Source organism: Micromys minutus (genome assembly GCF_963924665.1).
Source record: "Micromys minutus genome assembly, chromosome: 9".
Taxonomy (NCBI): Eukaryota; Metazoa; Chordata; class Mammalia; order Rodentia; family Muridae; genus Micromys; species Micromys minutus.
Window position 1 is genome coordinate 47,804,200 of NC_137978.1, and position 144,179 is coordinate 47,948,378.

General features: G+C 44.5%; 1 protein-coding gene and 2 pseudogenes across 5 annotated transcripts; 2 read left to right on the forward strand and 1 right to left on the reverse strand.

The window, feature by feature from the left end:
- Window positions 1-6,103: 6,103 nt before the first annotated feature.
- ARID1A (AT-rich interaction domain 1A) lies at window positions 6,104-76,970 on the reverse strand. 3 transcript variants are annotated; one of them, XM_080921213.1, is made up of 21 exons: window positions 75,811-76,970; window positions 47,356-47,568; window positions 45,241-45,693; window positions 44,269-44,385; window positions 22,490-22,730; window positions 22,165-22,254; window positions 21,266-21,433; window positions 20,391-20,703; window positions 19,581-19,726; window positions 19,365-19,474; window positions 17,780-17,989; window positions 16,009-16,216; window positions 14,517-14,649; window positions 14,187-14,362; window positions 13,625-13,775; window positions 13,392-13,547; window positions 13,217-13,313; window positions 12,176-12,826; window positions 11,935-12,034; window positions 11,502-11,632; window positions 6,104-9,138 (listed from the first exon to the last, which is right to left on the reverse strand). In XM_080921213.1, the coding sequence occupies exons 1-21, from the start codon at window positions 76,936-76,938 to the stop codon at window positions 7,408-7,410; spliced, it is 6,723 nt and encodes a 2,240-aa protein (XP_080777339.1). In that variant the 5' UTR covers window positions 76,939-76,970; the 3' UTR covers window positions 6,104-7,407. The 3 variants fall into 3 exon arrangements, with proteins under 3 accessions (XP_080777339.1, XP_080777338.1, XP_080777337.1); XM_080921212.1 differs by having other exon boundaries at window positions 11,935-12,826; window positions 14,187-14,359; XM_080921211.1 differs by having other exon boundaries at window positions 11,935-12,826.
- A 14,938-nt stretch (window positions 76,971-91,908) lies between these two features.
- LOC308424845 (large ribosomal subunit protein eL33-like) lies at window positions 91,909-92,240 on the forward strand (annotated as a pseudogene). Its single transcript has one exon. The product of its transcript is annotated as a large ribosomal subunit protein eL33-like (transcript).
- Window positions 92,241-99,028: 6,788 nt separating this feature from the next.
- Window positions 99,029-100,030, forward strand: LOC308424229 (glyceraldehyde-3-phosphate dehydrogenase-like; annotated as a pseudogene). Its single transcript has one exon. The product of its transcript is annotated as a glyceraldehyde-3-phosphate dehydrogenase-like (transcript).
- The last annotated feature ends 44,149 nt before the right edge of the window (window positions 100,031-144,179 follow it).

The window sequence follows — 144,179 nt, forward strand, 5'->3', positions numbered from 1 at the left end:
GTTTCTGTCGCAGGAACTGGCGCCAAAAAAAGAAAAAAAAAGGAAGCTAATTCAACAAAACCGTCTGTTGGGGAGGAGCGGCCAGTTGGTACCCCTGTAACGGAAACTGTTAGAACAACTTTGCACCCTCCTTAAAGGAAACAGATAATAAATCCTTCTCCGTTGGTGGATTTCTTGTTTCTCAGGATTCCAAAGCCGCCTGTGGTTTCAGTTATCTGTCCTCTCAACGTAGCTTGGGTCTAGGTTAACCTCTGGCCACAGCCCTGGCTGAGGGAGGGGTTTATCTTTTGCAACAGCCACAAGTGTGGGTGGGAACAAAGATGGTTGCTATCTCTACAAGCAAAGAGAACTAGCCCTTGTCAGTTCGGTAGGGGCCAGGAGCTGTATCTTTCTATCATTTCAGGCCCTGGGATGTCAACTGCCCCTTAGATGTTTGTGTGTGTGTAAGGTGGATAATGTATAAGGCACATTTTTAACTGGTAAAGAGAAAACAGGAGTTTACAAAGTCATTCTTCTAGGGTTTTTGTTTTTTGTTTTGTTTTGTTTTAACTCAGAAACAACGCATTTGTTGCCGGTCCTGTCAATGCCTCCTCTCTGGGTACAATTGTGACTAGGGCCCAAGGTTGTGACTTCAGTCTCTGAAGCACTCTGCCCTTAAAGACAAAAAACAAAAAACAAAAACCGGAGACATGAACCGTCCTTGCTCTGAGAATTCACCGGGGAAAATGGCATACATGCACAAGGCTCTATCTGTCCATAATTGAAATCCCGAAGATACTGCTCGTAAAAAAGGCAGGGGTCCTTTTGTGAGAAGTGAGTGAGAGTGTTTGCTGAAACACCCTTTCTTAGGAGGTAGAACTTTGTCTAGATCTTCAGTTGCACTTGGCTGTAATTTCTCCTTCCTTCCCTTCTCAGCCACCCAACCCCCTTCTCTTCTGCTCTGTTTCCCGTTTCATTTTCTGGCTTCTGCTCCTACAGAAAAACAAGGAAGCTGAATCTTGTGCTCTCAAAGACCTGACACTCTGGCTTTTTGGACTGGAAGGTGGCAGGATGGGAGGGGGCTGTCGGGCTCCAAGGCTGTGAGTGAGAGGTGAAAGAGAGGGCGCTAAGCAGTTTGCCTTCAGTCTACAGTTAAAAATGGAGCCTGCTGAGCCACTAGAACTAGAGAAGGCAAGGGAGACAGCCAGCCATGTACCGGGACTCCAGAAAGAGTACATCTTCCACCTGGCATTAAGAAGGAAATACCCCACACCATAAGGCAAGTTTCACCACACAGATCCCTAAGCTAATCAAGCAGTGTATGTTCTAGAAACTTAAAATTCAAGAGGATGGCAGCACTTTTGTCCTTGGAACTTGCCTGCCTCTGCACTTGCCGATTTTCTCGCCTGAAACAGTATTACACCAGACTACCCTTTGTTTTTAGGGACAAACTCCATCCATCCACATCTGCCACCCAGTTCTTTCTGTCCCTGGCCTGTTTTAACACCATCTATTCCATCTTGTCCACAACATCTTGGTACTTGTCTTCCTCTTTTGGAATATTAGCTTCAGTATGTACTGGAAGACTAGGACAATCTTTCACCCAAGTGTTAGAGCACTTGAGAGCCAGCTTGGACAGTGAGTGTAAGACAGAATATTTGTCCTAGACAATATCCCAAGCATCCCAGAAATAACAGCAACAAAACCCACCGTACCTTGTCTGTTTTGTGTCTACTGAATAAACCAACTTAACTTGATGCCATAGTTTACAAGACAAGGAAATTTAGGCTCACTAAGGGACTTTCCCAAGGTCACAAATGTCTTGAAATCAGGCCTCAGCCTTCCAAGTTGGCTCAATTAATATATTATTAAGAAGAGTCTTGCTATGTAGCCTAGGCTGGCCTTGAACTCATGATCCTCCCTACCCCAGCCCCTGAAGTCTGGGATTATTTACATGTGTGAGGTATCATGCCCAGCTACTAGATGTTACTTGTTCCCAACCTTATACCTTTTTATCTCTTCCTGGCTAAGAACCTTAGTAATTATATCCTATATAAGGCCAAGAAGTCCTAATAGCACCTACCTTCCTTTTTGTTCAATGGAGCTATACCATGCCACAGGGAATGAGGAAGTCCCCTGAGGAAGACATGTTCAATCCTTGCCCTTATGGGATTTAAGGTTAAGTAGCATAAAGTACTCTTTAAAGACAAGCTGTCCTAATCCCATGTCCAGAGAACAGTTCTCTCACTAAAGAGAAACTAGGCTCACCTCAGGCAAGCAATCTGACAACTTTATTCCTCCTTGTAGCTTCTCAACCTTGTTCCTGCTCCTACATCTGAGGTGACCTGGGCTCCAGACTAAGCAGAAACAGCCCAGGGTATGTTCTGTTCTCTCTAGTTGTGTTTCCAGGCATTAAGCATTTTAAAGCCCCCCCTCCCCCAGCTGTGGAATTGCAGTGGCTGACTGGATTCAAAGCCTTACTGGTGAAAAGGTCCACAGTTCGTGCTTTATTGGCTGTTCATAATGGCTTCTCTATGTAGTCCTGGCTGTCCCAAAAGTTGCTCTGTAGATCAGACTGGCCTCAAACTCACTGAAATCTACCTGCCTCTGCCTCCTGAGTGCCGGGATTGAAGGCATAAACCACCACTACACGGCCACCCTCTGATTTCCTTACCATCTACAGTCAGTGGGTTAGATTAAGGCTCATGATGAACAGAAGCCGTATCTTTCCAGAACTTGAGACTTCTTTTCGCTGAACATAAAAAAAATCAACTAATAGTTTCCAAGGGCACAGGATGGTATTTACAGCCATCCTGACATCGAAGATGACACCAATTAGGTCTCAGAAATTTATCAAAAGTATCCTGTTTGACCTCTGCCATGTCACTTGAAAATGCTCACCCACCTCAGATTACTAAGACTCTTCTTCCCTGTCTCTAGGTCCAGGTACCAAAAGTGGATGCTTCAAAAACCATGGTCATATTACTAAAACACCTCCTTCAGCGTTTGCTTCTCAATAGTAGAAACCTTGACTCCACTGAGAGGCATGGTAAGGCCTTAGCCCCTTGGGGGTAGCAGTGGCTGCCAAGCAAAAGAGCCAATGAGCTTCAGAGTATTGTTTAGGCAGGACTTGGCTGCGGTCCAGCTCTGAAAGAAGGTTAAGGTCATTTGGGAGTGGGGGTGGGGGAGGGAGGAGCCTGGGAAAAGAACTACTAGCCACACCCCGGGTTCTCTACTGGCCAGGTTCTATTTACTTCTCAAAAGCCAATTACTCACAGCCCGCTGGTCAGCAGCCCTCTTTGCCACTGGCTCCAGTCAGAAACTGGAGACTGGGCTAGGCTCCCCTCTGAATTGCAGGAGAGCAGACGAAAGGAGCCCAGGAAACAGAACTCCTAGGTAATGCTCCACACACAGCCCAGAAATGCACTTTCTAGACTGGGAAGTGGGAGCTTAAGAGTTCCATAGCAAAAATAGTTACTGGTATTACTAGGAAAAATAAAGATTTTTTAAAAATACCTTTATTTTAAAATAAATGAAAGGCCCCTCCCCCACCCCTATGAGAAACCATCTTGGTTGCCAAAGGTTTCTAATTCAGTTAGTACTCATCCCTCATTCTCGACCCCAACTCAAATATTAACAGCCACATCAAGTTTGACTAAACTTCATGAGACACTTGCCTCATGCCAAAGACAATAGAAACCAACTTCTCAGTGGTAAGCTGTGGATGGAGTCAATGTGGGGTGCCACTTGCTGGGAAGAGCTTGGGCCTTGGTCCGAGGGCCTTGTTTTGCATATGAAAGGGAGCTCCTATACTTACCTCAGAGACACAAGGGTGTTTGTTGTAGGCCTATTTGCAATATATTTCCTTCAGCTCGATAGGTGTGCAACAGAAAACCTCTCAGGTCTCACTATGTGTGTGCAGTCATCTTTTGTTAGCATCACTGATTGTTTCAGAAAGGAAAACGTCTGAACTTGAATTTTCTCCACTTTCCTCAGGGAAGGAATGACAGAGAGGGATGAAGAGAAAGGGGATCTCACAAGACTAACCTAAAAACAACTTCATCTGTCATTACTTTGCCACTCGTTTGTATGTCAGAAAGGGATGGAGCAGTGAGCCTCACAAACTCAGTGGGGGGTGGCAGGGAATTTTGAAACTGGGTAGAAAGCAAGATAGGAGGAAAGAGAAGGAAGGAGTAAAGAAAAATGTGTGTATGACTGTTTCATCTGCATTGTGTGCCTGGTGCCCACGGAGGCCAGAGAAGGGGACAAGAACCCCTGGGGCTGCAGCTACAAACATTAGTAAGCTGCCGTGTCAGTGCTGGGGACCGACACTGGTCTTCAGCCAGTGCTCTTTGGATTTTTAACCCTTAAACCACCTCAGACTGCAATTTAAAATAAAGTGGCCAATACCAGGTTACATAGCAAGTTTGAGGCCTGGGCTACATGAGCCCTTGTCTCAAAATAAATCTGGCAGTCGGGAATATATATTCTTCTGTGTATTCATGTACAAGTGGAGGTCAGAAGAAAAAAGAAATCAGAAGGTTCTCTCCTATCGTGTGGGTCTTTGGGAAATGGGGTGTGAACTCAGTCATTAGGTCTGGCAGGAAGCAGCTCCAGAAGTTGAGTTGTCTTGCTAGCCCCCTCTTTAACAGGTTGAGCCCTAATATAAAGTCTTGGGAGTTTTAGGAAACATGCATCACCACTACCAGACCTAATTCGAGCTATGTGTGCAATTATCTGATGAGGATATTCTGTGTCTGTGGTAGAGGAATATAAAGTACAACTCTAAAGTGGAAACTCCCTGGACAGTACAGTGCAAGAGGGTAGGAGCCAGGCCAAAGACAGGCCAAAGCCTCTCATGAGGCTTCAGATTTCCCCTTTTTTGAGAGACTATGTAGACCAAGCTGACCTGTTAATTCTAGGCAGGCTGGCCTCGGCCTGAGTTCTGGGACTTAAGGTATATGTCACTATACCCAGGACCTTTCATGCCTTGCAAGAGTTTGCTCTGACTTTTACTGAGTTGTTAGCTGCAGTTGTATGTCTGTACCCAAGAAAGTACGGAAAGGGCTGGCTGTTTTAAGAACTTGAGATGTGAGAGTGATGAACTTTTGGTGGCAGTTGGCTGGACTGAGGATGATTTTCTCCAGAGTGACAACAGAATGTGTAAGAGTCAAGGGAGGCAGAAGCAGGCAGATCTCACAGACCTCTTGTGAGATTCAGGCCAGCCTGTTCTACAAATCGAGTTCTACAGTGAGACCTTGCCCCAAAAATTATGAAAACAATAATAATAAAAAGTTGATTTTTTTTCTGATCAAACATCAAAAGTTGAACTTGCTTGCCATTTACTGCAAAAACTTTGAGAGAAATAGGCTTCCAGACCACCTTCTCCTCTATACACACATTCAAGCTTTTGGCAGTGATGACAGTCCAGTGTCAAGAGAATACCAGATTGTAGATCCAAGAGACAGAAACTGCTTCTAGTTAAAGGTTATTTCTCTTTGTCAACCACAACTTCGGAGAACACATTAGGGGTGTTCAAGAGAACAGGACTCCTCATAGCCTACAGAAGGCCAAGGTTTCATTACTTCTGAGACAGACTTATGTAGCTATCCTAGAACTCACCATGTAGAGTAGGCTAGCCTCAAACTCCCTCAGCTTCTCAAGTGCTAGGATTAAATGAGTATGCTACTAAGCCCAGCTTCTATTACTTTAAAAGATTATTTTATTAAGATGGGGTCTAAGTAGCCCTTGGATAGTCTGGCTAAAGATTTTGTTTAGTTTTATATATGTGCACTGTCTAGTGTACATGGGGCCCATGGAGGTCAGATCATGCCACATCTGGAGTTACACGTAAAAGCAAGTGCTCTTAATTACTGAACCATCTTTCCAGCCCTGGCTAAAGATTTAGTTTTAACTGTTTGAGTGTCTGTGCCCTGTTGTCCCAAGTCCATGTAGACGAAAGCACAGGTACCCAAGTCAGAGGGGTCAGAGCCCATGGAGTCAAACACCAAATATGGGCCCCCCTAAAACTGCTGAGCTATCTTTCTAGCCACAGGTAAAACTTTTAAATGATTTGAAGGGAAAAAAAAAAAAAAGCCTCACAAAGTCTTACCAAGATTTAATGTACATTTATTCTTAACACGTGGAACATATAGTATAAAGATTTCATACTGAATAAATGATATTCATTAAGCCAAAAAAGGAAAAAAAAGAGGAATTTACATCAAGTTTTTTAGCTACATTGTTGAAATACAAATATGCAGATTTTATCACTGAAAAAAATCTCAATTGTGTTTCTTCATCAGGAACTTCAACTGAACCTAGAACTTTTTCACACCTCGATTAGAAAGGAAACAAAACAAAACAAAAACCCAGAAAAAAATAAACTGTAAGTTGATTGGCTGCTGAGACAGCAAGGACTTTTTACAGAGACCTGTAGAGCATCGCACCAAGAGGGGCGATGTCTGGCAAGAGATTAAATAGCTGTGTCTCGCTTTGTGCAGGTCACCAACTTGTTAACTCGCCATACTATAAAGGGGTAGCTGGGAAGGGAACCAAACTGTGGAGATTCAAGGGTATGTGCAATGTACAACGTCATATATATACACATGTGGCAGCGCAGCCGCTGCAGCTAAAGGTTAAAACCAGTTCTAAGAGGTGATCTCAGGGTTATTCATACAATCAAGGAGGAGAGAAAGAGGTCAGGGTGTTGTAGGTTCACACATGATACTTTGGGGGAAAAGCCTTTTTTTTTTCTCCTCAACATTTAACTAAAAACATTTTTAAAAACTACAGCTTGCTGCTGACCCAGCGTCTTCTCTCGTTTCCATGTGAGACATTATTATTACAGTATGTTTACAGTATCAGGTGTACAGTACAGTACATGAAAGGATCTACACTCTACTGCACAGGCCTCTCCAGTGAACAGGGTCTGCTCACAACTGCGAACTTCTCGGCTCCTGCGAGATTGTGAATGGACATCGACAAACCACACAGCTCAGCAGTCACCTTTGTCCTTCAGGGTTTTTTTTGTATTTTTTTTTCCTTTTTTTTTTTTTAACCATTAAAAAGTTATGAAATGTGGCATCCCGTTGATGCAAGGACCGGGAAAGCCATTTTTTTCCCCAAACTCACTGTAAACAACAGTAACTTTGGTTAAAATAAAAAAGTCTTCTATGTAAGCAGAGCTTTGTCTTTTCAAATAGGGTGGGGTCCTGAGGGAAGCAGGTGAGGATGAGGAACAGAAAGGTGTGAGGCAGTGAGGGTGGGGAGGAAAGAGAAACAGGAGAGGCTTTCCCAAGGGAGAAGCTGGACAGCACAGGGTAAACTGGATTCTGAGGTGGTTTTGCATAAATAAAGGGCAACAGTCAGTTTCTAAGTTCTCCACACACTCACACACACACGGGGAGGGGAGGTGTCCCACGGCTGTCATGACTGGCCAATCAAAAACAGTACATCACAAATGACTTGTGAAACCAATGAGTTCATCAATGGTGACACGGAGATGTCCAACAGCCGTGACTCATACAGAGTGAACTCTGAGTGGTTCTCGTCCACCTTGGCCAGGGCAAGCAGTGCTCGGGCAGCCCGCCGCATCATGTCCACACTAGTTGGTTCAAAGGGTGGGTTCTGCATATGGAGGAGGCTTGCCTGGCTCTGCTGGAACTGTGTGGCAGCAAGGCTGTCCTCCAGGAAACCCAGGAGGTTGCCGATGCTACCCTTCTGCACTGCAATGGCCCGGGCTGCCAGGCTGTCCCCCTGTGCCAGATTTGCCAGCAGTACCACGGCCATCTCCCGACACACTGGGTTCTTTCGGTCACTGAGGAAGCGCACCATGGTACTATACAACTTCTCCAGGCGGCTAAAAGGGGGCGTGGCCAGGATCAGGTCCACATTGTTGTCCTGGATGCTGAGTTTGCTGAGGGTTTCCAAGACCAATCTCTGGGGAGAGAGGACGGCATTGGGGCCTAGGGTTGAGAAGGGGTCCTGGGCTTCAGCTGAAGGGCAAACTGCCCAGTGTAGGAGTCCGTCCAGGACAGGCAGGCAGATGCTCTCAGGGTATGGGGATAGGTCCAACTGCCCCGAGATGTTGGCAAGGGTGACCAGCGTGTTTTCCCGGAGCATCTCCAAGCAGTCCCACCACCATTCCACTTTGTCACAGCTCACCCCTTGGTCCTGTTCCTCCTCCTTCTCATAAGTTAGTGGTGCCTGCTTCCGTTCTGGGTGCTTATGGTGCAGTAGAATCAGCTTGCCCAGGATAAGCAGCAGCCCTGGGTGTTTGGACATCTCAAAGTCGTTGCCTGGTACAAATGACAGGCTCCGGATGGCATTGGAGACACAGACACAGCGCTTAGCAAGGGAATCCTGCCAGTCCAGAAGGGTACACAGTGGGGTCTCATCCTTACTATGGGGTTCGTCCTCTAAAATCTTGATGTTCCGGTGGCTCTGTGCCGGGCTAATGCCAAATGGAAACTTGCTGCTTTCCTTGGTGGCCTCTGCACTCTTTGTTCCCTCCTCAGTCAATGTGCTAGACCGGGTGGACAACATGTCATCCATAGTGGCTGTGATCCTTTTTTCTGGAAGGCCATCAGGCGGGGGGCCCTCTTGCTCCGTTGTCCCTGGTGTGCCCTCTGCTGTTGGGATGTGTTTCCGAGAGGGCATCGGGGAGGGCACATAGGGCCTGGAAGGCAGCAGCTCTATCTTGCTCTCAAAGTGGGTCTGGATGTGCTCAGTGGTATCCCCACCACCAATCCGCCAGTGCAGCAGGCCACTGTCAAACTCCTGCACGCGCCCAAGCTTATCCGAGCAGTCCACCACAAACGGGTCATTCTTCTGCACGATCTTTACCGGAAGCTTGTCAAACTTACTGACTAGCTTCTCCTCACTCTTCTCTGAAGATGGCTTGTCCTTGCCCAAAAAAGCCATCTCCTCATCATTTTCAACCCCTTCTTCTTCCTCCTCCTCCTCCAGCTTAGGATCTAAGTGTTCGTCTTCCTCCTCTTCCTCTGTGGGGGCTGGACTAGACACCTTGGTGAACCTCCCAGGGTCTAGTAGTGTTCTCTGTCCCGGGTCCCCCACCTCATACTCCTTTAAAATGCCAAAGATCTCAATCAGGCATCGACGGAAATATTCCACAAGGAGCTCTAGCAACCCTGGGAGCTGAAACAGAAAAAAGGAAATAAAGGAAGGGAAGAATTCCAGCAAGCTAGAAATGTGAACGGTAGTCTATAGGTCACCTATCAGTAACATCTAATTTCTTTAAACACTTGTTTCAGAATGTATGTTGTGTTTTTTACCAGGCATCTGGTCACTGCCATTATCCTTCTAGGATGGTCTCTGTTATCTTGTGGCCATATGGAGTTCCAGTCTAATCCAGCTGGGATGACCCCCTTCCCAACGTGAGCTAGCAAAGGGAATGCACTGTCAACAGATGCTCATCTATTCTCAACTAGTTTCTAGTCACATTAACTTTTGCCTAAATTCCACCCATCTACCTGATTATTACAAGTAAAGATCTTGGTTTTAATACTGCCTTTCACAGAAATTAGCTTTATGAACTGATAATAAATCCCTAAGCATTTAAAAGTTGGTCCCTGCATATGGAAAATAAACAACACTTATCCCTTACTTTAAGGTGGATAAGACAATTATGGGATGGAAACAGTCATGCTTTGACCAGCTATGGTTAATCACAAATGTAATCGGAGGGTTTGGGAGACTGAGGCAGAGTTCAAGGACAGCCCCGGAAACATAATGAGCTCCAGACTAGCCTGAGCTACAATGTGATGTCTTTTATCAAAAAGCACAAACTAAATAAAGGCAGGCTTTATAATCAGAAAAATCCGACAGCTATGTGAACATGGACAAAAATACGACTAAGAGCCTGGACGTGCTAGCACATGTGCTTGACCCAGCACTAGAGGCAGGTAGATTTCTGTTAAGTTTAGGAACCATACAAAGTAAGTTCTAAGCTGACCAGGGTTATAATGAAACTGTTTCAGAAAACCAAAACCATTTATTCAACTACCCCATAAAAATGACAACATGAAACAAAATAGTAAAGTAAGAGCACATTAATCCAAGGAAGTGTCCTCTAGTCAGCTCCTCCAGCAACAAATGGGCACAATCAAAGATTCAAATATACAGCTGCATACACAGTGGTAGGAGCTAGAGATGGCTCAGCAGTTAGAGCACGGGCTGATCTTCCAGCACCCACAGACATATTACATCCATTAAAGAAGACTAAGGTCAGCAATTCCCTCTCTTATTTAAGTGTAGAAATAGAAGGGAGGGGAGGAAGGGAACCATTCTAATCACTGAGAAATACTACATTATTTTTCCTGGTAGAATGGAACTATGTCCCCATTAGTTTATCTTCTTTACTTCTGCCATGATGATGATGATGATGATGATGATGATGATGATAATTTTAACATGTAAGATCTCATGTGTTCCAGGTTGGTCCCAAACTATCTAAATAACCAGAAGAAAACTGAACTTATGATCTCCAACTTATACCTCCCAAGTGCTGGGATTATGTGTACACCACCACACTTGATTTATGTGGTACTAGAAGTCCATCTCTGGGCCATGACAATGTTAGGAAAGCACTTTATCATCTAAATGACAATCAAAATCTCTAGTCTTGAAGTTCTCTTAAATTAAAAAAAGAAAAAGAAAGAGAAGAAATTAAAGATGCACAGTACACCTTTAATCTTAAGACGTGGGAGGCTGAGTGAGGCCAGCCTGGTCTACAGGACTTCCAGTATAGTCAGGGCTACACACAGAAACCCTGCTTTACAAAAATAAAATGAAATAAAATAAATACATGAAGGAAAGGAAACATTATGGTAAGAGGGGAGATGATTTTTGGAGTTCGGTCTTTCTCCGGGAACTGAACCCAGGCTCCAGTGGCAAGGGTCTTTGTACATTGAGCTACCTTGCTGGATCTTTACCAGTAAACAAAAAATTCCTCCCAGCTGTGCATAGTGCCTTTAGTTCCAGCACTTAGGAATCAGAGGCAGGTGAATCTCTGAGTTCCACTACAGCAAGTGCTCCATATATATGGAGAGCGAGAATGTGAGAGACAGAGAGAGACAGAGAGAGACAGAGAGAGACAGACAGAGAGAGAGAGAGACAGACAGACAGAGAGATTGATTTCAATCCCGTTTCATGAAACAAAATCGAAACTCCCAAAACCCTGTCTCAAAACAAGACCCTAAACAACAATGAAATCCTTTTCTACTGAATAAAAATCCCCTTTGACAGGACAGCCAGAGCTATAGAGAGAAACCCTGTCTTAAAAGCAACAACTGAGATCCTTTTGAATTCAGTCTGTACAACTCATGTAAACCATCACTCTTCCAATGTCCTATCCCCATGTGAGAGTCAAGGGACACACACTGCAAGCACAGACATCTCCCAGCAAAGGACAAGGGGGAGGATGGCTTTACTCCTGCTGTGCTGTAGTGTTAACTACATCACCAGTACCTTCCCCACCTTGCCCAGAAACCTGGACTCACCTGGCTGAGGTTGAAGGTCATAATGCTGTTGTCATCATACAGCAGGATGTTAATGGTGTCTAACGCCCACGTGCTCTCTGCCAGGAGCCCGGACTTGAGGGACATCATAACCCGCCATGCCTCCGGGGTTCCTGAAACAAACCTCTGTGTTGTCCATCCACCAAGCCCCAGCTGGCTAGGGCACCCCCAAGGCTGATCCATTTGTCAGGCTAGTCTGACTCCATTGCTTCTAAGCTGTCTAGGACACCAGCATATGGCAGAGCCTTGAAGAAAAACCTGAAATCAGCTTATTTCTTCCATCCTCCAAATTCTTTGGCTTTCTTTTAGTAATACTGTACCAGATTTAACCACATCCAGGATATTGGGATGGAGGGAACCAGGTGAAAGGTGGAAAGGGGTAGACTGAGCCACCCAATCAGGGAGGTCTCCTTACCAATGTCTTTCATTGTGAGCCGCCTTCTCTGCTTCAACACAGGCTGTGTGGCCTCTACTGAGCCAGGTGGGAAGGTGATATCCCGCCGAATCATAGGCGGCTGCACAGGGGTAGGCGCTATATGAGAAGCAGGCACGGGTGGACCCGCCTTTTGCATTTTCATCCCAGAGTGCAGGAATGGAGACTTGCTAGGAGAAGTACGGTTCTCCATGGGCCGGGGGAGGGGAGCGGGGCTGGATACCTGAGGAATGTGATTCTGCATGCTTGGTGGGGGCTGGTAGTTAGATGGAGGGGCTCTTGTCATGGGGGGAACAGGGGCTGAAGGACCATAGGGAGGCTGGCGTGTGCCATGGGAAGGCCATGGGCCTTCATGGTTGGCCCTCTGATCTGTGTGGAGCATTTCATCTGTTCGGTTCACACCATGATACGCAGGACCCTGGGGGGCAGAGCCTGTGTTCTGCCTGTTGGCATAATTGTAGGTCATGTCATTTCGCCCCTGCCACATGGTGCCTTGCTGAGCAACCTCAGCTGATGCCTGGATGGGGCCACCCATCATTTGTGGTGGCATGTTCTGCTGGGCATTGGAACCAGGAGGTGCAGAGACGCGGTCTCGGCCAAACTGGAATGGAAATTGGTTCTGGGGGCCGCCTGCTGGTCGGCGCTCAGTAGCAGCAGTGGCAGTAGCAGGATAGGCATTGCTGTACTGGTTGTACACATCCTGCTGAGGGGAAGGCTGGGCAGCTTGTGGCTGGCTGGCAGACTGGGGCTGAGCTGCAGGCAACTGTTGCTGCTGAGGCTGCCCCTGCCCAGCACTATATGGCACACTGTACATTTCCCCTTCATGCCGCTTGGCAGGAGGGCCATATGTGCCGTCCATTGGCCTCTTGTAATTCTAAGACAGAGAAAGCAGAGGAGAAATTAATATTGTGTACCAAGTCACACTAATGTTACAAGAGCCATGGAAGGCTTCCACTCATACATTTTTGTAAATAATCTTTTGAAGCTGTTTCTGAGAGCAACCACTATTTTTTCTTCTAGAGTTCTCCTTTCAAAAAGGAAAAAAATAAATAAATAAAACATTAAAAATCAAAACAGTGTTTCTAGGTCTTTTAGAAGAGAGACGTGATAAACAAGGAAGACACGTGACTCTCTAAGCAGAACTGCCTACTTAAGTAAGAAGATACCAACAGAGTAGCCAAATGACTACTACTAATCACACTTAATTGCTAACTGCTTTCAAGGGGAATGGGTGTGCCAGGATACCCCCAACTCCATTCCTTACCTGCTGCTGCTGCTGATACATTGTGGTCTGCTGGCTGGGGAAGGGGCTGCTGGAAGGGGTGCCTTGGGTGGAGAATTGATTGCCATAGGAATCATGTCTGCAGAAGAAGAAGTGGGTCAGGGTGGAGACTCACAAAACCTGAGCAACACAGGCAGAGGAACCAGGAGTTACTCACCGTTGCTGCTGCTGCTGTTGCTGCTGTTGCTGCTGCTGCTGCTGCGGAGGGTAGCGGCTAGGAGAATACATCCCCGAGTCTGGGGTGGAAGGCATGAGATTTGGCTGAGGGGCTCCAGTGCCCATATTTCCTTCAGGCCCAATTCCAGGCTCCGTCCTAAACATAATTGGAGAAGGGAATTGAGTACAGTATAGCTTCAGGGTACCAAGGGCGGGACAGGTGCAGAGGCTTACCTCACTCTGTCGTAAGGGCCTCCATAGGGATAGTGCTGTCGTGGTCCCATAGCCACATTTCCCAGCCCAGGGCCAGCAGCGCGGCTGTAAGGGTCACCCATCCCACCGTTTGGGCCCTGCCCTGAGGACATGAAGGGATCACTTCCTGGAGCTGAGTACAGAAAGGAAGGCAATGAATGAGAAAACCAGCAGGTTGGCAGGCTCAACAATCTACACATTCCTACCCTACAGTTCCAGGTTCTCTACAGAGCACGGCTTCTATCTGTCTCTTTCCTGACAGGGTAAGTAAGTGCCAAGAGTGGCTAGGTAAAGCAAATTGAAATACAAAAGTAGGGGGAAAAAAGAGGTCAGTGGCTCAGGATATGGCTCGATGCTTGCCTAGCTAAAGTGACTCCCCAGCTTTAACCTCGAGCATCATAGCATAAAAGAAGAGGGGAAGGCAGGCAGGGAGAAGGGAAGGGCATGGCGAAGGGTGACACAGCATTTCACGGGTTATGCCAGCAATACCACCAAGCCACTCAAACTCTACAAGTATAAGCCAACAACATCAGCAGTCAGTCACCTTTCCTCATGCTGCCATAAGGATCCTTATTTGGCTCGTAGGACATGCGCCCCATCATGTCCGAGGTATTCATACTGGGCTGGTACCCAGGGGTTGGAGTCATGGAATTGCGCTTCTGGAATGTGGGGTCACTTCCATCAGGAAAGGCATCCTGGATTCCGACTGAGTTGCTCCTGCTCCAGAGTGAGGAAAACCAATTAATTCCTTAGTTAAGCCAAGAACCACAGGAGCCACAGATGGGGCAATTGAGTAGGGATGAACTGGCCTTGGGCTACCCAAGTTTTACCCCCAGAGACACTCAGAGTTCTTGATCATGAGCCAGAGCCTTACCTCATGCCTGGTAAGGGGGGAATTTGACTATGTGGTGTGGATGCTGGAGTTGGTGGCTTCAGGTCTCCTCCTTCTGCCATTGAACTGCTGGTTGACTGTGGAGTTTGTGGCCCCTGCATAGACCCTGATCCCGCTGTGGACAGAGATGCAGAGTGAGCAGCTAACTTGTACATGAAGTATTTAACTCTTACAAAATTACCAATGCTGTAGAATCTGGGTGTGTGTGCAGGTGCATTTATATGAGTCTCTTTCTCTCTTTTGAGACAGGGTCTCATACTGTGTAGCCCAGGCTGGTTGAAACTCATGATCCTTTCTTTCAGCCTCCAGAGTACTGGGACTGACACTGTGTTTGCCTTCCCTCTGTAAGAGAATTTCCTAAGAACAGAGCAGACCTAAGCAGATTTTTTAGTTTGTGATGAAAAAGGCTAAGACATAGAGAGGGAAAGGAACTTTGTCACTTCTGTAAGCATGACCTGATATAACACCAGCATGTAAAAGTTCATATACAAAAACTGTACAACTGAGCTACAATAAATAAAAATCAGCCCCACTATGATGTTTAAGGTTTGGCTGCATTCGCTTTGAAGAAACGAGGTGGACATTATTTCACACTAGGTCATTTATTTAAGTCTTCAGTAGCTTCCTGATTGCCTCGATTTATTTCTCCAAAGAACTTGTTAAACATCCTAACAATGGCAGAGCAATTAATGCCTAATTATTCAGAGCCCCTGATATACAGGGTGTAGAGAGGCCAAAGCCTAGATGTTTCTATTAGGCACCCAGCAAAATGTCACCTTTAGGTTCTAATATTCCTCTAAAGAGTACAGAACTCCCAGTAATGAATGTTTCTATTAGGTACCGTTTCATAGCATTAGATAGCACACTACTGAGGCCTTCCCAAACTGATGAGTCATCTCAGGCACACACTACACCCTCAGAGGTCAAAGACAGGACACATATGTTTACACCTACCTTCTAGGGCCCTGGCCTCTTTCCCATGCTAGCCTAGGCCCCAGCCTCCTCTGAGAGAGTAAAGCAGAACTCCTGTCATCACAGAGTTCCATTCAGATTCTCTTCCTACCCCTTCTAACCATTCATTACCATCTTAGCTCTCTGGGGAATTTAAGGCTCTAGTCTGAGCTACATTCTAAGGCGCTGACATCAGCAGGCCAAAGCTCCCAGATGGCCCAGCCACGATGCTATTTGTCAGTTTTCCCTCACTCCTCTTGTGTCCCTCCCACTCACTAGTTTACAAACACTTGGCAAGATGCCAGGTGTACAACAGGAAAATTAGAAAGTTAAAACTTAAGGCTGCTGCACAGAACCTCCCAAGGGAGTCGCCAGTACGGCTCTTTAGTCTGCCAACCTGCCAAACCACGTGGATGGGCAAAAACACACATCCCTGGCATCTGCTCTACTCCCTGGAGCGAGGGAGGCACCACTACCTAAGAAGTGTGCTCTCAGCCTTGGTGGGGTGCTCAGCCATTCTTACCAGGAGACGGAGGCTGGATCTTGGGTTGGGACTTCTTAGAATCAGCAGCTGCAAAGATATCAGGGGGAGGGTCTTCTCCCCGCTCAATCTTGCACTCAAAGGCATAGAGACACTGGATATACTGCTTTTTCAATGAGCTGGCAGCACTGCTTGATGTACCCACATTGAGGTTGGTTGCAAGTTCCCGCCATTTTTTGTTCTTGTTGACCTGAAAGACCACCAGAAGAGTCATAGTGCAGGTGACCCGGCCTTCCAGCTCACCAGTGTTGCAAGAAGCTTATAGAGTGAACTAACTGCAAGCAGCACTGCTTATTTGAAAGAAGACAAACTGCAGGCCAGCACTGGAACAGAAGTCAGTGTACTCTAACCCTCACCCTCGGATGGATTTTTTAAAGCTAATGATTTGTATATGATTCTTCACCATCAGTGTGAGGCTATCAACCTTAAGCACAGCCAGTCCACCATTCTGCCTCCCCTCTTCAGTTCCATTTCCCAAATGTTGTTTCTACTGTGACAGTAAGCACAATTGCAAGCTTATCCCTCTCCTGCTGAGAACACTGGCATTGCGATCCTGATCCATAAGAAAAGATTTTGGGCTATGATACCATTGAGACAGCTGCAAACCCACGGAGCTTAGGGAAGCAAAGATAACCTCCCTTTTACTTTGACAGTAAAACTTCGGTTGTTTTTAAAGTTAGCAACAGTCGTGTAGAACTCTGCACATTCTCTCCCAACCCTGTAAGATCAGGCCCAGTCAACTAGAATGGCCTTTACATTGACCCGTTAGACCAGCTTAGGCCCAACTCTTGCCTTTTTGTGGCCTTCACTTAGAAATGAATTCTTATTGTCTTTAGAATACATCTACCTAACAGTAACTAAAAGATTTCCATTTCAAACTTGGAAGACAGCTTTGTTCTATATCTCACCTGATGCTCAGTAAGTTCAGAGGCCTAACAATCAGAAAAAAGTGAAGTTATAAGTAACCAATCTCTCTTTCCCACAAGTAGGAAAAAAAAGGACCAGATGACAGTGTACTAGGGATGTACACAGGGTCACCTCAGCTGCCCTATGTGGCTTTGCTTCCCACGCCAGTTATATGGCAGCCTGCACGTGCCCTAATTCTGTTTTGTTTTCCTTTGTGGGGGAGGGGAAGAAAGCCTGAAGGGAGAAGGGATTCATAATTGACTGGTAGTTGGCTTCGTTCCAATCACTTTCTTTTCTGCTGGTGACAGCTGTTTTCCCTTTCTGATAGAGAAGGTTTAGAGTAAGTTTCTCCCTGTCAGGCTCTCCCACCCCCACCCAAGAGTTTCTGGTCTGTACAATAAAGAAAAGGCCACAGAGGAAAGCCTACCAGGAGAAGTGAGCCATCGCTAGTCAGCCTCTCTGGCTGAACACAAACAAACCTGTGAAGCATATGGCAATGGCATTTCCAGTCAGTCCTCTGAAGTCACAGTACAAAGTAAGTAAAGTTTCCCATCTTTTTACTGCTTCCTCTCTAATTACCCTTTAAGCAACTTTTGAAATTCTGTCTTCCCTGGAAAGATTCTTGAACTCAAAGGATCAATGATCCTGGTTCCCATACCATCCTAGGGACCAAGTGATGCACAGGGACTCTTGCTGAGATTTACGAGGGTATGTCTGACACCTGACAGGACAAAAGGTTACATATGGTCCCTGTCTTACCATCAAGAAGAATCGAAACTCTTGTTTATAGACCTTGTTTAAGATCACGTTTTAAAGTGTCCCAGAAGCCAAATGTCTGGTTGCTTACCTGAGTCAACCCACCAATCTCCTTCACAGACACATAGAGGCGATAGAGGTCCAGAGGCTTCCTCCCCACAGCAGGCAGATTCGTCATGCCCATGGCCTTTTCCTCTGTGAAGGCCAGGTACCGGTCCACCCACATCTTCCTCTCAGGCTCACCACCCAACTCATATAATTTGGTGATCTTCTCATTGGTGGTGGTGGACGAGCTGGATTTCTAGAGTGTGGGATGAAATCAGAAAGACTTTAAGTCAAGTCTATGGACATGATGAGGGCTGGAATCCTTTCTCCACACGCACCTCTCCCTCCTAGGGAGCAAGTCTTCTACAGCCTGAGTAGTGACATGTTCCAGGTACCTTAGAAGTCACTTGTTCTTCTTCTTCTTCTTTTTAATGTGTATGATAGTAAAGGTATAAAATTCACTGGGAAGCTGCAGTTTCAGGACATTTGTTATAATTGTACAAAAGTTCATTGAGATGTGTAGACTTTGGGTTTGATTAATTTGGCTGTGTTATTATTTTTTTAAGTTTTTTTTTAATGTTAAAATTAAAAAAAGTATTTCATGTGCTCTACATGTTTCTGGTGCTTACAAGACTAGAAGAGGGCACAAGGTCAATGGACCCCCTGGAGCTGGAGTAACAAGACAGTGTGAGCTGCCATGTCTGTGCTGGGACTTGGACTCAGATTCTCTGAAGGAGCAATCAAGTGCTCCTAACCACCGAGTCACCTCAACAAACCCTAACTTTGTTTTGTTTTTTTTGAGCCAGGGTTTCTCTGTGCGGTCCTGGCTGTCCTAGAACTCACTCTGTACACTAGGTTGACCTCCACAGAGCTCCGCCCACTGCTGGCTCACCAGTGCTGGGACTATAGGAGTGTGCTGCCTCCTCCATGCTCACCACAGCTCTGCATTTCATTTTGTTAAATACCAGTTTTTAAAAATGTATATGTGTACTGGGTGTGATGGCACACATCTTTAATCCCAGCAATGGAGGAGGCAGAGGCACATGCATGATAGCTGTTTTTAGAGAACTGGGTCTGGTTTCCAATCAGGTGGTAACTTCGGTACATCTAGATCTAGCCTACAGGGAGGCTTAGAACCCAATCCCCACGTGCATCACTGTCCTGCTTGTAGAATTGTAGCACCAACCAGTTCTGCTGCTCTGAGTAAGTATAAAAAGAAAAAGGCAGCTAGCTGCCTATAGCATACATCATTATCAATGTATAAGCAAGCATAAGGCTACGCCCCACATTGGAGTGTATGCTGCAGAGTCCAGTGGTAGTGATATATGTAGGCCATGGAAGCCTTTGTGAGTACCAGCATCATAACATGTAAAATCTTGTCATTCTCTTCCATTTTCCCCTCCAACACCCTGTATTCACCCAGACAAGGTTTCTCTGTGTAGTTCTGGCTGTCCCTGAACTTGCTCTGTAGACCAGGCTGGCCTCAAACTCAGGAATCCACTGTGTCTGCCTCCCCAGTGCTGGAACTAAAGGTGTGTGCTGTCACTGCCTGGCTCTCATTTGTCCTTCTCATCCTTCAGCAAAGGGCAATGAGATACAAAGTTGAAAGGGCTCAAGACAAAAATCATCACCTTAGACTTGGATTCTGTCTTGGGTGTCCCATCTGCCTTGTTGTTCATTTTTGTGGCAGGAGTTAACTTAACATCCCCAAGGCCCATCATCTCTGGGCTGGCTGCCATCCCTGTTAAAACAAAACAAAACAAAAAAATTCAAGTCCAATAGATTTTGATACAACCTGAAGATCTTTCTTGAAGACACTGCTGTGATAAGCACTCAGTTACACTGACCTGCTGAATTGTTGGCCATGGTTCCACCCATAGGATATGGGGGTCCCTGAGGGTTGATCATGCCAGCCATACTATTAATCCCCTGTCCATAGGGAGGGCCAGTTCCCATCATGCCCCCTTGATTCATATTCGGGTAGCCTGGGGGCCTAAGGAAGAAGATGAAAAGTAAAGAGAAGAAAAGGTTAGAGATACAGTGAAGTTTTATATTTGGGAATTCGGGGAAAAAAAGAGGGGGGGTGTTTAATTGTCTAATTAGAATAGAAAAACTTTTAAGTCTCTCAAATATAACTCAGGCCACATATAGTTATTCTTCTACTTGCCACAACTGGTTCAAGGAAGGTCTGAACTCTGTATAGCAAACACTACCTTGGTTTGATGGGGAACAATCCTTGAAGAATAGTCTTATGATGTTTTATGAACACTGCTTTCCCACAAGCAACCTCTAACGTTGCTGCAATTCTATCTAAAGAACCTCTTTATGGCATAAAGCCTATAAGACATGCTCAATCTAAACATTCATTTGTCATGCTAAACCACCTCCAGGCATCTCTTTTCCATTATTCTTTCCTTTCCAGACTGCAAGTAGCCAACCTACAGACATAAAGCACTACACCTAACTTAAATTCTGCATACATATCAGTTTCTACTCTAACATCCGTAAGAACTAGCAAATCTATGCGTATGAGTTTAAACTGTGTGTTAAAAAGAAAACACAGTGTTTGGAAGATCTTTCAATCACATACATGTTATATGCATGCATGTGTGGGCACAACCAGGACCAGAACATCCTCTTCACTCACCAGGCCTTACCTGTTTTGGATAGAGTTGGCAGCAACGTGCATGGCAACAGCAGATTCTTGAGTTTTTCGGTTCATCCCCCCTGGTGGAGGACACATCCCTGACCCAACCTGAGGTGGCATATTGGCCATATTAGGACCATAAGGCCTGTTGCCCATAGACGCATGAGTCATTCTCCCTGGAGGGAGTGTGCCATAGGGTGGGATTCCAGGCTGCCCATGCATTTGACCTCCAGCACCCATAGGGTTCATACTTCCAGCCATGCCTGCATTGGGGTAGTTGGCGTTGGGCAAGGCATTATAGTTAGGCTGCCTAGGATAGCCTCCTGGGAAGGAAGGGAGAGACAACACAAGCTTTGGTTACTGAGTCCCAGAAGTATTCAACTCTAAAACTCCAAACAATTACAATCCAATATTTGGGTCAGGATATTAAACAAATCCATCATTGAGGGGGGAGGTGGGTAGGTAGGCAGGTAGGCCTTTCTAGCCCTGCCACCAAGTTGGGGGTGGGGTTTGCTAGGGATTGAATCTAGGACTTTGTATATTATTGAGCCACATTCCATTAGGAGTGCCCAGCGCTGTTACTATCCAGGCCCTTCAGCATTCAATACAATTCTTGCCTCCCACCCAAATGTTTTCGTAATTTGTAAGTATGTTAATGTACATGCGCATCAATGCACATCACGGCAGTGCCTTTACTAATAAAGGTTTGTATTGGCTCATCAAAGACTTTTTCAAGGTGTCAGAATGAAGTAAAGATAGGATAAACTACTGACCCCCTCCACCCTAGAGCTTCAGCTGGAGAGACGTAAGCAACAATGTCCTACTTTTTTAACCTAGACGTTAACGTATCACCTCTATCTCCTTCTAACTGGGTAGCACACTCACCTTGTGGGCCATACTGACTCCCCTGGGGGCCATAGCTCCCCATGGAGTTCTGCTGGTAGGAGCCCATGCCCGAGTGCATCTGTCCTCCAGAAGGCTGACGTGGAGATAAGGCCGAGCCGGGCTGAGGGGAAGTGTACTGGGGCATCTGGGGGTTCCTCTGCATATAACCTATTTGTGAAATGTATCCAAATAATTATTTGCTCAGTACAACGGGGATAAATGGCTTCACACTCTGCTGACATTGTTTTTGGCATGGAATCTGCTTATACCCATTTGCCCATTCAGATGTCTTAAAAGTGATATGTCATTTACATAGGGTATACATATCAACTCTTTTTGTTGTTGTTCTGTTTTTAAGAAATGGTTCTGCTTGTCCTGGAAGTTACTCAGTACACCAGGCAGGTCTCGAACTCAAGAGATCTACTTGCACCTGACTTCCCAAGTGCAGGATTAAAGGCATGTACCACCACTGCCCGAAATCAACTTTCATACTAAATATAAAATTGATAAAAAGCACTGACCAAAATATTCAAACAACAAAAAATACACCAAAACAAACAAACAAGAAGAACCCAAGAAAACAAAATGAGCAAACACAACATGATCTAATGCTGAGTCTTTATGTGCAGTCACCGAAATGTTGGTGAGCACTGAACACTGTCGAGTGACTGCGGAAGGTATGCACAGGGACAAGCTCACTGAACCCAATAGTCTGCTTCCGGCATTAGTCTAAGCTTTCTGCCACACAGTTCTTCAAGAGTTACTGAACATGGATGCTTTAGTACCATATTCGTTCAGTTCACAGCCCGTGGGACAGCTATGAATTTGACCCAGCACGTTTGCAGTCGACAACATCGTATCACATCTCAGTAGATACGGGTGCTCTTGCTAGCTCTCACCTCGATCTTGGGCAATGCTTGATTGGTTCATGGAAGGATGCATGATGCTGTCTGACTGGCCACTGGGTGGCCGAGGTGGCATCTGGTTGCCTGCTCCAGACAAAAACAAAAACCAACATGGCTCAGTCTGTAAATTCTAAGAGGTGAATTTGGAGCTGGAAATGGCCAAACACTGCTTCTGCCATATATAGAGAGGTATTCATCCGAGGGTTCCCCACCTCCCTTCTTCAAAGGCTAAGGTTGAAAATCATGCAGACATGAAGTAAAGCTCTTATCGTAAGACAAGCCAGCTTTCCCTCTTCCCACAAGCCAGTACTGAAGGTACCTGGCACTGCAGCAGGCGAGAGTGGTCCTGAGCGAGACGGAGCGACACTGGCAGGAGAGCCAACAGGGGACGGGGATGGGCCTCGGATGCCAGGCAGGTGAGGAGAAGTGTGAGGAGAAAAAGGAGACTGAGCTGGATTGCTCTGCTCTCCTTGGCTGCTGGAAATCCCTGATGTGCTCACGCCAGGACTCAGAGCTCCTTCTGTCCCCATGGGGAGATCATCTATTGAACCAGACAGATCCTGAAACATACATTTAAGGACATCAATTAATAAAAGGAAGCCAAAAAAGTGTCTATACAATTGATCACAGCACTAGCTGCATACAGCAAACTTCATGAAGGACCACACTGAATACACGTGTGAGTTCATGGGCCTTCTGGACTTGAACCAATACTGCTGACTGAGCAAGGTGGCACACATTTGCAAACTAGCACATAAGAGACTAGGCAGTAGGGTTTTGAGTTTAGGGCCAGCCTGGACTACACAATAGGAATCTGACAAATACATACACAAACACACAGTCTGGCTGGGCTGGCACCCAAATATTCGGGAGACAGAATCAGCTCAAGTTTATTTTTTATAGTCAATTCAAGTATATTATTTGTAAGACCTGGGGCCAGTCCAGTCCATGTAAGTGATTTCCAAGACCCTATCTGAAAGACAAAACAAAACAACCCATAAACCAGTCAGCTACCTGCTACCTAGGTAACCAAACAAATTGATACTTTTTCAATTCTGCTTCTGTAGCAAATGTAGACACAAACCTTAAAAATGTGCATGTGTCAATAAAGTCATACAAAGGGTTAGCTGGGCTACATACAATCGGTAGTTTGGCAGGTCTGTTCTATCCAACATCATCTTGTAAAAGCTGCTGTTTTATCGTCTCTCTCCTCTAACAAGGAACAAGCACTGATTTCAGTGCTACTTCAGCTTAAGTGCTACTCCACGGAGAAAACTACAAAGTACTGCCAGGAACTCCTCTTCCTCATACCCCTCACATTAGTATGTGCATTGGTGTTTTGCCTTTAGGTATGTCTGTGTGAGGATGTCAAATCACTGGAACAGGAGTTGCAGACAGTTGTGAGCTGCCATGTGGTTGCTGGATTCTCTGGAAGAGCAGCTTTTAACCTCTGAGAAATCTCTTCAGTCCCTCACATTATTGTAACCCATTTACTAAGGACTCTTTCAAACCAACCCTTTGCATTATATGGCTAGGAGGTAAGAAAGGAATATGAACATGAGAAAGACAATCTTTTAAATGCCAAGAAGGTCTGGCATTAAATTTCTAACTCCTGATCTGTAAGAGGGATGGACAGAGTTTGCCACATGAACAAACTCAATGTTCTGTTCAAGTACCAGTAGATCCCCTTATACAACATAGTCCTTGCTCCCCTGAAAGCTGCCAGCTTCTGAGATGACCTATTTGCTTACTGGAAGAAATTAATATATTTTATAAGACCTTCCTCCTGCCAGTTTACTGAGGCATACCAACTGAGGCTCAATCTGCATCCATCCATGCATCCACCAATCTATGGTTTCACACAGTTCAGGTTGCATTCAAACTGTTATTTCTGACCATCCTGCCTCTATCTTCCAAGAGCTAGGATTACAGACAAGTGCCACCACACCTGGCTCAGTCTGTGTATTTTCTTTTCTTCCTTTTCTTAAAGACAGGGTTTCAGTTGGAGAGACGGCTCAGCAGTTAGGAGCACTGACTGCTCTTCCAGAGGTCCTGAGTTCAATCCCCAGCAAGCACATGATGGCTCACAACCTCAGTAATGGGATCTGATGCCCCCTCTGGTATGTCTAACTGTAGACAGCTACAGTGTATCCATACCAAAAAAAAAAAAAAAAGACAGAGACAGGGTTTCTTTGTGTAGCCTTGACTGCCCTGTAGATTTTCTACATTTCAATTTTTCTACAACTCTTGGTTGTAGGTGAAGACACGGCAAAAGCTCAAGCCCAATCTTGTTTATTCATCTACATTATTCTATAAAACAGTATGAACTAAGAAAAAAGCACGCCATACTATGAGTTAAATAAGCAAAGTTCACCTTTATGTGATTATTAATTGTGATTTGAGCAATCTGGCAAACAAGCTTGCCTTATGTTTCAATGAAAGGTCTGGACAAAGAGTTTGACACTGTGTAGGACACACTGGCATAATACAGTTGGAGCCAAAAGACCAACTGCAATTGTCTAGAATAAGAAATATATGCTGGGTGGTGGTAGTGCGGACCTTTAATCCCAGAACTTGGAGGCAGACAGGTGGATCTGAGTTCAAGGTCAGCCAGGCCACACAGGAAAACCCTGTCTCAAGAAGGGAGGGGGGAGGGAGGGAGGGAGGGAGGAGGAGAGGGGGAGAGAGTGTGTGTGTGTGAGAGAGAGAGAGAGAGAGAGAGAGAGAGAGAGAGAGAGAGAAGAGCTAGCTCACGAGTGCCTACAAAGTGTCAGCTGGGGAGATGGTTCATGGGGTAAGAGAAGGGCTTGAGTTTGAATCTCTAGTACACACATCAAAGCTGGGAATGACCTCAAGTACCTGTAGCCCCTGTATTGGGAACAAAGACAAGAAGATTGCTGGGGCTTGCTGGCAAGCCAGCCTAGTTGGAAATGCCAGGCTCCAGATTCAATGAGATATTCTCAATAACATACAGAGAGTAATAGAGCAGTACACTCATTCAAATGTGTCCTCTGATTTATCTACATACAGAAACACACAACCTCAATCACACACATTCACCCATCATAATGGGGGGGAGATATGCATCATCCACACAGCAGGGGCTAATCACATGGTAAACATCTTTATTGGATATAAGGTTTAAGTCTCCAAAAGCTACCTCTTAAACCACTTCTGTTGTAGGGGGTCAGGTACTACCCCAAACTTTATGACCTTTTATTGTTTGGGACGACAGGCCTTGGCTTTCTATTCTACAATCATCCAGATTTTCAGGTCTTCTGTTTCATACAAATCTGATATGTGGTTGAGTCAGACCTTCAGTGTGGCTAACAAGCCTAGTTTCTACAGCACACTTACAAAGATAAGAGTTTCATCAACTTAAGACTCATGTGCCTTGAGCATTTTAGAGCCCCATGTTCTCAAAACTATACCAAGGACCCATCTAGTAAGTATCTCTTGGGAGAGAAGGGGGTTGCCTAGAAGTATAGCAATGTCTCTTTAGTTGGATAGCTTTTCCCTGGGTTTCCTCTTCTCCAGCACAATCCTGCTGGGAGAAGAGACGAGGATCAGCCCACTCAGTGCCCTTGCCAGTTCCAAGGAAGCAGCAGGGCCAGAAGAATTTCCTCACGTGTTTCCAACGTGTTTCATGAATTTTATTGCTCATCTGCCATGCAGATCAAAAGCGCTGGAGCAGGTCCAACTATTTCACACAGAATCCCACACTTCAGGCTGGCTACAGCTCCGAAAGCCTTCATTTCTTCACTTGAAACACTGCCCAGTGTTATTTTGGGATGTGACCTGATAGAGGAAGCCCACAGGGACTCCATGACGATAACTGTTCCAGCTGTGATTGGTTGCCCAGCCCTAAGAGTGTGCCAGCATGGGTTTGTCAGGCTCTGCTGACAAACAGAATTCAGCAGCTGACACCTTCTCTTCACACCACAACAAAACCGTGCCTGAAATCACAGTCCATACCTCATGGTGTAGGTTGGGGGCTGCACTCTCCAAGAAAAAAAGTTCACAAGATGTACCACAAGCCAGCTGCCTGGTGAAGTTGCTAAAGACCAGTAAGTACAGGGTTAAAGAGTAGGAAGATAAATGGCCTACCCACAAAACTGTGCAAGAAGGAGACCACAGCAAGCAATATTTATGGAGTTTTTGCATCTATTTAGATGTGAGGGGTTTTTCCTGGTTTTGTATTGTCACTGGCAGGTAAAACATTCATAAACAGAAGAAGCTAGGCCATTGCTCACTTGCATATACTTGGAGGCCTTGGGTTTGTAAAACATGGGAGAACCAGATAAATCCTACATTGCAGGGCAGGAGCGGGGAGGGGCGATGACAACATATTAATTATATCCACAGCCTCACAAACACTCTGAATGATTCGTGGATTTGAAAAGTCTAAATGCTTAATGTGTCTACACTGGCAAGATGATGTCAGTTCACCTAACTCAAGCCTAGTCCCAGGGACATAAGAAAGCTGTTCCCATGTTGGAGAATCTGAGTCAATCCTTAAAAACACAGGAGAGATGTGGAAAATCCTGACAGGACAGAAGGAAGGATGGGACAACAAATTCAACAGACTCAGGGAAATAAACCAGAACAATTAATTACTTAAGACAAATTTGGGAGGTTTGGGCATGGTGACACGTGTATAATTCTATCACTTGAGTAGAGGAAGAAGGATTCAGAGTTCAAGGCCAATCTAAGCTACAAAGCAATGCCATGTTTCAAAAACGGGCCTTGTTTTCTTGGCTCCACATTTTTCATAAAGCAACAACAACAAAAACTTTCTTAAGCACATTCTTACCTATCAAGGGTAGCAGAGCCTACTGCTACCAAACACCGAAAAACAGGTGAGCTGGTACTGGATACAATACTAGAAATGAATCAGAGCACAGACAAGTGCCTCCTAATTCTTAGTCTAGAATCTGGTGGGGATTCACATCAACTTTGTTCTAATCCTATTATCAATCAAAAGGACATGGCTTAAGATGGAAAAAAAATCAAGATACCCATGTCTTTTAGAAGGAGCTCCATCTCAGGTAGTAAAGGAAAGGTGGGGCTTGGTTAAGTACCACACTCCCCAGGATAAAAGATAGAAGAAGGAAAGCCACCAAGAAAGCTTCAACATCCACATTCCCAAACCAAGCCACAGAGATGCTCCAACAATAGGATAACAGGCTCCTTTAAACACACACCAAGTCAGCTGACTTATGGCACTCAACTGTAGAACAAGGACGGAGATCAACTCCTATAAATGTTACAGGTGCAACAGTCTAGGTTAAAAATTATGTTTTTGCCATGGGAACTTCAAAGCTAGATGAAGCAGCATGTACTTGCAGTCCCATCTGCTCGAAGGGCAAAAGGAATATTTAAGTCCAAGGCCAGGCTCTATTTCAAAAACAAACCAAGACAGACCCCAGTTCTGGCCCCATCAGCTCTGCTATCCGTTCTGTTAGATCACCTACTTTAGTGTTTTCTTCTTCTCTTAAGATGCAGATTCACTGTACAAGTCTGCCTGGAATTCATATAGCTCAGACAGGCCTCAAGCAAATAGTCTCTCCTGCCTCAGCATCCAAGTACAGGGCTTAAAGTATAAGTATACCACCATACTTGGCTTTGATCTACTTTAAAATCAAGATCACAGCTTCCTGGTCCATTCCCTTCACTACCAGGTGAGGCTCTTAGTTCTTGATTGTATTGTACTGAATCCATCTCTACCCCAGGAGCAGGAAGGACGAACCTGAGGGACTAAGCAGGATTAGACTATTAGTGACCAAAAAAAAAAAAAAAAAAAAAAAAGCCAGTCACACAAGACAATGCTATCTGAAGAGTTCCAAAAGCATCCCCCTTTGGATTTAATCTCCAATGGGGCATCTCATCTCTATCCCCATTTTACCTTTTAAGTCTGGGACTTTGGACAGGTACTGCCACCTCGAGTAACAAGTCGACAAAAAGCTGTTGCCAGAGCTGCAGCAGAGCAAGGAAGGAATGGCTGAGAGAAGGCTGTAGGAGGTCAGTATCACTGACCAAACTTCATTCTAATTGTTAAAAATAAAACCCAGGTGTTCTAACTCACCTAAGCAAAATCTGGAGTGGGTCTGAGTCAGGGTAGAGGTTGAGGGCACTGCTGAGGTGTAGAGGGAGGGGAGGAGAGACTGCTGTGCTGCTCATATTCCTGTGGTAGGAGCTCCTGCAAACAGCAGCTTGGCCGCTGCAGCAGTCATTGATCTCACAGGGGTCGATATCTTGCTCCCACAAATCTTCTCAGTTGGAGGTTTAATCACATTGAATGTTTCTGCTCAACATCTGTACATGCACCTCTCCACCCTTCCCCATGAGCTGGCAAAGGAGAGGATGTTGTCCATAGCTGTCTTTATCGTAGAAAAACTACACAAACTATCTCAAAGGGGATAAAGGCAAAAATGAAAGGGGCAAAAGCCATGAGGCAGTCCTCATAGGCTACAAGGAAAGACCCAGTCTCAGGATGCTTTTAACTCACTGCCAGACATTCCTGTATAGACTAACTTAAAAATTAGAAGATCTAAAAGAACTGCAGCATGTCAGTAATTGGTTGAAATTTTACTCTCAGTGTCTGTTATGGTTCTAATGTTACTTGGCCATCCGGTTTCTCTCAAAGGCTTCTCATATGAACCAGAGAGAAATGACTTATCCAGCTAGTAACTACCTTGTAGCTAAGGAAATCTACAGTATTTTTTAAATCATTAAAATCATCACTCACCAGTTAACAGACTTAAATTTGACTGGGGGACGGATCTGGGTTGAAGGAGCGTATATTTAAGGAATTGGGCTATTATAATCCCAGCAACTGTTATCCTCCCATAGTCAGGCTTTACCTATTAGGAAGGCCAACCACACAAAGCCTGTTCCTTCAAGACCACCACCTGTGATCCCAGAACTTAAGCAAGGAAGGCAAGAAAAAGAAGAGAAGCAAGGAGAGTTCTGGATATGAGAAATGTACCAGGGAGGAGGACACTGACTTAAGCTTCCAAATCATATGACTCTCTCCTCAGAAGCACAGCAACCAGGAAGCAAGTAAGGTCAGCTGGAGAAGGTGAAGTTGGTGAAAATGAATAGTAATTAGGGGACTGATGGTTTCCAGTTTGTAAAGTTCTAAGTTTATATTACCCAGAGATCGTCACTAAAAGTCTAAATACTTAGGTACAACAAGTGGACCTGGTAATGAAGGATTAGACAAGATTCTGAAGAAAGAGGGCAGCCACCAACCTCAGTATCTTTAAACCAGGACAACAATGCAAGAGAGCCTCTGTCAAGTTCTAGAAGCAATGTGGGGAAGTCCAAACATCCCTATGTCCTCTCAACACGCTTCCTTTTATCTAAAACCTGGTTTCTCTCCTGTTCACAGAATGTTGGCAAATTACCTTAATTCATCTCAGTAGACATTACTGAGAATTCCCTCTACCTCAAGGCTGGCCTTGAGTGACAACTTTACTGATTCTCAAGCTCCAGCCGTCAATCTCTAGGTTCCACCTTCGAAGGCATGGCTTCTCCGCCTCCTTTGGTAAGTGGTAAAGGTAGAAGGAGTCTCCTAGCTTGGAGGGTGATCATGGTAATCAAAGATTATGTCACAATACTTGTCAGTTCCATGATGCACGGGGGAAGAGGGAATGGGCTTAGGACACAGGAGATGATGGATCAAGTACCAGGCTCGCTCAAATGGCACCAGAATATGCTTAGGCTCAACACAGCTTCCCGCAGTATACCAAGTGTTCTACTAGATATGGGAAGACAACTACACACAAGGGCTCAGTCTTTTCCCAACTTAACTAAAGTGGCTTCTCTACAAAGAAGTATTTCTAGGTAGACTTGGCTTATTTCCAAAGGCTCAACCACCCCACCCCACCCATGACAAACAAAAATAACTTGGTGATTATGTATTTTGGGGTTGGTGTTCTGGGTTTGGCTGGTATTTTCTACAAAACATTATAAAAGCATCAAATGAGGGAAAAGGAAAAAAAAAAATGAATGAATGTAAGCCAAGACAAGGCAGCAGGGTCACCGTATGCTGACTCAGGAATTTCACAAGATTCCTGGTCTGAAGGATTTGCTCCTTCCAGAGTAAATGCCACAACCCTCATTCTCTCATCCTTCATTTCTTTCTGGATCCACACACATATACTCAAGGGAGATAGAGATAGACAGAGAGATAGAGACCGTGTGTCTACATATGGTGAGAAAAACACGGCAGATAATAAGCCCCACATATGGTTCAGGTTACTAGACCATATTCTGTTTCTTTTGCTCGTTTCTGTAGGCTCTACCTCACTAGTTCTGGTGATAGGAACTGCTGCTCTATGTTACCTTTTTATTGTTTGAGACAGGGTTTCTCTGTGTAGCTCTGGCTGTCCTGAAACTCACTCTGAAAGCCAGGTCAAGATCTGCCCACCTCTGCCCCCCAAGCACTGGCATTAAAGTGCATCCCTGAGCCTGGCTGAGACTGCTGCTTTTGATTCTAGGCTAATGATTCCTGGGTCACAGATCTGGGGGGGGGGAGGCAAGGACCCCAGGGCAAGTCTGATAGTCTGGGTCAAACTGACTTGTATGGCTGAAGTCTACTCCAGGACCACATCCTTCAATCTTTCCTAATGAACTCAAAGTTATCATTGAACATTTCTCTACAACCATACCCAGGCACAGGATTCACCTTAAACACTCTGCTTTGGTGATCCACCAGACTCAATCACAAAGCATACACTCCTAAACAAATACTTTGCTTGGGAGGAGAAGGGGGCCCTTTAGATACAGCTGTCTAGAATGGTCTCCATTTTTTCCCCGTTTACAACATCCCTGAACATTCTCCCCCATTCTAAGCTGGGGTGTATGTGTATGTGAGGAGTTTGTGTATGTGCATGGGGAGGTGCATGTAAGACTTGAACTAGTGTAGTGGTACAGCCTTTAGTCCTTTCAATTAGTAGTCCCCAGCAAAGGCAGCTGGATGAATCTATTTGAATTGGAGGCCAACCTTTCTACATAGGGAGTTCCAAGTCAGCCAAGGCTACATAGAAAGATAATGTCTCAGAAAACCAAAACCAAAAGCCACAGAGTTACACTGCTCCTGTAAGCAGGAGCGCTTTACATCCCAAATGTTCTCTACAGGCTGTTCAGAAGACAGCAATACCTACCCACCCCTCATCTTAAGACTCTGTACCTTAGTTAGGAAGGATTGCACTAGAGGGGTACCAAGTGTTTTGTTCAGGAGTAGGAAACATGATTGTAAGCACCAGCTGCAAAAGAACAAGGAACAGCAGTCCTAACACAACCCAATGTGTCTAACAAGTGAGAGGAAGAAGGCTCTATTTATTTTCTTCTAAGTTTCAGGTCTATAGTTTCCTCTAGCAGGCTGGGGACAAACTGAAACGCAAGTCACAGTCACACGGTGAGCTTCAATGGGGAAAGGAGGTACTTCCCGTCAGTCCTCTCAGGTATAACCAACTCAGGGGCCATCATATTAAAAGTTCAGCTGTTTCTCAGGCTGAGGTTATTCTAAAGAAAACAAGAGGGTCCAGAAAGAAGAATCTGTGTGAGACACACAGGCAGGAAGTGTAGCTGAGCCACGAGAGACTAGAATAGAAACAGGAAATGGGCCCAGGGACAAGCATGCAGTTATGTGCAGCACAGGCTCCGGAAGGCACCAGGCAGTACCTGAGCTAGAGCAGTGTGCCTGAATTGGAGAAGTGGACTGGCTGACTCTGCCAGAGAGCAAGTATTCTGGAAAAGTATGGCACATGAAGAGGTGGGGTGGCGGGGGGGGGGGGGGGGGGGGGGGCGGCGCACGGGAGTTCTCTTTCAAGGACACAGGACACTCTGGTTCAATTCTAGGTGTGGCTAGATTTGGACCACCCCCTTGTTTACCAAAAAATGCTATCAGTATTTGTCACCCTTAGAAAATAAACCAGCAAATCCTAGGCAAGGACTGACAGCTCTTTTACTATGAAAAGAACAAAAGGAAATAAAAATAGCATCATTAAAATATTTCAAATTTCCCCAAAATTTTATGCATTCACAGAATTTGTTGCTCCTCCCAAAAGACAGCAAAAAAAGTCCTAAGCTCAACTAGGTAGCAGTATGTAGTAATAATTTCATGAGAGCTTTCTTAGTAAATATGTAAACTCAGCAGGCAACAGAGGTCAGAGAATTTGAAGACTGGTGGGTGCTCCAGGATAGTCTGGGCTATACAGAGTTCCAGACCATTGTGAGTTACATAACAAAAGAAACAGAGATGGACATAGAGAAATGAATGCATTTCAAGCAAAAAAAAAAATATAGCAGGAGGGGAAACCTGGGAATTATGAGGGAGTTCAAGACTGCAGAGGAATGCTAGGCGCTGTAGCCCTGAGAAGATCAGGGTCTCAAAAGCATCCACAAAACAAGTGATGTAATCTCACAACCAGAGACAAAACTTTATTATTATGCATGATCAGCAATTTGTATTGCACTCTAAAGCTTCCAGTCTGGTTCCTTATTTTCTTTGACAATTTCTAACTCTGGGCTTCTAAATCATTAGACACATGGATAACATAAGGTATCTAAAGAGTAAGACCAGCCATGCATAGTGGTGCACAACTTTAATTCAAATACTCTAGAGGCAGAAACAGGCAAGAGACTACCCAATCTCTTTGAGTTTCAAGTCACCAAGGCTGCATAGTGACCCTGACTAAAACAAAAGGATACCATCTATGACAAAACTTCTCTTCCTAAGGCAGAAAGGTTGGAAGCACAGAGGAACAGGAAATTTGCTTCAGATGTGTCTCACTAACATGGCTGCCTAAATAAGACCAGAAAAGGATAACACCAATAGTCATGCTAACATGGAAGGGGGAACCTAAGACAAGGAACTACTGGCAACTAAGGAACCCGAAAAAATATAGTCTTCTCCATTGAAGAACACTCCTGAAAACATACTCATGGGGCTGGAGAGATGACTCAGTGGTTAAGAGCACTGGATGCTCTTCCAGAGGTGCTGAGTTCAATTCCCAGAAACCACATGGCAGCCCACCACAATCTATAATGAGATTTGATGCCCTATTTTGGCATGCAGGCATACATGTAAACAGAGCACACATACATTATAATACACAAAATGTAAATTTAAAAAAATATCTAGAAAACATACACAGGCAGGCCATGATGGCACACATCTTCAGTCCCAGTGCCCTGGGAGGCAGAGGCAGAGGCAGAAAAATCTCTGTGAGTTCTCTGCCTATCAGATCTACAGAGCGAGTTCCAGGTGTACACAGAGAAACCCTGTCTCAAACAAAACCATATAAGCAACAGTACAAGGACCAAGTGGGCTGAATTTATTTAGAAATCTATACATCTATCTTTCAATCATTCTCCCTACCAGCTACAAGGCCCTCCTGGTTGGCATACCCTGTCCCCTTCCTGAATTCTCCAACAAGGTGCTGAGCTGCTCTTCACTGTATAATCCAATGCTTTTGGTTATCAATTCTTCCTAACTTAAAACTCTGAGCCTCTTGGCTGCTCCCCACTCATATGGTTCATGTCCACCCTGGACTCTCTCAGAGGTCCCAGTCTCTGGCTGTGCTCTCCTACATATCCACAATAAACTTTCTCCCCCACCATACTTGGACCAGTCACGTTCCTTTCCCTTCTTCTTGTTTGTCAATATAAAGGTACAGATACACATGTAACAACAATTAAAGAAAAAGAAGACATGTATTTGAAATAAATTAAAGGAGGGTGGTACAAAGGAAGGTTCAGAGGGAAGGGGAAAATCATGTAATTATATTATTGTCTCAAAAAAGGAAAAAAAAAAAGAAAAGAAAAGAAAAGAAAAGAAAAAGAAAGACCAATAGATCAGGGACAGCACAAGTGAAACTGCCTGCATCCCCAGGCTGGACAGTACTTTGAGTAACAGAGATCTGATTTAATTCAGCATTTACCAGGATGCTTTGTTCCAGACCAAAAGTTGTATAAGACAGGAAGGGCTTGATCCAATACAATACCCAGGAGCAAAGGAGCCAAACACTAGGTGGGGCCTAGTCTCTGCAGCTCTTTAGATGCCTCCTCCCCCAAGCAATTCCTACAGCTTACTCTGGGGAACAGAGTAAGTCTCCCTCCAGTTGCCCTTTCATATCTTCTCACCTGTGACTTATAAAATCCAGGATAAAAAAAGCTAAAGGGAGGCCATAAAGATGGCTCAGCCTGAGGGGCCTGAATTAGATCCCTAGGGTCCACTTAGTAGAAACCCCCAAAATTGTTCTGACCTCCATAAAGCAATGTGGTATTTGAAAGTGCACAGGCACATACATAATAAACAAATGTAATTTTCTAAGAAGTAAAATGGAAATCCATTTACTGTCCTTTCCAGAGGATAAGCCTACTACTGTTTTACTGCAGAGCATGACAGGCTATGGTGTGGTAATTCCAACACTGTGGTAGAGGAAGGAAGATCTAAGGTTTGAGATAAGAGTAGGAGGGGCTCAAAAATTAAGAACATTGGCTGTTTTTTTTTTGGAGGACATGAGTTCAACTTCCAGCCTCTGCACTGTACCTCACAACCATCTGTAACTCCAGTCCAAAGGGAACCTATGCACATTCTACTAACTTCTGCAGGGAACAGCATACACAGCACCCAAGTGATGCATAGATATACATGCAAAAACACCCATACAAATAACAGTAAATAAACATTCAAAAATAGGCTAGAGAGATGGTCCAGTGGCTGTTCTTCCAGAGTACTGGGTTCAATCCCCAGAACTCACATGGCAGCTCACAAGTGTTTGTAACTCCAGTTCTAGGGGATCCAACATAGTTACTCAGAAATACATGCAAAACACAAATACACGTAGAATAAAAATAAACAAGTCACCAAAAAAAGTCAACACTGAAACATAGAGGGGTGTCTTGACAATAGATTAGATATGACAGTATTATATGGGTGGCATGATAAAGGAAAAACTGTTTCATTTGAAATATGAGAGCTAGAATCAAGTTTTGACTGTGAACTTTCTATTTTTCACATATAACACAGGAATGGGTACATTTCAGTGTACCATAGCTGTTTGCAGATGGCTACAGCCACCTTCTCAGACCCACTAAGTGCTATCTAAAGATGGTTAAAAATCTAAGAATAAAAAGAACCAGGTATGGTGGTGCACATCTTCAATTCCAGCTCTTTGGAGGCAGAGGCAGGCTAATCTGTGAGTTTCAGGCCACCCTGGTCTACAAAGCAAGTTCAGGACAGTCAGAGCTAATACACAGAGAAAACCTGTCTCAAAAAAAAAAAAAAAAAAAAAAAAAAAAAAAAAAAAAAAAAATTAAAAATACCTCTGGTCTTGTTAAAAGACTTTTTAAAAGACTTTTTAAAAGAAATACGAAATATCCAGTCCCGCTGTCCATCTCACCCTAGCTGGAATTAATTAGTAACACCCATGCCCACCATGTAAGGACACAGGATCCAGATCTTCAACAGCAGCCTCTTAAACTAAGTTCTCAGACAGAGAAAAATGACCTCCACAAACTAAGTCAAGAGGCACCAGCTTTCTTTTTCTCTCCAACTCCAGCACCGTTACCCTTTCTTCTCCGTCTTACATGTGTGAGTCAGGGGACTTGGACTGACCCAGCCTCTCCTGCTCAGTACCTATTAATAGTACTCTACACTGCATGTGTAGTGCACACACTGTAATGCAGTGCCCAGGAGGCAGCCGCAGGATCATCAGTTGGTTTCAAGCTAGCCAGGGCAGTGTGAGGGAGTGGAAGAGGGAGAAAGGCTGTCCTTGACATTCATTCCTTTGTTCATTTACATTGCCTGTGTACAAAAGATCCCAATAAAAATGCTTCATGACAACCCACCTGTCTGTTTTCCTTGCTATAAGCTCGATACAGACTATTTTCTCTTCTCCTTTGGCTCCAGAAATATCCAGTACTGGTCCTATGCCGATCTCTCCATCTCTGTTGGCTGCCTCCACCTGTGACTACAGGCATTGTTCAGGGCTCCATCTGGCTCCGTTCTCTATACTCTAATCATAGCCTCTAAGGTCTACTTCATTTCATGGTTTAACTATTAACTATCATGCAAGACAGCTCAGCTCTCCAGCACTACCCAGAGTTACTGTTGTCTGAGCTTTAGTCTTTCATCTCTGACTAGTAATTAGGCATGTCTCTGGGTACCTTACTAAAGCTAATTATTTTACAGAATAAGAATGACACTGAACTTGGACTAAACAGAGTTTCCCCTGTTAGTCTGGTGATGAGACTGTTTCCCTGCTTTCTCTCCCTTAAAAAGATCTATCAGACAAACTATGTCTGATATTTACATTTTGTAAAATTCTTTCCTGAACAAGACTATGCAATTGGATAGAGGGGGCAGACTCTTATACCTCTCACCAGAATTAAACTTAACAGTTTAACTTTTACTCACTTGTTCTCAGACTTGAGCCTTTTCAAGCCATAACACACACTAATAGAATTCTTTTTAAAAATCAGGCAAACAACAGCAACGATTTAAAACAAACTCAAAGCTCAAAGCCTATGATCTGATGTTCATCCTTTGCAGTATGTCTCACTCTAGGAAGCCTGTCAAAGGCTAAATGTCTTCACTGCACTCTGCTCACACCCTTAGTGACCTCTGGTCCTGCTAGACTTTTCTTTGCCACCCCTCAAATACATCTACCTCTAGTGCATACTCAGCTTCTAGAACTCACTATAGAGATCCCCATTCTTCTGACTGCTGGGATTAAAGACATTAACCTACCTACCTACCAACCACTCTATCTCTCTTTCTCCATATTTATTTATTTATTTATTCATTTATTCATTTATTTATTTATTTATTGTGTGTGTGTGTGAGAGTGAGAGAGAGAGAGACAGAGAGAGAGAGAGAGAGAGAGAGAGAGACAGAGAGAGAGAGAGAGAGAGACAGACAGAGAGAGACAGAGAGACAGAGACAGAGACAGGGTCTCTTTTTAACAGTCCTGGCTATTCTGGAACTTACTACATAGACCAGTCTGGCCTTGAACTCAGAGAGATCTGACTGCGTCTTCCTCTCATGTACCAGGAGTAACAGTGTGCACCATCATGCCTAGCTGCCTTTTTTGAGATAGGATCTCACTGAGTCATTTGGGCACTTCTTGAACTTGGAAGCCCCCTTGCCTTGGCCTCCCAAGTAGTTAAATTATATACAGCCCATGCCACCAATGTGACAGACATAAACCAACCACTGATTTCAGCAAACAATGACAGTGCTCATCAAGTAGTCCAGGCACCTATTCTTCTGTTTTAGTAAAACACAAAGTTTTCTTGAAGAAAACCAGGTCAGACTCATGGGCTAAAGATTCTAAGAAGTCATCCAGATTCATCCTATTTTTTTTTTCTATCATAGGTCTAGTAAAATGGAAACTTACCTACAAAAAATACATAACCCCCATCCCTCTGGTAAACTATGAAGAATAAACTTGCAAGGGAAAGGGGGGAAAAAAATCAAAAACTAAGCAAGACACCAAGTGAGAAGTAACAGGGACCTGGAAGAGGGAAGAAGGGCAATGGGGAAAACAAGAGATTCAAAGGCTTTTCTTTTCCTGTGTGTGTGTGTGTGTGTGTGTGTGTGTGTGTGTGTGTGTTTGGGGAAGGTATATACCACAGCTGTGCAATAATCTGCTGAGCTACCTCTCAGCCTCTCCAAACTTTTTCTTAGGTAGATTATAATTTAGTGACCCATTCAGCAGAAAAGCTCCTAGGGGCTACCTTAAGTGAGGAATAAGCTGCTCCAAGGCCATAGATTCAAGACAGTCTGTCTCTTCTAAGTTGGGGTAGGGGTGGGGTCAGGAAGGAGATGTGGCAGGCAAGAGAGACTAGTACAACCTGGGTTGTTGTACTTCTGAAGGTGCCTTGTTTTTAGAGATAAGGTCTCATTGGCTAGAACTGACTGGATTAGGGAGGTCAGGATTCCTTTGGCTACACTTCCCAGCATTAGTTTTACAAACACTGTCCACTATTTCTGGTTCTCTTACATGGATACCAGAGATCAGACTGGGGTCCTTGTACTCGTAAATTAAGCATTAATTAATTAATTAATTATGTATTAGCTGAGACTCCCAACCAAGTCTTTTCATCCTTCTCCATTTTTTTCTTCCTCCCTCTTCTGTAATGCCTCTTTTACTTTTTTGGCCATTTGAGGCAGGGTTTCTCTGTGTAGACCAGGCTGGCCTTGAACTCAGAGATCCTTCTGCCCATGCAGTGTGTGTGTGTGTGTGTGTGTGTGCGCGCGCTATCACTGCCCAGTTGTCGTCTCTATTTTCAAATCACCATCTGCCCTCCAAATCCCAAGACAATCAGCAGTGTAAGTTCCCATCTCTCTCAAAGCTGCTGCGGTGGCCACCTAGACTAGTGTATTTTTTCCTTTGTCTTAAAGATCAGTGTGTTCCAACTGTGGCATGTAAACTAAGATTATCAATACCAAGTGAAAGAAATGGCAACCTTTGGGGTGCTACTCCACAGCGAAGGAATAAATCTTTCAAGTAGAGCTCGGTAATATCTATTTTCATTAATTGGCAGATAAAATTTAATACATGCTAAAAATATTAACCCTATCTACCCTCCCTCAATGGGGTTTGCATTCTTGTAGCCATTTTCCATGTCCTTATTACAAGCACATTTTCAAGTTTAAATAGAAATTCATAAAAGTGTCCCTGTTTTTTAAAAGTGTACATTATTCTGGGAAACCACCACACTTTAGCTCCTTAAATAAACAATCAAAGAACCATCAATCGAAAGGTAAGGCCTCTCCAGATATCATGCTCAGTCTATTCAACCACCCCAGAGCTGAGGTTACATGTTTATAGAAAGTACCATATTTAGCTGAAGAGAATAGACAACACACACACACACACAGAGTTGGAGGTAGGCAGTTGTGCATGCTCAGTATATATGTAGAGTCTTTTACAACTCCAGCCACCAGTGGGGTCATATGACCTTAATTCCAGAACACGAAAGGCAGAGACAAGTAAATCTTTGTGAGTTCCAGGCCATCCAAGGCTACATAGTGAGACCCTGTCTAAGTACCCAACCTCTTCCTCCAAAAAACAAACAGCATCACAGCTCCAAGTTAATCACAAGTCAGACTTCGGTTTTTTTTTTTTTTTAAACCAACTTTTTTATTAATTCTTACATGTGAGTACACCACTGTAGCTGTCCTCAGACACACCAGAAGAGGGCATCAGATCCCATTACAGATGGTTGTGAGCCACCATGTGGTTGCTGGGAATTGAACTCAGGACCTCTGGAAGAGCAGCCAGTGCTCTCAACCACTGAGCCATCTCTTCAGCCCCCCAGACTTCGATTTTTAGGCCGCTCCTTTAAGGCTTCATCTGCCCCTTACAAGCACCGTCTTGACATAAACTGGCAACTACTTCACAGGATGGATAATGTGCCTTAGCCTCACTTCCTAAGGCCCTGTTCAGTAAAGACAAATAAAAATACTCTCGAAAATAGGAATATGGGCCTGTTATGCCTGCCTTGAGCTAGCATTAAAAACAATCTAGTAATATGGCCAAGCCATCCCCATATTGCAATATTATGGATATTTGTTTATTTTAGGGAACTGTAATTTAATCTTTTTTTTCCCTCCAACCTCGTCCCCCACCCACCCCTAAGAAAACCCTCTGCTTCAATTTCATGGCCTCTTTTTTCACTAATTATTTATTATGGACAGTTTGGGGGCCCATTGTTTCATTAAGTTGAGAATCATGATGTAAATAACCAAGATGAAACAAGTCATCCTAAAGTAAGCATGTGTTAAATAACAATGACTTATGGCTATAATCCAAGCATTTGGGAACTTGGGCTACACAGTGAGTTCTAAGCTGGTCTAAGCTACAGAGATCTGTCTAAATACAAAGAAAAGTATAAAAAACAAACAAACAAACAAACAAAAAAGAAAACCACCCTGGGCCAGTGGTGCTCTATTCCTTTAATCCCAGCACTTGGGAAGCAGAGCCAGGTGGATTTCTGAGTTTGAGGCCAACCTGGTCTGCACTGAGAAACACTGTCTAGGAGTTGTAAGCACAGGCTGTTCTTCCAGAGGACACAGGCTCAATTCCCAGCACCCACATGGCAGTTTACAAATGTCTGTAACTCCTGTTCCAGGGATATGACACCCCCATTCACACACACATACAAGAACAACACCAATGCACATGAAATAAAACTAAACTTAAAAAGAAAAAATGGAAAGGACAACCAGCTTGGTTTTTACATGCTAATCTAACATATTTGCAGTAAATAACTACTAATCTCAGATTCACATCATATGTACACGTGACATAGGGGCCAATAACAAGTTGCCTACTCCCCAGGAGCTTGCTGATTAAATGAATGGATTTATTATTCAAAATGTCCTGCAAGCATAGATCAATGAAAGGACTTTTCTAGGTTTAGGGTGGAAAAGCTACATATGCTCTTGCACCTTCAGTTTTTAAGGATGAATATCTGTCCAGACACTGAATTATTCTTTATACTTGTTTACATCTAAGTATTACAGGGATTTTCTTCTCCAGTCAACAAAAAAAAAAAAAAAAACTGCACTTAGTTAAATCATCACAGCAGTTACTTAAGTTATCTTGGCAGTTGATGGGAAGTAGTTCTGAGAAAATGACCTTTTAAGATAGGAACCAGAGCTGAACAGAAGGAGAAGGGAAGCAGCGTGAGAAATGGGTTCTTATGTGCAGGAGTATGAGCACAAGGGTCCAAGTGCTGTCCATGGTCTAAAGAGCTGAAGGTCACACAAAGAACTTGATAAAACATGCCTAGCTTTAGACCTACAAGTAAGAGAAAGTGTACTGTTGAGGGGCACAACAATCACTGTTTCTGTTGCCTGGTAATGGTATACTAGGTTTTAGATTTTATATTAAAATTAGTGAAAAATTAACTCTCGAGTTACAGAGATGGCTCAGCAGCTAGCTAAGAACATTTACTGCCCTTCCGGAGGACCCGGGTTCAATTCCCAGCACTTACATGAAGGCTCACAACTTCAGTACCAGGGGACCTAATAACCTTTTTGATATCTCCAAGCACTGTGTGCATATGGTGAAAGACATACATGCAGGCAAAAAACACCCATACACATTAAAAAAGAAGAAACTGGAAAAAAATTAATCCATTATATGCTGCGTAATTTCTTCTACATAATTTGCTATTATTATCTGAGAAAAAAATTCATCAAATGAATAAACAAAGATTGCAAACCTAGAGGGACGGTCAGATGAGCCAGCCCAGCTCTGGAGCCCAGCTCTACAGACTGCCCTCCACACTCCCTTTCAGTGAGGGACACAGTGTCCAGTTGACACAAACTGTCATCTGGGAAGAGATGCCTCCTTGAGAAAATGTCTCCATTAACAACTGCAGGCAAATCTGGGGAGTTCACAGACTTGACACATGTGAGGGTCCAGCCTACTGTGGATAATGTTACCCCTAGGCAGGGTGTCCTTCATGCCCCCTGGGTTAATTCCCGCTTCCAGGTTCCTGTCTTGAGTTCCTTCCCCGAACTTCTCTTCAGGATGGGCTATAAACTATAATCTGAAATGAACCCTTTCCTCTCCAAATTACTTCTGGTTGTGGTGTTTACCACAGACACAGAAACTGAACTCAAACAACTAGCAGACATCCTTTTACAAGTGGCTAAAAAAAGAGTCTTGTAGAAACTCTGGTTTCTGAATTCTTCAGATGTAATGTTTCCTACCTTCACTAGGTAAATCTTTCAATAAACAAACAAACAAACAAACAAAAAAAAAAAACCCCAAATGCCCAATAACCACTTTTGCCATTTCAGAACCAGCTGAGGCCTACTCCAGCATCTGTTTTTTAAAAAAAAAGGCAAGTAAAACCACAAGTTTTTGACCAGTTCACCTATATGAAGCTTCTACCACAGAGCTGCTTAGCTGTTTTGCCAGGGTCCATAACACAAACGTAAATCCGGGCACGGTACTCACTCTTCCAAGTCCCAGAAACACAGCTCTTCCCTGTTCCTGAAAGGTGAACCCTCACTCAGTAACGGAAGGTTTTAGGTTCCCAGTCTGTATAAAACAGATTAGCATGCCTGCCTATGACCCTTTACAGAGAAATATCAAATATTTTTCAATCAAAAAGTCATCAGATCAAGGCTAACCTGGATGACAAAGAGAAACCCCGTAACTAAAGAGTCACCAGAATCAAGAAACCTTTTGAAGGTCAGCAATTTATAACGCTGACAGACATCCCTCAATCTAAGTTCCTGACACTATAGCAGAGTACTCAAATGAACTACACAGCAGACGAGGCAGGAGAAAGATACCCACACTCTGCTTCAAAAAATAACTGACAACAAAAAATAAGACCCAGATGCCATTTCACACAAAGCTGGAATCAGAGACTGCAAAAATACAAGTAATTTCAAAAATCTCAAGGCTGGCCTTGAACTCAGTGAATCTCTTCCCTAAGATTCCCCAGTGCTAGGATGATAGGCTAATATAAGCCACCATAAAACTCAAGATTTCAAAAGACTTACCCAGGCATATGTGTTTGAACTCCCAATTCCTAACAGAAACAGAATTTACAATGGCAGGTTTGCTACCTACCAACTTATGAGATTTGAAAGAAACCTATTTTATTCCTGTCCATGAAATTTACTTTCAGAGGTTTAGACTTTGCATAAATGTTACACGACCATAAGCAAACATTCTCACAATAGGTATCAAGCAGTTCCTGTACGCAAGATGACTACAATGTTGGACACTATGCCACCTGACAAACATTCTCCATTACCATTAACCAGCAATAGTAATCACCCCATCTACAGGTCACTTCACAGATATAAAATGAAGAACCAGGAAAGTGCTGTGACTTCACTACAGGATACAGAAAGGATCTGGCTCCAGAGGTCAGACACATCTTTGTCAAACATGCATATTTATTGCGTGTTTATATTATATAGGTACCATAGCACACAAATCAGGTTAGAGAAAGTCAGTCCATCATGCTCAATAGTAAGTGAACCATCTTGACAAGCCGCCTACAGCCAAAGTTCTAGATACAATGCCTTGATCTGGTTAGTCTTGTCAGTCTGATTCCACTAGCAAGCACTTGATTCCTTAACCAAGTATTCAGGTATCAAACAGTCTAGTAGATAAAAGCACACACTCAAACAAAACTGTCACCAGAAAAAACAAGTCACACTCAGTGCAACAATGTAAGCTTGAATATACCCAAGTTCTAGCTCTTCAACTAATGCTAAACCAAAATTTGAAATCTAAGACCTTAAAAGTAATGTTAATCAGGGACTAGAGAGCTGGTTCAGCAGTTAAGAGCTCTGGATGTTCTTGCAGAGGACCTGGGTTTGACTGTCAGCACCCACAAGTGGCTAACAACCATTTGAATCTCTAGTTCCAAGGGATCGATCTAACACCCTTTTCTGGTCTCCAAGGGCACCAAGCATGCATGTGGTATACAGAAATGTATTTAGCCTAAACGCCCATAAAAGTAAAATTGAAAATAAAGTAATTTTTTACATTTAAAAGTGCCAAAGAACACAAAACAATTATTTTTGCACTGTCATAGACAATAGCCCTTTGAACCTCTACATTGTCTTTGTCCCTTATAGTAGTATAATTACTTCACAAATAAGAGGCCCCAAACTTTAAGAAAACAAAACAAATGCTGTTAGTGAAGGCAGAGAGGGAAGGGAGTGTGAGGCCAAGCAGGGTTACATGGCGAGTCCCTGGCAAACGAAAGAACAGAGCAAACACTGGGTTTGGCAGTGCGTATATGGGCCTTAGTGCTCTGGAAGGAGCAGAGGATCAGAACTGAGGGCAGCTTTGGGAACACAGAGAGTGCAAACTAACCTGGAAAATTGCAGACTGTCTCGAAAACAAACAATCATAAACACAGACCACAAACCTATCCCTGAATAAACAAAACAGATATTCTACAACATTAAGCTATGAATTCCCATTCAGAATTTTGAACATCTCAAATCAATGTGACCAGAACACACGAAATCTGGTTTTAGATTAGTTCCTCTCTAATCCATCACCCTTCATAGTGATTAGAAATACTCACAGGCAAGCTGGAGGGTCTTGACTGAAGACTCAGGTTCATATCTTCTTGCCCTCCTTTACTGGAGGTCATTGAGGGGGCTGAGGATGCCTGAGACCCAAATGAATCTTGAGAAAGCTCCTGTTTAAAAAAAAACACAAAAAAAGCTATGAGGGCTGCTTAGAATGGTGGTGCACACTTTTAAACTCAGCACTTGGGGGATACACAGAAAACCTGCCCCAAAACAAGAAAAAACCCAACCAACTAACCAGGCTGCTACTGGAGAGATAAATAAGCCTGTTTTTCTTGTAAAACCAAGTTAATTTCCCAGCATCCACACAAAGGCTCACAACTCACAACTATCTGTACCTCTTGTTACAGAGGCTTTAACATCATTTCCTGGCCTCTGTGGGCATCGAGTACACACAAAGTATGTACAAGACCCATACACACAAGAATAAAAGAGACCAGGCAAGTGTAGTTGAGGGTGAAAGAGCTGAATGTTCTCTTACACAGGAGAGGCACATGTGAGAAGCACACCTGTACGTATTATTTGAACTGACAAAAACGTAAGCAGTGGCTCTTCAGAATGCTGAGTGAACCTGACATGGTAGCAAATGCCTGTGATCCCAGCACTAGGCAGGCATAAGCAGGAGGCTAGCAAACTAAAGGCCAGTCTGGGCTACATTGTGAGGCATTATCTCTAAACAACAAACAAACATAAAATTCCAAACAAATTCATCTCAATAGTGGAATTACAAAGAATTGTTTTATATTTACTATTACCCCAGAGGAGCCATTTCTTGGGGTTAAAGGCAGAAATCTAACCAAAAGTTTAAGTGTCTTATCAATGAATGGATCCAAATAATTTTAATAACCAAAGCCTGATAGTCATTACCCAAAGTTAAACTGTTTCTACACAGGGCAAAGCTTTTAAAGCCAAGCTGCAAGCTGCCTCTGGCTGAGCACATGGAGTGCAAGAGGAAAACACCTCACCTGTGGTGGAGGGAAGCGCTGCTGGGAATAGGCAGTTTGCTGGGACTGCTGAGGCTGGGGCTGAGGATACGCAGCCTGCTGGGAGAGCGTCGAGGATGCTGGCTGCTGAGGTTGCTGCTGCTGGTAGGGAGACTGTGCCTGTGGTTGTGAGTAGGGGGGCTGGCTCTGGGGGTGCTGTTGTGTAGTGGATTGCTGGGAGGGATATGGAGTTGGGGACTGCTGATGTGGAGGCTGGGACGGCTGCTGGGAATATGGCGGTTGAGAGGACTGAAGCTGTGGTTGCTGAGTCTGCGGTTGCTGCTGATACGAAGGCTGGGCATGAGGGGTCTGGGATGGTGGTTGCTGGGAGTAAGGTGGCTGCTGCTGCTGGGGATGAGGACTTTGCTGGTTATAGTATGGAGTCTGGCCCTGCTGACCATATGCACTGGGACCTTGCTGTCCGTAAGGTGGAATCTGTTAAGAAAGAAAATACCCTTTTAGAGTGACTCACCTTCATGAAATTAGGTGTGGAGAGCAGTCAAGCCACCCACCCCTCTAGAAACTAAGCCATAAAGAATGGCCAAACTCTTTAAACGTAAAACTAAATTCACTCCCTGAAAACTGATGCTATTTAATATTCACACAAGTCATAAGAGCTCAAGAACAGTTATTTTCCCCAGTGACCCTTATCTTTCATCATGGCCTGCATTGATTTTATGTTAAGAATTTTTTTCCTAACTACCATAAAGAGACACTAGGAGCTTGGTTCAAACAATTTAGTAATCTGGATAATATACAAATCACTAAGCTTACCCTGGTACTCTTTCAATTAAATCTTCATTTTAAAACTATTCATGGGTGGGCTGGAGAGATGGCTCAGTGGTTAAGAGCACTGACTGCTCTTCCAGAAGTACTGAGTTGAATTCCCAGTAACCACATGGTTGCTCACAATCATCTGTAATGGGACCAAATGCCCTCTTCTGGTGTGTCTGAAGACAGCTACAATGTACTTACATACATAAGTAATTCTTTTAAAAAAAAATTAATCAGGGGCTATACAGCTCAGCAATTGCCCAGTATACACGAAGTCCTCAAAAACACATACACAAGGCAGGAGGGAACTTGCCTCTAATTCTATTCTACTACTGATGGCCTAGACACAGAAAGATCAGAAAGTTCATGGTCCTTCTGGCATATATTAAGAGTTGGAGGCCAGCATGGAATGAACTCCATGTGGCCTCTCCATTCTCTCATCGATGGAAGATAGCTGAGTGGTAGTAAAACACACTTTCGTATTGGCACTCAGGAGGCAGGGGGGAGTCAATCTCTGATTTTGAGGCTAGCCGGGTCTATACAACAAGTCCCAGGACATCAAGGCTATAGAGAAAGCTTGCCTTAAAAAAAAAAGGTGCACATTTCATTTTTGTGTTTGAAAATGTTCTTTGTTCTCAGTCATTTCAGACTTTATATATTGTCCTTTACCTTTTTTGGTGCAACTCAGATAATTGGCAGAAAATCTGCCAACACAAAAACAAAAAATGTCCTCTTTTATAGACCTGCATCCTGCATTCACCTCCAAGTAATACTGTAATTTAAAAAGGCGAAGGTGCAGGACTATGGGTGGAGCTCAGAGCAGAGCTTTATCTACTATGCTTGAAGCCTTGGGTTTGATTCTCTACACCGAAAAACAAGCCAAACTCCTCAAAAGAGCCAGGATAGATTGTCAGATGACTAAGCTGGGAGGATATCCCTTTGTAGCATCTCGGTACTGCTCACTTCAGGCCTTTCCTCTTTCTCAGTCCTTAAACACATTCTTTGACCCAACTTATCTTAAAAGGCCATGAGAAAGGAGAAGGGCCTCCTCACCACAAGGCATGTGGCACAAATTGTTTCTATGCAGCAGCAATAAGCAGGTGCTCAGCTATGGAAAACAAGGGCCCAGGTAGACTGGCTTAAATCCCAAGATATGTTGAGACAGACATGGGACATACAGAGAATGGTATGGACTATCTCGTCCTTATTAGCAATTAATCCAGCAAGTCCATGTGCATATCAAGAGGTATGGAAGTCATTCTGATCCTATACCTCAAACACCAATTGTGGACAGCAATAGTGTCAAGTTAATCAATCAAATACCTGCTGTGCATAAGAGAGGCTACCCATGGCACTCTGAGCCCGACCCTGCATGGTCATTGGGTACCGCTGTGGAGTCTGGGACCCATATGGCTGCCCTGGGTACCCATGTCCTTGTTGCGGTCCTGAAGGAGGTCCCTGTTGTTGCGAGTATGGGTTAGTCCCACCATACGGCTGAGGTCTCATCTTTCCCATCTGATCCATCGGACTGGATGACTATAAAATAAAGAACATTTTCATCAACCTCAGGCTTCAACTGTCTCTTGTCAACAGGAACATACAAAAGTCGTTTTAAGTCCACATGCCAAGGAAACCAATTATTATAAAAAAGTAATGGGACAGATCCCATAACGTACAGATTTTCATAAATAAAATGACAGTGACATAGGAAAACATTTGGAAGCTAAACTTACTTTCTAAGGAAGGTACTACTAGAGATCCCAGGGAAAGGCCAGGTGTAGAACAATTAGCGTATACATGGCATAACACAGATCAGAACAAAGCAGCGTTTCTTTACTTGGATAGGACAGCATTACCTACCACACATTACTGTAACCGTGCTCAACATTAAAACTGAAAACAAGATACACAGGCACCTTGAAAACTCCAGTCCACTAATGGATACTCTTCCTTTGCATGTCTGTAGTGCTACTGCACAAAGTAGTTCAGTTAGTTCAGTTATTCTTTCTCCAAACGAGCACCAAGTTATGTAATAAATAGTTTTGGAAAGAACAGTCATGAATTTGGAGCCTTGTATATCTCATCTATTTCATTTAAAATAGAAAAACGTAGCCAGGTGGTGGTGGCACATGCCTTTAATCTCAACACTCAGAAGGCACAAGCAAGTAGATGAGTTTAATAAGGCCTGCTAGGGCTAATACAGAGAAGCCCTGTCTCAAAAACAAACACGTGAAATTGAAAATAAAAAAGAACATAACTTTGTTTCTTCAAAGAACAAGCTATTGGGCTGGAGACATGTGCAACAGGTAAGTCACTCCCTGCTCTGCAGGAGCTTAGTTCCAACACTGGACTGTTCACTCTAGCTCCAGGGGATCCAATGACCTCCACTTTTGGGCTCATCAGGCGCATGCACTCGCACACACACCCCCACATACACACACACAGGCGGGGGGGGGGGGGAGGCACAAATAAAAAGAAATCTTTAAATAAACAAGTAACAAGATGAAGGCTGAGTGTGTGTGGTGGCATAATCTGTAATCGCAGCACTTAGGATCTAGGATCCAGAGGCAGGATGCTGAGGGAGATCAAGGTCATCTTGAACCATAAAGTGAAGCTAGTCTGGGTTAAATGGGACCCTGGCTCAAAAAAGCCAAAAAGAACAAAGTACAACACAAACCACATAAGCTCAAGGGTTCAAAGCGCAAGCATCAGTCTACAAAGTCTAACTGGGCATGGTGGCCCATACATACAATCCTAGCACTTAGGAGACCAAGGATTGCTGTGCAGTTGAGGTGCCGACTCAACTATAAACTCAATATATAAAGAGTTTCAGGCTAGTCTCCAAATAAATACTTAAAAAATCCATGTGACTTTCCAGTCCTTTGTGGAGCTACAGATAGTCCCAGCACACCTTCCTCTTCCAGAGACACTTATCTGTATACAGTGAGAATATACCAAGGTAAAGGACAGGCACAAAGGCTAACACAAAACTTCAAGCAGGATCTTAATTTGGAGTAGGGGATAGAGATAAGTATTAAAGATATAAGTATTGTTCACCGTCAAACGAAGGAGTTCAGTAATCAGTAGCATAGATCAACATCACCTGGAGAGTCTGTCAAACCAGAGCCACGGGCACCCACCCAAGGTTCAGTAAGTTCTAAGCAGGGCCCTGACCATACATATTTGTAACAAGTTTTCTGATAATCTATGTCACAAATCCAGGATCCACAGCCTGGTCTATAGAGAGTTCCAGGACAACCATGGCTGGTACAGAGAAACCAAAAACCACTTCAGCCGGCCTGTGGACATAGCCCAGTGGTAGAACACTTACCTATCCTAGTAAATAAGAGGTCCAAGGTTCAGGTCAGACAGAAGCTAAATGTGGGTGTTTGAAGACATGCTCCAAGATAGGGTACCTTTACACTTCTTCCTTATACTGGAGGAAGTAAAGCTACTGTGAAGACAAGAAATATCCAACTACAAAGTACAAACACAGCAAACGGAGAGAGTATAGTGGTGCGCACTGTAAGGCAAGCCACAGCCACAGCTATGTATTCTTTCTTTGTTTTGTTTACCCTGAGAGAAACAAAATGAAGCAGAAGCAAGAGTTCTCTCAGGTTATGGATAAATTTCAACTAAAAAGTAACTAGGTAAGACCACTTTCTTCACAAACCAGAGAACCCCTGCAAAACTGTCTCCTGCAGGGTTCTTCTAGACTATTCCCAATCTGCAGACCCAACAATGCTCTCAATCAGAATCTTAGCACCTACATGCATTATTTTGAGACTAGTTTACAAAAATTGAGCTAGTGAGAAATACCACAATTCCCAACAATGTGAGGGTGTCTTTGAATTCTACACATCACATCACACCTCACACCAGGCTACGGGGCTGTTTGAAGACAACAGCATTTTCTGAACAGAGACAAGCATGCACTGGATATCCATCAGTCTAGGTGTGCCCCAATCCCAGCTTTAGTCATTGCCAAGAAGTCACCACAGAGCTTCTACAGCAGTGGTTACTTAGCAAAAGGGCTACACACCTGGAATCTCCATGAAGTTCCATAGGCCTCTGGGTTCCAATTTTGTTGGTGTGGAAGGGCTTGAGCCCCTCCCACTTCTAGATCTAAGAATGATTCTGATGTATATGATTAGCTGGGAACCAGTGTGATCCAGTAAAGGGATTATTCAAAAAATTGTACTGACTCTGATGTGTTTCTATTACACACTTAAACTATGAACTGTAACTAGGGAACCGAATTATTTGCCTTTCCCCTTACATTTTGCTACATGCAGGCCAAGCTAATTTCAATTTGACAACGTCCCTGCCTTAGCTTCTAAAGTGTTGAGATTAGAGGTGTGGGCCACCACATTTTTTTTTCTTATTTTTAGTATTGCTTGTTTTCTTTATCGAGAAAGTTTCTTTTTGTAGGCTGACTATCCTGGAACTCATTTTGTAGACCAAGCTAGCCTTAAACTCAGATCTGCCTGACTCTGCCCACTGAGTGCTGGGATTAAGGGTATGTGTTACCAAGCTATCTTTGTTATTTGTATACTTGGTTATTTTTGCAGTCCTGGGGACTGAACACAAGGCCTCACACATGCTACATAAGTACTCTGATACCTTACTTTACGTTTTTAACTTTGAATTTTACAATAAGTGTATATATTTTCATATGTCTATGTGTTTTGCTCAGATATATTTTGTCTGTGTACAATGTGCATGCCTGACACCCAATGAGCTCAGAAGAAGGTGTTGGATCCCCTCTAACTGGAGTTAGGGACAGTTGTGAATCAAACTCCAGTATTCTAAAAACAAGTGTTCTTAACAGCTGAGCCATCTCTTCAGACTCTAACCATGAAATGTTGCTGCTCCTGCCTAAGCGTTGGAGTAAATAAAATTACAGGCCTGTGCTACTAAGTTTGGCGTTTTATTTTCATTAGTTAATTCATTATTTATTGACTAGTTTAAGTCTCAAGTAGCCTAGATGATGGTCTCAAACAAGCTACATAGCACAATATCACTCTGACCTGCTGGTGTTCCTGCCTCCACACAGACACCCTGTGTGCTGGGGATAAAGCTAAGTGCAGCCCGCATATCTAGGTTACCTGGTGTATGGGATCAAATCCAGGGCAAAAATATATGTTAAACAAGTACTCTACCAACTAATCTGTATTCCCAGTCCACTTTTAATTAATTTAAATCCACATAATCACACATGGCTGGTGGCTATCACACTACAATGTAATTTGAGAGCAGTGTTTCCATATAATTTATCACTTCCTGCTACGCATGACTCTAAACCTAATAAATTTTACACAATATTAACATATAAAGAATAAGGAGTGTAGTAATTTGACAGACTTGAAGTTTAAACCCTAACTATCTGGCCTGGAACACTTTAGTTGATTCCCTAAAGTGTACATAGTACACAGCTTCTTCCCACAAGCTGGTGTGATGACTGATAACTTTAATCTCAGCACTTGGGAAGCTGAAGCAGGAGGATCACCATGAGGTTCATACAAGCCAGGACTACAAAAAATGATCTCTAGATCGGCCTGGGCTAAAGAATGAAACAAAAAATAAGCTTCCCACAGTGCTTGTCTTTCTAATACTATAGATCCCAAGCTATGTACACCGGTTTCTGTTTCTGCTGTCTTACCCACAATGGCTTCCTCACACTCCAGTGTTGGCGACTAAACTTAAGACTTTGTCTGTGCTTTCCCAATCATTCCCAGACCTAAACTGGCTTCTAGTAGCATAACTCAACCTGACAACATGTAACATGATGTGACTTTTGGCACACTTCAAATCTCTCCCACTTCTCCACGACCTACTGGAAATTTAGTAAAGCACCGTAAGACTTAACTGTGCTAACTACTCCAATAAACTGTCTATGTTTCTTAAGTCCAAGGTAATTTTGCTTTGTTTTGAAATGGCACAGAATCTTACTATGTTGCACAAATTGAACTTAAATTCCTGAGCCCAAGATCTAGAATAGCTGGAATTATTGGCTAAGTTCTGGGACATAAGAGTTCAGTATCTTATTTTTAAAGTCCTGTCAAATACCTCAAATATAAGGCTGGATAACTGTTCAACTACATTGTTTCTTACTGAAGAAAAAAACATGTAAGGTATACTCCAGAGATAAAGTCTTGCTCAAACTATCCAGCCAGAAGCCAGCAGACATCTTCAATGCCAGTATCAAGTATGGCTCTGTGAGCAGACGAAGAGAGACTGACTGGACTGAATTAGATGAGGTGACGTAAAACAGTTTGAAGGAACAACCGCATGGAGATAACCCAACCTGTATCAGCAAGGGTTCAAATAATGCACACCCAGCCCCAAACATAGGGCCAAACTCAAAACCTTACAGTGGCAAGGTAGCATACACCTCCCCTGCACTCTGACCCCACAGTAAGACCCTTTAATGGACAGTCAAACAATTGCTTCTCAAAATGAAACTGACATTTTTTTGGTAAAACTCCTTCCCTTCCTTCAACAAAGATTTATCATGACCCACAGACCATTGCAACTTATTCACCAAACAAAAATATATTCAGTTCAAACAACCAGACCACTCTAGTCTCATGTCAAAGGCACATCATATCAAAAGAGCATCTTCTCTTCTCACTTCTGAGATTTAAAAATATTGTGAAAGATATGTGGTTTGCAAAAATAGGGGGAAAGGAACCACTCCCAATTTCCTAGAGAACATCAAATCTTTATTCATCAATTTTATTGAAACAAAATGTTCTATTTCATGTACAATAGAAAAGGCCAGTATCAGTAGTCAGTAGCCACAAAGAAGGAGAAATACCAAATCGTGGCTGCAAAAGAGCCAAAGATTCCACTCTGGGAAAGATAGGGAGGAAATCCTTTCAACGGGAAACCACAGGAGTAGATTACTGTGATTACGCTTCAAAAGCGAAGGCTCTGCCTCAGAGACACATAATTGAGAGAAAAATGCTGGCCCTTGATCAGGGAAGTCAGGCCCCCTGCTATATACTCTCCTGCATTCATGAAAATAAAAATAAGGGGGGGGGGAATGCCATAAGAAACTGTGTATCCACCACTTAGCTCCTTGCAGACCACTGGCCAAGCTATAAAGTACCTGACAAATGAAATGAATATAGCTTGGGGCATCAAAGGCTCGGGTGCTTATCAAGCCTGTCCGTCTGAGTACATTCAATACAAACAGCTTGCACACTAACCACTTGCAGAGTTCCCTGCTCCCAGCAAATGGGGTTACAGACACCTCCCGACCACGTGGTGGCTCCTGGAATCACTCACAAGTTCTTAATGTACAAGGAAAAAAGCCACAGTGGCCCTATGAACTGCTAAATGCAACAAATTGAGTTTTAAGGTTCTTCTGGGTTAAGTATCAGAGAATCAAAAGTAACCAGTTTCAGGACGCTCAAAATATTAAACATAGTTGCAAATTCTCTATCTGACCCTAAGCCACTGAAAGAGGAAACAAGACCAGGCAAGTACTAACACACTTCCAAGCACCAGGAGATACCACTCCCTGCGGCATGTGGTAGTGGCACCAGGAAAACAAACTCTGATCCTGAAAGAAGTCTGAGAGGGAATGGACAGTTCTGAAACCAAAGATACAGAAAGTGGCCAGAATCAGAGGTAAGAGCCAACTTTATAATGCCTAGCAGTGCCAAAGACTAGAAAGAATAAAATGGAAGGTTGGGTCAGGGACGGCCAAGAGTCTCCATGCTTGGAAAGGAGAAGTCCTGATCAGCACACACTTGTGCTTTCCCTCTAGATGCCAACTAGTTGATGCCAGGATAAACCTAGAGCCATACCCTTGGATTTTGGACCTCCAAATATTATTTTGTACTTCTTCTGCTTTCAGTTTATTCCTGGCCAGATTTGTTTATGAGTTTTAATAATAACAATAAAAATGCATCCCTGGCTCTTTAACCGAAAGAAGCCCCTAATTGATTCCCACAGTAATTAACCTGCATTTTACCTCAGAGAGCGGTAGTTAAGGAAGTCGGCACTGCTATTTATAACTCATCTCAAATTGAGGGCAGACTGCCTAAAATCTAACACATCCCAGCTGTACTCCTGTTTGAACTGGGGCCAAGGGAATTTTTTAAAGCAATCTTGGCACCGAATGAATGACACCAACAGTATGAGAGCGTGAGTGGTTGTGTTGTGGTGACGTAGCATTGGAGGTGGAGGGGGGGCAGTGTACTGTGATCCCTCTCGTGCATGCCTGCTGCTTGAGTCCCAGTACAGTAAGCTGGGAACCGCCCACTGAGAGCCAAACACAGGAAAAGGCTTTTCCTGTGGACCGCCTTGAAGTGAGAAACACATGGCTAATCTGCATAAACTCGAAGCCACACCGCCCCTGCCAGGAAGGTTAGTGCTCGTAATCTCTGGCCATGAAGCTGGCTGCCTGGGAAGACTTGGACTGGCGCCTGATAACCCAGAAAGAGCCGAAAGAACAGATGGGTAAGGACCCCAGCAGAATACAGCCCCGGGTCACGTGACTCACCACATGGCCCCGCCAGCACAAACTATTGTCTGGCTGCAGAGCTTCTATACAAAGGCACCAGGCCTCTACTTCCTGTGATTCTAGGGACTGGAAGCAGCTGTTGATCAGTTCCCAGAGGGGACCCTCCTCTGTTAAGGGGCACTCCAGGCAGAGATAAGTACAAAAGTTAAGACCTCTCCCAACCAACAGGCTTTTAACTTTCCAGCTCCACAGAAATCACTTAGATCTTAGGACTAAATAGACTTCTGTAAGAACAGCCTTGTTCCCTGGTACATAAATTGAGCAGCATAAATCATTCCATTGTCCCTTTTCTCTGTAGCTACAAGGCCATCTCTGCCTACCTCCACCATGGTGTTGAGGACTGGTCAGATTCTTACCCAATCCAAGAGGAAGTACTATGAAATCAGCTGGGATCAGTTCTGTCCTGAGACCTGCATCCTAAAATGAGGTTATCGGGAGCTATGGGATGAAGTGTTGTTTTGTTCTTTTGAATGTTTTTTATTCTTGTCCAGGCTGCTTTCTCTTTGGCTCAAATGATCATCAGTAGTACTTTCAACAGGGGAAACATGACTACATGCCAGGACAATAACCTTCCTCCTACCCTCCTACTTAGCCTTACCAGAGCCATCTTATCCATGACCAAATGGAAACACACAAACATTTGATCCAGAGTCAAACCCACCTAGCCTGGGAGTTTTATTATTTATAATCTGGAGACCATGCAATAATTTACTTGTTTACAAAAAGATAACACTTCATTCAAACTCTGGACAAACTAGTCATCTGCCTATGTGGCTGCTAATTTCCAACCACCACCCCCAAAAAACAAGTTTTGTTGTATTAAATTCTTTTAAATTTCCCTATGTTTAAAACCCAAGGGTGCACTTACAATGTTATCAGATAAGCAACCAGACCTGAGATTCTCCTGGTCCTTCCAAAGGCACACTGCCTCATAATGACACCGAACAAAAGGCACAATGCACAGCCATAATTTCAACACTCAGGACACAGAATATTCAAAGGTTGGAATAGGTTATATAGCCAGACAGACACCACCACCCTCCCAAAGCTAGATTCTAACTCAAAATAACAAAGAATTGACTATAGATCCCTATCCAAACCAAAGGAGCATTAAAAAAGTTAAAAAAAAAAAAAAGTATTAGTGCTGAGAAAAGAAGGCAAAGAGTCACTAAACCAGCTAATAAAACTTACAGATGAGAACCAATTGTAATAACCACTCATGGCTGCCCACCCAAAACAATTATGCCAGAAAAACCACAACCAGGCGCCTGTTGCTTCTTCACTGGCACCAGAAGAATACTTCAAATAAAGCTGCTAGAAAAACTAATGTGTTTCCCAACAAATGAGAAAATTCTCACTCCATCCGTAGCACTTTCCGCAGTCATATTTTACAGTGGAAGGCTCATCCTACAAGGAAAACTGCTTTTTGATGAGACTTTCCAGTTTCTCTACTTTCGATTATCTTATCTCTAAGGAAAACAAGCAACTTCCCATAAAATTGTTCCTCTTGCTGGGTGCTGTAGTCAATGTCTTTAATCCCAGCAGAGGCAGGCTGATCTTTCATAGTTTGAGGCCAGTCAGATCTACAGCATCAATTCTAGGACAGCCAGAGCTACATATAACAGAGAAACCCTATCTCAAAAACAACAAAAAAAGGCCCACAGATCTATAAATGGAACACAGGACCATAAAAACAGGGTAAGGCCCAAGAGAACAAGTAGAAACTGAAAGATTATCTGATAAACCTGGAGCTCCCTGGTTTACAACTCTCCAGGATAAAACAACCATACAAGTTCCTGGAGAGAATACTCTGAGTTGTAGAAGAAGTGGGCTGGTGGGCAGCAATCCCGTTCTCACACCAGCTCCATGGGAAGTGCAGACAAGAAAGTGAATCCATTTTTAACTCAAGTTATGGGTCCCAATCCTACCATCCAGATTCTGAATAAGTGGCAAGAGGGCAGGGTCAGGGGTCTTAATTAGGGGAGATCTACTTACTTACTGTTTGTACCTTTAACTAGCATGAACTCTAGGAAGCTAGAATTTATTCAAGGTTTCCTACTTTAAGGAAAAGGTCTTCAGATAGTTTACAATATACAGAACTTTAAGACTAAAGGGGCCAGGGGGCCAGTGGAGGTGGTGCATACCTTTAATCCCAGAACTTAGGAGGCAAAGGCAGGCAGATCTTGGTGAGTTTGAGGCTAGCCTGGGTTGGTCTATAAGGACAGCCAGGGTTTTGGTACAGAGAGAAGCAAAAGGCATGCTCTGAGGGTCTGTAAAGCCTTGCTGAGCACCTGGATTGAGAGCTTTGCCCATGATATTTCTAACTCTTTGGCCCTCAGTTTCTTCATCAAAATAGAAAGGTAACTGGGCATAGAGGGAGAAGCAGGCATATCAATTGGAGTTTTCCACTGAGTTGGAGGCCAGTCAGAGCCTATCTCAAAACGTACATGTACATGCAGCGGGAGGAAGAGAGAGTTGAGAGAGAGAGAACAGCCGGGCATGTAAGTCATTCCATTACTCAAGAGACCAACCAAAGGAGAATTGCAGTTTGATGACAGCTTTGAGAAACAAAGTGAGAAAACTATTTAAAAGGATGGATGGATGGATGGATGGATGGATGGATGGATGGAAGGATGGATGGAAGGAAGGAAGGATGGATGGAAGGAAAATAGACAGACAGACAGATATGATTAAGGAGCTTGCCCAGTAGGTAAAGTACTTGTTGTACAAGCACAAAGACTAGATCCCCAGCTCCCACGTGGACACCAAACAGAGGAATGGACGTCTATAACCTCAATGCTGAGGAAGTGAAGACAGGTAGAGCTAGGCCAGCCAGTCCAGCTGAAATAGCAAGCTCCAAGTTCAGTGAAGAATACTATCTCAGGGCTGGAGAGATGGCTCAGTGGTTAGAGCACTGACTGCTCTCCCAGAGGTCCTCAGTTCAATTCCCAGCAACCACATGGTGGCTCACAACCATCTGTAATGGGATCTAGTGCTCTCTTCTGGTGTGTCTGAAGACAGCTATATAATAAATAAATCTTTAAAAAAAAAAAAAAAAAGAATGCTATCTCAACAAATAGGATGTCGAGTAGCAAAGGAAGACACCCACCACAGACCTGCATGAGCAGGAGCATGCACCACAGGAATGAGCAAAGATTCGAAGCTCAGTGTTTGTCTAGCATGAGGACCTAGATTTGATTTCCAGAACTGAAAAAACAAACAGAAAAAACAAACACCACATGTATTTCTTGGCTATATGAGCTAGCCTGAAATAATTGAGATAGAAAATAAAATAATTATACAACAGTCCCTATCTGAAACTGCATATAAGACACACACTCACTATCTCTCTCTCTCTCTCTCTCTCTCTCTCTCTCTCTCTCTCTCACACACACACACACACACACACACTTTCCAACACACATATGGCTGAAAATTTTTAATTTATATATTACATATAGCAAGAGGTTAATTATAAGTGTCTATCTCCAAAAACATGGAGTCTTCCATAGAGTATTTTCAGATAGGAGTTGAATGTTAGTACCTAAACCTCAGAAAGCAGAACCATAGGTAAGGAAGACCACCATACTGCGGCAATAGTGTTCGAGGGGTCCAAGTCAAGTGAACCAGTGAGAAGTGTGTGTGCTGCAACCCAACTAGACTCACCCCAGTCTTGAAGACTATTCCCTGATGTTGGAACACTCATTTCTTCTAGATAGGGACTAATCTTTTATGTTAAACAACTCTCCAAGGCTGAAGCTGTAGCTCTAAACAAACAAACACTGGTTTCAGTTTCTAGCAAGGTATAAAGTGGCAGGGGATTGGGGAAGACAGAGGACTATGCCTGAAATCTCAGGACTCAGGTGAAAGCAGGAAGAGGAGGATCTGAAGTTCCAGTCATCCTTACACTACAGAGCTGGGACCACATAAGACCCGTTCTCAACATACACAAACAAATGCAACTCCTGAACAGACAAGCTTCAGCATGGCCTTTCCGGTGAACCATTTAAAATGCAGACCCTGAACCTCTGTACAGTCTCTTAAAATTTTTTTCTTCCACCATACCATTATCACACAAGATGGTAGATGATTACACTTGCTTAATGTGTGTGCCTAGACAGCACATAGGTTCCAAGTGAAAGCTATGGTGTGTATTTGACTTAATGCTGGGTCTGTCATCTAGCATCCTTAGCCATCATCTTCCTGCTTGAGCCCCAAATTTCCAGCAGGAAACAAAGCTTAGAAACCAGAGCAATTAACACTAATCCCAAACATTCAAAAACAAAAGTTTCACATGATCAACTAGAAACTAACTAGTGATCAAATTAAGGTTGTAATTAAGAAAACAAGAACAAAAGGATAGGGTTTGGCACCACTTCAGCAAGTGCTAGTAGGTCTGTACAACAAGAATTGAACCTTATGTTTAGCTGTATAGGGTGGTCCATCCCCTGTGATTCTAGCTACCCAGAAGAGTGAGGCAGGAGACTGGAAAGTCAAGGCCAGCCTGGACAACACAACCTGACACTATCTCAAGCAAAAAAACTTTGGGCAGACAATATTAGCTATAGGATAAGGCACTTGCCACCAAACTTGGTGACTGGTGACAATAGCTCCATGCTCAGGAGCTCAACAGTAGAAAGGAACCCATTTCTGTTGTCCTCTGATCTCCATGCATGCTGTGAACACTTTGTCCCTGACAAGTAAGTTAAAATTTAAAATTTTCATGTTTAAAAAAGATATTTGACAGCTCAAATGTTAGTGAAATCCTTGTTAAAAGTGCCAGTATGCACAGTAGCCACTACCTCTTACCCTTACACCCTTTAGCAAAAAGGACAAAGTACAGTTTTGAAAGAACTTTAAAAACATCAACACACAAATTAAGTCCAGAGCACCTATCTTCAATCTGTTTTTGATCACCAGAGGAATCTGCTAAATAGCTCCTTCCGAGAAAGGATTCTGATAGCAATGTCAATGGCTTCTACAGGGGCCATACTAGCCACTCCAAGTATCTGCAATTAAATATTGAAACGCCTTTTTTTTCTCCCTTTTTTTTGGGGGGGGGGGTGCCACAGAATCTTTTACTGCTGACATTTATTACTTAGGGAGTGAAGTGCTGATGCCCTGCACTGCAACTCCACAAAGAGAGAGATAGATGGTCCTCACCCATCACAGCTAAGTACAGCTGTAACTTACCAGAACTTAATCCTTGAAGCTTGAACCAAGGGAAAGGAAGTGAGAACTGCTCAGTACTAACTCTAAGAGTTAGACAGCACAAAGACATCTGTTAGCAAAGGAGGACATAGAAGTTGACCTTGTTATAGCTGGAGTCAGGCCTGCCTGGTGGCTCATGTGTAAGGCAAGAGGACTACTGTAAGTTTGAGGCCAGCATAGAATACTGAGTTCCAGGTTATCCTGGTTTATATGTGTAAGATCCAATCCCCAAACACACATACACACACATACCCCACTGTTGGGAAGACAATCTACCAAAAATTATTTTGACTTCATATGCCTGTGTCATAGGTGCTATTATTGTCTTGTTATCATTCACTTGCAATTTCTTCCTCACTACAAAGTATCCACAGAGGCAGAGAATGCATGTCCTGTGTTCCCAGCACACTGACGAGAGAGCAGCTAAGTACCTCATGAAAGCAGACTAACCTGTGGTAGGTCCTTTTGACTTATTATGCTAGCAAAATCCCAATTATATCCTTAACTTAGGTGATATTTCAGCAAGCCTAACAGACAATTAAATGAGGAATTTTAAAGTACAGTCTTTGTTACTCATGACTTAACCAAAACTAGGCACTTGCAGGGGTGACAGGATGTGACGTCAGAGGAAAGGTACTTCCTCCTGCAGCTATTCTCTGGTGCTGCTGCTAGGGAAAGGAAGCTGGTGTGGATGAACCCAAGCTTAGGGGAGCATAGAGTTCTCTGCCTTTCCTGCCGTTCTTGTGTCCTATCTATCACTGTGTGGTATGACACAAAAGGAATACAGGAGGTCATGGAGCCTGCACATAGGTTCACCTGGAAGAGCAAAACACCTAGTTATTCAGATTAGATTTAAAATGCTCCTCTAGCTTAAGTATCTGGTTTGCAGATAGCATTCAAAACAAACTAAACAAGTAAAGGTGAAAAAACTACCCCTTTCTCTTTTAAAAACTTGCAGGGAGAGCATACACACACAAATAAGTAAGTAAATGTAATAAAATTAAAGATAACCAAAGTATACAGTTTTATCTCTTGTCAAAGTTTTCGTCCTGTGATAAAAGGGCAACTGCAGCACTTCCCCAGGAGTAGAACTCAATCTATATACAGACACGTAAATCAGGTTCACCATACTTAGAGGAAGGAGTAGCAGCAATACCACTCTGTGTTACCTCACTAACTCCTAGACACAACTTGGGTTCCTGAGGTACCCTACCTCTACTGACAATGCAAGAGGCGCAATTACAGAGTTTGGTTAAAGAAAGGTTCAGTCTTAGTAAGTCAGCCTTATTCCAGATGTGTCCAAATCCTAGGATTTAAGATCAGCAATTTGCAGATTGGTGTATCAGATAGTCTAGGAAATTCTTTACCTCTTTTCAAAGCTTTTGAGAGTTTACTGTTTTTTAAAAAAATTCCTTTAGGCATTGTCCAAAGCAACATGTTAGGCTCTGCTTCAAGATTTTCAATTTAATCCCAACTCTTAAGAGGCAGATTTTTTAATTTGAGGCCGGCATAGTCTACAAAGCAAGTTCCAGGACAGCCAGGGCTATACAAAGAAACACTGTCTCAAAAGATTTCCACCAGAAATACATGAGACTGAAGTTCCCAGCTGTCCTTTAAAAGGCACATTGCTCTCTGGTCAGTTGATGATGCTCCTATGGCTGCTTGGCATCCTAAACAACCACGAAAATCCAACCCTCTCCACCTCACCTCTGCCTCGCCTGTGAGCCCTGGCTCATACACTCGTCAGAGATTATCTCATTATTTCAAGGCACAAAAATATGTCTCTTTAGTGTATGTGTCCGGGAGATGAAGCCAACTACTTCAATCATCTTTTATTTTAAACCCAAATGCCATCATGAAACTACTATCGGTCACGTGAGGTTTTCTAAGAGGAGTTTTAGAGAAGTCATTTCCAAGCTCAACTAGAGAGCAAGGACTGGCTGGAATCACAAACTAGAAAGAAAAACAGGAGTGTCACAAAACTGTCCTGTGCCAACTGAACCCCAAAAAGTGAAGAAGGCCAAGAAGGTGGTGCACTTAGAAACTTGTTTATTAATTAGAAAAAAGTGCCTCCTACCAGGATTTTACAAGGGAGGTAAGACATCAGGTAAGGCTAAGAGGTAAAATACTAGAAATCTGAATGTTGCATTGGAAGTGCTGCTAACTGCATCACCAAGCCTTGTGCGACTCTAGTATGGTAAAGTTACTGGAGTGCCCAAGGGGGTTATAATCTAACAAGAATGAAGGAATGAAAGGGGGGAGGACGTAAAGAAATAAAGCCATAAGCAGGAGGATGATACTATGAGTTTAAAACACTTATATAAAATTCGAAGTCCTTAAAAAGTATTCCTCTGGATATACACAAATGTCAATTTCCAGGTCAAACCGTCAGCCTCCTGGAAACCACTGACCTGTCCTGGTTGAGTTTTAATGATACATTTCTCAGGCAGCAGAAAAAAAGAGGTCTCTAGTACAGGTGTTTCTAACAAAAAGGACAGAAAGCACACAGGCTCTCCACATGGTATAACTGACCGTTTCTGCAACTTTTATTACACTACCAAGCACCATCTAGAATAAGATAGAGACACAACCGGAGACAAGCTCAAGTGCACACTCCCCAGTCAGGACTCATTAAGTGATAGAATAACTTGCCAGGATTCTACTTGGCTATAACTTCAAAAGGACACAAGGGAAAAACTTAGGCTGGTCACTGAGGGAGTTGAGAGATTATCATATTCCTGTTTGCAGATCAGGTGGCAGGATCTGAGATCAAATCACAAGCAGAAGAAACATGGTATTTAGCGTTAAAATACTAGTATCCTTTTTTTGAGACAGTCTCATGCAACTGAGGCTGAATTTGAATTCTTAATCCTAGTGCCTCCATCTCCCAAGTACTAGGATGAGGTGTACACTACACTGATCATATCTAGAGACTCTCAGACATATCCACAAAGTCTTTTTTAACCTTCCTCCAACTCCCAGGACCAGATACAGACCACTATCATGTCACCTCACTACACAACTAGAAGGAAAAACAGCAAGAGGCCACTCTTAATAACAGACTGTAGGAGTCACCCACTAGAGCTTACCCTTACTGCACAGCAGATGATTATCAGAGCTTGTCCTCACTGAACAGTAGACAGCCCATCTGTTGTGTACATAGGTGAAATGTTTGGAAATCCCTGAGATGCCCACACTGAAGGCCTAGCCCCTAAAGAAATGGTTTTAGGAAGTGGGATCCTAGGCAGTATTGGGTTTAGTTTGGATCACAACAGTAGACCCCCAGACCAGGATTAGCATTCTTTAATGGCATGTAAGGCCCTAGTGAGAAGATGTTAAAACAACAGGTGTCATCTAGAATCTAATCTGGTGGTATCTTAACCTTGTACTTCAGTCTAGAACTATGGTAAATAAATGACTTGTTGCTTAAGCACACAATATACATGGTTTTGTTATTTGATAGCCTATGGAAACTAACACAACTTCAAGCACTTTTATAGCCTTTTCTCAATCCAGTAACACTTTCATGGCAGAAGACAGCTGTATCTGAAACACCCACCTACAGTATAATTAGAAGCACCTCAAGCAATTTAGATATGCCCTGCAGCCCAGTTTCGTGTAAAAGCACAGATCAGTACTTCTCAAATCTGAGTGTCCTTCAGGTAGACCACTGAGTTCTGAGTTCCGGGTTTCAATTTCTAAACAAGGCCACCAGGTAGTCTCTCAAACTAGGTCAAAATTCAGGTTTTTCAGGCAGATTTGTTGACATGGCCCTCAAGAGACTGACACAGGGCAAGGGCAGGTGGGGCTACCTAACATAATAAGACAAGACTCTAGTTCAAGAAAAGAAAAAAGGGCTGTTAGCAAGATGGCTCAGCAAGTGAAGTGTTAGCCATTCAGGCCCAACAACAATTTGATCCCTGAAGCCCCGGTACAAAGGAGGACCAGGACAGGCTAACCTCCGTGTGACCTCCATGTGTAATGTCATGTCACACTTCTGCTCCATACACACATAGTAAAAAAAAAAAAAATTTAAATAATTTCCAAAACCTTTTATTACTTCCACTTATCTTTAGTATGTATTAACAACTGTCAAAATTGTCTTTCATCGTGTAGTTTAGAATACAGGGTAAAAAAAAATAGTTGATCTAAAGTCAAACTGCCTAAAGGAAATGTAAAACGATTTTAGAGCTGACTCTCCTATGAAACTCTGTGACATTCAACCTTATCACTCTACCCAGGCAGCAAATTAACACAGTAACACCCTGCCCTCCAACTGGACTCCGGGTTTCTGAAAAGTAATTATTCTGTAAATATTTTCATAACGCAAGTCACTCAGACAAAAGTAATTCTATCTTAGTAAGAGCCTAAATCCCATCCCTAGTCTCAAAGGTCTCTCCTGATTAATGGGGCTCAAAAGACCAAATTCTGCCAGTTAGTTCTCTTCCCAAGAATTACAAGACAGCAATGAATCAAGCATCATCACCAATCATGAGAAACTTAGAATAATAAAACCTTAAATGAAAGAAGTGGACAGGGCCACCACTTAGGCAGTGTGACTGTAACGAGGAGCTAGCCAGCCCTTTTCACTTAAGAGTTCACAGCAGGGCTGGAGAGACACTGCTCAGCCATTACGAGCATTACTATCTTCTGGAAAGAACCATGTTCCTTTGGTTCCCAAGACTCATATTAGGCAGCTCACAACTGCCTGTAACTTCAGCTCCAGGGAATCCAAAACCTTTTTTTGGCCTCTACATGTACCCACACACATGACAGACCCTCAACACAGACATATACAAGTAAAAAATATCATCTTTTTTTAAAGTTCTAGGCAATTAAAAAATAATGTACTAAATCATCCTGGTTCTTAAGTGGTCTATTTTGAAGATGCAAAATCAGTATTTTAGCAAGGAATGGCTCAGTGATAAAAAAAATTCTTACCTGGCATCAAAAGAGCCTAGATTTAATTCCTTATACCTTAAATGAATTTTAAAAAATCTATGGCTCTGACATTCCTTCATTCACTCCCAACCTAACCTTAAACTAACAACTACCCTAAAGAATGTTTTGTAATTCTATATTAATAACTGGAAGCCAAGAGGGAGAACAGAATCCTCCTCGGGATTTTGAAGAGTAAATGAAGGAAATTCATACAAGATTCAAACATAATGCTTGCTCAGCACAAACTAGGCCATAGTGCACGTTGGTAGCTGTCATGAATATACACTTTCAGCAGGATGCTATTTCAAAGTCAAGATCTCAGTAAATGAACCTATCCCTGAGCAAATGTTTTGGAGAAATTGTTCCCTAAATCCATTATGACATAGGCTTTTTTGTTTTGTTTTATTTGGGGGGGGGGGTATTTTGTTTTGTTTGACAGCCTAGATTCCTAAATAGATCGAACTTGGAAACAAAAAACATAAGTTATCTGAACTGGATGATAAAGAGTTTCAGGCTCTGGACTAAAGTGGAAACACCCTGTGAATTCCACAACCTCAGGATCAGAGCAGAATGAGTAAAGACATCTGTGTCTGTTGTCAGCAAAGACACAACCAACACAGCAAGTGATCACAGCATTTCTGCCTAGGTAACCTTTTTGCTAAGGATAGAAGAAAATTGTGATATCCACTCCATTTCCAGGGAAATCACTGGGTAGAACCTCTAAAAGGATGTACCCCAAACAATAGTCTTTAGTCCTTTACCACACAGCCAAATCCATACTGTTCGTAAAGTCAAAGTACACCGCTATTGAGTCAGTTGAAAGTAAACAGGCTCAAATGCACCCTTACTGAGCCCTGCAAACAAGGAAAAAAAGAACAGGAGGCAAAACAGAACAAGGCACCCAACAAATGGTTTTATAAAATAACCATTTAAATAAATCACACTGACCCCCTTATGCTCCCCACCTCCCTACACTCCCCTCCTTGCAACCCCCCCACACCCACACCATCACACTGGTGCTATGTCTTGGGGGTGGGCAAGGGGATCCTTTTAATGGAGATAAACAAGTGAACTGAAAGCTAACAAGTTTTAAGAGTAAAAAGCATATAAAAATCTTGGCTGCTGGTGAAGAGCAATCATGAATGGTTCCAATGCCAAGGAAAAAGGAAATCTAATATCTAACACTGCAGACTTGGGAATATAGAAACAACAAAGCCATACGGACAACCAAATGCAAAAGGGCAGGTGGGGGGCAGCACATGGCCCATTCCCTCTTCATGGGGGTGATGATTCAAGGAAGGCTCTCTGGGTCTGCAGAGTACATATAGCCCAGGACCCAAAACCCAGTAGTATTCAGTATCAACAGAACTTCCTAGAAGATGACAAAAATCTGTCCTGGATTAAAGGGTGATTTCTAATTTGCACCATAACCAACACTTAAGTCAACATTTAGGGATGGAATTCCCACTGCAGGTGGCTGGAATGCATTCTTGGCCATCAGGCTTCTTCCCACTACAGTCCACTTTTAAAACATGCAGAAGCCACTGGGAAATATTCAACCTGTCCCAAAATTACTCTTCCAATAGGTACAAGTACAGACAAATCCTCCCTCAGATATCTCCTCCTTCACATGCAATAATAAAAAACAAAACAGCTTTCCTCCATTTCAATGGGTGATGGACAAATTCGCTGAATAGTTAAAAGTTATTAAGTCAATGTTTACCCTAATTTGATTCCTCTAAAATGTGGAACTAGGGCTCAGTGATGAGTGCTTTCTGTTCTTGCAGAATGCAAGGGACTGGGGTTGAGTTCCCAAAACCCACATAGCAGCTCACGACTACCCATAACTGCAGTACCAGGAGCTCCAATGCATGCATATGGCATATGAACACACTCAGATATAATAGCTAAAGATCAGATACAATGTAGGATTAAGTTTATCTTCAGGTCCTGCACACCTACTGCCCAGGACAGATGTACTCTGATATGTGCACTTTCCCAAAATGCAAAAAACCCCAAGGCAAGAAAGTTTGAAGAGATATCAGTTGGAAAACTTCTTCGGTTGGCTGGTTGGCTGGTTGGTTGGTTTTGGAGACAGGGTTTCTCTGTGTAGCCCTGGATGTCCTAGAACTCACTCTGAAAACCAAGCTGGCCTCAAACTCAAGTACTGGGATTAAAAGTGTGCACCACCACTGCCAAGAAAGATATTTTATTTCTACATTAGAATCTGTAATCAAGATTCCATACTTGCATGGCTGACAAGAAGGCTCAGTGGGTAAAAGTGTTGGTAACAAGTCTAACCTGCATTCAACACACCTGCCAACCCTGCATGCTCACTCTCTGTAAGAAGGTGGGTGGAAAAGTGTCAACTCCACCAGGCAAACTGTCCTCTGATCTCTACACTTAATGTCAATTACTTACACACACACACACACACACACACACACACACACACACACAGTTTTAAAGGAGAATTCATACTTCCATACTGGTGCAGTATAACCTATCCAATTACTGGAGGAAGCATTTTTTCTGTCATGAAGTGGCTTGACATTGGCCACACAATTCACACTTGGGTATTAAGTATCCAGTGATGGCCCTTCACAAGTGCCAGGCTCAAACACAAAGATCAGTAGGTGAGAAAAATCACAACTATTGTATCTCAGAGGCTCCATAAGGAGTGTATTTGTAACATTGAATTTTTTTGACCATGGTCAAATCTAATAAACTATTTTAAAAGGGACTATGGCAAACTGCTTATATGCAGTCTTTCCCAACCCAAGCAATCTAAGGTCTACAGCAACTCAGCCTGAGCACAACTGTAGTCCTTCAGAAATAAGAACAGCAGTATAAGCACTGTATCTTAGCACCATTGTAAGCGGACAGGTATTAGAGAAATGGCTGAGTGGTTTTAGAGAATTTAGGAATTAGAGAGTGCTTCCTGTTTTTCCAGAGGACCTGAGTTCAGTTCCCAGCACCCATACTAGCTGGATTACAACCAACTATAACTAACTTCAAGGGATCATACTTCCTCTGGCACCTGAACACATGTGACACTCAATTAAAATTTGCAAAGAAAATTCAGCTAACGCTAAGAACACTGTCCAGATTTATCAGCCAAAACTGAACTACCACAACTACAAGCCCTTCCAAATGCAAAACTTACTATTATCCACAAACTGGTCTAAACCTTAGCAGATTCCAACACAGGCAAAAAACCCACCAAGCCCATGCAGCCATTCTTTTTCAGGAATTTTATGGCTAGTATACTATCTATAACACTAAAGTAAACTAGAAGTCCAGAAATAACTATACAGTTGGGATTCAACAAAGCCATGAAATTAGTAATCATTATGGATAAAAGGCAAGTTAATATTTGAACCTTTTTCTCTTTTACAATATTTAGCTTGTCAAATGTTACCCATCTAAAGAGCTCTCCCTCTATATAAGCCGGCTCAATTCTGACTATCCCTCACTCCTGATTCCCTTCAGCCTGTATACTTTTTCCCCCAAGAAAGGGTTTCTCGGGCTGGAGAGATGGCTCAGCAGTTAAGAGCACTCACTGACTGCTCTTCCAGAGATCCTAAGTTCAAATCCCAGCAACCACATGGTGGCTCACAACCATCTGTAATGGGATCTGATGTCCTCTTCTGGTGTGTCTGAAGACAGCTATAGAGGAAGAAGAAAGGGTTTCTCTGGCAGCCTTGGCCATCCAAAACTAGCTCTGTAACCAAGCTGACCTCTCAAACTCATACAGATCCTCCTGCCTCTGCCTTCCAAACTGTAGGATTAAAGGTGTGCACCACCACTCAGCTATGGCTTACAGACATGACCTGGGTATACATCCACAGCAAACCACTTTGCCAAGTTTTCTGGATGTATGCACATAGCCCAAGAGAACTCAATTGCTTTATAGCAGATACTGTCGCCATCTTTTCTAGGGAGTGAATGGGGCTGAAACAGTCTTTATGTACTGAAGGCTGGCTTGAACTTGAAACAGTTCTACCTCAAACCTTCCAAATCTCAAACCTTAAGGCTGAGGTTACAAGGCATATGCCTTCACACCTTCTAAATCCTTTTCTAGTACCTAGTCAGCATTTAAGTATTTAGGCCCATTCCTCACACTCACTGCAATCTCCAGATCTTCTGATCTAGAAATTATACTCTCAGCAACAAGACTGCAGTTTTCATAACCTCACACCTTTGTAACGGGAAAGGCCTTAGCAATATTGGACAATCAAAGTCAATGTCAACCCAAGTCTCTTTTTTCTTTTGCTTTAAAAGCAGACAGCCCTCTAAAGGCCATAATTATATTCATAGTCCCTACCATTATGTAAACTAAATCAAATAGGCTCTCACAGAACACTATTTTTAAAACAAAACTAAACTAAAAAACAACAAAACACCTCTTTGTGATGTAACTGATAACAGTCAGTGGATTTAGTTCCTTATTTTGGGGGGTGGGGACACTGAGGGTTCAGTGTTTAGCCCTCACTGGCCTTAAAAGGCAGAGAGATCCACCTGCCTCTGCCTTCCAAATCTGGAGTTATAGGTGTGGAACACCACACCCAGCTCCATGGATTTAGTCTTAAAAGACAATGGCAAGATTATTCTGGTCATTTTGCAAGGCTACCAAATCAGGTTCTTCTCGATAAAAAAGAAAGCTATCACTGAAAAATCAGACCCAGAAATATTAATATAAAATAGAAATTATATTTTCTAAACTCTACCCAGATAACCTTGAAACAGGATCTAGTCAGCTGACTGACCCAGAACTGGGGAGATGTGAAGACTTAGCATGTATATTACAGAGCAGCCCTGTAAAAACTGTATAAACAGGCCTGGCCCTTGAGCAAGGTTTATAATGCACAGCTGAACAAGAGAGAAAGGCTAACAGTGAACCTTCAGTATCTTTCTCCTTTCTGGTATTCCAGAAATGTAAATCCAATCCAAGACCTCATGCCAAACTACAAATCCTTCTCCAAAGAACAAGGCTTTAGCTCAAAGTCTCCTAAGCCAAACTTCTGAGCACACTTAACGTACTTCACTACTGAAACTTAAGGCGCTCTTTCCAAACTTCTCTAGGCTTCTCTATGTAACTGCAAATGACTTTTACAAAGTTTCATGTCTTCAACTCAGCATGGACTCAACCCGCAGAGGAGACTTTTCTTTGGCAGTTCTTTCAGATCCTCTCCAAACCTCTCATCCTGCATGCCCCGCACACATGCCGCATGCAGTATCTTCTTTTCCATCCCTTTTAAGGGTTATTTTATTCTACCTTGTGAGGTGCCTAGCATTATCTTTGCCTGAAAACTTTATTAATTTGCCTGTCAAACATTCTATAGAGCCGTTTACATCTTAGAACAGAAACCTCCTGGGTACATATTGACAGCTCAGCAAGTATTTACACAAAGCTCTGAGACACTGGGTTCCTTCAGAGGAAGACACTGGTGTGTCAAGCAGAGAATTATCAAACACTGTTTCTTCTACCTTTATTCCTCCTCTGCAGTGGCAAGCTTCCCTCTAGCACAGCTCCAATATGCAGAAATTACACTTTTAAACTACTTTAAAAAAAAGAGAAATTCAGGTGTGCTGGGGGATGGGGGACACCCACTTCCAGGACTACAGCTAGCCGTACCACGTAGTTCTTTAAAGCAGTGTAGGAGGAAGACAACCTAAAGAATTTCCTGTCTAACACTTGGTTTTTCCTGTTCCAGGCTCAGAACTTTTGTTTCACTCAGCAAAATTTACAGGACAAGTCCAGGCATTCAGATTACAATCAACCGGCCAAACCAGACCTAGACCTGCCCAAACACAGAGAGCTAAAAGCTACCTCTCCCCACCTCCCTAACCACCTGCCCCAGCCTCAAAGCTGTATGATGTTAAATTGTATCAATAACTACTTCCTATCCCAACCCAGTGGCAAGCCTCCTGGAGATCCTAAAGCAACGATTTTCAAGTCTCACTGAAGTCCGCCTAGTATTTCATACCTTCAGTTTTGAAACCTCCAACCAGGTGAAATAACCAATTCAATAGATCAACAGGTTTTTGAGACCATTTTTTTCTATGCAACATTCTCCAAGCTTTGTCCCTGCAAATGCCAGGAAGCAACAACTTGGAGTTCCTTAAGCCTGGGGGAAGAAAGATAGCTTCAAAGCTGCAAAACAGCACTCAAATTCCTGCCCATACCCAGGAAGAATAAGAGTTTGCAAGCCAATCTGAGCTACACACGTCAAGACCATCATATTTCAAACACACACACACACACATACATACCCCAGGCGGGTGGGGGCTACTTAAGTAAGATCATTTGGTCCTTCCACTTCATTTAACCGAACCGTTAATGACTTGCCCTGGTTCAGTTTCCTATGGAACCCAACCCTCCCTCACTCCTGAAGTACAAGCTCCGACTTTTCACCATAGACAACACAAAACTCAGTGTGTAACTGAGGACCAATCTAAAATTTAAAAACAAATAAGGGGGGTGGGGAAGGCTCAGGATCTCTTTCAAAGCCCAGGGAAGCACAGTTCACTGGAATAATACAGTTATCACTTTACTCTATACTTACTTTACACTATACTTTATACTTCACTGGTTTGTTTTGATACAGGGTCTTGCTATGTAGATCTGGCTATCTCAAAAATCAGGACAACTTCATGCTTTCTTAGCCTCCCTAATGAGGATTACAAGTATGTGCCACCATACCTTTCCCCCCTTGATACAGGGTTCCTCTAGGTAGTCCAGGCTGGCCTGTGATTCACTATGTAACCTAGGTTAGCCTTAAATGTGTGGTCTTCCTGCCTCAGCCTTGTGAATACAGGAATCCAGATGTCAACTGTCACTCCTAGCCCTTAAATACCGTACTTTAAACATCTGCACCCTGACATTGCTTCTAAAACTTAAAAAGATTTTAAGCAAGTCAATACAATCTTCAGGAGGTTGAGAACAGGGAAGGGCCCAGTCCATGACTTCACTAGCCTACTCCCACATTTTAAAAAACTCACCAACTGCTATGTGAAATACCTATGGTAGCTGACAGTACACCGATACAAAATGATCTAACATATGAAGATTATAGTAGGTTCTGCTCATCAGAGTTTGTAACATGGAGGGTGGGTGCTGCAACTTTTAAAAGTCCTTCTACAAATCAATCAATCCTGAAGAGCTCAACCTTGCTTTCCCTCCCTTCTCGAATCATGACCCCAATCCCATCCCACACCTCCATGACGGCACACACATTCGATGGAGTACCCACAGCTGTACTGTCAGTGTGGTTTTCCTGGCCCAATTGTTCTGTAGTCCAGCCAGCCCAGAGTATCTGCCAGTAGGCAGGCATCCTGCTAACAAGTGCAGGAGTCTGAGTGTTTCCCAGAGGTTTGGAACCTCAGCTAATAGTGCACAGCAGAAACTAACAGCCCTGGGTCTACAGCCAAATCCAGAACTATATTCACACTACAGTTTCCCTTTGTTTTGTAATGGGGTCTCTAGCTCAAGCTGGCCTCAAATTTCTATTCCTTCTCCCTCCACCTCTCTCTCACACATACACAAGACCTCACCAAGCTGTACTTTGCATTTTCACTATGATAAACTAGTATTCCCCTCAAGGTCTTCCTGTTAAAAATGACTTGGGGGAAAAGCTTCATATAAACCATGCATGCAGGCATCCTAAAACCAAGGCATCACACCTCCTAAGCCTTTGAAACATGCTACTGGTAATAAATATGATAAAGGAAAACTTTGCTGTGATTGTCCTAGTTCCTATGAAAAACCACACTAAGCTTTATTTCATAAAAACAAAGTCAAATATCATCATCTTACCTAATCATCCATTAGAAGAAAAATATTCTTGTTTTGTTTTGAGACTGGATCTCATGTAGCTCTGGATTGCCTAGAACTCACTCTGTAGACCATGCTGGCCTAGAACTCAAGAGATCCACCTGCCTCTGCCTCCCAAGAGTTACTACACCCAGCCCTAAAAATAAAAAGAGAAGAAAACAAAACAAAGACTCTTCTATCTATGCCTGGGTTGAGAAAAGAGATAACCTTCCTTAATACCTTATTGGACCTAGGGATATCTCCATTGGCAGAATGCTTACCTAGCATCTGTGAAATTCAAGGTTCAATTCCCAGCACTGCATAAAAACTGGGCCTAGGACTGTACAGAGTGTGCTAAGTACAGTCAAAAGCACTTGCTGCTCTTGCAGAGGACCTGGGTTCGTTCGGTTTGCAGCACCCACATCAGGCAGCTCACAACTGTCCCTGTTTCAGGGAATCAGATACCTTCTGGCCTCTTCCGTCACCTGCACACACCTGGTGCACATAAACTCAAATAGGTACAAACACATTCACATAAATTTAAAAAATCTACAAAAAACAAACAGGCCTGGTAAATCATACATACATAGATTCCAAAACTTCAGGGGTGGAGGCAGGAGAAACAAGAGATCATAGTTATCCTTGAGTTCAAAACCAGCCTCAAACTTCAAAGGATACGACAGGTTTATCCTTAAGTAGCAAGAGAATCTCAGATCCTTTTTTCCTATATTCCTAGGGGCTATAGATTAAGACAGACTGCTATAGGTACCTGAATCTTACAAAACTAAAGTTGTGCTAAATCTTCCACAAGTTACTGCTCTCCAGCTCAGAACTGAAATGAAATTGAATCTATTTCATGAGTGGTGGAGTTTGCTGACAATAAGAGACCCCCCCCCCAAAGTCATCCAACAGCAGCACACTGAGGGTTCTAAACAAGCACTTTGCCCACATTCTTATGTTCCCAGGACAAAATGTGTGGCTAATAACTAGACACATAGGGAATGAACAACTATTAATTGGTCAAAATCAGAAATTACTGTACCACAAAGTTGGTTAAGAAAAACATGGCTCCTGCCCACAATCCTAACATTTGGGAGGTGAGAGAGCTACATATACCCTGTGAGTCCCAGAACATCCTTGGGTACATGAGACCTGGACTCCAAACAAACACTCCCAATTATTTCCTCTGAAAATAGCTCTCAAAAAAGGTGCATTTCTCAGTCAAAGTAAAACAAAAGCAAGAGAAAGCAGACATACACAACAAGGTCGACAAGAGATGTGTGCAAACTAAGTCAGAACTTGTCCCCCAGACATCTGCCCGTTCTCACACAAATGAAGAGCATCAGGGAAGATCACAGCATCACAGCAGAGCTGCCTTACATGACTATTCTCACAAGAGTACAAAAGTAGGTGGAGGACAGGGAGGAGCTCAGGAATCAGGGTTCCACAGGAACAAAATTTAGTTAAGGTACAGCTCCTGGGAATGGGAGACTTGAATTTGGAAGAGGGGGAAGAGGGCTTCTACCCTCTTCCAAAAGATGGCTCCAAAGGGGACCAGATAGTCCTGAGGAAAGCAAAGGAAAAGAAAATATACAAAAAGGCACCGAAAAGAGGCAAGCATGTGTCACTACGGTAGGTCATCTTTACCCCTTAGAAGACAGAAAGGAGAAAGTCACACAATTTAAAATACAAAGAAAAACATTGGCAAGTCTCTTATTTTAAAGCTCTAAAGTAACTGATGACAAAATAGAAATAGTCCAAAAATAAATCATAATATCCTAACCAAGCCTTTAAGAGAAAGTCTCTCCCTAGATCAGGAAGACCATCTCCTTCAATTGAACTGTTCTCCCAAAGTTCAATTAACAAAAGGAAGTGTTAACAAGATTCAAGATGTAAACAAAGAGACAAGCCTTTCAGAACTCTTAAACCCAATATCAAATTGTGAGAATGCTCCCGGCTCTCAGCAAAATATTAACAAAAGTCACCTTCTTCCCCTACAGATCCCACATTTGCCTTTTAATAAAAAAGCAGCCAGTAAAATAATTTCAGTTCTGTAACTGAACAGTGTGAGTGAACAGTGTAAAAAACTACTCGAGACAAATGTATCTTCAGAGCCATCAAAGAACTCATTTATCCCATCAGGAAAGACACAAAACGAAAACAAACAGCAAACCCATTGTAGAGAAAACTCAGCTACTGTTCCAACAACACAGAATCTATTTCAGACTGCATAAAACATAACAAGCAAAATAAATCCAAGGTGCAAGCAAAATGCCATCGCCTCCTCTTTTGTTTCAGGCACAATGTAACAAGGGCAGCCTGTCTGGGACTCTGCTCCTGCTGATACAGTATTGCTGCTTAAACCTCCCTCCTCAAGGTCACAGCCAATTTCAGCTCTGGAATAAAAGGCGGATAGTGGCAGCGATGGTTTGGGTTATCACTGGCAGAAAAGCAGAGTGTAAAAGTTTATGAGCTCATCAGGATTGTTGTACCATTACATCACAGGCAATTATAAATGGCCAAGAGCAGAAGATGGGGAGCCAATCAGATCACAGATAGGATGTCAACCTAAGACCAACTGTCTCCTGGCTTTGACAGAAGGATTTTACCTCCATAATTCAAATCCCAAACCAAAGCAATCTGCACTTACTACTCCAATCACTCAGCTGTTTACCAGCACTTCCAGAGAGAAGCCCAGGCCACTAGGCCGGCAGAGTCTAAGGCAAGAGGTGGCCCGGGCGGCCCAGAGCGAACCACAGTCGGCCTCAAGCTGCCCCCAAGCAAGCCCCAGCTCTCCCCCGAGGTCCCCCGAGCCCTAGGGGCCACTCTTTAAAAGCATATATTGGGGAGCGGCCTAGAGGAAGGCAAGGGGGACAGAGAAGCTGCAGGTGAGCAAGAAAATGTTGCTTCTTTCTCCCGGGTTCCTGACACTGCCTACACCCCTAACCTGAACCCCCAGCACCCCTCACCCGGGCCTGTCCCTTCCAGGCACTTTGCTCTGCACCCCCCTGGAGACCCCCAGAGTTCGAAAGGACCAGCGGAGGAGGAGAAACTGGACAGACACCTCTGGAAAAGCCCCACACAAAGGCTGATCGAGGAAAGGAGAGGAAGGCAGACAGGCAGCCATTTTAAGAGAGAAGAGCCAGACAATGGCAGCTCCCCGGCAGTGGGGGCCCAAGCCTGAGGGGAGCCCACGGCCGGGGCTTGCTCCCCGCAGCCGCCACCCACCCCCCTTCCCCGGTCGCCCCAGCCCCCTCCCCACTCAGCTGTGTACCTGAGGGGTCCGGGCGAGCGGCTGCCCCCCGCCGCCGCTGCTCCCGGGGCTCATGGGCGCGTGGTGGCTCCTTTGTTGGGCCCCTCCCGAGGCGGCCGCTGCCGCCGCCGCCGCCGCAGCAGCCCCCCAGCACTGCGAGGCCATGTCCGCCGGGCCCTTGCCCGCGCCCCCGTCCTGGGGCCCGCCGCCGTAGTCACCCCCGGGGTAGCCCTGGTAGCCCCGGGCCGAGCTGGGCGAAGTGAGCAGTTGGTTGAGGGTGGGGGTGGCGGTGGGCTGGGGAGTTCCCCCGCCGGCCGCTGAGGGGCCGCCTCCCCCCATGGCCCCGAAGCGCTGCTGAGCGAAGGACGAAGACGACGAGGAGGCAGAGGCGCTGGAGGAGGGAGGCGGCTTGGAGCCGGCGGCTGCCGCGCCGGAGCCCGGAGTGCCACCTCTCGGGGAGCTCAGCGCGTAGGCCTGGGGAGGCGGGGGGTAGGCGCTGCGGTTGGGGTAGTAGGAGTTGTACTGGTGGTTGGGGAAGCCGTGGTCGTGCGAGTTCTGCTGGGGCCCGGCGTAGGGCTCCAGGCCCCCGCCACCGCCGCTCTGCAGCGCTGCCAGGCCAGGGCTTTGTTGTCCGCCATGTTGTTGGTGGAAGACGGCGGCCGCGGCGGCGGCGACGGCAGACGGGCTCCGGCCGTAGGGTTGCCCGAAGCCGTAGGCTGGGGGCGGCAGGGCGGCCGCGGCTGAGTGAGGAGGCGCCCCCACCCCGTCGCTGCTGCCGCCGCCGCCGCCGCCGGGCGGCTCCGTGAGGTTATTGTTCAGGGCGGGCCTAGGGCCCGCGTTCCCGTTCGAGTTCTTCAGGTCCGGCTCCGCGCCGGGCCCGCCGCCGCTGCCGGCTCCGCCGCCGCCGCCACCCCCATTGCTCTCGGCCCCGTCCTGCAGCTCCTTTCCCAGCGGCTGCGGCGGCCCCACAGCGGGGCCCTCGCTTTCCTGCCCGGCGGCTGCCTTCATTTCCCCGCGCTCGGCCGCTGCCGCCGCCGCCTCGCCCCCCGCCTCCTCCCGCTGTTGCTGCTCGGCTTTCTTCAGCTCCGAGGGCGGCGGCGGCGGGTTGCCCAGGCTGCTGGCGGCGGCGGGGGCGACCTGCGCGGCCATGATCCCCGCTGTCTCGTCCGCGGAGAGACCCGGCCCTGTCTTCGTCTTCTCCCCCCTCCCACCCCGCCCCGGGGCCGAGTCCCCCGGGCTGCCCTCCCCACCCGCCCGGGCGGGCCTCGCGGGGCTCCGCTGCTGCGCTGCGCTCGCTCCTCTCCCCCCCGCCCCGCCGGCTCAGGCTCCGGGCTGGCGGCGGAGGAGGAGGAGGAGGCGGCGGCGGCAGCCGAGGCGCCGGCGGCTCAGCTGCTCCCGGCTCTGTCGGCTCGGGACCCGGCTCTCCCGGCTCATTCCCCCCAAGCCCTTGCCTGGGAATGAGGGGGGCGGTGGAGGCTCCGCTCCCCAGGGCCTGGCCCCGCTGTGACTCTCCGCTTTCTGCTGCCGGAGAAAGGAGGAGGGAGGGAGGGAGGGAGGCGAGGGGGAGGGGGCGGGAAAGGAGGGAGGGAGCGGGGGGGAGGGGGGACCCGGGACGGGCGGGCTGGAGGGCGCGCGGCGGCGGACGGGGCGCCGGGAGGCAGAGTAGGAGCGCTGCTCCGGCGGGCGCCCTGCCTCGCCTCCCCGGCCGCGGCTCAGGCCGAGGCTGCTGCGCGGCGGCGGGCGGGCGGGCGGACGAGCGAGCGGGCGGGCGGCGGGACTGAGCAGCTAGAGCGCCCCACTCTCCTCCGAGTCCCCCTCACTCCGACACGAGGCTCAGCACTGCCATTTTACCCAGCGCCGTCGCGGCCGCCTGAAAAACCCGGAGTGGAGCGCGGAGCGGGCGCAGGCCGTGGAATGGACTCGCTCCCTTCCCCTCACAAAGGAGGAGGGGAGAGCCGCGGCGGCGGCAAGCCCTCAGCCTCTTTCGCTCGGCAGCGCCGCCGCCGAAGGCTTCGGGGAAAACCCGGCCCGGAGCTCGCGCCTCCGGAGCCTGCGCCTCCTCTCTCGCGGCGTTCCCCTCCTGGCCGCTCCGAAGGGAGCGGGCCGCGTGAACTTTACCCGCGACTGCAAAATTGGCCTGAGCTGGAAACCGCGGCCGCGGCGGCCCGGACCTGACCCCCTGGCACAGGGCCTGGTCTCTTGGCTGCGACTTAGCACCTCCGCAGCACTTTTCCTCTTCAAAGCCTTTTTGCAGACCTGCTCTAGAGACCCAGCTGAGTGAGCCGTGCTTTTTACCCCCTTTGGCTAACCCCAAAGGAGGGCTGACCATTGTTCAAACTATCAGTTCTCCCATACCCTGCCCTCATTAGCCCTCCCTGACAAGGCCCTGGGGGCATGAGGTCTGGATTATCCCCCATTTTACCAAAACACAGAAGGGAGGGGACTGCCCAGGTCAGTTAAAGTCAGAGGGCAGAAGAGTGTGGCTATAAACAGTGGAGTCGCCAAAGCTGCATCTTGTCTACTTAGCCTGAGAAAAGGAGCAAAAGAGAAAAAGCACTTACGTTGTGAACAAATCCAACAACAGGATCAGTGTCAGGATGTTTGAAATCTAACGTGCTCGTCCCACCACCTCTCCTAAAATGGTGGCTACTGATGCTTTGGGGGCTTAAGACAGTCCCCCTAGCAAACCGAGCTCCATTAGCACATCCTAAGGGAACCTAACTCACAATGGCCAGTAGCCCCAATCTCCAAAGGCAAGTACCTTGAAAGACTGTAAACAGCCCACAGAAGAGGCTCCAGGGACTGGAAGAACCTCAGTGTTCAAAAACCACTGCAGACAGGGATGCAGAAGATGGAAACCATTTTCTCTTTAAAGAGAGAAAGCAGAGCTAACAGGTCACACAGAAAACGGATGCCCCTTACATCTGCTGTCTTATCCTAAGGTGTAAGACTCCTTGAAGTTTACCAGAAAGACCCTAAGGCCAGGTTTATCTGAGAAGATCTAGGCATTCATGGAAAAGCTCAGAGTTGTCCAGATCTACAGGCCTCTCACCAAACCCCACAGCAGACTTTTCTTCTCAGGCAGACTTGTAATGCTCTGACAATGGCAAGCTAGGAAAAACCAGAGGGAATTTCAGCTTCTCACCAGGACCACAATTGAGTGGGTTAGCATCAGTGACAAAGGCCGCCTTTCCTCCGACTTTATAAATGGAGACTTTGGGCCACAAACTATTATCTTAGAACTTAGGGGTTCTGAAGGCCCCTGGAGTTCTGACCATGTCGTGGGTCAACATAATTCTGAAAAGCTAAGTCATTTCTACTACCCGAAAGAAAAATCAAGAACTCCCCATGCTACAAACCTTCCTAGTAAACAGCGAATGGAGAAATGGCCAGAGCCCCTCTGCTATCCCATCCCCCAACCAAGAACTAAACCAACCTGCCAAGACGATGGAACTGGCTGGTATGGACCTCTTTTCATTCACCGTCCTCAGAAGCACAACTCTAGTGGTGCATTAGGTCCTAGAAACCAAATTATAGGCTGCCTCATAAATGGAGCTTTGCTATTTAATCAACTGCCTCAGAGCTGCCAAACAGTTCTGAGTCCCTCACACAAATGAGGAATTTTTTACATGCAATTACCCTGCCATTTTCCTCGGAACTGGGGTGTAATGGGAAACCTGGAGCCCAGTGAAAATCTGGAAGCGAGAATGGATTTGTCTTCAAGGAAAGTCCACATGGCCTTCTTCCATGGCCGTGAATATGAAAAGCGCCAAAATCCCTTTCCCTACACGTGGTCACGCTGTTTTGAAAACAGTCACCATTTTAATCTAGCAATGAGGCAAAGTGTATAAAAATATATCCACCTGGGTCAGGAGACGTAATATGTTTCTTCCCTACTTTTTTTTCTTCCGATCTCAAATCCTTAGAGTCTCTTCCACTCAAAGATCTACATTAACCTAAGACTGCTGGGGTGAGGAACTTTCTTAGAAACTGGTCCATCCGCTTTCCCCAGGGGCACTGGGAATGAGAAAGGGGGAGGGGAGGAGCGGGCACGTGGCTGGCCCGAGCAGCAAGACCCCGACTCCGGGCCGTGGGTCCTCCCCTCGGTGGGTATTTTTCCCCCACAGCCCCTGCCTTTTCACCCCACACCCAGGCAGCTCAGGAATCCCGGCGCAGATTATAGGGCTAGAGACAGCGCTCTCCTCTCGAAAGCGCCTCTGCCACTGGCAGCCTGATGGCAAATATGGACTGAATCGTTGACATGGAAACCGGACTAAAGTCTCGTTCGCTCGCTCTCACAGGAGAGTTCTTATCACCAAGCCCGGCAGGACGGCAGTCGGCAAAAGCGGACTGGATCCCGGGCCGCGCGGACCGGATACCGTTTCTAGGCGCCGGAACTCCGGCGGCAGCCACAGCCAAGGAAAGGGGGCTGGGCTGCCGGCAACAACCGGCTGAAAATGGCAGAGGATGTGCTCTCATTCTCTCTGGCTGCACAGCGTGCATGGATTGGGCCCGAGAATGAGGGATGAACCTATGAAGATCCCACACAGTCAACTGCAAAATGTGGAAGCTGGGCCTGGAGGGTTTGCTAGAAGAAAGAAACGCTTGCAGGGAGGACAAGCCCTTCCTCCCTCGCAGTTTGCTCACTCTAAATGTCTGAAACACGAAACTCCTCAAACAAACAAAAGGTCGGCCTCGCCTGCCCCGCAGACCTCTTTCCCACACTCGGGGCAGGATGCTGGCTAGCAAGGGCAGAGGGGGGGTTCTGCTTGCTCCGGGCTGAGGCGTGCGGAGCCGGGCTGTGGCCCCCGCACATTCCCGCCGCGGCGCCGCAACAGACACCCAGCCGAGCGCTCTCGAGTGCGAACTGGAGCTGCGAGTTTGAGCAAAAGGGCAACTGTGTCAGTTGACGGAAGCCAGAAGCAGAGTTCAAAGCCTGGCGTGGATTTCCGTCTGGAGCTGTGTTTCTTAAAGTTTGTAACTCCGTGTGAAGAAACAGCCCCAGCGGAGGCTTTGGGATCAGTGTGAAAGTCTAGCACAACCATCTGACAGTGAGCCGCAAAACTTTGGGCTGCATATTAAGCGAGGAAAGTGGATTGAAGCTAGAGTCAAGGCAATTCATTATGCTCCCGGCTCGCTGGCAGGAGCGCTAAGACACGAACTGGATTGACGCGGGGGAACATGGAGCGGAGTCCGAATGGCGCTCCACAGCTCTTCGCGGTAAAATCGTGCCCAAGATGCCCAAAGAGCGAACCGGACCTGGAGGCTTCCAGCTTAAAAGAGCTCTCACACTGCTTTTCCTGATCACTTTTGCACTCACCTCAAAATCTTAAAACAATTTGGGAGAGTCTACATTTTACACAGATAATAAAAGACCCATTTTTTTTTTTTTAATGTTCATTTCTCAAAGAGACTTTTTTTTTTTCCTGAGCTAAGGCAAAATAGCCTTGGGCATAAATCCACCGGCTGCTTGTACTAACACAAGAATTACCCTCACCGTCAGCTCCCCACCAAGGTGAAACAAAAATAAATGAAGTTCTGTGATAGGGACCTCATTTTGTGTGGATAAGACTCTGGGGTTTGATTCCCAGCAATGCTATAATAATATATGTATATAGGTCCATGCTGATTCTGGTCTTTGGAATATTTCAAATAAAACATAGCCCCCAAGGTCAGCCTACAGAAAGAAAGTAACTCCCAGTCTTTTACTCTCTGATACTATAAACCTTCTAGTTCCTGTGGCTCATCTCACTGCTGAGTTACTAACTTTTTTTTTTTTAATAATAAAACTACCATATATATGGTTTCGTTCGTTTGTTTGAAATAGGACTAGAGCCCAGCATGGTGGCACAAGCCTTTAGTCACAGGTTGATCTCTGAGTTACAGGCCAGCCTGATCTGCAGACTGAGTTCCAGAACAGCCAGTGCTACACAGGGACCCTGTCTCAAACAAAGAAAAGAGAGCTAGACTTTTGCGTAATTGCTGGGCAGATCAGGAGGTAGGCTAGTTTCTTCAGATACAGGGTCTCACCTGGGGGTCTCACATGGCCAGGCCGGCCATGAACTTGCCTCAGCCTCCTGCCTCAGCCTGCTAGGTTGCAGGGATTATAAATTCACCCCACCCACTCACATCAGGATCTAGGAATTCTTTTTTTCTGCTGATTCTCACTGAAGACTTGAGTTCACTAACTGTAACAAAAATAGTGTTTGCAAATCTGTTTCCAAAGACACTTGATGGCTTCAGCAGCAGTCATCAAAGCAGAGAAAACCGTTCTGTTCTGTACATGGTACCAACTGCTTCTAGGTACAGACACCTAAGCACCAGCAAGATCACCCAGAAAGGCAGAGTCACAAATCCATAACCCTACTTCCTAGGTCAGACATCCTATATTAAACCAATGTAAACTGATTTTCTTTTTTTCAATAAAGCCTAGTTAGGAAAAACTTCACTGCATATAACATAATCGGAGGAGAGAAGTCAGTAAGGCTGAGGGTGGAGGAGGAAACCAGAATGAAGGGGAAACATAATCAAGCATTCCAGAGGGTCCTCTCAGCCCCTCGCTTTCAGAGCTTTCCTCATACTGCCCTCTTACCCGGGACAGAGTGAGGAAGTTCCTCACAGCAACTCTGGAATGGGTCTGAAAGGAGTCTTCTGCTCCGGCACATGTTCCCTAGAAAAGACTTAGAAGCAAAACGCAGCAGGGTCAAACAAAATGGAGGGAGGAGGGCTTGGACTCTGAACCAGGAGGGGCTTCTAGAAACACAGATGCTCTCCTTGTTCTCCACATCACAACCACTTCAAGAGATTCCCCCACGTGATGCTCGTAGGCTTTTTAATGGTAGAATCAAAGACAATCCAAAGGAACTTATTAAGCATAAGACCGGAAGGGAATGGCCCTGGGGGAGAGCATTCTGACTAGCTTTGACTGGGCTTGGAACCATCCATAGCTACTAAAAAAAAATTGTCTTTGAAAGATGGAGCGGACCCAGCCACAAAGGTATCACGAGTGTGATCTCTGTGGTGGTGGCAATGGGACTGGCACCCCTCTCCAGGGAAGGAGGAACTTAACCAGGACACCACGGAACCTTGCCAGGATATAGCTGCAGGCGTTGGCACCGCCCCACATTACCCCTTGTCTCCTTGAAATTTCCAGAAGCCACCAGAGGGGTTGAGGCATGAAAGCAGCTACTTTGTCACCACCAATGAGACACCACTGTAGGCCTCTGAAGAAGCATGCCAGGCCTGCTAGAAAAGGGAAAGAGATAGACATTCAGCTACCCTGTTCAATAGATCCCTCAGGAACCACGTATGCACATGCACACAAACTCATACACAGTGACATTCACACATATACACACACACACTTAGACTCATGCACACTCACTCCAGCGCTCAGATGCTTGTGTCCATACACACACACACACACACACACACACACACACACACATGTATATAGTGACATTCATGCATGTACACACTCATATATATGGATACAAACACATATATACACACTAACACACACTCAAACACACATGCGGATGCTCATATGCACACACATGTACACTCAAACAGACACTCATACACATGGATACTGAGACACATTTACACTCACACTCAGACACTGAGACACATTTACACTCAAATACTCAGACACCCACAACACCAGCACATTGTATTTTCACGAATACAGCCCAACTACAATGAGAATAATGCTAACATTAGACACTATATTTATGTCCCCAACAAACAAGAATCTCAAGTACTTGTGACAGGAGATTGGACTGATGGCTTAGCAACATGCTAGGCAAGCCCTCTACCACTGGGCTACCATATTAACACTTTTTACAATTGTTAAATATATGTTAAAATATATTTTCCCACTTTTTAAACATATATTCCAGCATGCTAGTCAACTCAGGAGCTGTGCCGTAGCCTCAGCTCAAGATAACACATTTTTTCTTTTTTTAGTTTTTAAAAGCAATCTTATTCCCGAACTTGGTATCACACACCTTTAACCCCATCACCCAATACAATGAATTCTAGGACAGATGCCAGAACTACAAGGTGAGACACTGCTTCAAAAATACAAAACAAAAAAGTAATCTTATTGTTAGTGGCAGTAATGGTGGTAGAGGTGGTGGAAGTGGTGGTGGAGGTGGTGGTGGTAGAGGTGGTGGAAGTGGTGGTGGAGGTGGTGGTGGTAGAGGTGGTGGTGGTGGTGGTGGAGGTGGTAGAGGTGGTAGTGGTGGTGGTAGAGGTGGTGGTGGTAGTGGTGGTGGTAGAGGTAGTGGTGGTGGTGGTGAAGGTGGTGGAGGTGGTGGAGGTGGTGGTGAAGGTGGTGGAGGTGGTGGTGGTGGTGGTGAAGGTGGTGGAGGTGGTGGTGGTGGTGGTGGAGGTGGTGGTGGTGGTAGAGGTGGTGGTGAAGTTGGTGGAGGTGGTGGAAGTTGTGGTGGTGGAGGTGGTGGAAGTTGTGGAGGTGGTAGAGGTGGTGGCAGCAGATGTAGGGGTGGTGAAATGTGATATGTGGATGGGATATGTGGAGGTTAAAGACAAGTCTGTGGAGTTGTGCAAGTGTGTATGAATGTGTGTGTGAGTGGAGCTTGTGTACTATAATACCTTAGTAATACTGTAGCCCCTGACATACAGTCTCCACCTGAAAATGCTCACCCACAGGAAGCAGCTTTAGCCCAGGCATCTGCTCACCTTCAGCTCCTGAGTCACATGTACTGTCCCCACTACTTTCCACCTCAGGCTTTTACGGAGGTCAGAAATCCTGTGGTATTATTTCAGAAAGATCAGAATATGAATCCTGTACTTGCTGGTAGTACAATCCCAAGGCTGTACCTGGAAACTTCACTAAATGCCTGTTCATGGCTTGGCTTTAACTCTTTCCTGGACTGCTGATAAACGCTATAGAAATTACATTTATTTCTATTTCTTGTTTGTCTAAATTTCCAAAATTCTGAAATTGACCAGAGAGGGGCTTGAGAGATGAGGCATCAGTTAAGAACAGAATTGAGCTCAGATCGATTTGGAGGGGGAAGGAACAGGGAATGACTCAAAACCATCATAACCCAGCTCTGATAGTTCCTTCTGGCTTCTTTAAGCATCTGCATGCATGTGCACACACAGAGGTATACACACAAATAGAAGTAATAAAGATAAACCTTTGCAAAGGAAAGAAAATCCCTGGAGATCCCTGGAGTGTACTAGTGGAAGACTAATGCAGCCGCAGACAGTCAGACTGACCCACAGAGTTCATGGATATCCTGTCTACCTGTGAGCAGTTCCCATCCCAAGGATCCACTACATGAGAAACGATTGATTTAGGGAGTTCTTTGCCATTCCTGTCCGTAGGCTCTCTGACAGATTCCCCCTGTCCCTCACCTGTATCACACACACATGAACTTCTAATGTGGTATTTTGATGCTTTATGGCACAAAGACAAACATTAACAGGAGAAAGGTTATTCCATCCTAACTTTGTACATATGTATTGAGAATGCATACACGTGTCTTCTTGCTTAAACAGCAAGCATTTGACCCATTGAGACATCACCCCAGCCCTAAACCCTAGGGGAAAAAGTATATTTAGTTTATGTGCATGAGTATTCTGCTTGCACATTTGTATCTGCATGCCTGGTAACCTGAGAAGCTAAAGGAAACTGGGTCCCCTGGAACTATGGATGGTCGTGAACTTCCATGTGGGTGCTGGGAACTAAACCGAGGTCCTATGCAAGAATCCAGCCCCAAGCCCCAGTCTTCCTTCCATTCAAAGGTTTCCAAATGGCTGTGCCCATTTGTAAATTTCAGTGTTCAAGGTTTCAAACAGATTCACAAAAAATAAAAAAATAAAAATAAAAGAAAGGAAGGAAGAAAGAAAAAGAAAAAAAGATCCATTGTTTTATTTTTAACTTGTGTGTGTGTGAATCTATGTTGAGCATGTGTCTATGTGAGCATGTATGTGTGTGTGAGTGTGTGTGTAGATGTAGTCAAAGGCAAGAGAGGAGGGTATCAGATCCCCTGGAGCTAGAGTTAGAGGTAGTTGTGAGACCCTAACTAGAGAGCTGGGAACAAATACTAGTCCCTGAAAGAGGCACGTTCTCTTAACCACTGAGCATCTCTCCCATCTCTTCTTTCTGAGGTCCAAAGCTCACGTAATTCAGTCTGGCCTTGAACTTGGTAGGCAGCCAAGAATGGCTTTGAACACCTGATTTTCCTGCCTCTACCTTCCAGGAGCTAGGAATTCAGACTTATGAGTGCTGCTGGCTGAATGGCTTTTTCTTCACTGAAACTAGGCGGGGATTTTTTTTTCTACTCTTTGATGTGGGATATCAATCCTCTCATTCAATTCACTATAAATGGATATCTATTGAAAAGGAAGAAACATACCTCCAAATTAGAATAGGCCTTTTGCATTCAAAATGTATTTATAGTTTGGTGGTGTAGGATCAGCAGGAGAGCACTGAGAATGTTCAAGGTCCTGAGTTCAATTCTCATTATAGACGGGGGGGGGGGGGGGGGGAGAGAGAGGGAGAGAGAGAGAGAGAAAGACAGACAGAGAGAGAGAGAGAGAGAGAGAGAGAGAGAGAGAGAGAGAGAGAGAGAATGAGTTATTTAGGACTTGGGTGTGTAGCTCAGTCTGCACAATGAAGCCCACCATCCACAAAAGCCTAGATTCTACATTCAATCCCCAGCACCATATATAAAACGAGCATGGTACTGTACGCCCACATGGGAGGTGGAGGTAGGAGGACCAGAAGTTCAAAGTTATCTTCATCTACATAATATGAGGTATGTGAGACCCTGTCTCAAAAACAAAACAAAACAAAACAAAACAAAAACCAACCCAAAACAAGCAAAGGCAAGGTCCCCAGTGTTCTGATCACGATGTCTCATTTTCTAAGAAAACAGATGAACAGCAAGGAACCATTGAAGCCATAGTTCTATGAGGTCTCTAAGAGGATGCAGGGACAGAGTTGTACTTCCAGATCACGGATGTAATTAGCAAAGGCGTTATTGTTATTACCATTGCCTTTATAGGGCTAGTTTATAGTTCACTCTTTATTTCCCAGTAAAGGAGAAGAGAATTAAGGTGACCCCTCCCCGTCTTTAGCACTCCCACTCCCAAACACCATTTTTCCTGCTCTTTTCCTCTTTTCATCTCAGGGTCTCTCATGCTTGGGGAGGGGGGGTTGTTCTTGGACATAGTGGCACAAAAATGGTTCCCGTGTGATGTCCAGCCCCTGAGGGTCCTGCTCCTGAGGGTCCTGACCCAGCTTCTGCACAGAGCAGGTCCCTACCTTGTAAGGGATCACCCTAAGAATTCCTGCTTAACTTGAAACCTCATGCTGCAACAGCAGCTCCATAGAATTAGGAGATATTTGTTTCATGTTTCTGGATAATGGATAACTGAGTTTAGAACAGCCTCTGACCTTTTGTTTGTGTGTTTGTTGTGTGTCCGTGTTGTTTTGTTTTGTTGTTTTTGAAGACAGGTTTACCCAGGCAACAAGCCCTGGCTGTCCTAGACTGGTTTTATAGACCAGACTGGCCTTGAACTTGAAATGATCCACCTGCTTCTGCTTCTCCATTGTTGGGATTTAAAAAGTGTGCTACCGCGCCTGACGTAGGTCTTTGGCCTCTGTAACGAACAACAGAAACAACTGTCTGCCAAAATGGATGGCAAAGATGCACCAAATGAAATAATGCCCTTAATTGGACAGATGAGCCGGGACCAGGAGCCAGCTGCCATGGCGATCACTTGACTGCAAGAGAAAGAGCCTGGTGCTTGTTGGAGAAACAGAAGAGAACCTTCCAACCTTCCAAGCCTGTCTATTGAAAGATCAGAATTTAGGGGTGTGTTTCAAAATTAGTGACCTGGGAAGTCCCAGATCAACAGCCAGCTCTTCCTCCCTCTGTGACGGCGCAGCTGCCCCTCTCTTGCTGCTGGTTCCTGGAGTCAGCCTTTTTTGAGCACCTCCCCTAGCATCTACACAGAGCAGAGCAGTTGAGCAAAGAAATCCTATTTAAGGTTCTGATAAATGATGAAGAAATGTATGAAAGATTATAAAAATCCTTTGTTTTCTTCTTCAGTTTGCAAATACCTGTTTAACAGGAGTCTCTCCTTAATTTTTTTTTTTTCTTTAAAGGCAATGTCAGGAAAACTAGTTGTTTATTACAGTATTTATACAGATTGGAGTGGTGTTTACCTAAATGCCAAGCATTTGCCAATTTGTCCCATTACGCTCATCTGTGGTTTAAAAAGAATCCAAATAGATTCATAACTATCACCCTGCACAAAACTCACGGGCAAGTGAATCAAAGACCTCAACATAAAACTAGACACACTAACTCAAATAGACCAGAAAGTGGGGGTAGCCTTGAACTCATTGGTACAGGAGACAATTTCCTGAACATGACACCAGTGGCTCAGGTTCGAAGATCAACAGTGTCATTAGGACAAAATGGCAGCCTACAGATTTCGAAAGGATTCTTCACCAACCCTACATCTGACAGAGGTCTAATATCCAAGATTTATAAAGAACTCACGAGAGGAAGCTGGGTATCGTCTGTAAGAAGCGGTTCGTTGAACTCAGCCTGTGTGGTTGAGGAAAATATATGTAATTCTGAACGAAGGAATGGCCTCGATAAAAGGATTTCACGGGGGTCGTAAAGGATTTAATGAAAAGAGAATTTAAGTTCTCAGGAGCAGGAAGAAGTTGGGCGTGCGTTTGAAGCCCGATCTTCCGGGACTTGTGCTTTGCACTTTCCTTCCAGACCCGGTGAAACTTCAGCCTGAGTAGACTGAGGTCAGAAGTGCCCGTCAAGATGGAAGTGAATCCCCCCAAGCAGGAACACCTGCTTGGCGCTAAAAGAAACACAAGATGCCAAGTAAACTGACCTCAAATTGGAAGTGTAGCTAAAAATGACTTAGTGTTCCTGGTCACCTTCCAGATGCTCAGATCACAGATGTCCACCACTATACCCAGTTTATGGATGCTGGGATTTGAACCCAGGACTTTGTGCATGCTTGGCAAACACTCTACTGCCTGAGCTACGTCCTCACTCCCTTTTGTTTTTCCTGAAATGAAAGTACATTTTACCTAAAAAGAACTAAAATTTCACTATATATGTTCAAACCACAATAAACGAATTCTCTGTCTTATCTTACACTGGAAAGGTGTGAAGAAAAAATAAAATCATTAATTCCTCGTCAAAAAAAAAAAAAGAAAAAAAGAACTCACGAAGTTAGACTTCAACAACCCAAATATCTGAACTAAAAAGTGAGGTACAGACAAATATCTGAACTAAAAAGTGAAGTACAAAGCTAAACAGAGAATTCACAACAGAGGAATCTCAAATGGTTGAGAAACACTTTTTAAATTGTTCCACGTCCTTAATTTAGTCATCAGGGAAATGCAAATCAAAATGACCCTAAGATTTTATCTTATACCCCTCAGAATGGTTAAGATCAAAAACTCAAATGATAGCACATGCTGGTGAGGATATGGTGTAAGAGAACACTCCTTTGTTGCTGGTGGGAGTGCAAACTTGTACAACCACTTTGGAAATCAATTTAGTGGTCTCTCAGAAAACTGGGAATGGTTCTACCTACCCTAGAGCCAGCTATACCGCTTCTGAGCATATACCCCCAAAATGCCCCACCAGACCACAGGGACACTTGCTCAGTTATGTTCATAGCAGCTTTATTTGTAATAGCCAGAAACTGGACACAACCTGGATGTCCCTTAACTGAAGAATGAATAAAATAAATGTGGTTCATCTACATAGTAGAACACTATTCAGCTGTTAGAAACAAAGACTCATGAATTCTGCATGGAACTTTAGAATATCATCCTAAGGAAGGTAATCCAGACCCTGAAGGACATGCCTGCTATGTACTCTCTTATAAGTGGATAGCCATGGATAGCCATGAAATGCAGAATACCCATGCTACACTCCACATCTCTGGGATGAGCCAGAGACCTGGGCTAGGGAAGAATCAATAGAGCTCAGCTGAGATTCACAGAAGTGGGGATATGGATCCTGAAGAAGATGCCTCCTGTAGCCAGGCAGGAACCCCAGTGGTATGATAGGAACACCCAACCCACCCACAAAACTTTTGACCCAAAATTTATTTTATCTACAAGAAATGCAAGCACAGGAGATGGAGCAGAGACTGAAGGAATGTCCAAGCAATAACTGGCCCAACTAGAGACCCATCCCATGGGCAAGCGCTAATTCCTGACATTACTAATGATACTCCACTATGCTTGCAGACAGGAACCTAGCATGGCTGTCCTCTGAGAGGTTCCACCCAGCAGCTGACTCAAACAGATGCAGAGACCCACAGCCAAACATTGCATGCAACTTGGAAACTCTTTTCTGTAAGAGTTAGGGGAAAGGGCTGGAGAGGTGGCTCAGTAGTTAAGAGCACTGACTGCTCTTCAAGAGGTCCTGAGTTCAAATCCCAGCAACCACATGGTGGCTCACAACCATCTGTAATAGGATCGATGCCTTCTTCTGGTGTGTCTGAAGACAGCTACAGTGTGCTCATACACATGAAATAAATAAACCTACTTTAAAAAAAAAAAAAGAGTTAGGGGAAAAATAGAGGGCCCCAAAAAGGGAATGGAACACAGGAAGACCAACAAAGTCAACTAACCTGGAACCTTGGGGGCTCTTAGAGAGACTGAACCACCATCAGTCTTATGTTTAGATTCAAACATAACAGACTGACTCTGCAGCAGATCTTGCTGGTGACAAATAGAGTTTGAGGCATTTCCTTCCAGACTAGACAAGCAATAAAATTGGAGGAAAAAAAAAACAATGAGAGAGAGAGAGAGAGAAGGAAGAAAAGAAAGGAAGGAAGGAAGGAAGGAAGGAAGGAAGGAAGGAAGAGAGAAAGAAAACAAGTTGAACAGCCTCTTCCATCATCTCTCTCTGTCACAAAAGAGACTGGGCATGTGCCTCTCCAGTTGAAAGTGTCAATGCCCCATGATGTCACTTTGGCCAGCCCTGTGTTTGTGACATTATTTCAAGTATCAATACTGCCTCTTCTACCTGGAAGGAGGCAGCCAGGGCCTATTGAGTGGCTCATTCTAAGGCTGGGTTTTCCAAAATGCCTCCTCTTAAGGCTTCCCCTACTTACCATAAAGGAAAAGGAAAACAGACACTCTAAAACAAGATGAAAAAATATCAATAAATGTAAGAATTACTTTCATCCCAGTGTTCATGAGTTCAAGGCCAGCTTGAGCTACATGGTAAGTGTTCAAGGACACCCAGAACTGCACAGAGAGCCCCTGTTTCAAAAGGAAGGGAGAGAGGGAGAAGGGGAGGTGAAGGAGGAGAGGAGGATAGGAGGAGAGGGGGAAGAGGATAGGAGGAGGGGAGAGGGGGAGAGGGGAGTAGATGAGAGAGGGGGGTGGTGGGGAGAGGAGGAGGGGACAGGGAGAGGGGGAGAGATCTTAGGTGGGCCCTGGTAGCACACAGATATAATTTTAGCACCTGTAAAGCAGAGGGAGAAGTCCAGCGAGGTTACACAACAAGATCCTGCCTCAAACCCAACTTTCTGTCAGCATTCACTAGGTTCAGGCAGCAGGATTGCCAGGAGTTTGACACCAGTCTGGGCTACATAGTAAGTTTTCAAGTGATCCTTAGCTACAATGTAAGACAATGTTTCAAACAAAAGAAAACCAGGAAAGGACTAGGGAGATTTGGGGGTCGGCAAAGCACCTGCCATGCGGGGTGAGAGCCCGAGTTCAGAGTCTCAGAACGTACACACCCAGGCACATTTGCGGAGAGATGGGAGACAGAGGCAGGACAGCTTCCAGAAACTCATGGGTCTGCATCCTGGTATATCTACAGCAGCAAACTAGAGATCCTATCTTAAATAAGGGGAAGGTTTAAGACTATCCCCACCTTTCTCCTGTCGTCCACACATGGACCCCTGCACACAAAAACCAGATCATATGGGGGAAAGGGGATAACATTTGAAGTGTAAATACATAAAATATCCAATAAAAAATAATAACAAGGAGGTGAGGGAGGTTTCGGCTACTGAACTTTGGGGGCAGATTTCTGGGGCCTGCTGGGAACAGGACTTCCAAAGATCGCAAGTATGTCCGGAAGGCTGTGGTGCAAGGCCACTGTTGCTGGCTACAAAGAGGTCTCTGGAACCAAAGAGAGCACACGGCTCTTCTTAAAATTGAAGGCGTTTATGCCCGAGATGAAACCAAATTCTACTTAGGCAAGAGATGTGCTTATGTGTACAAAGCAAAACACAATACAGTGACTCCTGGAGGCAAACCGAACAAAACCAGAGTGATCTGGGGAAAAGTAACTCTGGCCCATGGAAACAGTGGTAAGGTTCGTGCCAAATTCCGAAGCAACCTTCCTGCAAAGGCCATTGGACACAGAATCCATGTGATGCTGTACCCATCCCGGATTTAAACTAATGGAGAGTAAATAAATAAAAGTAGATTTGTGCTCTTGTAAAAAAAAACAAACAAAAAAACCAAAAAAAATTTTTTACAGAAATATGCACATAAACAGAAGGATTCAAACAACAGAAAAAATATTCCTTATGCATCTTCCTAGAGCTCCACATAGCAAAGCCTTCTTCAAATGGATGAAGAAAGAAAAGTGTGTGTGTTTTGGTTTTTGTCTTTTGCTAGTGACTAAACCCAGAGCTTCATGCACGCTAGGTAAATACTCTCCTATGAAGTTACATGCTTAACCCTCCCCTCAAAGCAACTTTCATACCACTGAAATATTAAGAGGGAAAAGATCTGGGAAAAAAATATGCTCATGACTTTAGGTTCAAATTTAGTACCAAAAAAATAAAATAAAATAAGAGATAATTACGGAATAAGGTAGTTATGAAAAGGAAAATAGTGTAGCGCGTCCATCCCCCCACAAATTAGACAGTAATAGCAGCTATTCCGTATGAGACATATTGTCTCCACTGCTCAGGACATCATTTGATTGACACAGATATCACTGTTGTACAAGTAAAAAAAAAAAATGGAGGCTGACATGGACTAAGTATTCCAAAATAACAACTAAGCAATAAGCCAGATTGCTCTCTATCTCTCTATCTGTCTGTCTCTGTCTCATGTTTTCATGCAACTCTCTGTAGCTGGGCCTTGAGCTCTCAACAACTGTCCTGCTTAAGCCTCTTAAGTACTTAGACTGTAAGCATCCACTACCATGTCCAGCTACAACTCTTCTTTCTTCAAAATTCTAAGTCCTGGTTTGTTTGGCTTTTTTTGGGGGGGGTGTTTACACACATTAAAAAAAATAGAGAATAAATTTTATGATATCAGTGTACTTATCCATGTGCTGCTAGTATTATCATGCATGTGTGTATGTAAGCTACTGCGGGCATGTAGAGGTCAAAGGGCTCTTGGGAGACCTGGCATGGTGAGGGACACTCTTTCTTCTGTCGCCCTGCTGCTCCAGGCTAGCTTGCCCATGAGTTTCCCGGAGGCTGCTCACCGTTCAGCATATGTACTGAGATTAGACCATGGCAGGGTATTTTCTGTGCAGGTTCAGGGACAGAGCACAAGTCATCAGGCTTGCAGACATGATTTTATCCAGAGTCATCTCCTCAGCCCAGGCCTAACACCTTTAAAAAAAAAAAGAAAGAAAGATTTGCTTTTATTATTTTTACTTGTGTCTGTGTGTTGAGTGAGTAGCACATGTGTGTAGGTGCTCAAGAGGGCAGAACACCAAGTCCCCTGCAGCTGGAGTCAGGAGCAACCTGATGTGGGAGCTAAGAACCAAAGTCTGGTCCTCTGGAAGAAGTGGAAGCCACTCTTAACTGCTGAGCATCTCTCCAGCCCAAGCCTGAATCCCATGATCCTCTCGGGCTTCCACCTCCAAAACAAGCTCAGATGTGCGCTGCTGTGGCTAGCTTATCCTTTTCTTATTTATTACATTTATTAGTTATTTATTTGATTGTGCATGCAGACACACAAGTGTCCAGGTGTGGTTCTCAGGGTCATCGGACAAACTATAGGCCTCAGTTCTCTCTTACCATGTCTGTCCCAGGAACTAAACTCGGCAGCAAGTGGCTTACCTAGTGAGCCATCTTTATTATTATTATCATTACCTTAAATAACAGCACTGAGATATAATTACCATCATGGGGAGAGATGGCTCAGCAGTTAAGCGCATGCACTGTTCTAGAGGAACTGAGTTCAGTTCCCAGCACCACCTGTAACTCCAGCTTCGGGAGATGCCACAGCCCTTGGCCTCCTGGGCCATCTGCACAGGTACACACCCACACACAGACACACAGAATTTTAAAAAAAAATAATGAAAATAAATTATTAAAAAAAAAAGAAAAAAAAAAGAAAGAAAAGAAAAAAGAAAAAAAGAAAGAACTAGTCCTGTCTGGAGTTTCAGAACATTTTTATCACCCTGCAAAGAAATCCCACATTTTCAGCATCTTTACACAGCTCAAGACCCTAGGCTAGAGTCCTACTTCCTGTATATAGGGTTGCTTATCACAGACGTGTCCTACACACGGGAACATACAATGCATGTCGGAGTCTCCCCGCTTCCGTTTCTACATAGGCTAACGGAGCCGTCTGTTGAGTTTCCTTTTTCCATCTCCCTGGGACTTCAGAGCTCAAGCCCAGCTGGCCCTTGGCCAAGCTTCCTCCAGGCACCTGCGGTACTGACAGTGCTGCCACCTTATGCCCATCTCCTGAAATAGGGGACAGTGGGTCAAGCTCTTTATCCAAGACCCCTGCTCTTCCATAGTGCTCTGGCAACCAAGGCTGTGACCCAGGACAAAGTGTCACCAGAAGAGGCCCAAGGGTGTGCTGCCTTTGGACGATGTCCCAGGTGCCTGCGAAGGACAGAGAGGGAGAGAAAGAAGCTTGTGCGTGTGTGCAAATGCACGTGGGGCTTAGGGGAACTCCGCTGGACACTCTCTTCCTGATTTCTCTTGGCTCCCAGTTCTCGCCTCTAATCACCTCACTTTTGGTTCCCCATCTTGCTCTTCAGGAACCTGGGAAGCTAAGCATCTCTCAAGTCTTCTTTCCACCTTGGCCGATCCTGTTGCTACTTCCAGGGGTCACCAGCATGGTGTTTGGACATCAGTGTGCATAAGTTACATCTATTCTTACAAAGGGCAAAGGCACTCTAAAGAGACAACCCATAATGTAGAGCAAAGGGAACAAGATTTTCTGTTCCCCTAAGTCGAGATGTTCTTTTCTCATAGAGGAAGCTCCCCAACGCCGAGTTTTTGTCATGAAGCATATCTTAACTGAATATTATCCCAAAGACAGCGAGGGTCCTACCAGTGACACATCCCCAGATGCTGAAGCCTGCATCTGTGACCCTCTGTGAGGTGACATGGGGGCGTGTCAACAAACAACCATTATAGGTTATTATCCACTGCACCATACTTCGGGAGTAACCTATCTCTACTTCTCATTCTCGCTCCTGGGAAGGACGGTTCAAATTCAAGCCCACGCTCATAACCGTTCTTTTGTATTTGCTTGCAAAACATAAGACAGTTCTGCAGGTACAGCTACCAAGCATGAGGACCCAAGTTCAATACCTGGGACCAACATAGTAGTGGGAGAGAGTTGACTCCTGCAAGTTGTCCTCTGACCTCCTCACACACTAAATAAATTCTTTGTTAGTTTTTGAGACAGGGACTTTCTGAGTAATTCTGACTGTCCTGAAACTCACCAGGCTGGCCTCAAACTCAGAGATCTGCCTGCCTCTGTCTCCCAAGTGCTGAAATTAAAGGTGTACACCACCACTGGCTGACTTAAAGAACAACTTTTACTATAGTTTTTCTTCTTCCAGTGGGTTCCAGGAATCGAACGCTGGTTATCTTGCTTGTGTAGCAAGCTCTTTCACAAGCTAAGCCAACTTGATGACCCAAGAAAGCTATTTCTTTTTCTGTTTTTTGTTGTTGTTGTTGTTGTTTGTTTTTTGTTTTTCTCTATGTAGTCCTGGCTGTCCGAACTCAATGTCAACCAGGCTGGCCTCAAACTCAGAGATTCTCCTGCCTCTGCCTCCTCAGTGCTGGGATTAAATGCACCACCACTGCCTAGCCATGAAAGTTATTTCTAAAAATATTTACTGCATATAGAAACAGCAGTTTAAGAACTCAGTTGGAGCTGGGTCTAGTGGCACATGCCTTTATCCCAGCACTCTGGAGACAGAGGCAGGTGAATCTCTGTGAGTTCAAGGCCAGCCTGGTCAACAAAGCAAGTCCAGGACACCAGAGTTGGTTAAACTCTGTCTCAAAAAACAAAACAAAAGAACAAAAAGTCAAAAAACTCACCTGGAACTGGGCGTGGTAGCACACACCTTTAATCTCAACACTCTGGGCAGGCAGATCTCCGTGAATTGAAGGCCAGGGCAATTTAGAGAGATAGTCATAAACAAACAACAACAACAACAAAAAATAGAAATGGGGCTGGAGAGATGGCTCAGGGGTTCAGAGCACTGACTGCTCTCCCTGACGTCATGAGTTCAATTCTCAACAACTACACGGTGGCTCACAATCATCTGAGATGGGATCCAATGCTCTCTTCTGGTGTGTCTGAAGACAGCCACAGCAATGTACATAAATAAAAATAAATCAATCTTAAAAAAAACGAATAGGCTCTGGAGATTCACATTAAATTTTACAGTTTAATGTCAAATATATCTTATGGAGTTGTCCTCAACCAGAAAAAAACAATCTATTACAGAACTAGAAAATAATTATGAATCAAACAAAACGTCATTTAATATAAAATTTAAATAATTTTCAATTCTAGCCAATAATACATGCTTATATGTAAACATATGTGCACATGGATACAATGTAACAGAATGAGAGAACATAAAGACTAAACGTAAGTGAGTGAGGCAGAAAGAACCCAATGCACAGAATTGACAGGAGTTATGTTTCATTTTCTGGGTTTGTTTGTTTGTTTGTTTTGAGACAGGGTGTAGTTTTACCTGTCCTGGCACTCTGTAGACCAGACTGGACTCAAACTCAGAGATTCCGGTGTCTCAGCCTCTTGAGTGCTGGGATTTACAACATGGGCCACACCCAGCTGGATATACACATGTATCTCCCATCTGAGGGTGCCCAGGAAGAGCAGAAGAGAGTGTTAGACACCCTGGAACTAGAGCTCCAGATGGCTTTGAGTCTACAGTAGTGGGTGCTAGGATCCAGCCGCAGGTCCTGTATTAGAGCAGCCAGTGCTCTTAACTGCTGAGCCATCTCTCCAGCCCCCACCGTACCTCTTTTTTGAGATACAGTTTCTCATTGAACCTAGAGCTCATCCTTTTGGCAGAGCTCCAGGGATCCATCTGTGTCCGTATGTACCCACCTTTTACACTAGGTTGTGTGGATCAAGACTCTGGTCCTCTTATACATTTACCTAGTGAACCATTTCCTTGGTCCTGGATGTGTATCCCCAGCATAACTGTGTGTGTGCACGAAAGTGTGTGGGAGGGGGCAGAGGCCTGGGGTTCTTATTGGGTGACTTCTTGGATCCCTCTGCACCTTAGTTTTTGAGACAGGGTCTCATGGACCTGTCACCTCACCACTCACCAGTTAGCTGGACTGACTGGCCAGAGAGCGCCAGGGATCTCTGCTCTGTTCCCTGCTCACCAGCTCTGCTGTTTCTAGATTTGTACCACACATATGTAACACTCACAAAGCTCTTCTTTGGCCAGGCATAGTGGTGGTTCACACCTGTAATCCCAGCTCTAGGGAGGGTGGTGGATGAGGATTGGCAGGAGTTCAAAAGACCTTTGATTTTTGTTTTTTTAAAGACTTGTTCTATATATATATATATGAGTACACTGTAGCTGTCTTCAGACACACCGGGAGAGCGCATCAAATTCCACTCCAGATGGTTGTGAGCCACCATGTGAGTGCTGGGAATTGAACTCAGGACCTCTGGAAGAACAGTCGGTGCTCTTAACTGCTGAGCCATCTCTCCAGCCCAAGACCTTTGTTTTAAATTCTTTTTAATTCCTCTGAGTTCTGATTTCAAACCACTGGTCTTTCTGGCACTATGCAAAGAAAATCTGAGTAACTCAGAAACTTGGAAGAATACTTACAGATTGCAGCAAGCCTTCTAAAAGCAGTTTTGGTTTAGTTTTTTGTTTTACTTTTTGATAGGAAATAGAGGGCTTTTTTTTTTTTTTTTTTCTTTTGTTCTTTGAAGCTATCTCCTGAAGCTCAGGATAGCCTAGTATGACCTCATAACTGCTAAAAGATTTCATGAGTTTTGGGGTTTCTTTTATTGTTGTTGTTGGTGGTGGGTTTTTTTGTTTTTTTAATGTTTTTAATTTGGTTTTGGAAGACAGAGTCTTTGTATTCCAGGATGCTCTTGAACCCATGACCCTCCAGCTTTCCAAGTGTTGACACTGCAGACATGAGTCACCATGCTTTTTCTGTGTCTGTATGAATGTCAGTGCAGTGTGCTATGGTGTACCTGTGCAGGTCAGGGGACTATCTCAGACGTCTTTTTAAGGTTTATATTTTTACTCGTGTGTGTCCAGGTATTCAAAGAAGCCAGATGAGGGTGTTGGGTCCCTTGGAGATGAAGTTACAGGCATTTATGAGCCATCCACTGTGGGTGCTAGGAGCCAAACTTGGGTCCTCTGGAAGAATCATGGGAGCTTATACTGGCTGTCCTGAGTTTCTGGGGAGCTTCCTGTTCCTACTTCCCATCCCCCTCTAGAGCTCCAGGGATTACAGATGCTATGTGTGCTGTCTGCTTTCACATGGATCTTGGGTTTTCAAACTCATATTCTTATGCTTGCATAGCAAGTGACTTTACTCACTGAGGGCTTTTTTGGTTTTTCAAGACAGGAGTTTTCTGTGTAGCCCTTTGCTATCCTGGAACTTGCTGTGTGGATCAAGTTGGTCTCATACTCAGAAATCTGCCTGTGGAAGAGTTTTCTATAACAACTCATATATATGCATTAAAAAAAATTAAGTCATAAAATGTTTGTTAACAAGTCATGATAAGTAAGTAGCTGTAATTCGAGCACACAGAGGCATAAGAGGCAAGAGTTCAAGATCCTCTCACTGCATAATGAGTTCGAGGCCAGCTTGGGCTACCTGTGACCCTGTCTCAAAATAAAACAGAAAAATTAAAAAAAAAAAAAACAAAAAAAAAAAAACAAAACCTGGTTCCTCCCTGTTCCAGAGACAGCCGCATCTTCTCGTGCAGTGTCAGCCTGGTCCCTTAGACAAGATGGTGAAGGTCGGTGTGAACGGATTCAGCCATTTTGGGCCCCTGGTTACCAGGACTGCCTTCTCCTCTGGATCTGGCAAAGTGGAGATTGTTGTCATCAAAGACTCCTTTATTGACCTCAATTACATGCTTTCAGTATGACTCTACTCATGGCAAATTCAATGGCACAGACAAGGCTGAGAATGGGAAGCTTGTCATCAATGGGAAGCCCATCACCATCTTCCAGGAGTGAGATCCCGCTAACATCAAATGGGCTGATGCTGGTGCTGAGTATGTTGTGGAATGTACTGGTGTCTTCACCACCATGGAGAAGGCTGGGGCCCACTTGAAGGGTGGGTCCAAAAGGGTCATCGTCTCTGCCCCTTCGGCCGATGTCCCCATGTTTGTGATGAGTGTGAACGATGAGAAATACGACAATTCCCTCAAGATTGTCAGCAATGCATCCTGCACCACCAACTGCTTAGCCCCCCTGGCTAAGGTCATCATCCATGACAACTTTGGCATCATGGAAGGACTCGTGACCACAGTTCATGCCAACACTGCCACTCAGAAGACTGTGGATGGCCCCTCTGGAAAGCTGTGGTGTGATAGTCGTGGGGCAGCCCAGAACATCATCCCTGCATCCACTAGTGCTGCCAAGGCTGTGGGCAAGGTCATCCCAGAACTGAATGGGAAACTCACTGGCATGGCCTTCCGTGTTCCTACCCCCAATGTATCTATTGTGGATCTGACAAGCCACCTGAAGAAGCCTGCCAAGTATGATGACATCAAGAAGGTGGTGAAGCAGCAGCTGAGGGCCCACTAAAGGGCATCCTGGGCTACACTGAGGACCAGGTTGTCTCTTACGATTTCGACAGCAACTCCCATTCTCCTGCTTTTGATGCTGGGGCTGGCATTGCTCTCAATGACAACTTTGTGAAGCTCATTTCCTGGTATGACAATGAATATGGCTACAGCAACAGGGTGGTGGACCTCATGGCCTACATGGCCTCCAAGGAGTAAGAAACCCTGTACCACCCACCCCCCAGCAAGGACACTGAGAGCAAGAGAGAGGCCCTCAGCTGCTGAGGAGTCCCATCCCAACTCAGCCCCCAACACTGAGCATCTCCCTCTCAATTTCCATCCCAGGCCCCATAATAATAGGAGGGGCCTAGGGAGCCCCCCTACTCTCTTGAATACCATCAGTAAAGTTCCACTGAACCCACAAAAAATAAATAAATAAACAAACAAATAAATAATAAAAACCTGACTATTTGAGAAGCAGCAATAAGATGAACAAAAGTTTAAGGTTATTCTCAGTAACACAGAAGGCTTGAGGCTGGGGTTGATGAAGCCCTGGCTCAAAAGAAGAGAACAAAATTTAGTATTTGGAGGGGAGATGTAACTAAATGATAGATCACATGATTAGCATGCTATCTTTAGCATAATGAGTAGATGGGTAGATGGATGGATTGTTGGTATGTGGATAGATAGATAGATAGATAGATAGATAGATAGATAGATAGGTAGGTAGGTAGATAGATAGATGATAGATAGATAGACAGATGAGACTAATTATCTGTTATGCCAAACTAATACAGTTCCTTGACAATGAACAAGCACTATAAAATATACAATGCCCTACTTTAGATTCGTAGAAAATTCAGGCAAATAGACATTAAACAATGTAACTAAACTCATGGTAGTATTAAACATGATAGCCAAGACTCAAATCAAATTTGAAGTTAAAAAAATCTTGATTTTACTAATGTCTTTTTCCTATAAAAAGGCCATTCAGTCTCAGAAGCTCTGGAAGGCACTAGCCCTGGGCAGCGGGCAGCAAGCGGGTCCACCCCTGGCGAATCAGATGCCAGGGCTCCTTCCATGGAACTGTTCTGTTCTTTCTTAGGCTTGCACTCAGGTGCAAGATCAGAGTTTAGTTTCAGGGTTTCTGAGGATCCTCTGGAGTGCCTACTGCAAACAGAAATGGGAAAGGCCCTTAGAGAGCCTGGGAATTCAAGGAAGGGGACAGAGGACACTTGGCTGCCCTCAGGATAGGAGAATTTGGAGTGGTTGTCCTCCCAACTCTACACACCTCACCCAATTCTCTCCTTATTCCCTCTTCCTTCCTTCTTTCCTTCCTTCCTCCCTCCCTTCCTTCCTTCCTTCCTTTCTTTCTTTCATTCTTTCTTTTTTCTTTTTTGTCTTTCTTTTATTTCTTATTTTTCTTTAGTTTGTTTTTTGAGAGAGTTTCTCTGCATATCCCTGTCTGTCCAGGAACCTGATCTGTAGACCAGGCTGGCTTTGAACTCAGAGATCCATCTGCCTCTGCCTCTCTGCCTCTGCCTCCTGAGTGCTGGGATTAAAGGAATGCATCACCACTACCCAGTCCTACCTCTTTCTAGGTCTCAGACCTAGACAACTAGTCTCAAAGCTTGTATTCCTGCCATTAAATGGAGCTGCCTTCCTTATACCATTACAGATCGGTCTCAGAGACTACTATATAATGGTGACCAACTTGACTGTGGATCCTGTGATAGTGCACACCTTTAATCCCAGCACTAGAGAGGTAGAAGCAGGTGGATCTCTGTGAGTTCAAGGTTAGCCTGGTCTACAAAGTGAGCTCCAGGACAACCAGGACTACACAAAGAAACCCTGCCTCAAAAAAAAAAAAAATTATATATCAGAGAGATGGCTTAGAGGATAAAAGGGCCCTATTGCCAGGTCTGATGACAGAGCCACGTGATGGCTCATGGATGACCTAGGTGCACATACATATGTATGTGCACACAACAAATTTTGTTTTAATTTAAAAATTGTTACTGTGTATGATGTGTGTATCGGGGGTGCATATGAAACTGTGTGGGAGGGGGCCAGAGGGTACCTTTTAGAAGCAGTTCTAGCCACTGAATTCAGGTCCTCAGACTTGGGTGGCAAGAACCAACTTGCAGGCTCCTCTTCTATACTTCTCCCATGCTCTTCCCTCTACCACACGGACCTCACAGCTCTGTCCACCTCCTCTCAAGCCTTCCTCGGCTTTGATTTAATCACTCTCTGGTTTTGTTTTCAGCCAAGGTTCTTGCCATCGAGCCCTAGGCTGGTCTTCAGAATTCCTGCTCCCCAGTCTTTGTGTATTGGAATTCCAGGTACCAGTAGCGTCTCGGTCACTGTTCCCTGTCGGAAGCAAAGCTTAGGCCGTCAGGTATTTTCTGAGATGGAATCAGATGGTTCATACTGTACACTGTGCTGAGACTGTCACATGAGGTCCAGTCGCAAAGCCCAAGTCTACTCTCGTAGTGGAAGTAACCACGCAGCACAAACACACAGGCTCCTCACCATGATACTCTCTGCCTTGGGAGCACTAGAAGCCAAGGATCAGGTGACCACAGATGTACGCCTCTGAAGAAAGGAACCAAATCCAGTGTTCTGCTTCTTAGACTGTTGCCTTTGGTGTCTGTCACACTGACAGATAGCTCACAACCCTCATGAGGAAGTTTGAGCCACAATACTGCTCCTTCACCAGCCTCTGACTCAGAAACTATGTGAGATATGTTTTAAGTTGCTAAATTTGGGAAACTTGTTGTGATGGTCAGTTTGCATTTTTTGGTTTTGTTTTTGTTTTTTGTTGTTGTTGTTTTTAGAAACAGGGTTTCTCTGTGCAGCCCTAGTCATCCTGGAACTCATTCTGTAGATCAGGCTGGCCTCGAACTCACAGAGATTTACCTGCCTCTACCTCCCAATTTCTGGGATTAAGGGTGTGCTCTACCACTGCTCCTTCAACTTTCCAATGTTCCTCTGAAGCTCCCGAGTGCTGGCATTATAGGCCTTCACCACTCCACCAGGTTTCATGTGACTCTGGGGTGAACAGAACTATAAGGTTGTCTGAGAGTTCAAGGCTATCTTGGTCTATATACTGAGTTCCAGGACAGCCAGGACTATGTACAGAGACCCTGTCTCAAAAAAACTAAAACCAAACAAACAAACATAAGCCCTGAAACTTCTCAGGAATAATTAGACACAAAAGCAGTATGTGAGGTTGTGTGTAGGCTCTTGTGGGAAGGCTTTTTGTTCCTGTTTTTGAGACAAAGTCTTGTTTCGTAGTCTAGGCTGGCCTTGAATCCCCAATCCTCTTTTCTCAGCCTCTCAAGCGCTGAGACTAGAGGCAGATGCTACCACATGGGCCTTAATTCTATATTGTTTCAGTCATCTCTCGACCCCTTTGTTTCTGTCAGTTTGATATAAGCTAGAGTCATCTAGAAAGAGGGAAGCTCATCTGCGAAAATGTTTCCATTAGATTGGCCCATAAGCAAGGCTACAGGGCATTTTCTTGATTAATAGTTGCTAGAAATAGGCCCAGCCGCTTGTGAGAGGTGCCGCCCTGAGGAGGTGGTCCGCAATTGTTCAAGAAAGATAGCCTAGCAAGCCAGCAAACTTCAGTTCCTGCATGGGATGCCTGCTCTGACCTTCCTCCTTGATGTACCCTAAGCTATAAGATGAAATAAACCCTTTCTTCCCCGAGTGGTTTATCACAGCGATAGAAAACAAAGTAAAATAGTCTCCGTCACTGGGTGGGAAACTGCATTTAATTTCATTGGTCAAAACTGCCACATTCAGAAGGGCAGTGAACAAAGTGGTCAGTTGGTAGATGGACTAGAAAGTGATCGTCAAGATTTAAATGATGCCCCAGGCTCAGTTTGTAAGGCCATGTGTGGTGGTACAAATTATTAATCCTAACACTGCAGAAGCACATCCCTTGTGAGTTCCAGGCTAGCCGAGGCTACACAGTATAGCTGAGACGCTGTCTTTAAGAAAGCAGGGTTGAGGATGTAGTTGGTAGACACTGAGACCTGGGTTCAAGTCCCACCACTGAAGGACAACAAAAACAAACTGGGCTGAGGACACAGTCAGGAAAGAACTTGCCAGACATAAACAAAGACCTGGGTTCAGTCTATAGCCCTCATGTAAAACAGCCAGGCATGGCGGCATGCATCTGTAACCCCACGGATGGGAGGTGAGGACCCTCTGTAGGGAATGTGTGTTGTTGATATGGGCCTGGCCTGTCAAGGACAGTCATGCCTCTGCCTCAGGGGAGTGCTGTGGCCATTCATGGGTGAACTCAGAGGTTCTTCGAAGCATTCCTCTGCTCTGAGAGTGAATGCTGACCACATGCGTTTTCTCCTTCTAAATGTCTACAGCCTGAAGACTGCTCCCCTTTAGGGAGGGCTCCCACTGAGATAAGACTGCCAATGAACTCAGCTGTATGCAATAACGCCCTGGTTCAACTGCGTATTATAAGCAACGGAGAGTCCAATCTGCCTGAGTTCAGCTTTTCTGTTCATATGTCTGTAGGTCTGCCCTTTCTTCATTCCCTTGACACCCCAGTTAAGCCCGTCCCTGGAGCTATGCAAGGACAAGGCAGAAGTAGATCCCTGGGGTTTACTGGCCTGGCAGCCTAGCAGAACCAGAGTTTCAAGCCTGTGAGAGACCCTTTAAAAAAACAAAAATCTACAGGAAGAATACCTTGTGTATTAGATGGACGCTTCACCTGACAACTAAAAAGCCCATGGCTTAGACAGAAAACAGAGGTGGGATATCCAGGAAAGAGAAAGGATTCTGGGGAGAGCCAGGAGGGAAGTTCACCAGGAAGATGTAACAGACATGACACCTGAGCACAGGTAACCAGCCACGTGGCAGAATGTAGGCTGGAATATGGGACATCTTAAGTTCAGATATCCACTCAAAGAGCCTGGCGATATGGCCGAGGTGTTTGCAAATATATTTTGAGTCTGAGTCATATTTTCAGGAGCATCGGGCTGGGAGGTAAACTAAGGACTTACTTCTACAAAATGGCACCCAACTTGGGGCTCGAGGTGTGTGTGTTTCTGGTTCATATCAGAAGTCAGTTTTAGGTATTGTTCCTTAGGAGCCATTCACATTTGTTCTTTGTAGGTCTATTTATCCAATAAATGCTACAGCTAGCTTTTTCAAAACTACACACACATACACACACACTATTGTTGTGATGGCACATGCTGGTAAAGACAGGACCCAGAGGTAGAGACAGGAGGATCAGGAGTTTCAATTCATCTTTTGTAGCAGGAACAGCAGGGCCACCTTTATGTAAATGCTGCCTGCCTGCCTCCAGCAACCACAAAAGCATCTCCCACAGGAGGACCTAATTGAGGACTGCTTGAGAAACCAAAGGTTGCTGGTGCGGACACTGCCAGCCAATCAGGAACAGCTGTCTAGAAGACGCGAGTTCTTGGGACCAATGGGGCGCAGGTGGGGGTTATTAAAGGAGCGAGCAGCAGCATTCAGAGGAGCTTGTTGCAGCATTTCTCAGCTGCTCTTGGAGTCTGTCCCACTAACTCTGTACCAACCCCCCAAGGGCAGGTATGATCGGGCCCTGAGTAGTCCAGGGCACAGGCAACAGTCTTTGACTGCACAGCAAGTTCAAGGCTACTAAGCTACAAGGCTACAAGGCTACACTGCCTTTCAACAAAATAAAACAATCATAAAAACAAACAGAGGAGGCTGGAACCCATGTGCTGGCTCAGAGAGCTGCTGATTGGGCCATAGGGTTTTGAGTTCGAAGCCTGGAATCCACATGCAAAAGCCAAGCATGGTAGTGGTACAGGTTTATAATCTCAAGACAGGTGAGGCAGAGACAAACTGAAGCTCACTTGCCAGTCAGTTTTGCCCCAGGTCACAAGTGTGTAAAAGCCAAGTGTGTATGTGGAAGCCTTTAAACCCAGTACTTGGAAGGCAGAGGCAGGCAGATCTCTGTGACTTTGAGGCCAGCCTGGTCTACAGAATGAGTTTGAGGACAGTCAGAGCCATACAGAGAAACGGTCTAAAAACAGAAGAACAGAAGGTGGACGGCTCCTGAGGAACAGCTCCTAAAGCTGACTCTGGCCTCCACATGCATCCTCACACAGGGCACACCCACCAACAACCATCAGATGGACTGGAACACGAACGCACTTCCTTTCTCTATGGCAGTTTGGGGACTTCTTTCTTGCAGTAACCTGTTAAACTGAATCCGAGCTTTTAGTACAACCACTTTATGCTTATTCCCAACTAGCTTTTTAAGTAAAGGAGATTCAGACTGTGGTTATTTTATTTGGCCTTGCCAATTATGGGGGTGGGGATGTCACCCCTAATCTGCTCTTCTAACAGCTGGCCTGGCTGTCTCCTCAGAGGTGTACCCCAGATACTTGCTATTTCTTCTGGCCATGTGCTCTTGGTCTCTCTTCCTTCATGGAAGCTTCTTCCTCCTCCTTTTCCCTTTACTCTACCTCCACCAGGTCACTGCAAACCCATCTACCTCCAATCCCTCCAGAAATTGGTTGTAGTAAGTTTTATTTAACCGTTAGTTTTAAATCAAGGAACAAGGTTTGCACAACGAAAGCTTGTAAACATAAGAAGTCACTCATTGGCCGAGAGTAATTCTTTGGGTATAGAATTTAGCATTATAATACATAGCAGCAGACCAAACCTCAACAATTCCCCCTTTTTTTGTCTAGATTAAAAGGTTCTTTCTCTTATAGTAATAAACAACACAACCCAGGAACAATTTGGAAAATTATTAAGCAAAAGTTACATTAAAAAAATCCAGTCTGTTCATATTGGGCTACTCAGGAGAAAGTATTCTATTATCTATCGTGGTGAGTTCAGACTTCTGTATCTACATCAATTTCTATCCTAACTTGTGTTCCACTCCTAACATTGCCTTCTTAGACCTAGAATGTCCTTTTAAATCCTAAACAACTTAAGCTCATAACAAGACTGTGACTATTTTGTCTTCAACCCCATCAGAGATTTGAGAAGGAATAAGTATCATTTGAGTATGCAGGATGCTTAGAGATACAGCTTCCAAAAATCATAGGAATGACAGAGATCAAAACAATGGGAGAGAATGAGGGAGAGGAGGAAGCCACTATGAGGGGAGAAGAAGGTGAATGGAGGAGAAGCTACCATGGGTTAGCTGTGTCCTGAAAACATGGTCCTGAGGGCTGGCCAAGTGGAGCTAAGAGCAGCCCAGATGCAACATGGTAAACAATAACTCAGGGGTATTGATAGGAAATTAGATTCTAATAGCTTAGAGGGTAGATATCTGCCCAGCTCTTTTACTGTTTAAGGCTTATTATAAATAATAGAGTTGTGTGTCTTTTATCCAGGAACTGAGTGATCAAGGGGTTAGAAAGTGGCGTGTCTGCGAGTGTGTAAGCACACACTACAGTGGTACTCCCAGGAGTCAGGCAAGAGGGTTGCAAGTTTAAAACCAACTTGGAGAACAGAGCAAGAACCGGTCTCAAAAATAAATGTCATGCATGGTAGTATATGCCCAAAATCTCAGCACTTGAGAGGCTAAGGCAGGATGATTGCTATGAGTTTGAGGCAAGAGTTAGCTACAATAGCGTAACCTTGTCTCAAAACCAAATTACAAAACAAACAAACAAACAAAAAAAAAAAAACCTTCTAATAATGTCTCTTTATTAAACCATTTGTTTTTGACCCTTTTTGTTGTTGTTGCTTGTTCTTTTTTTTTTTTTTTTTTTTAATTGTTTGAGGTTTGTTTTGGTTGTTTTGTTTTGGTTTTGAGACAGGGTTTCTCTCTGTAGCCCTGGTTATCCTGAAAGTCATTCTGTAGACCAAGCTGACCTCAGATTTGGTGCTCTGCTTACCTCTGCCTCCCAAGGGCTGCGATTAGGGTGTGTGCCCACTGCCCAGTTAAACCATTTGTTTTAGGGGGCTCACTCTGCTCAGGCTGGCCTGAAATGTATGTTACCCATGCTGTCCTCTTGCCTTCGCCTTCTAGCCCCTGGGATTAAATGGAGGGCAAAGGTAGACCAGAGAAAGGAAAATAGTTCCTCTTGGGTTTGCTGCACTTCTAGTTTGGAGCTAGAGGGCACAGGCATACACAAGTGCATAAAACACTCGTAGGCGTTGCAACCTCATTTGCTGAACTAGCAAATCCAAATCCACCAGGTCCAGGTGCTTCAAGTTAGCAGGAATGCCTGGAGTGACGCTTCCACTCAACACATACAGAAGACTCAAATGCCAACAGATGAGGTGCTTGGTTCATGAGAGACCAGTAAAGTGGAAATGGAAACACCTTGGGATCGCACACTACGGCACACTCAGAAATGGCTGTGTTGTAAATACAGTTACTGTGGAATCAGCAAGCCAACACACTAGCAGATTTTATTTATTTAAATTTTTTTTTTAAAAAAGAGGTATTCAGACAGCTCAGGCGGGCCTTGAACTAACCACAAAGCCAAGACCTTGATTCTCTGGCTTACTGCCTCTGAGTGCTGAGATTGCAGGCTCGAACCATCAAACTAGGCTTAAACAGTGCTGGGACAGAACCCGAGCTTCATTTCATGAACGCTGGGCAGGCACTCTCCCCACTGAACTACATTGGGCAACCAATGGGGGAGGGGGTTACATTAGTTAAGTGTGCAGATTTACAAGATTAGAACCCAGCAAAGTGGTCCATTCTGAATCAACCAAGGCTGTGTTATTCAAGTTGCATAAGTACACACACCAATCAAAAGGGGCCAGAGCATCAGTTGAGTTAGCAATAGCTGAAAGTAGGATTCATCTATTTTCTCCTGATTTTCTATTAACTACTGCTGTGGCTTCAGACTAATGTAAATCCACTTGTCCATATCAAGTTTCATCATTAAAAGAATGAGACCTTATCCTCCACAGGCAGCCTTTTGATTGGGTGGTAAACTTTTAAGGTCATATAGAAAGAATTGCCATAAACTGGAAGTAAAACTGAGCCTATCTTAGATTGGCAAAATATACCAATGACATGGAATATATATCCTGGCCAAAAAGAAAATGCAGGGCTGGCAAGATATCTCAGCAGGTAAGGATGCTTACTGCCAACATGCCAACCCAAGTTCAAGCCTTGGGACCCACATAGTGGGAGGAGACAACTGAGTCTGTAAAGGTCTCCAACCTCTACATGTTCTCTATGGGGCACACACACACACACACACACACACACACACACACGCATACATGTACATAGGCGAACACAATTTTTTGTTTGTTTGGTTTTGGAGACAGGGTTTCTTTGTGTAGCCCTGACTGTCCAAGAACTTGCTCTATAGACCAGGCTGCCCTTGAGCTCTCAGAGATCTGCCTGACTCTGTCTCCTGAGTGCTGGGATTAAAGGTGTTTGCCACCAAAGCCCAGCAAACTCATTCTTGAAGGGGTTTTTGTGTTAGAACTTTTGTTTGTTTCTTTTTCAGACAGGGTCATCCCATGTAGCCTAGGCTAGCCTCAGATTTGTAGAGATCCTGCTCCCTCAGTCTCCTGAGTGCTGGGGTTACAGGTACACCACCGCTAACATTTTACATCAAGTATAGCCCAAAATGGAAATCCAAATATGCCCACCATGGAATGTGCTGTTTTGAAAAGGAGCCCTTAGGAACTTCAGAGGAGCCAGCACTGTACACAGGTGTGTGACTGTCACATTCTTGTTTTGACTTGATACAACGATGACATCTCAGCTCCAGCTTGACTTGCTAACCTGGAGGGTTTCACTAGTTAGTCCTCAGAGCAGACTAACTAATAGACAGAAGAAGCAGACAGATCTCTAAGTTTGAGACCAGCCTGGTCTACAGAGCTAGTTCCAGGACAGACAGGACTACACAGAGAAATCAGGTCATAAAAAACTGAAAAAAAAAAAAAAAGAAAAGAAAAAGAAAAGAGAAAAAGAAAGCACTAGAGGCTAAAGAGAGCTTGGATGCTTTCCATTCAAGAAATAGCCCATTTTGTTGTATCCAAATGAACATATTCAACATCACTATACAGTTTCAGCCTATGACGATAGTCATTCACTCAACATATGTGATGTGTGACTTTCCTGGCACTATTCTAGACGTCAGAGATACAATGCTAGAAGACAAAAGTCTCCACCACTAAAAGAATTAAATTTACTGGCTGGAGGTTATCTAGATGTATTCTATGTATCACATATATATCATATAAAATATATATCATATCCTGAGCTCGTGCATTGGAAATGTGTGTGTGTGTGTGTGTGTGTGTGTGTGTGTGTGTGTGTTTGTGTGCTGACATAAATTCTCATAGACTCTAGGCTAGCTTCAAACTCAGTAGCCAGTGATGACCATGAGCTCCCGGTCCCCCTGCTGTGATCATGTAAGTGCCCTGTCAACTAAGAACCAAAGCTAAGTCTTGACAATTGGATTAATACCATGAAGGCGCCTGGTGATTTGACCAGGGAAATCTTAGTTCAGTGGTAAGAGCAAAGCAGAGTTAGGTTAGATTCAAGAGATTGCCAGGAGAAAAATTCCAAATGCAGAGTAGGCAAACAAGAAAGGAAAGAAGAATATAAGTTACCTGCACAGTTCACCAATGTCACCCTCAGGAAAATGAGTGCTGAGTACACACCTGTAATGATAGCGTTCAGGATACGGAGGCAAAGGGATAGCCTGAACTACGTAGTAAGCTGTAGGCTAACCTGGACTGTAGAGTAAAAGTCTGCTAGAGAGGAGGGGGTGGGGAACAGTGAATTAAAACACACAGGAGGAAGAGAAGGACAGAAGGACAGATGGGAGAAAGGAACTAAAGCCAGGCTTGCAGCCCCAACTGTTGTAGAAGGAATGTACAAAGTCAAGAACTTGAGGCCAGTTTGACCAACACAGTGAGACACTGTCCCAAAAAGACATGATAAGCAGAGAGTGGTAGTGCATCCCACTCTTGGGAGGCAGAGGCAGGTGGATCTCTGAGTTTGAAGCCAGTCTGGTCTAGAGAGCCAGTTTCAGGACAGCCAGGGCTACCTAGAGAAACCCTGGGTCAGAAAAACTAAAACTAAGTAAAAAACAGAATAAACAAAGTAACAAAAAAATGTTTTCACATGGGCCAAGGATCTGAATTAACATTCTCAAAAGAACTTTACTGTAATAAACCAGAAATGTTGGCATATTCCTGTAAATCCAGCCCTCAGGATTTACAGTAGGATGACATATTTTGAAGCTAGCTCGGATACTTTAATTTGTTTTCTGTCCTGTAGTAAAAATACTGATGGAAAACAACCCATGGGGTAAAATTTCATCTCACGACTTCCTGTAGATCAGAGAAGCGAGTCAGGACAAGAACTCAAGGCAGGAACCTGGAGGCAGGAATGAAAGCAGAAGATGCTGAGGAATGCTAATTGGGGAGATGGTCTTGTGGACTGTTTATTCAGATGCTGATTTCTAGGCAGGGATGATTATATGAGAATCTTGGAGGATGATTTTACCCACTGTGTATTCAGATGCCGATTTCTATGCCCTTACATCTGGTTGCAGTCCTAAGGTTGTATGGTCAAGCATCTCAGGTTTCAATGCTGTATAAAAATTGGTTTCCATCACCTCTGATTGGTTAATAAGAGTTGATTTGTCCAAAAACTAGGCAGAGGAGTGAGGGAAAGCATGATTTCCATTCCCAGTCAAGGGGTCCCAATGAGACCAGAAGGACAGAGAGACAGGAAGAAAGGAAGGCGTGGGGAAATCATGTGGATCAACCAGGAAGATTTGCCATGAGGATACACATGGAAAAGAGGGAGTCCAAACAACACAGATCACAGGTAAAGAACCATGTGCCTGGGAAGTAGCCAAGTAGCCAAACTGTCGAGCAGCATAGTAGGGTTAGAATAAAATGAGCATCTGCTCAGCCACAGATAGTGCTTGCTGCCTTTTAATAAATCTACTAGGTCTCTGTGTCCTTTATTCAAGAGCTAAAATGGGCTGGAGCCAGTGTAGAAACGCCCTGCAGTTATTTGGGAGCAAAGGATCCAAAGTGACCCTCAGAATTACTTTTACATTGCTCCCCAAGGCTAGCTCAGCCTGCGTTTTTTATAAAACCGGGAGTCACCTGCCCAGCGATGGTACCACACATCAGTCTTCAGTCAAGAGAATGCCACACAGGCCAATCTGATAGAAGAAATTCCTCAATTGAAGTTTTCTCTTCCCAAACCTGTCTAGGTTTGTCTCAGATTGACAGAAACCAACCAGCATACTGGGTTACACAGTAAATTCTAAGGTAGTATGAGCTACATGTCAATTCTTTGTTTCAAAACCAAACAGACAAAAAAAGAAAATATGTAAATAACGAGAGAAGAAGATGCCCAACATTGATTAGTCGATTGAGAAATAAAATCAAAGTGAGTGAAAGCCAGTCAGATAGGAACATTTGGAGTTCAATGTTATCCTCTCTTACATAGCAACTTGAAGGCCCAGCCTGGGTTGTATAAGACCTTGTCTCAATGAAACAAAAGAAACCCTTCCAAATAGACACTATGCTACCACTGGACACCGGCTCATGTGACTATAAACCAAAAGACAGGAAGACAGCTAAGCAGTGAAGGAGCTTGCTGAAAAGCCTGCCAACCTAAGTCCATCCCTAAGGCCCACACAAGAACTGGTTCCTATAGACCATTCTCTGACTTACATGAGTTTCCTGTGTCACATGTAGACCATACATGTGAAAAAAAAAGATAAAAATAAACATCAGAATCCCAGCACTTGAGAGGCAGAGGCTAGCCTAGTCTACAGAGCACGTTCCAGGATAGCCACAGCTCTTCAGAGAAACCCTGTCTCAAGAAACCAAAAACCATGAACCTTAAAGCAAAAAACATATATATGTATGGGGCTAGATATCTGGTTCAGCTGTTAAGAGCATTTTGGAGGTCCCAGGTTCAGTTCCCAGCACCCACATCAGGGTGCTCACAACTGCCTGTAACTCCAGCTCCAAGTGCACTCCTGGTCTTCAAAGGCACCTTATTAATGTGCATATATATACCCACAGAATGACATACACAGTACATAATAAAAATATAAAAATAACTCTTAAAAAAACAAAAGCTAGGTCAATATTGGCGGCGATGTGGAAGGTTGGTGGTGGGAATAGAAAGTGGGGTAGTGTTTTGGAGCTGGGGAGACAGCTCAGTGAGTGTTTGCAGGACAAACATTAAGACCTGAGCTTGAATGCTAAACAACCACAGAAAACGTGGGCCTGTCAGCATACATCTGGAACCACAGGACTGGGGTTGAAGACAAATGGATCCAGGTGCTCACTGGCCTTACGATATAGTCAAAACGGTAGCTTCCAGGTTAGTGAGAGATACCCACCGTCTCAAAAAATTAGGTGGAGTGCCCATTGGTGGTGGTACACACATTCAGTTCCAGCTCTCAGTGAATCTCAAGCAGATCTCTGTGAGTCTGAGGCCAGCCTGGTCTACAGAGACCAGGACAACAAGGACCACGCAGAGAAACCCTGCTTTGAAAGTCCATTAATAACAGCAATAAATAACACAGTGTTTGGCAATAGAAAAGACACCATATCAACCGGAACACGCATGAGCAAGCAAAACCGAATAAATCAAATAAATCGCGTGGGCTCACATGAAGATATACACACAAATACATTAAATTAAAAATGATAAAGCATTTAGAAAGTTTCATAGCTTCTCAGAAATAAAAGTTATTGGGCTTTGCTGTGTTGTTTTTTTAGGGCTGAAGATTGAATATAGGGCCTTACATATTCTAGGTAAATGCTCTATCTTGGAGATATTATCTACAGCTTATTTATTTTAATTTATTTGGAGAGAAGTTTCCACATACTTCAGGATGGCCTTGAACTTCCCACGGAGCTGAGGATCCTGTCTGATCAAGCACTGCACAAACCTTGCTACATTCCGAGCCTCCACCTCTACCCACAACTATTTTCTGAGACAAGGTCTTTCTGAGGAGCCCTGACTAGCCTGGATCTGTAAACCAGATCAGCCTGGAAGGCAGAGTCTGCCTTCCAGCCCCACCTCCCGAGTACTGTGATTAAAGGCACATACCACCACCTGTGGCCTTACTTTTTAATTTGAGAATGAATCTTGATAAGCTATCTAGCCTGACCTTGAGTCCACTCCTTAATTCAAACAAGTCTTTTTTTTTTTTTTTAACACACTCCCCTTTCCTATTGGTTTTTTGAGACAGTGTTTCTCTGTGTAGTCCTGGGTGTCCTAGAAATCGTTCTGTAAATCTGGTTGACCTTAAACTCAAAGATCCTAATGTCCCTGCTCCTAAGGGTCCTCACAACTCGGTCTCCCAAGCAAGGACCTGAGCCATATGTGTCATAAAACATAACCCAAACTGAAAAAAAAAAAATCTTGATTATAAACTCAAAGTAACTGTATGCAGGCTAGCCAAAGCCACCGTGAACCAATGGCCATAACTTTGTGTTCAAGGGCAGCATTTAATACTGGGTCTGATAAACTAATCCAATCAAATGATCTCTTTGGGGACATACAAATGCTAGGGGAACAAAGAGAGTAACAGAAGCCCGAGCTATCTAGTGTTCAGCAGCTGTGTAGTAGGTGTAGAAAATAAATTATTTATGGAGAAGCTTTCATCCGTCATCCAAAGAGTCAGCCCAGATGCCCACTCAAGGACAGACAAGACGATGCACTGAGTAAAAGTGCTCGCCACCAAGATTGAAGACCTGAGTTCGATCCCCATGGAGACAGAGAACATCAGCTCCTGCAAGTTGTCATTGACTTCTATAGATGTCCTGCAGCCCCCACGACCACGACCTCCGACCCTCCCACCCCCACCTCCAGTGCAACCCACATACAAGATAATTAAATGTAAGAAAAAATGAGGTGCACAGGCTGGGGGTGTGGCTCAGTTGGTGGAGTACTAGTCTAACCTACAGCAGGCAGTACTGGAATCCTAGTACTGGAAACAAACAAAAGAGCTGAAACTGTGTGTGGTGCCTCATTCTTGTAATCTCAGCACTTGAGAGACAACTAAACCAAACTAAGAGAGAAGAAGGAGAGAGAAAGAGGCAGAAGATATAAAAGACACACCAGGCTTAATGCACTAGGAAGCAGCTGGTCACACACCAAGACAAGTCACCGATACCATTAGAAAATACAATCACAAACTGAGCAATGGTGGTGAACACATTTAATCCCAGCATTTGGGAGGCAGAGGCAGGTGGATTTCTGTGAGTTTGAGGCCAGCCTGGCTCACAGAATAAATTCCAGGACACACAGTGAAACCCTATCTTGAAAAACCAAAAACCAAAACAAAACATTGTCCTTACTATTCTGATTTGCCCATTTTTATTTACTTTATTTTTTAACGTTAGTTAGTTAGTTTTTTGAGGCAGGTTTCTCTGCGTAGCTCTAGCTGTCCTGGAACTAGCTGAGGAGATCAGACTGGCCTGGAACTCAGAGATCTGCCTGTCTCTGCCTCCCAAGTGTGCAATAAATTATTATTTGTTCTTGAGTTTTTCTGTGACCCTTGGATGGTTTGGATTCAACCTGTTGTCTGTGTAAGATTAGTTTACTTCTTTCTCCCTTATACCAACCACATTCTACAGCATTTTAAACTTGGGCCAAAACAGAGTGATTCGTCAGGGTAATTACCCTTTATGGATTCTGAACTCCCTTTATGGGTCCTGGACTCCAACTTTTGTCCCTTTGGGCTCCCATGACTGCCAAAATTACATTGTACATTCCTAGTTATTGCTCAGGAATCTGTGAAGGACCTCAGACAAAACTGTCAGGAGTCCTGGGCTCCTCACTCCAATGTCCTTCAAATAGAAGCTCAGTTCGTTCTTCAGTGTCTTTTAGAAGGTAGGCTTTAAAACATTCCATCCAGCCTGCTTTACCTTGCTCAGTGGAGGAGTGGCCAAAATCCCAGAGCCTGAAGCCCCACTCTGAAAGCCCATTCCACTTTATTTCTGCAAGTGAAGTCCTTAGATCCAGTGAGGACTCATTCCTCCTGTCCTAAGGCAGGGGCACAGGGTCATTTGCCATGATTGTATGTAAGTATGGTAGACTTCTAAAATGAAGACATTTGGGCCAGCAAGATGGCTCAGCAGGTAGAATTACCCATTGAGGAGATCCAGTGACCTGAGTTTAAGCCCTGGAAATACCATGAAGGGGAAGAACTGACCTTTGATGTTGTTCTCAGACTTCCATCTGCACACCATAGCTTGGTGTGTGCCTGCATTCACCTACACACACACACACACACACACACACACACACACACACACACACACAATTAAATAGGGACATTAATATAATTAATATAGAAAAATAGCTGACTATACTAAACTCCAATCTGCTCTCTTACATACATGTGTAGCCATATTTGGTAATAGAAACCTTCAATTCCAGCATTCCAGAGGCTGAGGCAGAAGTCCTATGAGTTTCAAGGTCAGCCTAAATTATACAGTAAGGGGCTGAAGAGATGGCTCAGTGGATAAGAGCACTGACTGCTCTTCTGGAGTACCTGGGTTTAATTTCTATCACCCACACAGCAGCTCACACCTTCCCAGTCATACATGCAAGCAAAATACCAATACACATTTAAAAAATGTTTTAAAGTTTTTTTTATGACCCCTCGATGTCTTCCCCTATTCTATTCACTAGGAAAATGCCTTTACCTTTTTTTTTTTTTTTCACCTTCTTAGTTCAAATATTCCTACCTCTTCTCAAAAACAAATTGGCCCATCATGGTGGTGCACACCTTTAATCCCAATACTCCCAATGCTTGGAGGACAGAGGCAGGTGAAAATCTGAGTTCTAGGCCAGCCACACAGTGAGACCAGACTGGAAACAAATGGTTCAAATTTCTTTCAGACAGAGATGTTTTCTGTCACCTGCAATCAAAATATTGTATCAAAATAGTAACCGAAAGTAACATTTTATAACATTAACAATGTAGCTCTGAAAAAAAAACAGAAATACAAAACAACAAAGCAATGTTGCTCTTACACTGGATTCTGCCTAACAGAGTTAGGGAAGGGTTTATGTGGAAAATGACACTTGAATTAAAACCTTCCATTTACAAATTATTGATGAAGTACAAGGACCAAACAAAATTCAGCTGATTTCTCCAGTGCAGGCCTTCTGACAGCCATTCCTATTGGAAATTGTGAGTGTTTCCCAGAGGTACTGTGTTTAGTAAATTTAACTTGTACTAATATCTCTGGGACTCTAGTTGAAGCAGGAGACAGCAGATGATGCTAAGGAATGCTGAAAGTGAAGAACAACACTTGTGGTCAATTTACTAGTCAGCCTTCTGAAAACCAAGAAGGGCACTTGACATGTTACTGTTAACTGTGTAAGAGGGGAGCTTCTTTGTTATCTAGCCAGGACTTGAATCAAGTGATTCTTCTGCCTCAGCCTCCTAGGTAGTTTGGAACACAGGTGTATGCCACTGTGCCCAGTCAAGGATTTTTTGGAAATGTTTATGTATTTATATGCATGGGTGTTTTGTCAGTATGTATGTGTACCTTGTGTGTGCCTGGTGTCCTTGGAAGCCCAGGAGCTGGAGTTACAGATGGTTGAGTTAACATGTGGGTGCTGGGAATTGAACCTGGGTCCTCTGGAAGAACAGCCAGTGCTCTTAACTACTGAGTCATCTCTCAAGCTCCCAGTCAACAATTTTTAACAGAAAAGTAAATCCTCTACAAATTAAATAGTTCTTTTAAATGTTTTTTTTCTTATTCAAGTATTTATTTTATTAAACAAATTTTGTGTGTGTTCAAGCTGTTGTGTGGGAGTAGTTTCTCTCCTAGGTTTGGCAGCAAGCACCTCTACCCACCGTGCCATCTCAAGCCCTAAAAATACTATTTACAATTACAATGACTTAGGAGAAACACCTGGTGTGCAGGCCTGAGGACCAGAGTCCAGAGCCACTGGGCCCACTGGGATGGGAGAGGCTTGGCCAGTTTTGGCTGCAGGGGGGCTGGGTTTAGTGAGGGATGTTGCTTCAAGTAAACCAAAGCAAAGCAAAAGGCAAAGATGACTGTGATTATGGGAGGTGCCCAACATCAGCTCTTGGCCTCAACATTTCATGTACACAAACACACACGCAAACAAACATATATCCTGCACACACATGCACATGGATGGACATCTACAAACCAAATACAAGTTAATGTCTTATCTAGTACATATTCTAGGCAGCTTCTTGACTAAATTAAATTCATCAGCTAAACTCTTCAATCAAAATAAACAAAAACAAACAAACAAACAAAAAAACCTGTGAAAAGGTTATTAGCAGTGAGTTGCTTTTTTTTTTCCTTGAGTTTCTCTGTGTAGTCCTGGCTTTCCTGGAACTTACTCTGTAGACCAGCTTCACTTTGAACTCAGATCTCCCTGGGTCTGTCCATAACCCTCACACCCACCCCTCAGTGCTGGAATTAAAGGTGTGTACCACCACTGTCTGGCTGACATGCAGCACCATCTTTAAAACTAATTAATAAGGACCTTTTTCTGAGCTCTGAGAGCAAGTCCAACAAACAAAAGAAACTATGAGCAAAATGTGCAAAGTAGAAAAATATGTTAAAGTATTGCCCACTGTGTTTATGGGACCTCTTCAAAGCTGCAGATGGGTGTGATGAGCCACTGATTCCTTTTCATTTGACAAAGCACTTATAAAGTGCCCTCCACATCTCTGCACCTAACTATACTAGCAATACACCCTGGAGTAATCACAACTTCCAACTCCACAGCTCTAACAGCGACAACTGATAAGCAAGTGATAAAACTTGCTCCATCACCAAGACAGTCTCTCCAACCCACTTACAATTACCGACAGTATAGCTCCATATGCCCTCAATAAAGAAGTTTCTCCTCTATAGTTTCCAAATCAGGTCTGTGAATAACAAGGCAATGAAAGCTTCAAAGAAAAAGAAACTTGAATTGTGTATATACATATCTTTTAGTCTCCAAAGAAAAGTGCCTAACTTCGCTGTGAATGTTTTTCAACAAACCCTTAGTTTATAAATAACAGGAGTAAAAAAGATTAATAAAGGGAGCTGGGGGGAAGGCCCCATGGGTAAGGCACTTGCCACACCGAACAAGCATGAAGCCTGGAGCGCATATCTCCAGCACCCCACATAAAATCTGGGCAATCAGCCCACAGTCTTGCCATCCAAGCAGTAGAGACAGAGGATCCCAGGGAAAGTTGGCTGTCTAGACTCTCCAGACTGTGCAAAAGTTCAGTGAGAAACCACCTCAATAAATCAAATGGAGAACAATAAGAGACACTCTGCCAACCTCAAGCATCCACATTCACACATATGTATATATACACACGCATATACACATACATATGCTTCCCCAAAAGATTACTAAAGAAAATCCAGTTCTAATCAGATGAGGGAGAACATTTTAAAGTCTTCTTTAAGAGCAAATTGTCGGGCTAAAGAGATGTCTCAGTGGTTAAAAGCACAGACTATTCTTCCAGAAGTCCTGATTTCAATTTCCAGCAACCACAACTACCTTTAATGGAATCTGATGCCCTCTTTTGGGGTGTCTGAAGACAGTGACAGTGTACTCACATAAAAGAAAAAAGTAAACTGTTAGCTCAGTGGGATGGTACACATCTGGAGGCTGAGACAGGATGACCCCAAGTGTTTTACTATTGCTGTGATAAAATACCACGACCAAGGGTAACTTGGGAAGGAAAGGGTTTATTTGGTTTACACTTCCACATCCCTGCTCATCACTGGAGGAAGTCAGGACAGGAACTCAAGCTGGGCAGGAACCTGGAGGCAGGAGCTGATGTTGAGGCCATGGAGGAGTGTGGCTTCTTAACTTGCTCTCCATGGCTTGCTCAACCTACCTTCTTACGGAACCCAGGCCCACCAGCCCTGAGCTGGGCCCTCTCCCACCAACCTAAGAAAATGCTCTACAGGCTTTCCTGCAGCCTGATCTTATAGAGGCATTTTCTCACTGCAGATTCCCTCCTCTCGGATGGCTACAGCTGTGTCAAGCTGACAGGAAAAGATCCAGAACACCAAGCTTGAGGCTACTTGGGCTACACAGCAAGATCCTATCTCTAAACCAAAGAAACCAAAACAAAGCCTGAAACCTCGATTCCTCTGTCTTCTCGGATCCCTCAGTATGTTTTTCCGTTTCTTGTCTTTTTAGCGCTGGGGACAAAACTCAGTGCTGGTACATGCTAGGCACATGAGCTATCCCCTCGGTCTGGTTTCTGTTTGTTTAGGGTTTGGTTTTTCTGTTGTTCATTTGGTTTTCTGGTCCCTTCCCCCACAAGAAGCTGCTAAGCTGTTCTGGTTTAACTCAGGGTAACCCCCTCCCTCAGGCTCCCAATTCCAGGTGTGACTGTTTACATTTCTCTGTATCTGAGAGAATTGTGTATGGGTGTGCACCATGGCACGTGTGGTGATCAGAAGATAATCTACGGTCCCAGGAACACATCAAATTTGGTAGCAAGCACTTTCATATGCTGAGCCATTTTGTAGACCCTATTGTATGTTTTTAAAGTAGAACAATCCCAGCTACCCCCACACTGTTACCTACTCAGGAAGTACAAACATCAAGGAATACAGTTACTTCCCCACTTTTCACCAATGGCAAAGTTGGAAAAGGGGGAAAAATGCACAATTTAATTTCTTTCCCTCTCCCCAGAAGGGGTCTCATTGTCCAGGGTAGCCTTGAACTCATTACTAGCTAAGGTTAGCCCTAACCTCCTGACCTTCTGGTTACCTCCCAAATGCTGGAATTACCGGAATACACCATCACACCCCACATAAGGCTGTTTTCTTGAATGAAGAAAGACAAAGAAAATAGGGAAGAGTCAGGTGACCAACAGAAACCAGGAGTGAGAAGGCTGGAGAGATTCTATTGTTAAACCCTGTGAGAACTAACAGTTCGCAGTTAACCCACTAGAGTCTGTCAGTGAGCCTTGTATTTCTCTCACTCCTAGTTTCTTTCTTTTTTTCAAAGATTTATTTACTTTATGTATATGAGTACACTGTAAGGGCATCAGATCTCATTACTCATGGTTGTAAACCACCATGTGGTTGCTGGGAATTGAACTCTGGACCTCTGGAAGAGCAGTCAGTCAGTGCACCCCCATAGCCCTGGGGTCAATCTCCAGCACTGAGGAAAAGAGGGGGGGGGGCTTAAGTAGAGAGAACAAAGCACTATCTCTATTGGAGTCAGAGCATCACATTCATCCCTTACCTGGAGAGACCAGCCTGTCATCCTCACAGGTCATTTCTCTACACTTGTTCAGGAGACTGAACAAAGGAACTTCAAACAAGGTAAGGTAGAGATCTGAGGAAATCTGAAGCTAATCAAGAAATTCAGACCAAGCTGGTTTGGTAGCAGCATATGGGAGGCAGGCAGGTCACAATGTGTTCGAGTGTACCTTGGTGGACACAGCCAGCTCCAGGCCAGGCAAAGGTCAGAGAGATGACCAGAATGAAGGACAGCTGGGATAAGAAAAGTGAGATATGAAGAGTCAGGAGCAGATGTTCCAGGAACCATTTTTTTTTATTTGAAGATTTATTTATTTAATGTAAATACACTGTAGCTATCTTCAGACACGCCAGAAAAGAGCATCAGATTCACCATGTGGCTACTGGGATTTGAACTCAGGACCTCTGGAAGAGCAGTCAGTGTTCTTAACCTCGGAGCCATCTCTCCAGCTCCCCAGGAACCATTTCTAAGCACCTCACTCAAGGTTTCCATCAACAGGATGAACCACAGGAAACCATTAATACCGTGTTACAAAATGGATATTCCAACTTAACATTTAACATTGTCCCTTTGGAGACATCCAAGGCTCCACTGTGACTATTAACAAGTAGCTGATTTACATGGAAATGATTGGTTTTGTTTTTTTACAAAGCTACAATTATTCAGTTTACTAGTAAAATTACTATTATGTGGACCATGACTCAAAAAAAAAAAAAAAAAAAAAAAAAAAAAAAAAAGGGAATATGGAAGTTGGGAGTGCTGACACATGCCTTTAATCAAAGAGCTAGGGAGGCAGGAACAGGTGAATCTCCATGAAGAGGAGGCCAGCCTCATCTACAGAGTTCCAGGATGGTCAGATACATAGTGATGTGCTGTCTCAAAAAAACAAAGATAGAAAGGAATATGGGGATATACTGTGATGTGACTCAATGGTACAGTGCTTGCTTAGTGTAGACATGGCTTTCTTTTGTTTTCCAAGACAGGATTTGTCTGTGTGGTCCTACCTAGCCTGGAACTCAACGGGGATGAGTTCAAACTCAAGAGATTGGCCCATCTCTGCCTCCTAGATGCTAGGAATAAAGGTGTGTGCCACCACCACCCAGGGTAGGGCCTTTTTTTTCCAAAATGGGGACTAGAGGAGGAAAGAGGGACAAGGGTAACCCTAGAGTTTAGCACAATGACAGCCTAATGATTGATCCCAAGCATTGCAAAAGGGCCAGTGTGATAGATCAGTGGTCAAGGCATTTACTGCCTAGCCTGAGTTTACTTCCAACAGCCCACAGGTTGAAAGAGAACTGACTCCTAGTTGTCTTCCGACTGACCCCCACATGCACCTGGAGCTCATTATATAGACCAGGCTAGCCCTTAAACTTCACAGTTTCTCTTCTTTCTCCTGAGTGCTAGGAGTAGAAGCAGGTGCCATAACACTCAATTAAATTCCGAGATGCCTTCTTCTTCTTCTTTATTTAAAAAATCATGTGGAGAGGCTGGAGGGAAGGTTCAGAGGTTAAGAGGTCCTGAGTTCAATTCCCAGTAACCACATAGTGGCTCATAACCATCTATAATGAGATCTGGTGCCTTCTTCTGGGCTGCAGGCATACATGCAGGCAGACTGCTGTATACATAATAAATAAATCTTTTTAAAAAATTGTGTATGTTCCTGCCACTCTGCACATCAGAGGACAACTTGCAAAAGTTGCTTCTCTCCTTCCAACATATGAGTTTTAGGGATCAAACCCAGGTCATAAGTCCTCAGGCTTAGTGGCCAGTGCCTTTCTCCATTGAACCATCTCAGAAGACAGGAGACTGGCATGTGTGTGTGTGTGTGTGTGTGTGTGTGTATCCATGTGAATATATTTATGTGTGTATGTGAATACATATGTATGAGTGTATGTACCTGTTTGTGTGTGTATGCATGTGTGTATGAGTATGTATGAGTGTGTGTGTGTACGTGTATCCATGTGAATATATTTATGTGTGTATGTGAATACATATGTATGAGTGTATGTACCTGTTTGTTCGTGTATGCATGTGTGTATGAGTATGTATGAGTGTGTGTGTGTGTGTGTGTGTGTGTGTGTTGTCCTTATGCAGAGCAAAAGGAGGACACTGGGTATCTTCTTTATTGACCTCTACCTTATTCCCTGGAAACATGTTCTTTTATTCCACTGTTTTCTGTTTTGTTTGTTGTTTTTTCAGCGAGGCTGGTTGGCCAGGATCCTCTGTCTATCTAGTCCCCTGTCCCCAAGCACTGATATTACACTAACCTAAATGGCCACTGCCATCCTCATTCTCTTTTTTTGTTCAATATTTGTTGCTATAATTTTTTACCAATTGAAGAAAATGAGTCGCTAAATCACAGATACAAAATGATATAATTGTCATTAGGGTTATCTTTGGTGTAGATGATATTGAAAAGGAAGCTGAGTTACCGAAACCAGTGTGGTGCCTTATACCAAGAAATACCAGCATTTAGGAGGTGAATCGAGGAAGGTCAGGAGTTCAAGTCTAGCTTGAGCTATAGAGTGAGACCCTATTTCAGAATCAAGTCAGGGCTGGTGTGCTTACATGCATGAAATAAATCAGGGTTGGCAAGATGGTTCAGGGGGTAAAAGTGATTGGCAGCAAGCCTCAAGAGCTGGGACCTGGTTTTGATTTCTAAGACCCAATAGTAGAAAAGGATAGCTTTTTTTTTTTAAAGAGGATATATATCCTCTAACCTCTACATCTGAGCCATTCAAGAAATACTTCCATATACAGAGAGTAAAAAACAAAGCACAATTACACATCAACAAGGGCTAGGCGGTGGTGGCGCACACCTTTAATAGCAGCACTTGGGAGGCAGAGGCAGGGAGAGAGCTCTTGAGTTTGAGGCCAGCCTGGTCTACAGGGCTAGTAGCAGACAGCCAGGGCTACACAGAGAATCCCTACCTATCTCAAAACAAAACAAAAGAAAAAAAGGAAAAGTCCCTGAAAACAAAAAGGAAGGAAAAATAAAAAAAGAAATAAAAAGAGAGAGAAAGAGTCTGACTGGACGTGGTGTACACACCTTTGATCACCACCAGGCTCTAGAGGCAGAGGCAGGTGGATACTGATGAGTTCAAAGCCAACCTGGTCTACATAGTGAATTCCAGGACAGCCAGGGCTATATAAAAAGACCTTGTTTCAAAAAAAAAAAAAAAAACAAAAACAAAAAAAAAGGTGGTATCGATTAAATGCATCCTCCGTGAAGGAAGACAAACAGTAAAAAATGCCGCCAATCGTAAGCAGAAAAGGGCTGACGTAGTGGTGAACCTATGAGAGGAAAGTGGCATCCCAACTGCAGGGCTCAGAAACTTCAAACCCATCCCTTCCTCGTCCTCGTGAGGGAACTGAAAGAAACAAGAAACGTTTAGTTACAGCGCTCTGGGCTTTTTGGTAGAAGGAACCAGCTCTAGGGAACTAAAAAAACTGAAAAGAGAAGTCACGGGTGGCTCAACCTTTGCTATCCAAACGCAAACAGTGAGCAAGGGCTTCGGTTGCTGTGTGACGGAGGTCTGGAGAGCCGGGGTTCGCCCCGACTCCTCAGATAGCGGCCGGGTAATCTTGAACGAATGCACAGTTTTCAAAGTCTCAGGTTTTCCATATGCAAGGGAAATAGAAGGTGACGTATCAGGGAGTTCAGAGGCAGCCTCAGCTCCTCAGTGACCTCCAGGCCGGGCTGGGCTGTAAGACTGTCTGAAAGGGAAAGAAAAAAATTCAAACCATAAGTCGTTTCCATTTTGTTCTGTTTGGTTTTTGTTTTCCGTCTTTACAGACATGGTTACAAATATTTGCACCTTTTTTTTTCTGAACTGTTTGGCTAGAGGGACATCACGGGCTTTTACTCCTCTCTCTACAAAGAACACCACTCTTTCATGTAGCCACAGCTCTGCACAACAACCCAGCAGCTTTATACAGCCCCTCTGCCTACGGTTCCTCTCAGATTCTGTCAGCTGTCCTAACAGCCTCATTACGCCACATTTTTCCTGGTCCAAACCAAATCCAAAATCACCCATCACCTTTAGTTTTTTGTGATTCGTTTGTCTCCTTAAATCTTGACCGGTTCCCTGGGCTTTTCTTTTCTGTTTTCTGACCTTCACGACATGTTTGAACAGTACAGGTCAGTTAGTTTATAAAATGGCTCTCAGTGGGGTTTATTTGACATTTCCTTGTGACTAGATAAAGCATGTGCATTTCTGGTAGAATTACCACTGCCGTAATGCCATGTCCTCGTGGCCTCTTTATTTTTCATTACATGAATGTAGAGAGGTGCAGATGCTGGTGCTGACGGAGCCTAGTCTTCAGACGCCTGGAGCTGGAGTTACTCTACTGTAGCTAAGAACCAAAGCCTGGCTCCTCTGGAAGAGCACCAGATGCCTGATTTTTTTGGTTGTTTTAAGACAGAGTTTGTCTGTGTAGCCCTGATTGTCCTGGAACTCACGATACACAGACCAGGCCGGCCTCAGTCTTAGAGAGCCGCCTGCCTCTGCCCACCTAAGTGCTGGGATCAAGGGCTCACAACACAACACCAGGTTATCAGCAAGTGCTCTCAACTTCGGAGATATCTCTCCAGCCTCCTCATGGCTTCTTATAGTGGCCTATTTAGTCACTCTGTCTCAACATGAGGGACATTAGGTTTGATGACTTGGCCAGGGAGGTACTAGTGAGTTTCTCCTGCCATTTTCCCTCTGTAATTATTTGGTAACCTACGGAAAAACACACTGCTTTGCGAATATTCAGCATCAACCCGCTGCTTTGAGCACATATGACTGGTTCATCTTTCTGTGGAATCTTCCTGATGCTGTAGCCCTTTAATATGGACCCTCATGTCCTGGTGACCCTTGCCCATAAACTTATTTTCCTTGCTTCTTCATAACTGTAATTTTGCTATTGTTATGAATCATAATGTAAATCTGTTTTCTGATGGTCTTAGGTAACCCCTGTAAAAGGGTTACTTGACACCCAAAGGATCATGACCCACACAGATTTATTACTCACTAACAGGAAGACTCTCTATTCTACATTTTAGCTGTATATATTTACAATTATGGTTTAATATATTTTTATTCCATGACTTATCAATCATTACTATTATTTTTGATTAAAGCATGGGTTCTAAAACTCTTCTGTATCATATGAAAAGTTACCAAAAAATTAACAAATTTATCTAGGCACGGTGATAAATGATTCCAGCACTTGGGAGACAGAAGTCGACAGATTTCTGTGACATCAAGGCCAGCCAGCCTGATCTATGTAGTGAGATCCAGGGCAGCCAGGGCTGATGCCCAGAGAAACCCTGTCTCAAAAAACAACAAACGAATAAAAAATTACAAATTGATGGGCCAGTGAGATGTCTCAGCAGGAAAAGGTGCTTGCTGCAAGCCTGGCAACCCAAGTTCTATATCCAGGACTCAGAGAGTAGAAGGAAACTCTTGCAAATTGAATTCACTAAGCAGCTGAAACTGGCCTTGACTTTCTGACCCTCCTCTTCCATCTAGGAAGAGAAGCCTTTGGTCCTGTGATGGTTCGTTTCCCTAGTGTAGGAAAATGTCAAGACGCTGAGGTGGGAGTGGGTGGTTGGGAGTGGGAGCATCTTCATGAAAGCATTGGGGGGAAGGAGAAAGGGGAAAAGGGAGAGGGGGGAGGGGATAACATTTGAAATATAAATACATAAAATATCCAATAAAAATTATAAAAAAACTGACAGAAAACAAACTAAACTGAAAATGAGAGAAATTCAGGATCCCATAAAAATGGAATAATGGGGTTGAAGAGACGCTCTTGCAGAGAACCCAAGTTCAGTTCCCAGCACTTATGGTGGTCATATCATCTGTAACTGCAGTTCCAGGGGACTGCATGCCCCCTCTGACTCTCCCTGCACCAGGGACCCAGTATGCAGGGCATGGGCATACTGCAGGCAAAACACACGTAAAATAAAACAAAAAGTTTTTAAATGAAGTAATGGTGGGTTTGGAGAAATGGTTCAGTGGTTAAGATTGGCAGGGCTGGAGAGATGGCTCAGCAGTTAAGAGCACTGACTGTTCTTCCAGAGGTCCTGAGTTCAAATACCAGGAACCACATGGTGGCTCACAACCATCTGTAATGAGATCTGATACACTCTTCTGGTGTGTCTGAAGACAGTGACAGAGAGTGTACTCACATACATGAAATAAATAATCTTTAAAAAAAAGTTCAGCCAGGAGTGTTGGTGCATGCTTTCAGCTCAAACACTCAGAAGCAGAAGCAGGGGGTTTCTAAGTTCTGGGCCAGCTTGGTCCATATATTAAGTTCCAGGATGGCCAGAGCTACATGAGAGACCCTGTCTCAAAACCACAAAAATATAACAAAAACAAACAAAACCCAAACAAATAATAACCAAAAAAACCCAAACCACCACAAAAGATAGTAATGGAAATGGAGGAAAACCCCAATATCAACTTCTGATCTCTGTATACACACATGCATTGAAAACTCACACATACTAACACAGCCTAGGTTACCTGAGACCTTGTCTGAACAAAAAACAAACCAAAAAGGTCCCAGCTTATCTGGGTGTGAAAGTGCACACCTGTCATCATAAGACTTGGTAGGGTAAGCAGGGAGGTTTGCCATAAATCCAAGATCAATCAGGGATGTGGTGAGTTCTAGTTTTTCTGAACAACAGAAAAGGGGGAAGACCCTGTTTTAAAAAAAAAAAAAAAAAAAAAAGGATGGGGGAGGGGAAAGAGCAGAGGAGATGAATCCAGATTTCAGTAGCTGAGTGTTTGAGACCAGAAGTTTGGGTTACACACTAAGATTTGTGTCTGGGTGGGGAATTCCTGAGAGGGGGGCAGACACAACACTGTGTACCTGGGAATATAACAGCAGGAAAGAGCCTACCTAGCACACACGGAGCCTTGAGTTCAATACCCAGAAGCTAAATAAATCAGTGAGTAAACACATCCAGCTGGGACACAGAGCCTGCAATAATGATCTGCTGTAAGACCAAGGCTAATGACAGGGCCTAGATACTGGCCCGAGAAGCTGAGAGTTGTCATGTTTTCAGTACTTTTTCCTGTCCAATTTGTGTGAATGTTCACGTGTGTATGGGTGCATGTGTGTCCACTCCTGTGGAAGGTAGAGGCCAATCTCATATCTTCCCAGAAGCCATCCATCTTGTTTTTGAGACAGTCTCTCAGTCTGACCTAAACTCACCTATACTACCTCCTAGTACAAGATTACAAGTGTTCGTTCGATTCTGGTTTGGGGGATCCAAATCAGCTCCTCCTGCTTTGAGTCCTAATCTCTAATTTATTTTGTGTGTGTCTGTGTATACAGTGTGAGTGTGTACATGTTCTGCAACACACAAGTGGAGGTCGGATGACAACTTGCAGGAGTTGGTCCTCTCCTTCCACAGTGTGAGGTCCAGGGATCCAGATACGGCAGAAAGGAGCCATCTCACTGCCTTTCCCTGTGCATACTTTTTCTTTTGGGAGCCTCACTCTGTAGCCCAGGCTGGCCTAAAGCTTATGGTGTAGCTCAGGCTAAACTTGACCTGACAACATTCCTGCTTCGGTCTCTTGGGCAGTGAAACTGCAAACAGGAGCCTCTTTAGTCTTATAATGCAATTCCCCTCAAGAGTCACATAGCGCCAGCTCTCCCGGTTCAGTGTGCAGCATAAACCACAGCAAAATGACTCTGACATCTCCGGGACACTGTTGTAGGTTGAGTATCAATGCAATAACACACAAGAGTTCTGGAAGTTATTCCTAGATTCAATAAGAAGTAATATATTTTCCATATGTAATTTTTTCATTTTTACATAAGAAAGACAATGTTCCTGACATCCTTCCAGTTTAACGTCTGAATTTAAACGTTAGAAATGAAATAGGTTTGAGCTGAAAACCCAGTTACATTATCTTTAGCACAGTCCCTGAGAGCATCGCTTTGCAGACTAGAATCCAACAGCAGACTCTGAAGGCCGAGCAGAAACCCAGTGGAATCTTCAAAAGCCTGTAAAATCATGAGATCCCAGGCATGGTGATAACACCTGTAATAACAGCTGTCAGGAAGCTGAGGCAGGGGAATGCTATAAGTTTAAGGTTAGCCTTAGCTACATAGCTACTTAGTAGGGCCTAGATTAGTCCCAGTTAGAGTGAGACCTTGTCTCCACGGGGGGGGGGGGGGGGGGTGTGTACACAGCTTTCTAAATTGGCCAAAAATTAGCTGGACATGGAAGTCCACATCTGTAATCCCAGCGCCCAGAGCCTGTAGCAGGAGCACTGTCATGAATTTGACAAATCTGACTTAGTTTTTGTAATTCCAACAAGGAGGCAGAGACAGGAAGATTCTGGGTGCTTGCCTGCCCAGCCAATCTAGTTGAACTGGCAAACTTTAGGTTCAGTGGGAGACCGCAGACCGAGTCTCCAGAAAATATGGTGATGCATGCCTTTAATCTCAACACTAGGGAGGCGGAAGCAGGTGAATGGTTTTGAGTTCCAGGACAGCCAGAGGGGGAGGAAAAGATAAAGCAAAAACATTACTGAACAAAACAGCTCCATATTTACAATGAGATCCTCCAAACAGTTAAATCCAAAATAACGAATCCCTAAGTATGTAAAACACAACGTAAGTCTTCTGTTCCCTTACATTTCTGGTTATAGGGGCAGACAGATGTTTCAACAGGTAAAGAGCCAGTAACCAGAGTTAAATTCCCAAGCACCCACATGATAGACAGATTCCTGCAGGTTGTCCTCTGACCTTCACACAACCCATGTAAACACACACACATACACACAGCTAATGTTTTCAGGATTCTCTTGGCTTTCATCAGTTCTCTTACAAGTCTCTTATGGACATGAGCTAACTATAATTAGAGCCTGAAGCCCAAAGAAGAGCAGACATTAGGGACATGGGAGTGTCCCAGATCGTAAGCCCAACAGTACTAACAGAAAAGTTCTCTCTTAAAATAGAGCCAGATGTAGAGGCTGGAGCAGAAGGATCACTCACCAGTTCAAGGTCAGCCTAAGCCACATCTGGAGCCCTTCCCTCTTCCAAATGGTGTGATCTATGTTGTTGAGGGAGCACTTTCTTTAAAAGTGTTTTTTTTGGGGGGGTGGGTGTTTTCAAAACTCGAAAGAATGGTCTCTAGAATAACAAAGTTATAAAGGATCACAGATTATGTTTTTAAATGACTAAACACAGGGCAGTGTAGCCTAATTGGTTGCAAGCATAAGGCCCTGTATTTGAATTCCCAACACTAGGCACATGGAGACAGGTTTAGGAATTCAAGGTCATCCTGAGGTAGAATTCCAGGCCAGCCTGGGCTAAGGCAGCCACAAAAAGCAAACAAAAACCTTTGCCAAATAACTCGCCTGTCCTCTAGAAGTCATTCTCACATGACCTGGGGTCAACTGCTTCACTGGCACATATGCCAACTGGGCTGCTGTAGACCAGAGGGCCAGCAGGGTCCCAGGAGGGTTAGGATTGAAGCTGAAGTGGCTTGAATCGTGCAAAGTCGAGGTTTACCCTTCCAGTATAGCAGTTCCCATGCTTCATTTTGAGGAAAAAAAAAAAAAAAAAAAAAAAAAAAAACTCCAGGGGTCGACCTTGAGTTCCCCATCTGTAAAATGGAGCAGGCTAGGCAGGAGGGGGGGAGCAGGGGTGCCGCGCCCACAACGGAAAGCAGCAGCAGCAGCTCAGCCCGGCAGCCTGCAGGAAGTGCTCTAGGGTTGGGAGGGAAGAGAGGGCGGAGGCGGGAATGCGAAAGCCGAGCCCTCGGCGGCCGAGTTTGTACCGGAGCTCGGCAGAGGCGGGGCGAAACTGGGGTGACGGGGTTATAGTCAGTGGACAGGCAGGACCGGCCACCTCCCCCAGGAGGGCGCGCGGGCTGCGGGGAGAAGACTTTGAGGTGGCGGCAGAGGAACGCGGGGGTGGGGGGGAAGAGGGGGGAGGAGCGAACTCGCTCAGGAAAGGGGCGGGACGCGCGCTCCCACCGCGCGCATGCGCACCGCGCTCCTCCGGCCCGCTGGCTCGCGAGGTTCGCTTGCCCCAGCGCGCCCAGCACCGACGGTGCGCACGCTGGGAGAGGAGGAGCCGACCCGCCCTCCCCCGCGACGCCCGGCCCCTCGAGGCCTGCAATGGGGGGGGAACCCTAGAGGGGACGGGCGGACACCTGTTTCTTCTGTGAGGGGCGGTTCGGGAGCCCAGGACTGGGACTCCCGTCGTTTCCTTCCCCTCCCCCACGAAGAGCGGGGCGGGAGGGCCTGGGCGTGCTACCGAAGAGTCCGCTCCGGGTTTTCCCGCCCACTTTAACTCTGTGAGCGCTTCGAGCGCGCGGCGCTTCACTCCACCGGGCGCGCCCGAGCCCTCGGCCGGAACTCGTTGTGCCGCCCCCTCACCTCCCCCGGGGGACTGAAAGTGGCCTCTCCGACCTCCCGGCCCTGAAGTCCCCGCGGCCGGGCCTCCACTCTCTATCTCCCCAGAGTTCCGACCCGGGGCGGGCCCTGGCGGTTGGAGAGCGACCAGAGGAGGGCGCGCGGAGGAACTACTTAACGTGTCCGTGCGCCCGGTGGTGCGGCCGCGCTCTGAGCTCTTCCTGGAAACTCCCGCCTCGGGGCGCCAGGAGAAGCGGCCGGGGGGAGGGGGGTGCGCGCGCCGAGCCGGCCCTCTCCTTCCCGGGGGAGGGCTCGGCGTCCCCGCCCTCCTCTCTGCTAAGGGGAGGGGCGCGAGAGGGGGGAGGGGAGGGTGCGGAAGCCGAGGTGGGGGGCGCTTCCCGCCCCACCCCGCCTCCAGAACAACGGGTTCCCGCTGCTGCCCCCTGCCGCTCGCGGCGGCCTCGACGGAGGCGTCGTGGGGGCGCCGCTTCCGTGGGAACCGGACCCGGGACGTTCTAGAACTGGCCGGTTTTTTCCCCCGTCAGAGAACTTGCAGCCACTTTCGAGAACCGGTTGGAGTCACTTGGGCCCAGGCAGCCAGAGTTGGCCACATGTCACTTAGCTTGGCGACCTCTCGAGGACTTTTCAAAACAACGGGGAGTGGGCTGGGGGGGGGGGGGGAAGTGTGGCGTGGCTCTCACTCCGGAAACCAAAGTACTGGTTGTTGGGAGGTTTTTTTAAAGGGCTACCAACCGCGGGAACTCGGCTTTTGCAGGCGAAACCCTTTTCTCCCCTTTGTGCACACAAAGGTCGAAGTCAGGAAAGTTGATTGCAGTCCTCATGACTGCGCTTCCTTGACTTTGTGCTGTAAGAAACTCGTGGCCTTCTCTGAAGAGGCACGCTGCTCTCTGAATCCGAGAGGAAGAAAAAAAAGGATGATTTGAGAGACCCCGGAAAAGTTCAGTGAGCCAGCCACATTTCGACATTTCCCAGATTTTGCAATATTTAACTGGGTTTGTGCCAACTTACTGCCAAATTATAAATTTCTCAAGATGAAGGGTGTTCAACCAAATTGCTGCCAGGCCCCGTAAGCAGGCACGAACAGCACCGGCTTAATTACACCTTATTCTTTCTCTCGCAGCCTTATTTAATTCGCTGCTGGATAAAGTCCTCAACCCGGGTGTCACTGACTGGGCTTTTTCTGGGACTGAACAATCACACGCTCTCCATGCCTCAGTAGTTCCAAGAATTGTATAGCCCATCGCCCTCTGTTTCCGTTTTCTAGTCGATATTGTCCTAAAATGCAACCCAATCAGGTAAATTCTTTTCTTTCTCGGGACTGAAAAGATGTAAACAAACATCACACTTGCAAGAAAGTGTTCTTTTAAGAAAAAAGATTTAGGCCAAGGAACCGAATTTGTTGTTTAACGTGAACCCCTGAAGGGGATTAAGCTTGGTGAGTTTGAATGCGGTTAAACCAGCTTAATCTCTTTCTTTGTTCTGGCTCTTCCCATTTACTTAATGTGTTTTAAGGTGATTTGACAAAAACTAAACTAATTTCGTATATGTTAGTGTAGACTACCCGTGAACCATGCAGCGTGACAAAGTATAGAAGTCTGGAACCTTTGACATTTTCTAGAATTCCATACTAAACAGCCGAGAAATAAAAAGGGGAGGTTTTGAACGGACAGGAGAGATGGTGTTTTCTTTCTTTTTTAGAGATGGAGACTTTAACCTTTTAGCCCACTTTTGCTAAGTCCAACTAAGAGCCACCTTTTTGCTTGTTTTCTGTCTGGAATGGGTTTGGTGTTTGTTGTTTTCCAGTCGGCAGGAAAGGGAGCTCTAAGTCTGGGGCTCAGCTCTGGCAGATTGCAGGTTTTCTGGCCTTTACTCTTCCTCTTAAATAACAATTGCCCCTGTTCCTCCTTAGCCCCAGATTGAGGGCATTCATTCACAAATGACTCTTGAGCCTCTCTCTGAATGTCCGGTTCCTTATAAAGCCACCTCCACACCAAGGCTTGCAGAAATAATCTCATTTCTCTGGTACTTTTAAATCCTTTTACAACTCAGGGAAATAATAATAATAATAGCTGTTTTTAACTATGTGAGAGCTAGACCTTGTTCTAAAAGCTCTGAGTGATTTAACTCGTCACAGTAGGTCCAAGAGTTGGCTACAGTGGCTGCCACTATTCTAGCATTTGGAGCAGTTACCAGGAACACCCAGGCTGAGAACAATAGTTCTAGGATTTGAATACAGGCTGTTTCCAGCTGCTTCTTGTCACTGGGCTGATCCTCTCTTAACTGTCCCTGGAATGCACAGTGACTATTCACTTTTTTCATGGAGAATGTTGTCTGTCGAGCAGCAGTTCCTAGACCAGGCTACGCTCTTGCTCTTTGCTATGGAACTTCAAGGAAGTGAAATTTGAGATGTGCTTACAGGAAGGGTTCCCAAATGAGATTAGTGTCTTGGAAACCAGCGTCAGACTGTCAGTGTATGCATTCTAAGTGCTGACCAGTTTAGACACATTTGGGCAGTTGGTAGTACAGTGATGCTTTGGATGCCTACTACTTGATAAAAAGAGGCAAGCTGCTTGGAAAACAGCGTGGATACTCTCATGGTAGACCAGGGAGGTGTCAGGAAGTGAAATCGGGAAGAGGAGGTGATGGAAGGTGAGTGAAAAATGTATCACGTGTGCACTTCGGATCGGTGATACAGTGCAGAGGATGAGGATCAAGGTCAAGCCAAAGTGAAGAAGCTTGTGGGCGTGTTCTGACAGCCACAAAGGGAACATAAACACCAAAACCCAGCACATGGCCTGGAAGGTGCTGAGAAGTCCCAAGGTTGTCTCTCTACATGGGACTTTGGAACAAGAATCATTTCAGGTTGGATTAATGGAAACAGAGCTCAAACCAAATTAAGGCAAGAGCTTCAGGAAAGCTGGACTTATGCGTGATGGAAAAGGAATTGGACTTGTTAATTGTGGTGTGGTCTCATGCCTGAAATCCTAACTCTCCTGAGGCAGAGGCTGGAAGATCTCTACAAGTTTGAGGCCACCCAGGTCTACATAGAAAGTTCTAGGTTAAGACCCTGTCTCAAATTCCTTTTTTAAAAAAAAGTGTTTGGTTTTTGATTTGTTTTGTTTTGTTTTAACAAAGGAAGTAGGTTCGTCCTGGGTGGGCTGTTGAAAGGCCTTAGAACAGAACTTTAGGCATATATTTTAGCTTAAAATATGAGTAGGCCCTGTAAATATAAACCGAGCCACCTTAGAATGGAACGAACTCTGAGTGTCTGGTGGCACTGGTAATGTTCATTTCACAGGCCTGCATGACACTGGCATTACCTGGGATACGGCAGAAACTGGGAATGTAGTATCACCTGTCTATAGTTTGTTGGAAAGCCCAGGATTAGCACTAAGAGTCAGCAGATAATACGTTCTTGAAACTCTAGGGCTCAGTTTGTTCTCAGCTCTCTTGGGATGTTGGAGATGAAGCCAGGACTTTGCACAAGCTAGGCAAGCACTCTACCACAGACCCACATCCCCAGCTTTTTGCATTTTTAAAGAGAATCTTGTGGGACCAAGCCAGGCAGTGGCACAGAATTCAATTCCAGCACTCATGAGGCAGAGGCAGGTGGATCTCTGTGAGTTCAAAGCTAGCCTGGCCTATAGAGTGAGTACCACGACAGATAAGGCTGTTAAACAGAGAAACTCTGTCTGAAAAAAACAACAAAACCATCCCCATCCCCCACAAAAGAAAAAGAATCAATGCTATACAATTCAGGTTGTCCTTGAACTCACCTGCCTATGTTTCCTTCCCCAGTCCTGGGGTTATTGGAATTGTTGCTACCATAACCACCTCTATGGCTCAGTATTTCTGAACTTACCAAAGTGATTATCTGATCTTGTCCTTACAGATTTATTTATTATATTTTGAGGGCAGGTCTTACTGTGTCCCTGATGGCTTAGAACTTCAGATCACCCTGAGAGACAGACTAGGCAAACATCTCCCAACTCATGTGTCTTCAGTCCCTCTAGTTACTTTACTTTTGGGGGAAAAGCAAACAAAACTGGGTGTGGCTGGACTGGAGAGGTGACTCAGTAGTTAAGAGCACTTGCAGAGAACATGAGTTCTTTTCCCAGCACCCCCATGGTGGATTACAGCACTTGTGACTTCAGTTCCAGGTGACCCAATCCTGTCTTCTGTCCTCTTTGGACACCAGTCAGACTCACATACCTATGTGCAGGCACTCATGCATGTACATTGAAAAATAATATTTTGTATAAAGATATTTTATAATAGAAAATATGTTTATATAATATATAAAGTTGTTCAATTTAATAAAAATAAAAACAGACGAGATAAAAAATATTTTTACAATACACTAACATTTGTACAAAACAAATAATATAATAAATATTAAAACAAACAAATGAAAGGATATATATTCTCAATAAAAAAAAATTTAAACTTTTAAAATTAGATCCAGACAGTTTTAAGGTGCGTTCTCGGTACATCATTTTATTGACATTAGCAGTATTGTTCTGAATGGTGACATGCTTAGGATATTCTTGTGCACCTAAAATTTGTATAGCATGACTGGAGAGATAGCTCCAATATTAAAGAGCTTGGGTTTTCAAGCATAAGGATGTGTGTTTGATTTCCACAACCCACATAAAATCCCAGATGTTGCCAAGTAATTTCATCACTCCAGAAGCAGAGGCAGGCCAAGTTTGAAGCTAGTCTGGTTTATACAGTGAATTCCAGGCCATCCAGTGAGAGTGATGTTTTATATTTAAATCTGTATTATTAGTTCATTATTAATGATGTGTGTGTGTACTTGCATGAAGATGTTTATGGAGTCTTTTTTTTTTTCTTGAGATTTATTTTATGTATATGAGTACACTGTAGCTGTTTTCAGACACACCAGAAGAGGGCATCAGATCCCATCACAGATGGTTGTGAGCCACCATGTGGTTGCTGGGATTTGAACTCAGGACCTCTGGAAGAGCAGTCAGTGCTCTTAACCACTGAGCCATCTCTTCAGCCCCGCTTGTGCTTGTGGAGTCTTAAGAAGGCATCAGTCTCCTAGAGTTGAAAGCTGTGATCCATGTGGTACTTTGAAAGAGCAGCAAGGATTCTCAACTACTGAGCTATCTCTGAATCCCTCTTTTTGAGAAAGGGTTTCATGGAGCCTCCCATTAGCCTCAAGCCTGCTATGTAGCTGAGGCTAGCCTTGAACTCTGGATCTTCCTGCCTCCACTTTCCAAATGCTAGGATTACAGCCATGTACCACCATGCTCAGAACCAACTTTACTTACTCAAGGCCTAGTTCTCTCATCTGCAAAAAAAAAAAAAAAAAAAAAAAAAAAAGCAACAGCCACCCTTAAATCATAGCATTTTTGTGGAGATTATTTGATATACTATTTTTTCCTTGGATACTTAAAAACTAAAATCCAGTGCCTTTAAATGCTAGGCAAGCAAAGTTATACCTTGACATTCTTTGGTATTTTAAATGTAAAACATACTTAGCATATTCTGATAAGAATATGGTTTTATAGGGATGACAGTGTTCATGTCAGTGATACAGACTGCTTTACAGAAACAGTGACAACCACACATCCCTTCCTCCATTTTAGGGGTTCACTAAAGGGCATTAACTTAGTCCTGGTTTATCTTAGAGAAAGAAGCAGGCTGAAACAGGCTCTGAGTGTCCCTGCTGCTGATTTGAGGTAAACCATTTCACTTCTCTCTCCTTCCTTCCTGGTTTTTTTCTTCTTCATGCTTTAATCATTTTGACACCAGGCTGTACAAAAGTAATTTAAAATTAACATGTCTGACACTTGGAGGCTGGCAGAACCTGATTCTGAACCCTGCCCCCTCTCTGGGGCAGCCAGAAACTGTCTTTCATTGGCTACTGGTCCTGTGGCAGCTGATGGAGAGCCCAGGAAACATCTAACAATTAATTTGCTAATTTGGTTTTCTGTCTAATTTGAAACCAGAAAACCTTCAATCACCCAGGAGCCTGGCTCGCTGGCTTCTGAAACTTCCTGTCTTGTAGCTCTCAGAGAATCAGAAAAGGAGAGATTTACCTCATCAGGTATGTAACATTGTCCAGTGTGTACTTCAGTGGCTTCCTAAAGGATCATAGTCATGTTACCAGAAGAATTAGAAATAACACATTCAGAAAGTGTTCAGTGTGGTCACACTGCTTCCTGAATCAGGGGGAATTTCCAGACCAATAATGTGCTCAGGATTTAGAAAAGCCAGTGTTTCATAAGCCTCATATGGGTTCCTAGCTTAGAGGCCAGCATGGCTCTAAACCGTGACACCATGTTTAGCCTCCCTGTGAACTTCCTTGCTGACTTCAGTGGGAAGAGCCAGAGAACAGAACGTGTGTGAGACTGGGGAAGGTGGCATTGGTGTTAGATAGGAAGCCAGACTCAGGCAGCCTTCCACAGACCCTCAGCTGGCCGGTCCCCTCTGGAGAACTCAGCCAAAAAGAAGTGGTAGGTTTCCCTCTCAAATATGCTGCAGAATCTGCCCCTGCTGCCTCTTGGAGTCTGCTCAGTGGCTTGATTTACTTCCTGTTTTCCCACCTCGGGCAGGTTGAGCTCCTCTGCCTGACTTCTTAAACCTTATATAATCTGGCTCCACCAATCCCTATTTCAAACTGCTCATTAGTACATATTCAAATTTGGCAAGACGCGTTGTTCTGAGAACATGCTGCTCTGTCTCTGCCTCCAAATCCTTTTCCATTCCCCTGCTGACTTTCCTCCGTGTGCTCCATTCTTGTGCTCAGTTCGCCTCCACTCAAACCCTGTCTGAACCCCGAGTTCTGCCAGTGTCTTATTTCTTCTGTTTAATCTTCTTCAGCACTGAGTCTTTCTTTCTGCCTTACCTTGGGTAACAATGTATCAAGTGCTTGCTTGTTTTGTTTTGCATTGCTTTGTTATTTTAATTTTTCAAGGTAGGGTTTCTCTGTGTAGCCCTTGTCTTCTTGGAACTCACCCTGTAGACCAGGCTGGCCTCAAACTCAAGAGGATCCACCTGCCTCTGCCTCCTGAGTGCTGGGATTAAAGATCTTAATCTTCCTAGCTAAAAATGTATTTTTATTCATTTGTCTGTGGGAAGTATATGTACATGAGTCCAGTTAACCATAGAAGTCCCAAAAAGGTACTGGATCTCTGGGAGTTGGAGTTAAAGTCATCTGATATGTGGATGCTGGGAGCTCCAAACCCAGGAATTCTGTGAGAACAATGGAGGATGCTTAGAACTGTTTAACTAGCTCATTAGCCCCACTTTGCACATCTTAGTTCTACCTTTCCAGATAAACTATAAAGTGCACATGGTTAGGTCAGAAAGCATGCACTATCTGCGGTCACTTACAAAGATTTCTCTGTCTGATTCAAGACAGCCACAGGGTGCGGGGGCAGGAGGTGTGTGAGTTCTATACTTGGCTTTGCAAGGAGATCCACCTTCAAAAACCAAAACACAAAACCAGCAGACAGTACCCCCATGAGATTCCATTTTGTAAAATGTGATCCAGGAATCAGTTTTGTGTGTGTGTGTGTGTGTGTATGTGTGTGTAAACCCCAAGGAGTCATCTGGTCAGAGGTGGGAAATCAGAGCACACAGACTTAGCACAGGAAACACTCAGCTTTGGTATAAACATTTGCATTCAAACTATGTGAGTATTGATATCACATCAGCTGGGAGCAGAGCTCAGTGGTCATATATGCTCAGCAAAAAGGCTCTGTGCAGAGCAATGGGGATGTGCACCTTTAATCCTCACCCTCCGGAAGCATCGGCGGGTAGATCTATGTAAGTGAGGCCAGCCTGGTCTAAATATCAAGTTTCAGGACAGACAGAACAATAGAGAGAAACCCTGACTGAAAGAAGAGGAGGAGAAAAAGGAGGAAAAAGGCACTACCCCTGGACTCCCCCAGGGGAGGAAGAAAGGAAGAACTTATTTGTACCGTGTAGGACCTTATCAGAGCATTCCACAACCCAGCCTGAAGGCCCTAGCCTGATTTTCCCTCTGTAGTTTCTGGTGTGTGTCTGTGTGTGTGCGTAAGTTATCCTGGTTCCTGTAGGTGCACAGATAAAGTAACAGAACTGTAGTTAGCTGAATCAGAACACCATGCTCCTCACCAGTGACATTCTACAGCATTTGTGGAGGGGTGTGTAGAAGTTTAGCTTGTGAAAGAGTTGGTCTGATTGTGGCCTCAGCCCAACTACAAAATTAATAAAACGAGTCTTCACCCATTTCCTGAATCTAGCTCAAGGGCTAAATGATGGTCTGGAGTTGTCACACACACACACACACACACACACACACACACCCCTGGGCACCTGGGCTCCAGACTGGAGAGGAGACGGTTATCTGATGACTCCAACTTCACTTGATAGGCAAGCTGCCCAAAGCCAAGGTTTTGGGAGAGCAGGTCATCTTGTAGATGGTACTGTACGTTGGTGTTCTGCATCCTCCCATACTTTACGTCCTTAGTGAAGTGACCGGGACCAAGAAGTCCCATTGCCCCTTGCTCAAAGTTGGAAGAAGGGTCAATTTTAATTGTTTATTTATTCCTTTTTTTTTTTTTTTTTTTTTTTTTTTTTTTTGGAGAGGCTAAAGACAGCAAAATTGCTGTGACTTTAAAGCCAGCCTGTGCTATGTAACCCAAGGCTAGCCTAGACTAAGTCCCTATCTTAAAAGGAGCAGATGGGAGGGGTTGGGAAGTTTCAGAGATAAGGATCATTTGCTGATTTTTCAGAGGACCCTGAGTTCAGTTCCCAGCACTTACACTGAATGGCTCCAGCTACTTCTAACTCAAGCTCCAAGGGATCTAACAACTTCTTCTGGCCTTCATGGGCACACTCAGGTGGCATAAACAGACATAGGCCCACACATACACATAAATAAAAATAAAGCTTTTAAAAAATTGAATTAGGGGCTGGGGAGATGGCTCAGTGGTTAAGAGCACTGGCTGCTTTTCCAGAGGTCCTGAGTTCAATTCCCAGCAACCACATGGTGGCTTACAACCATCTGTAATGAGATCTGGTGCCCTCTTCTGGTCTCCAGACAGCATGCAGGCAGAATGCTGTATATATAATAAATAAATCTTAAAACAAAAAACAAAAAACAAAAAAACAAAAAAAAAAAAAAAAGAAAGAATTAAACCAAGTGCGGTTGGTCCACACCTTTATTCCCAGTGCCTGAGAGGCAGAGACAAGCAGATCCCTGAGTCTGAGGCCAGCCTGATGTACAGAGAGGGTTCCAAACAAACAAAACAAAACAAACCTCTCTGTAAAAGTGACAGGGACATATTTCTGAAGGAGGTGAGGAAGTAGGTAAGCTGAACTATGTACTTATCTGAGATAAGAGAAGTACAGACAACTGCTTTAGTGCCTCTCAGATCTTGGCCTATGATGTAAACCAGGTGCCTAAATCTATTTGTAAACAGAGCCATCCCTCTAAGTTCCCACTGACTCATTAAAGCTATGAAGCCCTATAAGCCCCGGTTGGAAGTGTTCGTATCAGAAGGGAACGTTGACCCAGCTTGATGTTTCACTCTGCAGTCCCAGCACTTGAGAGGCAGAAACAGAAGAATAACTTTGAGCTTTCAGACAGCCTGTCTACACAGCCAGTTCTAGGCCAATTAAAGGAAGAGGCTGTGGTTGTAGCTCATTTGATAGAATGCTTGAACAGCATGCAGGAAGCCCTGGGTTCGAGTCCCTGAATGGCCTAAAACCAGACATGGTGGTACAGACCTGTTATCCCAGACCTGGGGCTTTGGAGACAGAAGGATCAGAGCAAGCTTGAGGCCAGCTTGTAAATACATGAGACCATGTCTCCAAAAGGTGGAAAGAAAAAATTAAAAAGGAAAAGAAGCCAGATAGTTATGGCCCATGCCTTAGATCCCAGCACTCAGGAGGCAGAGGCAGGCAGATCTCTGTGAGTTCGAGGCCATCCTGGTGTAGAGAGTGAGTTCCAGGACAGCTAGGGCTACATGAAGAAACCCTGTCTCAAGAAAAAGAAAAGAAGGGGGCTGGAAAGATGATGACTCAGTGGTTAAGTTCACCGACTGCTCTTCCAGAGGTCCTGAGTTCAATTCCCAGCAACCACAATGGTGGCTCACAACCATCTATAATGGGATCTGTGGCCCTCTTCTGGTGTGTCTGAAGACAGCTACAGTGTACTCACATATAATAAATAAATATTGAAAGAAAAAGAACAAGAACAGAATGCCACTGCAGCGTCAGGTGTGACAGAGCTGAGATCTCACCTCTCTGTGGCTGAGGCTGGAAGATTGCTTCCAGCTCAAGGTCAACATGGGTTGCAAAGTGAGAAGAAATCAAAATAGCTAACTAAACCCAAGATCGACCGAGGTGGTGGCTCAGTCCACAAAGCGATTGTTATACCTGAGTTCAATCCCCAGAACCCAAGTATAAAATGACAGGCATGGTGCCACACACTTTTCACGGGAATGGTGATGTACCCATGTCACAGGCATGGTGCACACCTGTCATCGATCCAGCACTAGGAAGGCATCAGGCAGTGATTGCTGGGCTTTAGGCCTATTCGGTGGACTTCAGGTCAATGAGAGACTGTATCAAACGACAGCGTGAATGGCTTCTGAGACACAGCACCCTCGGAGGTCCTCTAGCCTCCTGCAGCATGGCACATGTGTGAACTCACACCTATGCATCCCCGTGCACTCACATACATACAGAAGTTCACATACAAAACCAAACATCCAAAAGTTCTTTGAAATTTTCTGACTTATGCTAATTCAAATGAATTAAAGACACAGATCTAGATGTTTACTGTTTGGGCTTTTTGTTGTTTGACGTAGGGTGTCCTCACAGATTGGCCTGTAATCCTGTATTTCCCTGAGGATGACCTTGAATTTATCCCTCAAGTGCTAGGGCTGCAGGTGGGCACTAACATGCCTGGGTTTTTTGATTCAGGATTTGTGTTCCCCTGGCTGGGTAGACCAGGCTAACCTTGACCCGGCAGATGTTGAAACAAATGTCTTGCTCCAGCAAGCCTGGCTTAGCAGACCTACCTTTATGTGCTTCAGAGAGAATCCAGGGCTTCAGGGATGCCAGGCCAGTGTGTGGGTTCCCATGAGTTTTGTCCCGGCCCTGGGTTTCTTGTTTTTGTGTTTTACACTTGTTTGTTTGATTGGTGTGTCTTGATTGTGCCACCCATGTGAAAGTCAGGGGACAACTTGAAGGAATTAAGATTCTCTTCTTTGGGTTTTGGAAAACAAGACAAGTCTCTAGTTCTGGTGAATGAGCTATCTCAACACCCCCTGTAGGCCTGGTGAATGAGCTATCTTGGCAGACCCTGTCCCCAAGTTGTTTTTTTTGTTTTAATTTAAATTTAATTTTGGGGGGGTCTTTTTTTCTTCTGCTTTGCTTTTCTTCCTTCCCCCTTTTTGGTTTAGTTTGCTTCTTTTTGGTTTTCTTTTGTTTTATTTTTGTTTTCTGTTGTTTTGGATTTTGTTTTTTGGTTTGTTTCATTTTGTCCCAGTGTAGCCCTGGCTGTCCTGGAACTCACTCAGTAGACCAAGCTAACTTTGAACTCGGAGATTCACCTGCCTCCTGGTGTTGTATCGTTAAAAATATATATATATATATAAAACTTTCAAAGACGTTCTCTAGTTTGACCTCAGCCCTGCAGTATGAAATACGGACTACCCACTGCCGTGATGCTCAGCGCTCACAGGGGAATGCTAACACTCAGGGAAATAGTGTCTCGCCTTAAATGTGCCTTGCTAAAATGTGGTGGGGCCAAGTGTTAGAACACCGGTCTTCTGACTCCAAACACTATTTCTTCTATCAGAGTTGCTGTTTCAGTTTCCAAATTAGAATACCTACCCCACCCCCACCCCCAGAACACACTCCAAATCTAAGCAACCTCTAGATGCCCTGTGAAACCACATCTGTCATATAAAAGGGAGAAAAAGCCACAGGGCCGTTGGAAAGACTGCTTGTAAAGTTAAACTTAAAACCAAAGTGCAGTGAGCTGGCACAGGTTCCTAGGCATAGGCCCTAGAAGTTGGAAACCTCAGTCGCAGCGGAAACATTATCCGAATCTAGCGCTGGGCTCCCATACAAAGAATCTCAAGACTCTGAGGACGCAGAACAGGGCTCCCTAAGCACCGACATTTATCAGTCCCCGGATCCAAACAAGAGAGATAGAACTGCCCATTTCAAATTTCTCGAATTTGATTCCTTCTCTCTATTTCACAGACCTCTTCTGTCAAGCAAGACACTTGTCACTTGTCACTCAGATTCTTTGAGAGTTAACTCTCTGCTCTTTTCTCCTGCTTCAGTTTCTCTCTGAGATAGGACCCTCGGTGGAACCCGGGCTGGCCTTGAACTTTTTGATTTCTTTTACTTTTTAAGCAAATTTTTTAAAACCTTTATTTTATTTGTTTGGGTGTTTTGCCTGCCTGTGTGTCTCTGTAGTGTGTGTGTGTGTGTGTGTGTGTGTGTGTGTGTGTGTGTGTGTGTGTGTGCAGTGCCCACACTGATGCCCAAGAGAGGGCATCAGATCCCTGGAATTGGAGTTACAGATGTTTGTGAGCTGCCACCATGTGGACACTGGGAATTAAACTCCCATCTTTTAGAAGAGCAGCCAGTGCTCTTAACCTCTGAGCCATCTGTCCAGACCTGGCCTTGAACTAAAAGCTCTGGCTGTCCTGGAACTCTGTAGACCAGGGTGGTCTTGAACTCA

Bases quoted from the DNA above. Each gene is read 5' to 3' on its own strand.
- ARID1A (XM_080921211.1), bottom strand. From the start codon at position 76,938: ATGGCCGCGCAGGTCGCCCCCGCCGCCGCCAGCAGCCTGGGCAACCCG. The intron at 13,548-13,624 runs GTAAGCCTCTGC...AATTATGTTTAG, and splicing joins GGCCCTTACGACAGAGTGAG to GACGGAGCCTGGAATTGGGC. The intron at 13,314-13,391 runs GTGAGTAACTCC...CTTCTTCTGCAG, and splicing joins CAACAGCAGCAGCAGCAACG to ACATGATTCCTATGGCAATC.